A 144179-nucleotide genomic window follows, 5' to 3' on the forward strand; every position below is an offset into this window, starting at 1 on the left:
ATACGCTCCCTAAAGTGCCCGGAGTTGTAAATATTATCAGGTTTCTGGTCATATCACGGCTTTCCACGTGTAATGTCTGCGATTAAAAACGGCAGGAAATGTAGTAAGAATCTATTTACTTTTATTTCAAGTGTATCTTCCAAGCTTTTAATCATTTCTGGAGACACTAATTGCGTATTTTAAGAGTTTTGCCACAAGTAGAGAGTGTTCTTACAAGTATGTACTGGAACCGTAAGTATTTCACCTGAGTTATACCAAAGACGCCCGAATAATTCGGCCTCAATTGTAAACATAAGCAGTATAGTCCTCACTTACAGGCTTTCTACACAAATTTTAAGCTGTATAAACAAGAATTCCTAATATTTGAAAGCAAATTCAACTGAATACGCTCCCTAAAGTGCCCGGAGTTGTAAATATTATCAGTTTTCTGGTCATTCCACGGCTTTCCACGGGTAATGTCTGTGATTAAAAACGGCAGGAAATGTAGTTAGAATCTATTTACTTTTATTTCATGTGTATCTTCCAAGTTTCTAATCGTTTCTGGAAACTCTAATTGCGTATTTTAATAGTTTTACCACAAGTAGAGAGTGTTCTTACAAGTATGTACTGGAACCGTAAGTATTTCACCTGAGTCATACCAAAGACGCCAGAATAATTAGGCCTCAATTGTAAACATAAGCAGTATAGTCCTCACTTACAGGCTTTCTACACAAATTATAAGCTGTATAAACAAGAATTCCTAATATTTGAAAGCAAATTCAACTGAAAACGCTCCCTAAAGTGCCCGGAGTTGTAAATATTATCAGTTTTCTGGTCATTACACGGCTTTCCACGGGTAATGTCTGTCATTAAAAACGGTAGGAAATGTAGTTAGAATCTATTTACTTTTATTTCATGTGTATCTTCCAAGTTTCTAATCGTTTCTGGAAACTCTAATTGCGTATTTTAAGAGTTTTGCCACAAGTAGAGAGTGTTCTTACAAGTATGTACTGGAACCGTAAGTATTTCACCTGAGTTATACCAAAGACGCCAGAATAATTCGGCCTCAATTGTAAACATAAGCAGTATAGTCCTCACTTACAGGCTTTCTACACAAATTTTAAGCTGTATAAACAAGAATTCCTAATATTTGAAAGCAAATTCAACTGAATACGCTCCCTAAAGTGCCCGGAGTTGTAAATATTATCAGGTTTCTGGTCATATCACGGCTTTCCACGGGTAATGTCTGCGATTAAAAACGGCAGGAAATGTAGTAAGAATCTATTTACTTTTATTTCAAGTGTATCTTCCAAGCTTTTAATCATTTCTGGAGACATTAATTGCGTATTATAAGAGTATTACCAAAATTAGAGAGTGTTCTAACAAGTCTGTACTGGAACCGTAAGGATTTCACCTGAGTCATACAATAGACGCCAGAATAATTCGGCCTCAATTGTAAACATAAGCAGTATAGTCCTCACTTACCGGCTTTCTACACAGACTTTAAGCTGTATAAACAAGAATTCCTAATATTTGAAAGCAAATTCAAGTGAAAACGCTCCCTAAAGTGCCCGGAGTTGTAAATATTATCAGTTTTCTGGTCATTTCACGGCTTTCCACGGGTAATGTCTGTGATTAAAAACGGCAGGAAATGTAGTTAGAATCTATTTACTTTTATTTCATGTGTATCTTCCAAGTTTCTAATCGTTTCTGGAAACTCTAATTGTGTATTTTAAGAGTTTTACCACAAGTAGAGAGTGTTCTTACAAGTATGTACTGGAACCGTAAGTATTTCACCTGAGTCATACCAAAGACGCCAGAATAATTAGGCCTCAATTGTAAACATAAGCAGTATAGTCCTCACTTACCGGCTTTCTACACAAATTTTAAGCTGTATAAACAAGAATTCCTAATATTTGAAAGCAAATTCAAGTGAAAACGCTCCCTAAAGTGCCCGGAGTTGTAAATATTATCAGTTTTCTGGTCATTTCACGGCTTTCCACGGGTAATGTCTGTGATTAAAAACGGCAGGAAATGTAGTTAGAATCTATTTACTTTTATTTCAAGTGTATCTTCCAAGCTTTTAATCGTTTCTGGAGACACTAATTGCGTATTATAAGAGTATTACCAAAATTAGAGAGTGTTCTAACAAGTCTGTACTGGAACCGTAAGGATTTCACCTGAGTCATACAATAGACGCCAGAATAATTCGGCCTCAATTGTAAACATAAGCAGTATAGTCCTCACTTACCGGCTTTCTACACAAATTTTAAGCTGTATAAACAAGAATTCCTAATATTTGAAAGCAAATTCAACTGAAAACGCTCCCTAAAGTGCCCGGAGTTGTAAATATTATCAGTTTTCTGGTCATTTCACGGCTTTCCACGGGTAATGTCTGTGATTAAAAACGGCAGGATATGTAGTTAGAATCTATTTACTTTTATTTCAAGTGTATCTTCCAAGTTTCTAATCGTTTCTGGAAACTCTAATTGCGTATTTTAAGAGTTTTACCACAAGTAGAGTGTGTTCTTACAACTATGTACTGGAACCGTAAGGATTTCACCTGAGTCATACCAAAGACTCCAGAATAATTAGGCCTCAATTGTAAACATAAGCAGTATAGTCCTCACTTACCGGCTTTCTACATAAATTTTAAGCTGTATAAACAAGAATTCCTAATATTTGAAAGCAAATTCAACTGAAAACGCTCCCTAAAGTGCCCAGAGTTGTAAATATTATCAGTTTTCCGGTCATTTCACGGCTTTCCACGGGTAATGTCTGTGATTAAAAACGGCAGGAAATGTAGTAAGAATCTATTTACTTTTATTTCAAGTGTATCTTCCAAGATTTTAATCATTTCTGGAGACTCTAATTGCGTATTATAAGAGTATTACCACAATTAGAGAGTGTTCTTACAAGTCTGTACTGGAACCGGAAGGATTTCACCTGAGTCATACAAAAGACGCTAGAATAATTCGGCCTCAATTTTAAACATAAGCAGTATAGTCCTCAATTACAGCCTTTCTACACAAATTTTGAGCTGTATAAACAAGAATTCCTAATATTATAAAGAAAATTCAAGTGAAAACGATCCCTAAAGTGCTCGGAGTTGTAAATATTATCAGTTTTCTGGTCATTCCACGGCTTTCCACTGGTAATGTCTGTGATTAAGAACGGCAGGAAATGTAGTAAGAATCTATTTACTTTTATTTCAAGTGTATCTTCCAAGTTTTTAATCATTTCTGGAAACTCTAATTGCGTATTATAAGAGTATTAATACAATTAGAGAGTGTTCTAACAAGTCTGTACTGGAACCGTAAGGATTTCACCTGAGTCATACAAAAGACGACAGAATAATTCGGCCTCAATTGTAAACATAAGCAGTATAGTCCTCACTTACCGGCTTTCTACACAAATTTTAAGCTGTATAAACAAGAATTCCTAATATTTGAAAGCAAATTCAACTGAAAACGCTCCCTAAAGTGCCCGGAGTTGTAAATATTATCAGTTTTCTGGTCATTCCACGGCTTTCCACGGGTAATGTCTGTGATTAAAAACGGCAGGAAATGTAGTTAGAATCTATTTACTTTTATTTCATGTGTATCTTCCAAGTTTCTAATCGTTTCTGGAAACTCTAATTGCGTATTTTAAGAGTTTTACCACAAGTAGAGTGTGTTCTTACAACTATGTACTGGAACCGTAAGGATTTCACCTGAGTCATACCAAAGACTCCAGAATAATTAGGCCTCAATTGTAAACATAAGCAGTATAGTCCTCACTTACCGGCTTTCTACACAAATTTTAAGCTGTATAAACAAGAATTCCTAATATTTGAAAGCAAATTCAACTGAAAACGCTCCCTAAAGTGCCCGGAGTTGTAAATATTATCAGTTTTCCGGTCATTTCACGGCTTTCCACGGGTAATGTCTGTGATTAAAAACGGCAGGAAATGTAGTAAGAATCTATTTACTTTTATTTCAAGTGTATCTTCCAAGATTTTAATCATTTCTGGAGACTCTAATTGCGTATTATAAGAGTATTACCACAATTAGAGAGTGTTCTTACAAGTCTGTACTGGAACCGGAAGGATTTCACCTGAGTCATACAAAAGACGCTAGAATAATTCGGCCTCAATTTTAAACATAAGCAGTATAGTCCTCAATTACAGCCTTTCTACACAAATTTTGAGCTGTATAAACAAGAATTCCTAATATTATAAAGAAAATTCAAGTGAAAACGATCCCTAAAGTGCTCGGAGTTGTAAATATTATCAGTTTTCTGGTCATTCCACGGCTTTCCACTGGTAATGTCTGTGATTAAGAACGGCAGGAAATGTAGTAAGAATCTATTTACTTTTATTTCAAGTGTATCTTCCAAGTTTTTAATCATTTCTGGAAACTCTAATTGCGTATTATAAGAGTATTAATACAATTAGAGAGTGTTCTAACAAGTCTGTACTGGAACCGTAAGGATTTCACCTGAGTCATACAAAAGACGACAGAATAATTCGGCCTCAATTGTAAACATAAGCAGTATAGTCCTCACTTACCGGCTTTCTACACAAATTTTAAGCTGTATAAACAAGAATTCCTAATATTTGAAAGCAAATTCAACTGAAAACGCTCCCTAAAGTGCCCGGAGTTGTAAATATTATCAGTTTTCTGGTCATTCCACGGCTTTCCACGGGTAATGTCTGTGATTAAAAACGGCAGGAAATGTAGTTAGAATCTATTTACTTTTATTTCATGTGTATCTTCCAAGTTTCTAATCGTTTCTGGAAACTCTAATTGCGTATTTTAAGAGTTTTACCACAAGTAGAGAGTGTTCTTACAAGTATGTACTGGAACCATAAGTATTTCACCTGAGTCATACCAAAGACGCCAGAATAATTAGGCCTCAATTGTAAACATAAGCAGTATAGTCCTCACTTACAGGCTTTCTCCACAAATTATAAGCTGTATAAACAAGAATTCCTAATATTTGAAAGCAAATTCAACTGAAAACGCTCCCTAAAGTGCCCGGAGTTGTAAATATTATCAGTTTTCTGGTCATTACACGGCTTTCCACGGGTAATGTCTGTGATTAAAAACGGCAGGAAATGTAGTTAGAATCTATTTACTTTTATTTCATGTGTATCTTCCAAGTTTCAAATCGTTTCTGGAAACTCTAATTGCGTATTTTAAGAGTTTTGCCACAAGTAGAGAGTGTTCTTACAAGTATGTACTGGAACCGTAAGTATTTCACCTGAGTTATACCAAAGACGCCAGAATAATTCGGCCTCAATTGTAAACATAAGCAGTATAGTCCTCACTTACAGGCTTTCTACACAAATTTTAAGCTGTATAAACAAGAATTCCTAATATTTGAAAGCAAATTCAACTGAATACGCTCCCTAAAGTGCCCGGAGTTGTAAATATTATCAGGTTTCTGGTCATATCACGGCTTTCCACGTGTAATGTCTGCGATTAAAAACGGCAGGAAATGTAGTAAGAATCTATTTACTTTTATTTCAAGTGTATCTTCCAAGCTTTTAATCATTTCTGGAGACACTAATTGCGTATTTTAAGAGTTTTGCCACAAGTAGAGAGTGTTCTTACAAGTATGTACTGGAACCGTAAGTATTTCACCTGAGTTATACCAAAGACGCCCGAATAATTCGGCCTCAATTGTAAACATAAGCAGTATAGTCCTCACTTACAGGCTTTCTACACAAATTATAAGCTGTATAAACAAGAATTCCTAATATTTGAAAGCAAATTCAACTGAAAACGCTCCCTAAAGTGCCCGGAGTTGTAAATATTATCAGTTTTCTGGTCATTCCACGGCTTTCCACGGGTAATGTCTGTGATTAAAAACGGCAGGAAATGTAGTTAGAATCTATTTACTTTTATTTCATGTGTATCTTCCAAGTTTCTAATCGTTTCTGGAAACTCTAATTGCGTATTTTAAGAGTTTTGCCACAAGTAGAGAGTGTTCTTACAAGTATGTACTGGAACCGTAAGTATTTCACCTGAGTTATACCAAAGACGCCAGAATAATTCGGCCTCAATTGTAAACATAAGCAGTATAGTCCTCACTTACCGGCTTTCTACAGAAATTTTAAGCTGTATAAACAAGAATTCCTAATATTTGAAAGCAAATTCAAGTGAAAACGCTCCCTAAAGTGCCCGGAGTTGTAAATATTATCAGTTTTCCGGTCATTTCACGGCTTTCCACGGGTAATGTCTGTGATTAAAAACGGCAGGAAATGTAGTAAGAATCTATTTACTTTTATTTCAAGTGTATCTTCCAAGATTTTAATCATTTCTGGAGACTCTAATTGCGTATTATAAGAGTATTACCACAATTAGAGAGTGTTCTTACAAGTCTGTACTGGAACCGGAAGGATTTCACCTGAGTCATACAAAAGACGCTAGAATAATTCGGCCTCAATTTTAAACATAAGCAGTATAGTCCTCAATTACAGCCTTTCTACACAAATTTTGAGCTGTATAAACAAGAATTCCTAATATTATAAAGAAAATTCAAGTGAAAACGATCCCTAAAGTGCTCGGAGTTGTAAAAATTATCAGTTTTCTGGTCATTCCACGGCTTTCCACTGGTAATGTCTGTGATTAAGAACGGCAGGAAATGTAGTAAGAATCTATTTACTTTTATTTCAAGTGTATCTTCCAAGTTTTTAATCATTTCTGGAAACTCTAATTGCGTATTATAAGAGTATTAATACAATTAGAGAGTGTTCTAACAAGTCTGTACTGGAACCGTAAGGATTTCACCTGAGTCATACAAAAGACGACAGAATAATTCGGCCTCAATTGTAAACATAAGCAGTATAGTCCTCACTTACCGGCTTTCTACACAAATTTTAAGCTGTATAAACAAGAATTCCTAATATTTGAAAGCAAATTCAACTTAAAACGCTCCCTAAAGTGCCCGGAGTTGTAAATATTATCAGTTTTCTGGTCATTACACGGCTTTCCACGGGTAATGTCTGTGATTAAAAAGGGCAGGAAATGTAGTTAGAATCTATTTACTTTTATTTCATGTGTATCTTCCAAGTTTCTAATCGTTTCTGGAAATTCTAATTGCGTATTTTAAGAGTTTTACCACAAGTAGAGAGTGTTCTTACAAGTATATACTGGAACCGTAAGTATTTCACCTGAGTCATACCAAAGACGCCAGAATAATTAGGCCTCAATTGTAAACATAAGCAGTATAGTCCTCACTTACAGGCTTTCTACACAAATTTTGAGCTGTATAAACAAGAATTCCTAATATTATAAAGAAAATTCAAGTGAAAACGCTCCCTAAAGTGCTCGGAGTTGTAAATATTATCAGTTTTCTGGTCATTCCACGGCTTTCCACTGGTAATGTCTGTGATTACGAACGGCAGGAAATGTAATAAGAATCTATTTACTTTTATTTCAAGTGTATCTTCCAAGTTTTTAATCATTTCTGGAAACTCTAATTGCGTATTATAAGAGTATTACCACAATTAGAGAGTGTTCTAACAAGTCTGTACTGTAACCGTAAGGATTTCACCTGAGTCATACAAAAGACGACAGAATAATTCGGCCTCAATTGTAAACATAAGCAGTATAGTCCTCACTTACCGGCTTTCTACACAAATTTTAAGCTGTATAAACAAGAATTCCTAATATTTGAAAGCAAATTCAAGTGAAAACGCTCCTTAAAGTGGAAGGAGTTGTAAATATTATCAGTTTTCTGGTCATTTCACGGCTCTCCACTGGTAATGCCTGTGATTAAAAATGGCAGGAAATGTAGTAAGAATCTATTTCCTTTTACTTCAAGTGTATCTTCCAAGTTTTTAGTCATTTATGGAAACTCTAATTGCGTATTTTAAGAGTTTTACCACAAGTAGAGAGTGTTCTTACAAGTATGTACTGGAACCGTAAGTATTTCACCTGAGTTATACCAAAGACGCCAGAATAATTCGGCCTCAATTTTAAACATAAGCAGTATAGTCCTCACTTACCGGCTTTCTACACAAATTTTAAGCTGTATAAACAAGAATTCCTAATATTTGAAAGCAAATTCAAGTGAAAACGCTCCTTAAAGTGGAAGGATTTGTAAATATTATCAGTTTTCTGGTCATTTCACGACTCTCCACTGGTAATGCCTGTGATTAAAAATGGCAGGAAATGTAGTAAGAATCTATTTCCTTTTACTTCAAGTGTATCTTCCAAGTTTTTAGTCATTTATGGAAACTCTAATTGCGTATTTTAAGAGTTTTACCACAATTAGAGAGTGTTCTTACAAGTATGGACTGCAACCGTAAGGATTTTACCTGAGTCATATCAAAGACGCCAGAATAATTCGGCCTCAATTGTAAACATAAGCAGTATAGTTCTCACTTACAGCCTTTCTACAGAAATTTTAAGCTGTATCAACAAGAATTCCTAATATTAGAAAGCAAATTCAAGTGAAAACGCTCCGTAAAGTGGCCGGAGTTGTAAATATTATCAGTTTTCTGGTCATTTCACGGCTTTCCACTGGTAATGTCTGTGATTAAAAACGGCAGGAAATGTAGTAAGAATCTATTTACTTTTATTTCAAGTGTATATTCCAAGATTTTAATCATTTCTGGAGACTCTAATTGCGTATTATAAGAGTATTACCACAATTAGAGAGTGTTCTTACAAGTCTGTACTGGAACCGGAAGGATTTCACCTGAGTCATACAAAAGACGCTAGAATAATTCGGCCTCAATTTTAAACATAAGCAGTATAGTCCTCAATTATAGCCTTTCTTCACAAATTATAAGCTGTATAAACAAGAATTCCTAATATTTGAAAGCAAATTCAACTGAAAACGCTCCCTAAAGTGCCCGGAGTTGTAAATATTATCAGTTTTCTGGTCATTCCACGGCTTTCCACGGGTAATGTCTGTGATTAAAAACGGCAGAAAATGTAGTTAGAATCTATTGACTTTTATTTCATGTGTATCTTCCAAGTTTCTAATCGTTTCTGGAAACTCTAATTGCGTATTTTAAGAGTTTTACCACAAGTAGAGAGTGTTCTTACAAGTATGTACTGGAACCGTAAGTATTTCACCTGAGTCATACCAAAGACGCCAGAATAATTCGGCCTCAATTGTAAACATAAGCAGTATAGTCCTCACTTACAGGCTTTCTACACAAATTATAAGCTGTATAAACAAGAATTCCTAATATTTGAAAGCAAATTCAACTGAAAACGCTCCCTAAAGTGCCCGGAGTTGTAAATATTATCAGTTTTCTGGTCATTACACGGCTTTCCACGGGTAATGTCTGTGATTAAAAACGGCAGGAAATGTAGTTAGAATCTATTTACTTTTATTTCATGTGTATCTTCCAAGTTTCTAATCGTTTCTGGAAACTCTAATTGCGTATTTTAAGAGTTTTGCCACAAGTAGAGAGTGTTCTTACAAGTATGTACTCGAACCGTAAGTATTTCACCTGAGTTATACCAAAGACGCCAGAATAATTCGGCCTCAATTGTAAACATAAGCAGTATAGTCCTCACTTACAGGCTTTCTACACAAATTTTAAGCTGTATAAACAAGAATTCCTAATATTTGAAAGCAAATTCAACTGAAAACGCTCCCTAAAGTGCCCGGAGTTGTAAATATTATCAGTTTTCTGGTCATTCCACGGCTTTCCACGGGTAATGTCTGCGATTAAAAACGGCAGGAAATGTAGTAAGAATCTATTTACTTTTATTTCAAGTGTATCTTCCAAGCTTTTAATCGTTTCTGGAGACACTAATTGCGTATTATAAGAGTATTACCAAAATTAGAGAGTGTTCTAACAAGTCTGTACTGGAACCGTAAGGATTTCACCTGAGTCATACAATAGACGCCAGAATAATTCGGCCTCAATTGTAAACATAAGCAGTATAGTCCTCACTTACCGGCTTTCTACACAAATTTTAAGCTGTATAAACAAGAATTCCTAATATTTGAAAGCAAATTCAAGTGAAAACGCTCCCTAAAGTGCCCGGAGTTGTAAATATTATCAGTTTTCTGGTCATTTCACGGCTTTCCACGGGTAATGTCTGTGATTAAAAACGGCAGGATATGTAGTTAGAATCTATTTACTTTTATTTCAAGTGTATCTTCCAAGTTTCTAATCGTTTCTGGAAACTCTAATTGCGTATTTTAAGAGTTTTACCACAAGTAGAGTGTGTTCTTACAACTATGTACTGGAACCGTAAGGATTTCACCTGAGTCATACCAAAGACTCCAGAATAATTAGGCCTCAATTGTAAACATAAGCAGTATAGTCCTCACTTACCGGCTTTCTACACAAATTTTAAGCTGTATAAACAAGAATTCCTAATATTTGAAAGCAAATTCAACTGAAAACGCTCCCTAAAGTGCCCGGAGTTGTAAATATTATCAGTTTTCCGGTCATTTCACGGCTTTCCACGGGTAATGTCTGTGATTAAAAACGGCAGGAAATGTAGTAAGAATCTATTTACTTTTATTTCAAGTGTATCTTCCAAGATTTTAATCATTTCTGAAGACTCTAATTGCGTATTATAAGAGTATTACCACAATTAGAGAGTGTTCTTACAAGTCTGTACTGGAACCGGAAGGATTTCACCTGAGTCATACAAAAGACGCTAGAATAATTCGGCCTCAATTTTAAACATAAGCAGTATAGTCCTCAATTACAGCCTTTCTACACAAATTTTGAGCTGTATAAACAAGAATTCCTAATGTTATAAAGAAAATTCAAGTGAAAACGATCCCTAAAGTGCTCGGAGTTGTAAATATTATCAGTTTTCTGGTCATTCCACGGCTTTCCACTGGTAATGTCTGTGATTAAGAACGGCAGGAAATGTAGTAAGAATCTATTTACTTTTATTTCAAGTGTATCTTCCAAGTTTTTAATCATTTCTGGAAACTCTAATTGCGTATTATAAGAGTATTAATACAATTAGAGAGTGTTCTAACAAGTCTGTACTGGAACCGTAAGGATTTCACCTGAGTCATACAAAAGACGACAGAATAATTCGGCCTCAATTGTAAACATAAGCAGTATAGTCCTCACTTACCGGCTTTCTACACAAATTTTAAGCTGTATAAACAAGAATTCCTAATATTTGAAAGCAAATTCAACTGAAAACGCTCCCTAAAGTGCCCGGAGTTGTAAATATTATCAGTTTTCTGGTCATTCCACGGCTTTCCACGGGTAATGTCTGTGATTAAAAACGGCAGGAAATGTAGTTAGAATCTATTTACTTTTATTTCATGTGTATCTTCCAAGTTTCTAATCGTTTCTGGAAACTCTAATTGCGTATTTTAAGAGTTTTACCACAAGTAGAGAGTGTTCTTACAAGTATGTACTGGAACCGTAAGTATTTCACCTGAGTCATACCAAAGACGCCAGAATAATTAGGCCTCAATTGTAAACATAAGCAGTATAGTCCTCACTTACAGGCTTTCTCCACAAATTATAAGCTGTATAAACAAGAATTCCTAATATTTGAAAGCAAATTCAACTGAAAACGCTCCCTAAAGTGCCCGGAGTTGTAAATATTATCAGTTTTCTGGTCATTACACGGCTTTCCACGGGTAATGTCTGTGATTAAAAACGGCAGGAAATGTAGTTAGAATCTATTTACTTTTATTTCATGTGTATCTTCCAAGTTTCTAATCGTTTCTGGAAACTCTAATTGCGTATTTTAAGAGTTTTGCCACAAGTAGAGAGTGTTCTTACAAGTATGTACTGGAACCGTAAGTATTTCACCTGAGTTATACCAAAGACGCCAGAATAATTCGGCCTCAATTGTAAACATAAGCAGTATAGTCCTCACTTACAGGCTTTCTACACAAATTTTAAGCTGTATAAACAAGAATTCCTAATATTTGAAAGCAAATTCAACTGAATACGCTCCCTAAAGTGCCCGGAGTTGTAAATATTATCAGGTTTCTGGTCATATCACGGCTTTCCACGTGTAATGTCTGCGATTAAAAACGGCAGGAAATGTAGTAAGAATCTATTTACTTTTATTTCAAGTGTATCTTCCAAGCTTTTAATCATTTCTGGAGACACTAATTGCGTATTTTAAGAGTTTTGCCACAAGTAGAGAGTGTTCTTACAAGTATGTACTGGAACCGTAAGTATTTCACCTGAGTTATACCAAAGACGCCCGAATAATTCGGCCTCAATTGTAAACATAAGCAGTATAGTCCTCACTTACAGGCTTTCTACACAAATTTTAAGCTGTATAAACAAGAATTCCTAATATTTGAAAGCAAATTCAACTGAATACGCTCCCTAAAGTGCCCGGAGTTGTAAATATTATCAGTTTTCTGGTCATTCCACGGCTTTCCACGGGTAATGTCTGTGATTAAAAACGGCAGGAAATGTAGTTAGAATCTATTTACTTTTATTTCATGTGTATCTTCCAAGTTTCTAATCGTTTCTGGAAACTCTAATTGCGTATTTTAAGAGTTTTACCACAAGTAGAGAGTGTTCTTACAAGTATGTACTGGAACCGTAAGTATTTCACCTGAGTCATACCAAAGACGCCAGAATAATTAGGCCTCAATTGTAAACATAAGCAGTATAGTCCTCACTTACAGGCTTTCTACACAAATTATAAGCTGTATAAACAAGAATTCCTAATATTTGAAAGCAAATTCAACTGAAAACGCTCCCTAAAGTGCCCGGAGTTGTAAATATTATCAGTTTTCTGGTCATTACACCGCTTTCCACGGGTAATGTCTGTCATTAAAAACGGTAGGAAATGTAGTTAGAATCTATTTACTTTTATTTCATGTGTATCTTCCAAGTTTCTAATCGTTTCTGGAAACTCTAATTGCGTATTTTAAGAGTTTTGCCACAAGTAGAGAGTGTTCTTACAAGTATGTACTGGAACCGTAAGTATTTCACCTGAGTTATACCAAAGACGCCAGAATAATTCGGCCTCAATTGTAAACATAAGCAGTATAGTCCTCACTTACAGGCTTTCTACACAAATTTTAAGCTGTATAAACAAGAATTCCTAATATTTGAAAGCAAATTCAACTGAATACGCTCCCTAAAGTGCCCGGAGTTGTAAATATTATCAGTTTTCTGGTCATATCACGGCTTTCCACGGGTAATGTCTGCGATTAAAAACGGCAGGAAATGTAGTAAGAATCTATTTACTTTTATTTCAAGTGTATCTTCCAAGCTTTTAATCATTTCTGGAGACACTAATTGCGTATTATAAGAGTATTACCAAAATTAGAGAGTGTTCTAACAAGTCTGTACTGGAACCGTAAGGATTTCACCTGAGTCATACAATAGACGCCAGAATAATTCGGCCTCAATTGTAAACATAAGCAGTATAGTCCTCACTTACCGGCTTTCTACACAAACTTTAAGCTGTATAAACAGGAATTCCTAATATTTGAAAGCAAATTCAAGTGAAAACGCTCCCTAAAGTGCCCGGAGTTGTAAATATTATCAGTTTTCTGGTCATTTCACGGCTTTCCACGGGTAATGTCTGTGATTAAAAACGGCAGGAAATGTAGTTAGAATCTATTTACTTTTATTTCATGTGTATCTTCCAAGTTTCTAATCGTTTCTGGAAACTCTAATTGCGTATTTTAAGAGTTTTGCCACAAGTAGAGAGTGTTCTTACAAGTATGTACTGGAACCGTAAGTATTTCACCTGAGTTATACCAAAGACGCCAGAATAATTCGGCCTCAATTGTAAACATAAGCAGTATAGTCCTCACTTACAGGCTTTCTACACAAATTTTAAGCTGTATAAACAAGAATTCCTAATATCTGAAAGCAAATTCAACTGAAAACGCTCCCTAAAGTGCCCGGAGTTGTAAATATTATCAGTTTTCTGGTCATTACACGGCTTTCCACGGGTAATGTCTGTGATTAAAAACGGCAGGAAATGTAGTTAGAATCTATTTACTTTTATTTCATGTGTATCTTCCAAGTTTCTAATCGTTTCTGGAAACTCTAATTGCGTATTTTAAGAGTTTTGCCACAAGTAGAGAGTGTTCTTACAAGTATGTACTGGAACCGTAAGTATTTCACCTGAGTTATACCAAAGACGCCAGAATAATTCGGCCTCAATTGTAAACACAAGCAGTATAGTCCTCACTTACAGGCTTTCTACACAAATTTTAAGCTGTATAAACAAGAATTCCTAATATTTGAAAGCAAATTCAACTGAATACGCTCCCTAAAGTGCCCGGAGTTGTAAATATTATCAGGTTTCTGGTCATATCACGGCTTTCCACGTGTAATGTCTGCGATTAAAAACGGCAGGAAATGTAGTAAGAATCTATTTACTTTTATTTCAAGTGTATCTTCCAAGCTTTTAATCATTTCTGGAGACACTAATTGCGTATTTTAAGAGTTTTGCCACAAGTAGAGAGTGTTCTTACAAGTATGTACTGGAACCGTAAGTATTTCACCTGAGTTATACCAAAGACGCCCGAATAATTCGGCCTCAATTGTAAACATAAGCAGTATAGTCCTCACTTACAGGCTTTCTACACAAATTTTAAGCTGTATAAACAAGAATTCCTAATATTTGAAAGCAAATTCAACTGAATACGCTCCCTAAAGTGCCCGGAGTTGTAAATATTATCAGTTTTCTGGTCATTCCACGGCTTTCCACGGGTAATGTCTGTGATTAAAAACGGCAGGAAATGTAGTTAGAATCTATTTACTTTTATTTCATGTGTATCTTCCAAGTTTCTAATCGTTTCTGGAAACTCTAATTGCGTATTTTAATAGTTTTACCACAAGTAGAGAGTGTTCTTACAAGTATGTACTGGAACCGTAAGTATTTCACCTGAGTCATACCAAAGACGCCAGAATAATTAGGCCTCAATTGTAAACATAAGCAGTATAGTCCTCCCTTACAGGCTTTCTACACAAATTATAAGCTGTATAAACAAGAATTCCTAATATTTGAAAGCAAATTCAACTGAAAACGCTCCCTAAAGTGCCCGGAGTTGTAAATATTATCAGTTTTCTGGTCATTACACGGCTTTCCACGGGTAATGTCTGCGATTAAAAACGGCAGGAAATGTAGTAAGAATCTATTTACTTTTATTTCAAGTGTATCTTCCAAGCTTTTAATCATTTCTGGAGACACTAATTGCGTATTATAAGAGTATTACCAAAATTAGAGAGTGTTCTAACAAGTCTGTACTGGAACCGTAAGGATTTCACCTGAGTCATACAATAGACGCCAGAATAATTCGGCCTCAATTGTAAACATAAGCAGTATAGTCCTCACTTACCGGCTTTCTACACAGACTTTAAGCTGTATAAACAAGAATTCCTAATATTTGAAAGCAAATTCAAGTGAAAACGCTCCCTAAAGTGCCCGGAGTTGTAAATATTATCATTTTTCTGGTCATTCCACGGCTTTCCACTGGTAATGTCTGTGATTAAGAACGGCAGGAAATGTAGTAAGAATCTATTTACTTTTATTTCAAGTGTATCTTCCAAGTTTTTAATCATTTCTGGAAACTCTAATTGCGTATTATAAGAGTATTAATACAATTAGAGAGTGTTCTAACAAGTCTGTACTGGAACCGTAAGGATTTCACCTGAGTCATACAAAAGACGACAGAATAATTCGGCCTCAATTGTAAACATAAGCAGTATAGTCCTCACTTACCGGCTTTCTACACAAATTTTAAGCTGTATAAACAAGAATTCCTAATATTTGAAAGCAAATTCAACTGAAAACGCTCCCTAAAGTGCCCGGAGTTGTAAATATTATCAGTTTTCCGGTCATTTCACGGCTTTCCACGGGTAATGTCTGTGATTAAAAACGGCAGGATATGTAGTTAGAATCTATTTACTTTTATTTCAAGTGTATCTTCCAAGTTTCTAATCGTTTCTGGAAACTCTAATTGCGTATTTTAAGAGTTTTACCACAAGTAGAGTGTGTTCTTACAACTATGTACTGGAACCGTAAGGATTTCACCTGAGTCATACCAAAGACTCCAGAATAATTAGGCCTCAATTGTAAACATAAGCAGTATAGTCCTCACTTACCGGCTTTCTACACAAATTTTAAGCTGTATAAACAAGAATTCCTAATATTTGAAAGCAAATTCAACTGAAAACGCTCCCTAAAGTGCCCGGAGTTGTAAATATTATCAGTTTTCCGGTCATTTCACGGCTTTCCACGGGTAATGTCTGTGATTAAAAACGGCAGGAAATGTAGTAAGAATCTATTTACTTTTATTTCAAGTGTATCTTCCAAGATTTTAATCATTTCTGAAGACTCTAATTGCGTATTATAAGAGTATTACCACAATTAGAGAGTGTTCTTACAAGTCTGTACTGGAACCGGAAGGATTTCACCTGAGTCATACAAAAGACGCTAGAATAATTCGGCCTCAATTTTAAACATAAGCAGTATAGTCCTCAATTACAGCCTTTCTACACAAATTTTGAGCTGTATAAACAAGAATTCCTAATGTTATAAAGAAAATTCAAGTGAAAACGATCCCTAAAGTGCTCGGAGTTGTAAATATTATCAGTTTTCTGGTCATTCCACGGCTTTCCACTGGTAATGTCTGTGATTAAGAACGGCAGGAAATGTAGTAAGAATCTATTTACTTTTATTTCAAGTGTATCTTCCAAGTTTTTAATCATTTCTGGAAACTCTAATTGCGTATTATAAGAGTATTAATACAATTAGAGAGTGTTCTAACAAGTCTGTACTGGAACCGTAAGGATTTCACCTGAGTCATACAAAAGACGACAGAATAATTCGGCCTCAATTGTAAACATAAGCAGTATAGTCCTCACTTACCGGCTTTCTACACAAATTTTAAGCTGTATAAACAAGAATTCCTAATATTTGAAAGCAAATTCAACTGAAAACGCTCCCTAAAGTGCCCGGAGTTGTAAATATTATCAGTTTTCTGGTCATTCCACGGCTTTCCACGGGTAATGTCTGTGATTAAAAACGGCAGGAAATGTAGTTAGAATCTATTTACTTTTATTTCATGTGTATCTTCCAAGTTTCTAATCGTTTCTGGAAACTCTAATTGCGTATTTTAAGAGTTTTACCACAAGTAGAGAGTGTTCTTACAAGTATGTACTGGAACCGTAAGTATTTCACCTGAGTCATACCAAAGACGCCAGAATAATTAGGCCTCAATTGTAAACATAAGCAGTATAGTCCTCACTTACAGGCTTTCTCCACAAATTATAAGCTGTATAAACAAGAATTCCTAATATTTGAAAGCAAATTCAACTGAAAACGCTCCCTAAAGTGCCCGGAGTTGTAAATATTATCAGTTTTCTGGTCATTACACGGCTTTCCACGGGTAATGTCTGTGATTAAAAACGGCAGGAAATGTAGTTAGAATCTATTTACTTTTATTTCATGTGTATCTTCCAAGTTTCTAATCGTTTCTGGAAACTCTAATTGCGTATTTTAAGAGTTTTGCCACAAGTAGAGAGTGTTCTTACAAGTATGTACTGGAACCGTAAGTATTTCACCTGAGTTATACCAAAGACGCCAGAATAATTCGGCCTCAATTGTAAACATAAGCAGTATAGTCCTCACTTACAGGCTTTCTACACAAATTTTAAGCTGTATAAACAAGAATTCCTAATATTTGAAAGCAAATTCAACTGAATACGCTCCCTAAAGTGCCCGGAGTTGTAAATATTATCAGGTTTCTGGTCATATCACGGCTTTCCACGTGTAATGTCTGCGATTAAAAACGGCAGGAAATGTAGTAAGAATCTATTTACTTTTATTTCAAGTGTATCTTCCAAGCTTTTAATCATTTCTGGAGACACTAATTGCGTATTTTAAGAGTTTTGCCACAAGTAGAGAGTGTTCTTACAAGTATGTACTGGAACCGTAAGTATTTCACCTGAGTTATACCAAAGACGCCCGAATAATTCGGCCTCAATTGTAAACATAAGCAGTATAGTCCTCACTTACAGGCTTTCTACACAAATTTTAAGCTGTATAAACAAGAATTCCTAATATTTGAAAGCAAATTCAACTGAATACGCTCCCTAAAGTGCCCGGAGTTGTAAATATTATCAGTTTTCTGGTCATTCCACGGCTTTCCACGGGTAATGTCTGTGATTAAAAACGGCAGGAAATGTAGTTAGAATCTATTTACTTTTATTTCATGTGTATCTTCCAAGTTTCTAATCGTTTCTGGAAACTCTAATTGCGTATTTTAAGAGTTTTACCACAAGTAGAGAGTGTTCTTACAAGTATGTACTGGAACCGTAAGTATTTCACCTGAGTCATACCAAAGACGCCAGAATAATTAGGCCTCAATTGTAAACATAAGCAGTATAGTCCTCACTTACAGGCTTTCTACACAAATTATAAGCTGTATAAACAAGAATTCCTAATATTTGAAAGCAAATTCAACTGAAAACGCTCCCTAAAGTGCCCGGAGTTGTAAATATTATCAGTTTTCTGGTCATTACACCGCTTTCCACGGGTAATGTCTGTCATTAAAAACGGTAGGAAATGTAGTTAGAATCTATTTACTTTTATTTCATGTGTATCTTCCAAGTTTCTAATCGTTTCTGGAAACTCTAATTGCGTATTTTAAGAGTTTTGCCACAAGTAGAGAGTGTTCTTACAAGTATGTACTGGAACCGTAAGTATTTCACCTGAGTTATACCAAAGACGCCAGAATAATTCGGCCTCAATTGTAAACATAAGCAGTATAGTCCTCACTTACAGGCTTTCTACACAAATTTTAAGCTGTATAAACAAGAATTCCTAATATTTGAAAGCAAATTCAACTGAATACGCTCCCTAAAGTGCCCGGAGTTGTAAATATTATCAGTTTTCTGGTCATATCACGGCTTTCCACGGGTAATGTCTGCGATTAAAAACGGCAGGAAATGTAGTAAGAATCTATTTACTTTTATTTCAAGTGTATCTTCCAAGCTTTTAATCATTTCTGGAGACACTAATTGCGTATTATAAGAGTATTACCAAAATTAGAGAGTGTTCTAACAAGTCTGTACTGGAACCGTAAGGATTTCACCTGAGTCATACAATAGACGCCAGAATAATTCGGCCTCAATTGTAAACATAAGCAGTATAGTCCTCACTTACCGGCTTTCTACACAAACTTTAAGCTGTATAAACAGGAATTCCTAATATTTGAAAGCAAATTCAAGTGAAAACGCTCCCTAAAGTGCCCGGAGTTGTAAATATTATCAGTTTTCTGGTCATTTCACGGCTTTCCACGGGTAATGTCTGTGATTAAAAACGGCAGGAAATGTAGTTAGAATCTATTTACTTTTATTTCATGTGTATCTTCCAAGTTTCTAATCGTTTCTGGAAACTCTAATTGCGTATTTTAAGAGTTTTGCCACAAGTAGAGAGTGTTCTTACAAGTATGTACTGGAACCGTAAGTATTTCACCTGAGTTATACCAAAGACGCCAGAATAATTCGGCCTCAATTGTAAACATAAGCAGTATAGTCCTCACTTACAGGCTTTCTACACAAATTTTAAGCTGTATAAACAAGAATTCCTAATATCTGAAAGCAAATTCAACTGAAAACGCTCCCTAAAGTGCCCGGAGTTGTAAATATTATCAGTTTTCTGGTCATTACACGGCTTTCCACGGGTAATGTCTGTGATTAAAAACGGCAGGAAATGTAGTTAGAATCTATTTACTTTTATTTCATGTGTATCTTCCAAGTTTCTAATCGTTTCTGGAAACTCTAATTGCGTATTTTAAGAGTTTTGCCACAAGTAGAGAGTGTTCTTACAAGTATGTACTGGAACCGTAAGTATTTCACCTGAGTTATACCAAAGACGCCAGAATAATTCGGCCTCAATTGTAAACACAAGCAGTATAGTCCTCACTTACAGGCTTTCTACACAAATTTTAAGCTGTATAAACAAGAATTCCTAATATTTGAAAGCAAATTCAACTGAATACGCTCCCTAAAGTGCCCGGAGTTGTAAATATTATCAGGTTTCTGGTCATATCACGGCTTTCCACGTGTAATGTCTGCGATTAAAAACGGCAGGAAATGTAGTAAGAATCTATTTACTTTTATTTCAAGTGTATCTTCCAAGCTTTTAATCATTTCTGGAGACACTAATTGCGTATTTTAAGAGTTTTGCCACAAGTAGAGAGTGTTCTTACAAGTATGTACTGGAACCGTAAGTATTTCACCTGAGTTATACCAAAGACGCCCGAATAATTCGGCCTCAATTGTAAACATAAGCAGTATAGTCCTCACTTACAGGCTTTCTACACAAATTTTAAGCTGTATAAACAAGAATTCCTAATATTTGAAAGCAAATTCAACTGAATACGCTCCCTAAAGTGCCCGGAGTTGTAAATATTATCAGTTTTCTGGTCATTCCACGGCTTTCCACGGGTAATGTCTGTGATTAAAAACGGCAGGAAATGTAGTTAGAATCTATTTACTTTTATTTCATGTGTATCTTCCAAGTTTCTAATCGTTTCTGGAAACTCTAATTGCGTATTTTAATAGTTTTACCACAAGTAGAGAGTGTTCTTACAAGTATGTACTGGAACCGTAAGTATTTCACCTGAGTCATACCAAAGACGCCAGAATAATTAGGCCTCAATTGTAAACATAAGCAGTATAGTCCTCCCTTACAGGCTTTCTACACAAATTATAAGCTGTATAAACAAGAATTCCTAATATTTGAAAGCAAATTCAACTGAAAACGCTCCCTAAAGTGCCCGGAGTTGTAAATATTATCAGTTTTCTGGTCATTACACGGCTTTCCACGGGTAATGTCTGCGATTAAAAACGGCAGGAAATGTAGTAAGAATCTATTTACTTTTATTTCAAGTGTATCTTCCAAGCTTTTAATCATTTCTGGAGACACTAATTGCGTATTATAAGAGTATTACCAAAATTAGAGAGTGTTCTAACAAGTCTGTACTGGAACCGTAAGGATTTCACCTGAGTCATACAATAGACGCCAGAATAATTCGGCCTCAATTGTAAACATAAGCAGTATAGTCCTCACTTACCGGCTTTCTACACAGACTTTAAGCTGTATAAACAAGAATTCCTAATATTTGAAAGCAAATTCAAGTGAAAACGCTCCCTAAAGTGCCCGGAGTTGTAAATATTATCATTTTTCTGGTCATTCCACGGCTTTCCACTGGTAATGTCTGTGATTAAGAACGGCAGGAAATGTAGTAAGAATCTATTTACTTTTATTTCAAGTGTATCTTCCAAGTTTTTAATCATTTCTGGAAACTCTAATTGCGTATTATAAGAGTATTAATACAATTAGAGAGTGTTCTAACAAGTCTGTACTGGAACCGTAAGGATTTCACCTGAGTCATACAAAAGACGACAGAATAATTCGGCCTCAATTGTAAACATAAGCAGTATAGTCCTCACTTACCGGCTTTCTACACAAATTTTAAGCTGTATAAACAAGAATTCCTAATATTTGAAAGCAAATTCAACTGAAAACGCTCCCTAAAGTGCCCGGAGTTGTAAATATTATCAGTTTTCTGGTCATTCCACGGCTTTCCACGGGTAATGTCTGTGATTAAAAACGGCAGGAAATGTAGTTAGAATCTATTTACTTTTATTTCATGTGTATCTTCCAAGTTTCTAATCGTTTCTGGAAACTCTAATTGCGTATTTTAAGAGTTTTACCACAAGTAGAGAGTGTTCTTACAAGTATGTACTGGAACCGTAAGTATTTCACCTGAGTCATACCAAAGACGCCAGAATAATTAGGCCTCAATTGTAAACATAAGCAGTATAGTCCTCACTTACAGGCTTTCTACACAAATTATAAGCTGTATAAACAAGAATTCCTAATATTTGAAAGCAAATTCAACTGAAAACGCTCCCTAAAGTGCCCGGAGTTGTAAATATTATCAGTTTTCTGGTCATTACACGGCTTTCCACGGGTAATGTCTGTGATTAAAAACGGCAGGAAATGTAGTTAGAATCTATTTACTTTTATTTCATGTGTATCTTCCAAGTTTCTAATCGTTTCTGGAAACTCTAATTGCGTATTTTAAGAGTTTTGCCACAAGTAGAGAGTGTTCTTACAAGTATGTACTGGAACCGTAAGTATTTCACCTGAGTTATACCAAAGACGCCAGAATAATTCGGCCTCAATTGTAAACATAAGCAGTATAGTCCTCACTTACAGGCTTTCTACACAAATTTTAAGCTGTATAAACAAGAATTCCTAATATTTGAAAGCAAATTCAACTGAATACGCTCCCTAAAGTGCCCGGAGTTGTAAATATTATCAGGTTTCTGGTCATATCACGGCTTTCCACGTGTAATGTCTGCGATTAAAAACGGCAGGAAATGTAGTAAGAATCTATTTACTTTTATTTCAAGTGTATCTTCCAAGCTTTTAATCATTTCTGGAGACACTAATTGCGTATTTTAAGAGTTTTGCCACAAGTAGAGAGTGTTCTTACAAGTATGTACTGGAACCGTAAGTATTTCACCTGAGTTATACCAAAGACGCCCGAATAATTCGGCCTCAATTGTAAACATAAGCAGTATAGTCCTCACTTACAGGCTTTCTACACAAATTTTAAGCTGTATAAACAAGAATTCCTAATATTTGAAAGCAAATTCAACTGAATACGCTCCCTAAAGTGCCCGGAGTTGTAAATATTATCAGTTTTCTGGTCATTCCACGGCTTTCCACGGGTAATGTCTGTGATTAAAAACGGCAGGAAATGTAGTTAGAATCTATTTACTTTTATTTCATGTGTATCTTCCAAGTTTCTAATCGTTTCTGGAAACTCTAATTGCGTATTTTAAGAGTTTTACCACAAGTAGAGAGTGTTCTTACAAGTATGTACTGGAACCGTAAGTATTTCACCTGAGTCATACCAAAGACGCCAGAATAATTCGGCCTCAATTGTAAACATAAGCAGTATAGTCCTCACTTACAGGCTTTCTACACAAATTTTAAGCTGTATAAACAAGAATTCCTAATATTTGAAAGCAAATTCAACTGAATACGCTCCCTAAAGTGCCCGGAGTTGTAAATATTATCAGTTTTCTGGTCATATCACGGCTTTCCACGGGTAATGTCTGCGATTAAAAACGGCAGGAAATGTAGTAAGAATCTATTTACTTTTATTTCAAGTGTATCTTCCAAGCTTTTAATCATTTCTGGAGACACTAATTCCGTATTATAAGAGTATTACCAAAATTAGAGAGTGTTCTAACAAGTCTGTACTGGAACCGTAAGGATTTCACCTGAGTCATACAATAGACGCCAGAATAATTCGGCCTCAATTGTAAACATAAGCAGTATAGTCCTCACTTACCGGCTTTCTACACAAACTTTAAGCTGTATAAACAAGAATTCCTAATATTTGAAAGCAAATTCAAGTGAAAACGCTCCCTAAAGTGCCCGGAGTTGTAAATATTATCAGTTTTCTGGTCATTTCACGGCTTTCCACGGGTAATGTCTGTGATTAAAAACGGCAGGAAATGTAGTTAGAATCTATTTACTTTTATTTCATGTGTATCTTCCAAGTTTCTAATCGTTTCTGGAAACTCTAATTGCGTATTTTAAGAGTTTTGCCACAAGTAGAGAGTGTTCTTACAAGTATGTACTGGAACCGTAAGTATTTCACCTGAGTTATACCAAAGACGCCAGAATAATTCGGCCTCAATTGTAAACATAAGCAGTATAGTCCTCACTTACAGGCTTTCTACACAAATTTTAAGCTGTATAAACAAGAATTCCTAATATTTGAAAGCAAATTCAACTGAAAACGCTCCCTAAAGTGCCCGGAGTTGTAAATATTATCAGTTTTCTGGTCATTACACGGCTTTCCACGGGTAATGTCTGTGATTAAAAACGGCAGGAAATGTAGTTAGAATCTATTTACTTTTATTTCATGTGTATCTTCCAAGTTTCTAATCGTTTCTGGAAACTCTAATTGCGTATTTTAAGAGTTTTGCCACAAGTAGAGAGTGTTCTTACAAGTATGTACTGGAACCGTAAGTATTTCACCTGAGTTATACCAAAGACGCCAGAATAATTCGGCCTCAATTGTAAACATAAGCAGTATAGTCCTCACTTACAGGCTTTCTACACAAATTTTAAGCTGTATAAACAAGAATTCCTAATATTTGAAAGCAAATTCAACTGAAAACGCTCCCTAAAGTGCCCGGAGTTGTAAATATTATCAGTTTTCTGGTCATTACACGGCTTTCCACGGGTAATGTCTGCGATTAAAAACGGCAGGAAATGTAGTAAGAATCTATTTACTTTTATTTCAAGTGTATCTTCCAAGCTTTTAATCATTTCTGGAGACACTAATTGCGTATTATAAGAGTATTACCAAAATTAGAGAGTGTTCTAACAAGTCTGTACTGGAACCGTAAGGATTTCACCTGAGTCATACAATAGACGCCAGAATAATTCGGCCTCAATTGTAAACATAAGCAGTATAGTCCTCACTTACCGGCTTTCTACACAGACTTTAAGCTGTATAAACAAGAATTCCTAATATTTGAAAGCAAATTCAAGTGAAAACGCTCCCTAAAGTGCCCGGAGTTGTAAATATTATCAGTTTTCTGGTCATTCCACGGCTTTCCACTGGTAATGTCTGTGATTAAGAACGGCAGGAAATGTAGTAAGAATCTATTTACTTTTATTTCAAGTGTATCTTCCAAGTTTTTAATCATTTCTGGAAACTCTAATTGCGTATTATAAGAGTATTAATACAATTAGAGAGTGTTCTAACAAGTCTGTACTGGAACCGTAAGGATTTCACCTGAGTCATACAAAAGACGACAGAATAATTCGGCCTCAATTGTAAACATAAGCAGTATAGTCCTCACTTACCGGCTTTCTACACAAATTTTAAGCTGTATAAACAAGAATTCCTAATATTTGAAAGCAAATTCAACTGAAAACGCTCCCTAAAGTGCCCGGAGTTGTAAATATTATCAGTTTTCTGGTCATTCCACGGCTTTCCACGGGTAATGTCTGTGATTAAAAACGGCAGGAAATGTAGTTAGAATCTATTTACTTTTATTTCATGTGTATCTTCCAAGTTTCTAATCGTTTCTGGAAACTCTAATTGCGTATTTTAAGAGTTTTACCACAAGTAGAGAGTGTTCTTACAAGTATGTACTGGAACCGTAAGTATTTCACCTGAGTCATACCAAAGACGCCAGAATAATTAGGCCTCAATTGTAAACATAAGCAGTATAGTCCTCACTTACAGGCTTTCTACACAAATTATAAGCTGTATAAACAAGAATTCCTAATATTTGAAAGCAAATTCAACTGAAAACGCTCCCTAAAGTGCCCGGAGTTGTAAATATTATCAGTTTTCTGGTCATTACACGGCTTTCCACGGGTAATGTCTGTGATTAAAAACGGCAGGAAATGTAGTTAGAATCTATTTACTTTTATTTCATGTGTATCTTCCAAGTTTCTAATCGTTTCTGGAAACTCTAATTGCGTATTTTAAGAGTTTTGCCACAAGTAGAGAGTGTTCTTACAAGTATGTACTGGAACCGTAAGTATTTCACCTGAGTTATACCAAAGACGCCAGAATAATTCGGCCTCAATTGTAAACATAAGCAGTATAGTCCTCACTTACAGGCTTTCTACACAAATTTTAAGCTGTATAAACAAGAATTCCTAATATTTGAAAGCAAATTCAACTGAATACGCTCCCTAAAGTGCCCGGAGTTGTAAATATTATCAGGTTTCTGGTCATATCACGGCTTTCCACGTGTAATGTCTGCGATTAAAAACGGCAGGAAATGTAGTAAGAATCTATTTACTTTTATTTCAAGTGTATCTTCCAAGCTTTTAATCATTTCTGGAGACACTAATTGCGTATTTTAAGAGTTTTGCCACAAGTAGAGAGTGTTCTTACAAGTATGTACTGGAACCGTAAGTATTTCACCTGAGTTATACCAAAGACGCCCGAATAATTCGGCCTCAATTGTAAACATAAGCAGTATAGTCCTCACTTACAGGCTTTCTACACAAATTTTAAGCTGTATAAACAAGAATTCCTAATATTTGAAAGCAAATTCAACTGAATACGCTCCCTAAAGTGCCCGGAGTTGTAAATATTATCAGTTTTCTGGTCATTCCACGGCTTTCCACGGGTAATGTCTGTGATTAAAAACGGCAGGAAATGTAGTTAGAATCTATTTACTTTTATTTCATGTGTATCTTCCAAGTTTCTAATCGTTTCTGGAAACTCTAATTGCGTATTTTAAGAGTTTTACCACAAGTAGAGAGTGTTCTTACAAGTATGTACTGGAACCGTAAGTATTTCACCTGAGTCATACCAAAGACGCCAGAATAATTCGGCCTCAATTGTAAACATAAGCAGTATAGTCCTCACTTACAGGCTTTCTACACAAATTTTAAGCTGTATAAACAAGAATTCCTAATATTTGAAAGCAAATTCAACTGAATACGCTCCCTAAAGTGCCCGGAGTTGTAAATATTATCAGTTTTCTGGTCATATCACGGCTTTCCACGGGTAATGTCTGCGATTAAAAACGGCAGGAAATGTAGTAAGAATCTATTTACTTTTATTTCAAGTGTATCTTCCAAGCTTTTAATCATTTCTGGAGACACTAATTCCGTATTATAAGAGTATTACCAAAATTAGAGAGTGTTCTAACAAGTCTGTACTGGAACCGTAAGGATTTCACCTGAGTCATACAATAGACGCCAGAATAATTCGGCCTCAATTGTAAACATAAGCAGTATAGTCCTCACTTACCGGCTTTCTACACAAACTTTAAGCTGTATAAACAAGAATTCCTAATATTTGAAAGCAAATTCAAGTGAAAACGCTCCCTAAAGTGCCCGGAGTTGTAAATATTATCAGTTTTCTGGTCATTTCACGGCTTTCCACGGGTAATGTCTGTGATTAAAAACGGCAGGAAATGTAGTTAGAATCTATTTACTTTTATTTCATGTGTATCTTCCAAGTTTCTAATCGTTTCTGGAAACTCTAATTGCGTATTTTAAGAGTTTTGCCACAAGTAGAGAGTGTTCTTACAAGTATGTACTGGAACCGTAAGTATTTCACCTGAGTTATACCAAAGACGCCAGAATAATTCGGCCTCAATTGTAAACATAAGCAGTATAGTCCTCACTTACAGGCTTTCTACACAAATTTTAAGCTGTATAAACAAGAATTCCTAATATTTGAAAGCAAATTCAACTGAAAACGCTCCCTAAAGTGCCCGGAGTTGTAAATATTATCAGTTTTCTGGTCATTACACGGCTTTCCACGGGTAATGTCTGTGATTAAAAACGGCAGGAAATGTAGTTAGAATCTATTTACTTTTATTTCATGTGTATCTTCCAAGTTTCTAATCGTTTCTGGAAACTCTAATTGCGTATTTTAAGAGTTTTGCCACAAGTAGAGAGTGTTCTTACAAGTATGTACTGGAACCGTAAGTATTTCACCTGAGTTATACCAAAGACGCCAGAATAATTCGGCCTCAATTGTAAACATAAGCAGTATAGTCCTCACTTACAGGCTTTCTACACAAATTTTAAGCTGTATAAACAAGAATTCCTAATATTTGAAAGCAAATTCAACTGAATACGCTCCCTAAAGTGCCCGGAGTTGTAAATATTATCAGGTTTCTGGTCATATCACGGCTTGCCACGTGTAATGTCTGCGATTAAAAACGGCAGGAAATGTAGTAAGAATCTATTTACTTTTATTTCAAGTGTATCTTCCAAGCTTTTAATCATTTCTGGAGACACTAATTGCGTATTTTAAGAGTTTTGCCACAAGTAGAGAGTGTTCTTACAAGTATGTACTGGAACCGTAAGTATTTCACCTGAGTTATACCAAAGACGCCCGAATAATTCGGCCTCAATTGTAAACATAAGCAGTATAGTCCTCACTTACAGGCTTTCTACACAAATTTTAAGCTGTATAAACAAGAATTCCTAATATTTGAAAGCAAATTCAACTGAATACGCTCCCTAAAGTGCCCGGAGTTGTAAATATTATCAGTTTTCTGGTCATTCCACGGCTTTCCACGGGTAATGTCTGTGATTAAAAACGGCAGGAAATGTAGTTAGAATCTATTTACTTTTATTTCATGTGTATCTTCCAAGTTTCTAATCGTTTCTGGAAACTCTAATTGCGTATTTTAATAGTTTTACCACAAGTAGAGAGTGCTCTTACAAGTATGTACTGGAACCGTAAGTATTTCACCTGAGTCATACCAAAGACGCCAGAATAATTAGGCCTCAATTGTAAACATAAGCAGTATAGTCCTCACTTACAGGCTTTCTACACAAATTATAAGCTGTATAAACAAGAATTCCTAATATTTGAAAGCAAATTCAACTGAAAACGCTCCCTAAAGTGCCCGGAGTTGTAAATATTATCAGTTTTCTGGTCATTACACGGCTTTCCACGGGTAATGTCTGTCATTAAAAACGGTAGGAAATGTAGTTAGAATCTATTTACTTTTATTTCATGTGTATCTTCCAAGTTTCTAATCGTTTCTGGAAACTCTAATTGCGTATTTTAAGAGTTTTGCCACAAGTAGAGAGTGTTCTTAGAAGTATGTACTGGAACCGTAAGTATTTCACCTGAGTTATACCAAAGACGCCAGAATAATTCGGCCTCAATTGTAAACATAAGCAGTATAGTCCTCACTTACAGGCTTTCTACACAAATTTTAAGCTGTATAAACAAGAATTCCTAATATTTGAAAGCAAATTCAACTGAATACGCTCCCTAAAGTGCCCGGAGTTGTAAATATTATCAGTTTTCTGGTCATATCACGGCTTTCCACGGGTAATGTCTGCGATTAAAAACGGCAGGAAATGTAGTAAGAATCTATTTACTTTTATTTCAAGTGTATCTTCCAAGCTTTTAATCATTTCTGGAGACATTAATTGCGTATTATAAGAGTATTACCAAAATTAGAGAGTGTTCTAACAAGTCTGTACTGGAACCGTAAGGATTTCACCTGAGTCATACAATAGACGCCAGAATAATTCGGCCTCAATTGTAAACATAAGCAGTATAGTCCTCACTTACCGGCTTTCTACACAGACTTTAAGCTGTATAAACAAGAATTCCTAATATTTGAAAGCAAATTCAAGTGAAAACGCTCCCTAAAGTGCCCGGAGTTGTAAATATTATCAGTTTTCTGGTCATTTCACGGCTTTCCACGGGTAATGTCTGTGATTAAAAACGGCAGGAAATGTAGTTAGAATCTATTTACTTTTATTTCATGTGTATCTTCCAAGTTTCTAATCGTTTCTGGAAACTCTAATTGTGTATTTTAAGAGTTTTACCACAAGTAGAGAGTGTTCTTACAAGTATGTACTGGAACCGTAAGTATTTCACCTGAGTCATACCAAAGACGCCAGAATAATTAGGCCTCAATTGTAAACATAAGCAGTATAGTCCTCACTTACCGGCTTTCTACACAAATTTTAAGCTGTATAAACAAGAATTCCTAATATTTGAAAGCAAATTCAAGTGAAAACGCTCCCTAAAGTGCCCGGAGTTGTAAATATTATCAGTTTTCTGGTCATTTCACGGCTTTCCACGGGTAATGTCTGTGATTAAAAACGGCAGGAAATGTAGTTAGAATCTATTTACTTTTATTTCAAGTGTATCTTCCAAGCTTTTAATCGTTTCTGGAGACACTAATTGCGTATTATAAGAGTATTACCAAAATTAGAGAGTGTTCTAACAAGTCTGTACTGGAACCGTAAGGATTTCACCTGAGTCATACAATAGACGCCAGAATAATTCGGCCTCAATTGTAAACATAAGCAGTATAGTCCTCACTTACCGGCTTTCTACACAAATTTTAAGCTGTATAAACAAGAATTCCTAATATTTGAAAGCAAATTCAACTGAAAACGCTCCCTAAAGTGCCCGGAGTTGTAAATATTATCAGTTTTCTGGTCATTTCACGGCTTTCCACGGGTAATGTCTGTGATTAAAAACGGCAGGATATGTAGTTAGAATCTATTTACTTTTATTTCAAGTGTATCTTCCAAGTTTCTAATCGTTTCTGGAAACTCTAATTGCGTATTTTAAGAGTTTTACCACAAGTAGAGTGTGTTCTTACAACTATGTACTGGAACCGTAAGGATTTCACCTGAGTCATACCAAAGACTCCAGAATAATTAGGCCTCAATTGTAAACATAAGCAGTATAGTCCTCACTTACCGGCTTTCTACACAAATTTTAAGCTGTATAAACAAGAATTCCTAATATTTGAAAGCAAATTCAACTGAAAACGCTCCCTAAAGTGCCCAGAGTTGTAAATATTATCAGTTTTCCGGTCATTTCACGGCTTTCCACGGGTAATGTCTGTGATTAAAAACGGCAGGAAATGTAGTAAGAATCTATTTACTTTTATTTCAAGTGTATCTTCCAAGATTTTAATCATTTCTGGAGACTCTAATTGCGTATTATAAGAGTATTACCACAATTAGAGAGTGTTCTTACAAGTCTGTACTGGAACCGGAAGGATTTCACCTGAGTCATACAAAAGACGCTAGAATAATTCGGCCTCAATTTTAAACATAAGCAGTATAGTCCTCAATTACAGCCTTTCTACACAAATTTTGAGCTGTATAAACAAGAATTCCTAATATTATAAAGAAAATTCAAGTGAAAACGATCCCTAAAGTGCTCGGAGTTGTAAATATTATCAGTTTTCTGGTCATTCCACGGCTTTCCACTGGTAATGTCTGTGAATAAGAACGGCAGGAAATGTAGTAAGAATCTATTTACTTTTATTTCAAGTGTATCTTCCAAGTTTTTAATCATTTCTGGAAACTCTAATTGCGTATTATAAGAGTATTAATACAATTAGAGAGTGTTCTAACAAGTCTGTACTGGAACCGTAAGGATTTCACCTGAGTCATACAAAAGACGACAGAATAATTCGGCCTCAATTGTAAACATAAGCAGTATAGTCCTCACTTACCGGCTTTCTACACAAATTTTAAGCTGTATAAACAAGAATTCCTAATATTTGAAAGCAAATTCAACTGAAAACGCTCCCTAAAGTGCCCGGAGTTGTAAATATTATCAGTTTTCTGGTCATTCCACGGCTTTCCACGGGTAATGTCTGTGATTAAAAACGGCAGGAAATGTAGTTAGAATCTATTTACTTTTATTTCATGTGTATCTTCCAAGTTTCTAATCGTTTCTGGAAACTCTAATTGCGTATTTTAAGAGTTTTACCACAAGTAGAGTGTGTTCTTACAACTATGTACTGGAACCGTAAGGATTTCACCTGAGTCATACCAAAGACTCCAGAATAATTAGGCCTCAATTGTAAACATAAGCAGTATAGTCCTCACTTACCGGCTTTCTACACAAATTTTAAGCTGTATAAACAAGAATTCCTAATATTTGAAAGCAAATTCAACTGAAAACGCTCCCTAAAGTGCCCGGAGTTGTAAATATTATCAGTTTTCCGGTCATTTCACGGCTTTCCACGGGTAATGTCTGTGATTAAAAACGGCAGGAAATGTAGTAAGAATCTATTTACTTTTATTTCAAGTGTATCTTCCAAGATTTTAATCATTTCTGGAGACTCTAATTGCGTATTATAAGAGTATTACCACAATTAGAGAGTGTTCTTACAAGTCTGTACTGGAACCGGAAGGATTTCACCTGAGTCATACAAAAGACGCTAGAATAATTCGGCCTCAATTTTAAACATAAGCAGTATAGTCCTCAATTACAGCCTTTCTACACAAATTTTGAGCTGTATAAACAAGAATTCCTAATATTATAAAGAAAATTCAAGTGAAAACGATCCCTAAAGTGCTCGGAGTTGTAAATATTATCAGTTTTCTGGTCATTCCACGGCTTTCCACTGGTAATGTCTGTGATTAAGAACGGCAGGAAATGTAGTAAGAATCTATTTACTTTTATTTCAAGTGTATCTTCCAAGCTTTTAATCATTTCTGGAGACACTAATTGCGTATTATAAGAGTATTGCCAAAATTAGAGAGTGTTCTAACAAGTCTGTACTGGAACCGTAAGGATTTCACCTGAGTCATACAATAGACGCCAGAATAATTCGGCCTCAATTGTAAACATAAGCAGTATAGTCCTCACTTACCGGCTTTCTACACAAACTTTAAGCTGTATAAACAAGAATTCCTAATATTTGAAAGCAAATTCAAGTGAAAACGCTCCCTAAAGTGCCCGGAGTTGTAAATATTATCAGTTTTCTGGTCATTTCACGGCTTTCCACGGGTAATGTCTGTGATTAAAAACGGCAGGATATGTAGTTAGAATCTATTTACTTTTATTTCAAGTGTATCTTCCAAGTTTCTAATCGTTTCTGGAAACTCTAATTGCGTATTTTAAGAGTTTTACCACAAGTAGAGTGTGTTCTTACAACTATGTACTGGAACCGTAAGGATTACACCTGAGTCATACCAAAGACTCCAGAATAATTAGGCCTCAATTGTAAACATAAGCAGTATAGTCCTCACTTACCGGCTTTCTACACAAATTTTAAGCTGTATAAACAAGAATTCCTAATATTTGAAAGCAAATTCAACTGAAAACGCTCCCTAAAGTGCCCGGAGTTGTAAATATTATCAGTTTTCCGGTCATTTCACGGCTTTCCACGGGTAATGTCTGTGATTAAAAACGGCAGGAAATGTAGTAAGAATCTATTTACTTTTATTTCAAGTGTATCTTCCAAGATTTTAATCATTTCTGGAGACTCTAATTGCGTATCATAAGAGTATTACCACAATTAGAGAGTGTTCTTACAAGTCTGTACTGGAACCGGAAGGATTTCACCTGAGTGATACAAAAGACGCTAGAATAATTCGGCCTCAATTTTAAACATAAGCAGTATAGTCCTCAATTACAGCCTTTCTACACAAATTTTGAGCTGTATAAACAAGAATTCCTAATATTATAAAGAAAATTCAAGTGAAAACGCTCCCTAAAGTGCTCGGAGTTGTAAATATTATCAGTTTTCTGGTCATTCCACGGCTTTCCACTGGTAATGTCTGTGATTAAGAACGGCAGGAAATTTAGTAAGAATCTATTTACTTTTATTTCAAGTGTATCTTCCAAGTTTTTAATCATTTCTGGAAACTCTAATTGCGTATTAGAAGAGTATTAATACAATTAGAGAGTGTTCTAACAAGTCTGTACTGGAACCGTAAGGATTTCTCCTGAGTCATACCAAAGACGCCAGAATAATTCGGCCTCAATTGTAAACATAAGCAGTATAGTCCTCACTTACCGGCTTTCTACACAAATTTTAAGCTGTATAAACAAGAATTCCTAATATTTGAAAGCAAATTCAACTGAAAACGCTCCCTAAAGTGCCCGGAGTTGTAAATATTATCAGTTTTCTGGTCATTCCACGGCTTTCCACGGGTAATGTCTGTGATTAAAAACGGCAGGAAATGTAGTTAGAATCTATTTACTTTTATTTCATGTGTATCTTCCAAGTTTCTAATCGTTTCTGGAAACTCTAATTGCGTATTTTAAGAGTTTTACCACAAGTAGAGAGTGTTCTTACAAGTATGTACTGGAACCGTAAGTATTTCACCTGAGTCATACCAAAGACGCCAGAATAATTAGGCCTCAATTGTAAACATAAGCAGTATAGTCCTCACTTACAGGCTTTCTACACAAATTATAAGCTGTATAAACAAGAATTCCTAATATTTGAAAGCAAATTCAAATGAAAACGCTCCCTAAAGTGCCCGGAGTTGTAAATATTATCAGTTTTCTGGTCATTACACGGCTTTCCACGGGTAATGTCTGTGATTAAAAACGGCAGGAAATGTAGTAAGAATCTATTTACTTTTATTTCAAGTGTATCTTCCAAGATTTTAATCATTTCTGGAAACTCTAATTGCGTATTATAAGAGTATTAATACAATTAGAGAGTGTTCTAACAAGTCTGTACTGGAACCATAAGGATTTCACCTGAGTCATACCAAAGACGCCAGAATAATTCGGCCTCAATTGTAAACATAAGCAGTATAGTCCTCACTTACCGGCTTTCTACACAAATTTTAAGCTGTATAAACAAGAATTCCTAATATTTGAAAGCAAATTCAAGTGAAAACGCTCCCTAAAGTGCCCGGAGTTGTAAATATTATCAGTTTTCTGGTCATTTCACGGCTTTCCACGGGTAATGTCTGTGATTAAAAACTGCAGGATATGTAGTTAGAATCTATTTACTTTTATTTGAAGTGTATCTTCCAAGTTTCTAATCGTTTCTGGAAACTCTAATTGCGTATTTTAAGAGTTTTACCACAAGTAGAGTGTGTTCTTACAACTATGTACTGGAACCGTAAGGATTACACCTGAGTCATACCAAAGACTCCAGAATAATTAGGCCCCAATTGTAAACATAAGCAGTATAGTCCTCACTTACCGGCTTTCTACACAAATTTTAAGCTGTATAAACAAGAATTCCTAATATTTGAAAGCAAATTCAACTGAAAACGCTCCCTAAAGTGCCCGGAGTTGTAAATATTATCAGTTTTCCGGTCATTTCACGGCTTTCCACGGGTAATGTCTGTGATTAAAAACGGCAGGAAATGTAGTAAGAATCTATTTACTTTTATTTCAAGTGTATCTTCCAAGATTTTAATCATTTCTGGAGACTCTAATTGCGTATTATAAGAGTATTACCACAATTAGAGAGTGTTCTTACAAGTCTGTACTGGAACCGGAAGGATTTCACCTGAGTCATACAAAAGACGCTAGAATAATTCGGCCTCAATTTTAAACATAAGCAGTATAGTCCTCAATTACAGCCTTTCTACACAAATTTTGAGCTGTATAAACAAGAATTCCTAGTATTATAAAGAAAATTCAAGTGAAAACGCACCCTAAAGTGCTCGGAGTTGTAAATATTATCAGTTTTCGGGTCATTCCACGGCTTTCCACTGGTAATGTCTGTGATTAAGAACGGCAGGAAATTTAGTAAGAATCTATTTACTTTTATTTCAAGTGTATCTTCCAAGGTTTTAATCATTTCTGGAAACTCTAATTGCGTATTCGAAGAGTATTAATACAATTAGAGAGTGTTCTAACAAGTCTGTACTGGAACCGTAAGGATTTCTCCTGAGTCATACCAAAGACGCCAGAATAATTCGGCCTCAATTGTAAACATAAGCAGTATAGTCCTCACTTACAGGCTTTCTACACAAATTTTAAGCTGTATAAACAAGAATTCCTAATATTTGAAAGCAAATTCAACTGAAAACGCTCCCTAAAGTGCCCGGAGTTGTAAATATTATCAGTTTTCTGGTCATTCCACGGCTTTCCACGGGTAATGTCTGTGATTAAAAACGGCAGGAAATGTAGTTAGAATCTATTTACTTTTATTTCATGTGTATCTTCCAAGTTTCTAATCGTTTCTGGAAACTCTAATTGCGTATTTTAAGAGTTTTACCACAAGTAGAGAGTGTTCTTACAAGTATGTACTGGAACCGTAAGTATTTCACCTGAGTCATACCAAAGACGCCAGAATAATTAGGCCTCAATTGTAAACATAAGCAGTATAGTCCTCACTTACAGGCTTTCTACACAAATTATAAGCTGTATAAACAAGAATTCCTAATATTTGAAAGCAAATTCAACTGAAAACGCTCCCTAAAGTGCCCGGAGTTGTAAATATTATCAGTTTTCTGGTCATTACACGGCTTTCCACGGGTAATGTCTGTGATTAAAAACGGCAGGAAATGTAGTTAGAATCTATTTACTTTTATTTCAAGTGTATCTTCCAAGTTTCTAATCGTTTCTGGAAACTCTAATTGCGTATTTTAAGAGTTTTGCCACAAGTAGAGAGTGTTCTTACAAGTATGTACTGGAACCGTAAGTATTTCACCTGAGTTATACCAAAGACGCCAGAATAATTCGGCCTCAATTGTAAACATAAGCAGTATAGTCCTCACTTACAGGCTTTCTACACAAATTTTAAGCTGTATAAACAAGAATTCCTAATATTTGAAAGCAAATTCAACTGAAAACGCTCCCTAAAGTGCCCGGAGTTGTAAATATTATCAGTTTTCTGGTCATTACACGGCTTTCCACGGGTAATGTCTGTCATTAAAAACGGCAGGAAATGTAGTTAGAATCTATTTACTTTTATTTCATGTTTATCTTCCAAGTTTATAATCGTTTCTGGAAACTCTAATTGCGTATTTTAAGAGTTTTGCCACAAGTAGAGAGTGTTCTTACAAGTATGTACTGGAACCGTAAGTATTTCACCTGAGTTATACCAAAGACGCCAGAATAATTCGGCCTCAATTGTAAACATAAGCAGTATAGTCCTCACTTACAGGCTTTCTACACAAATTATAAGCTGTATAACCAAGAATTCCTAATATTTGAAAGCAAATTCAAGTGAAAACGCTCCCTAAAGTGCCCGGAGTTGTAAATATTATCAGTTTTCTGGTCATTTCACGGCTTTCCACGGGTAATGTCTGTGATTAAAAACGGCAGGATATGTAGATAGAATCTATTTACTTTTATTTCAAGTGTATCTTCCAAGTTTCTAATCGTTTCTGGAAACTCTAATTGCGTATTTTAAGAGTTTTACCACAAGTAGAGTGTGTTCTTACAACTATGTACTGGAACCGTAAGGATTTCACCTGAGTCATACCAAAGACGCCAGAATAATTAGGCCTCAATTGTAAACATAAGCAGTATAGTCCTCACTTACCGGCTTTCTACACAAATTTTAAGCTGTATAAACAAGAATTCCTAATATTTGAAAGCAAATTCAACTGAAAACGCTCCCTAAAGTGCCCGGAGTTGTAAATATTATCAGTTTTCTGGTCATTACACGGCTTTCCACGGGTAATGTCTGTGATTAAAAACGGCAGGAAATGTAGTAAGAATCTATTTACTTTTATTTCATGTGTATCTTCCAAGTTTCTAATCGTTTCTGGAAACTCTAATTGCGTATTTTAAGAGTTTTACCACAAGTAGAGTGTGTTCTTACAACTATGTACTGGAACCGTAAGGATTACACCTGAGTCATACCAAAGACTCCAGAATAATTAGGCCTCAATTGTAAACATAAGCAGTATAGTCCTCACTTACCGGCTTTCTACACAAATTTTAAGCTGTATAAACAAGAATTCCTAATATTTGAAAGCAAATTCAACTGAAAACGCTCCCTAAAGTGCCCGGAGTTGTAAATATTATCAGTTTTCCGGTCATTTCACGGCTTTCCACGGGTAATGTCTGTGATTAAAAACGGCAGGAAATGTAGTAAGAATCTATTTACTTTTATTTCAAGTGTATCTTCCAAGATTTTAATCATTTCTGGAGACTCTAATTGCGTATCATAAGAGTATTACCACAATTAGAGAGTGTTCTTACAAGTCTGTACTGGAACCGGAAGGATTTCACCTGAGTGATACAAAAGACGCTAGAATAATTCGGCCTCAATTTTAAACATAAGCAGTATAGTCCTCAATTACAGCCTTTCTACACAAATTTTGAGCTGTATAAACAAGAATTCCTAATATTATAAAGAAAATTCAAGTGAAAACGCTCCCTAAAGTGCTCGGAGTTGTAAATATTATCAGTTTTCTGGTCATTCCACGGCTTTCCACTGGTAATGTCTGTGATTAAGAACGGCAGGAAATTTAGTAAGAATCTATTTACTTTTATTTCAAGTGTATCTTCCAAGTTTTTAATCATTTCTGGAAACTCTAATTGCGTATTAGAAGAGTATTAATACAATTAGAGAGTGTTCTAACAAGTCTGTACTGGAACCGTAAGGATTTCTCCTGAGTCATACCAAAGACGCCAGAATAATTCGGCCTCAATTGTAAACATAAGCAGTATAGTCCTCACTTACCGGCTTTCTACACAAATTTTAAGCTGTATAAACAAGAATTCCTAATATTTGAAAGCAAATTCAACTGAAAACGCTCCCTAAAGTGCCCGGAGTTGTAAATATTATCAGTTTTCTGGTCATTCCACAGCTTTCCACGGGTAATATCTGTGATTAAAAACGGCAGGAAATGTAGTTAGAATCTATTTACTTTTATTTCATGTGTATCTTCCAAGTTTCTAATCGTTTCTGGAAACTCTAATTGCGTATTTTAAGAGTTTTACCACAAGTAGAGAGTGTTCTTACAAGTATGTACTGGAACCGTAAGTATTTCACCTGAGTCATACCAAAGACGCCAGAATAATTAGGCCTCAATTGTAAACATAAGCAGTATAGTCCTCACTTACAGGCTTTCTACACAAATTATAAGCTGTATAAACAAGAATTCCTAATATTTGAAAGCAAATTCAACTGAAAACGCTCCCTAAAGTGCCCGGAGTTGTAAATATTATCAGTTTTCTGGTCATTACACGGCTTTCCACGGGTAATGTCTGTCATTAAAAACGGCAGGAAATGTAGTTAGAATCTATTTACTTTTATTTCATGTTTATCTTCCAAGTTTATAATCGTTTCTGGAAACTTTAATTGCGTATTTTAAGAGTTTTGCCACAAGTAGAGAGTGTTCTTACAAGTATGTACTGGAACCGTAAGTATTTCACCTGAGTTATACCAAAGACGCCAGAATAATTCGGCCTCAATTGTAAACATAAGCAGTATAGTCCTCACTTACAGGCTTTCTACACAAATTTTAAGCTGTATAACCAAGAATTCCTAATATTTGAAAGCAAATTCAACTGAATACGCTCCCTAAAGTGCCCGGAGTTGTAAATATTATCAGTTTTCTGGTCATATCACGGCTTTCCACGGGTAATGTCTGCGATTAAAAACGGCAGGAAATGTAGTAAGAATCTATTTACTTTTATTTCAAGTGTATCTTCCAAGATTTTAATCATTTCTGGAAACTCTAATTGCGTATTATAAGAGTATTAATACAATTAGAGAGTGTTCTAACAAGTCTGTACTGGAACCGTAAGGATTTCACCTGAGTCATACCAAAGACGCCAGAATAATTAGGCCTCAATTGTAAACATAAGCAGTATAGTCCTCACTTACCGGCTTTCTACACAAATTTTAAGCTGTATAAACAAGAATTCCTAATATTTGAAAGCAAATTCAACTGAAAACGCTCCCTAAAGTGCCCGGAGTTGTAAATATTATCAGTTTTCTGGTCATTACACGGCTTTCCACGGGTAATGTCTGTGATTAAAAACGGCAGGAAATGTAGTTAGAATCTATTTACTTTTATTTCATGTGTATCTTCCAAGTTTCTAATCGTTTCTGGAAACTCTAATTGCGTATTTTAAGAGTTTTACCACAAGTAGAGAGTGTTCTTACAAGTATGTACTGGAACCGTAAGTATTTCACCTGAGTCATACCAAAGACGCCAGAATAATTAGGCCTCAATTGTAAACATAAGCAGTATAGTCCTCACTTACAGGCTTTCTACACAAATTATAAGCTGTATAAACAAGAATTCCTAATATTTGAAAGCAAATTCAACTGAAAACGCTCCCTAAAGTGCCCGGAGTTGTAAATATTATCAGTTTTCTGGTCATTACACGGCTTTCCACGGGTAATGTCTGTGATTAAAAACGGCAGGAAATGTAGTTAGAATCTATTTACTTTTATTTCAAGTGTATCTTCCAAGTTTCTAATCGTTTCTGGAAACTCTAATTGCGTATTTTAAGAGTTTTGCCACAAGTAGAGAGTGTTCTTACAAGTATGTACTGGAACCGTAAGTATTTCACCTGAGTCATACCAAAGACGCCAGAATAATTAGGCCTCAATTGTAAACATAAGCAGTATAGTCCTCACTTACAGGCTTTCTACACAAATTATAAGCTGTATAAACAAGAATTCCTAATATTTGAAAGCAAATTCAACTGAAAACGCTCCCTAAAGTGCCCGGAGTTGTAAATATTATCAGTTTTCTGGTCATTACACGGCTTTCCACGGGTAATGTCTGTGATTAAAAACGGCAGGAAATGTAGTTAGAATCTATTTACTTTTATTTCAAGTGTATCTTCCAAGTTTCTAATCGTTTCTGGAAACTCTAATTGCGTATTTTAAGAGTTTTGCCACAAGTAGAGAGTGTTCTTACAAGTATGTACTGGAACCGTAAGTATTTCACCTGAGTTATACCAAAGACGCCAGAATAATTCGGCCTCAATTGTAAACATAAGCAGTATAGTCCTCACTTACAGGCTTTCTACACAAATTTTAAGCTGTATAAACAAGAATTCCTAATATTTGAAAGCAAATTCAAGTGAAAACGCTCCCTAAAGTGCCCGGAGTTGTAAATATTATCAGTTTTCTGGTCATTTCACGGCTTTCCACGGGTAATGTCTGTGATTAAAAACGGCAGGATATGTAGATAGAATCTATTTACTTTTATTTCAAGTGTATCTTCCAAGTTTCTAATCGTTTCTGGAAACTCTAATTGCGTATTTTAAGAGTTTTACCACAAGTAGAGTGTGTTCTTACAACTATGTACTGGAACCGTAAGGATTTCACCTGAGTCATACCAAAGACGCCAGAATAATTAGGCCTCAATTGTAAACATAAGCAGTATAGTCCTCACTTACCGGCTTTCTACACAAATTTTAAGCTGTATAACCAAGAATTCCTAATATTTGAAAGCAAATTCAACTGAATACGCTCCCTAAAGTGCCCGGAGTTGTAAATATTATCAGTTTTCTGGTCATATCACGGCTTTCCACGGGTAATGTCTGCGATTAAAAACGGCAGGAAATGTAGTAAGAATCTATTTACTTTTATTTCAAGTGTATCTTCCAAGATTTTAATCATTTCTGGAAACTCTAATTGCGTATTATAAGAGTATTAATACAATTAGAGAGTGTTCTAACAAGTCTGTACTGGAACCATAAGGATTTCACCTGAGTCATACCAAAGACGCCAGAATAATTAGGCCTCAATTGTAAACATAAGCAGTATAGTCCTCACTTACCGGCTTTCTACACAAATTTTAAGCTGTATAAACAAGAATTCCTAATATTTGAAAGCAAATTCAACTGAAAACGCTCCCTAAAGTGCCCGGAGTTGTAAATATTATCAGTTTTCTGGTCATTACACGGCTTTCCACGGGTAATGTCTGTGATTAAAAACGGCAGGAAATGTAGTTAGAATCTATTTACTTTTATTTCATGTGTATCTTCCAAGTTTCTAATCGTTTCTGGAAACTCTAATTGCGTATTTTAAGAGTTTTACCACAAGTAGAGAGTGTTCTTACAAGTATGTACTGGAACCGTAAGTATTTCACCTGAGTCATACCAAAGACGCCAGAATAATTAGGCCTCAATTGTAAACATAAGCAGTATAGTCCTCACTTACAGGCTTTCTACACAAATTATAAGCTGTATAAACAAGAATTCCTAATATTTGAAAGCAAATTCAACTGAAAACGCTCCCTAAAGTGCCCGGAGTTGTAAATATTATCAGTTTTCTGGTCATTACACGGCTTTCCACGGGTAATGTCTGTGATTAAAAACGGCAGGAAATGTAGTTAGAATCTATTTACTTTTATTTCAAGTGTATCTTCCAAGTTTCTAATCGTTTCTGGAAACTCTAATTGCGTATTTTAAGAGTTTTGCCACAAGTAGAGAGTGTTCTTACAAGTATGTACTGGAACCGTAAGTATTTCACCTGAGTCATACCAAAGACGCCAGAATAATTAGGCCTCAATTGTAAACATAAGCAGTATAGTCCTCACTTACAGGCTTTCTACACAAATTATAAGCTGTATAAACAAGAATTCCTAATATTTGAAAGCAAATTCAACTGAAAACGCTCCCTAAAGTGCCCGGAGTTGTAAATATTATCAGTTTTCTGGTCATTACACGGCTTTCCACGGGTAATGTCTGTGATTAAAAACGGCAGGAAATGTAGTTAGAATCTATTTACTTTTATTTCAAGTGTATCTTCCAAGTTTCTAATCGTTTCTGGAAACTCTAATTGCGTATTTTAAGAGTTTTGCCACAAGTAGAGAGTGTTCTTACAAGTATGTACTGGAACCGTAAGTATTTCACCTGAGTTATACCAAAGACGCCAGAATAATTCGGCCTCAATTGTAAACATAAGCAGTATAGTCCTCACTTACAGGCTTTCTACACAAATTTTAAGCTGTATAAACAAGAATTCCTAATATTTGAAAGCAAATTCAAGTGAAAACGCTCCCTAAAGTGCCCGGAGTTGTAAATATTATCAGTTTTCTGGTCATTTCACGGCTTTCCACGGGTAATGTCTGTGATTAAAAACGGCAGGATATGTAGATAGAATCTATTTACTTTTATTTCAAGTGTATCTTCCAAGTTTCTAATCGTTTCTGGAAACTCTAATTGCGTATTTTAAGAGTTTTACCACAAGTAGAGTGTGTTCTTACAACTATGTACTGGAACCGTAAGGATTTCACCTGAGTCATACCAAAGACGCCAGAATAATTAGGCCTCAATTGTAAACATAAGCAGTATAGTCCTCACTTACCGGCTTTCTACACAAATTTTAAGCTGTATAAACAAGAATTCCTAATATTTGAAAGCAAATTCAACTGAAAACGCTCCCTAAAGTGCCCGGAGTTGTAAATATTATCAGTTTTCTGGTCATTACACGGCTTTCCACGGGTAATGTCTGTGATTAAAAACGGCAGGAAATGTAGTAAGAATCTATTTACTTTTATTTCATGTGTATCTTCCAAGTTTCTAATCGTTTCTGGAAACTCTAATTGCGTATTTTAAGAGTTTTACCACAAGTAGAGTGTGTTCTTACAACTATGTACTGGAACCGTAAGGATTACACCTGAGTCATACCAAAGACTCCAGAATAATTAGGCCTCAATTGTAAACATAAGCAGTATAGTCCTCACTTACCGGCTTTCTACACAAATTTTAAGCTGTATAAACAAGAATTCCTAATATTTGAAAGCAAATTCAACTGAAAACGCTCCCTAAAGTGCCCGGAGTTGTAAATATTATCAGTTTTCCGGTCATTTCACGGCTTTCCACGGGTAATGTCTGTGATTAAAAACGGCAGGAAATGTAGTAAGAATCTATTTACTTTTATTTCAAGTGTATCTTCCAAGATTTTAATCATTTCTGGAGACTCTAATTGCGTATCATAAGAGTATTACCACAATTAGAGAGTGTTCTTACAAGTCTGTACTGGAACCGGAAGGATTTCACCTGAGTCATACAAAAGACGCTAGAATAATTCGGCCTCAATTTTAAACATAAGCAGTATAGTCCTCAATTACAGCCTTTCTACACAAATTTTGAGCTGTATAAACAAGAATTCCTAATATTATAAAGAAAATTCAAGTGAAAACGCTCCCTAAAGTGCTCGGAGTTGTAAATATTATCAGTTTTCTGGTCATTCCACGGCTTTCCACTGGTAATGTCTGTGATTAAGAACGGCAGGAAATTTAGTAAGAATCTATTTACTTTTATTTCAAGTGTATCTTCCAAGTTTTTAATCATTTCTGGAAACTCTAATTGCGTATTAGAAGAGTATTAATACAATTAGAGAGTGTTCTAACAAGTCTGTACTGGAACCGTAAGGATTTCTCCTGAGTCATACCAAAGACGCCAGAATAATTCGGCCTCAATTGTAAACATAAGCAGTATAGTCCTCACTTACCGGCTTTCTACACAAATTTTAAGCTGTATAAACAAGAATTCCTAATATTTGAAAGCAAATTCAACTGAAAACGCTCCCTAAAGTGCCCGGAGTTGTAAATATTATCAGTTTTCTGGTCATTCCACGGCTTTCCACGGGTAATGTCTGTGATTAAAAACGGCAGGAAATGTAGTTAGAATCTATTTACTTTTATTTCATGTGTATCTTCCAAGTTTCTAATCGTTTCTGGAAACTCTAATTGCGTATTTTAAGAGTTTTACCACAAGTAGAGAGTGTTCTTACAAGTATGTACTGGAACCGTAAGTATTTCACCTGAGTCATACCAAAGACGCCAGAATAATTCGGCCTCAATTGTAAACATAAGCAGTATAGTCCTCACTTACAGGCTTTCTACACAAATTTTAAGCTGTATAAACAAGAATTCCTAATATTTGAAAGCAAATTCAAGTGAAAACGCTCCCTAAAGTGCCCGGAGTTGTAAATATTATCAGTTTTCTGGTCACTTCACGGCTTTCCACGGGTAATGTCTGTGATTAAAAACGGCAGGATATGTAGTTAGAATCTATTTACTTTTATTTCAAGTGTATCTTCCAAGTTTCTAATCGTTTCTGGAAACTCTAATTGCGTATTTTAAGAGTTTTACCACAAGTAGAGTGTGTTCTTACAACTATGTACTGGAACCGTAAGGATTACACCTGAGTCATACCAAAGACTCCAGAATAATTAGGCCTCAATTGTAAACATAAGCAGTATAGTCCTCACTTACCGGCTTTCTACACAAATTTTAAGCTGTATAAACAAGAATTCCTAATATTTGAAAGCAAATTCAACTGAAAACGCTCCCTAAAGTGCCCGGAGTTGTAAATATTATCAGTTTTCCGGTCATTTCACGGCTTTCCACGGGTAATGTCTGTGATTAAAAACGGCAGGAAATGTAGTAAGAATCTATTTACTTTTATTTCAAGTGTATCTTCCAAGATTTTAATCATTTCTGGAGACTCTAATTGCGTATCATAAGAGTATTACCACAATTAGAGAGTGTTCTTACAAGTCTGTACTGGAACCGGAAGGATTTCACCTGAGTGATACAAAAGACGCTAGAATAATTCGGCCTCAATTTTAAACATAAGCAGTATAGTCCTCAATTACAGCCTTTCTACACAAATTTTGAGCTGTATAAACAAGAATTCCTAATATTATAAAGAAAATTCAAGTGAAAACGCTCCCTAAAGTGCTCAGAGTTGTAAATATTATCAGTTTTCTGGTCATTCCACGGCTTTCCACTGGTAATGTCTGTGATTAAGAACGGCAGGAAATTTAGTAAGAATCTATTTACTTTTATTTCAAGTGTATCTTCCAAGTTTTTAATCATTTCTGGAAACTCTAATTGCGTATTAGAAGAGTATTAATACAATTAGAGAGTGTTCTAACAAGTCTGTACTGGAACCGTAAGGATTTCTCCTGAGTCATACCAAAGACGCCAGAATAATTCGGCCTCAATTGTAAACATAAGCAGTATAGTCCTCACTTACAGGCTTTCTACACAAATTATAAGCTGTATAAACAAGAATTCCTAATATTTGAAAGCAAATTCAACTGAAAACGCTCCCTAAAGTGCCCGGAGTTGTAAATATTATCAGTTTTCTGGTCATTACACGGCTTTCCACGGGTAATGTCTGTGATTAAAAACGGCAGGAAATGTAGTTAGAATCTATTTACTTTTATTTCATGTGTATCTTCCAAGTTTCTAATCGTTTCTGGAAACTCTAATTGCGTATTTTAAGAGTTTTGCCACAAGTAGAGAGTGTTCTTACAAGTATGTACTGGAACCGTAAGTATTTCACCTGAGTCATACCAAAGACGCCAGAATAATTAGGCCTCAATTGTAAACATAAGCAGTATAGTCCTCACTTACAGGCTTTCTACACAAATTATAAGCTGTATAAACAAGAATTCCTAATATTTGAAAGCAAATTCAACTGAAAACGCTCCCTAAAGTGCCCGGAGTTGTAAATATTATCAGTTTTCTGGTCATTACACGGCTTTCCACGGGTAATGTCTGTCATTAAAAACGGCAGGAAATGTAGTTAGAATCTATTTACTTTTATTTCATGTTTATCTTCCAAGTTTATAATCGTTTCTGGAAACTTTAATTGCGTATTTTAAGAGTTTTGCCACAAGTAGAGAGTGTTCTTACAAGTATGTACTGGAACCGTAAGTATTTCACCTGAGTTATACCAAAGACGCCAGAATAATTCGGCCTCAATTGTAAACATAAGCAGTATAGTCCTCACTTACAGGCTTTCTACACAAATTTTAAGCTGTATAACCAAGAATTCCTAATATTTGAAAGCAAATTCAACTGAATACGCTCCCTAAAGTGCCCGGAGTTGTAAATATTATCAGTTTTCTGGTCATATCACGGCTTTCCACGGGTAATGTCTGCGATTAAAAACGGCAGGAAATGTAGTAAGAATCTATTTACTTTTATTTCAAGTGTATCTTCCAAGATTTTAATCATTTCTGGAAACTCTAATTGCGTATTATAAGAGTATTAATACAATTAGAGAGTGTTCTAACAAGTCTGTACTGGAACCGTAAGGATTTCACCTGAGTCATACCAAAGACGCCAGAATAATTAGGCCTCAATTGTAAACATAAGCAGTATAGTCCTCACTTACCGGCTTTCTACACAAATTTTAAGCTGTATAAACAAGAATTCCTAATATTTGAAAGGAAATTCAACTGAAAACGCTCCCTAAAGTGCCCGGAGTTGTAAATATTATCAGTTTTCTGGTCATTACACGGCTTTCCACGGGTAATGTCTGTGATTAAAAACGGCAGGAAATGTAGTAAGAATCTATTTACTTTTATTTCATGTGTATCTTCCAAGTTTCTAATCGTTTCTGGAAACTCTAATTGCGTATTTTAAGAGTTTTCCCACAAGTAGAGTGTGTTCTTACAACTGTGTACTGGAACCGTAAGGATTACACCTGAGTCATACCAAAGACTCCAGAATAATTAGGCCTCAATTGTAAACATAAGCAGTATAGTCCTCACTTACCGGCTTTCTACACAAATTTTAAGCTGTATAAACAAGAATTCCTAATATTTGAAAGCAAATTCAACTGAAAACGCTCCCTAAAGTGCCCGGAGTTGTAAATATTATCAGTTTTCCGGTCATTTCACGGCTTTCCACGGGTAATGTCTGTGATTAAAAACGGCAGGAAATGTAGTAAGAATCTATTTACTTTTATTTCAAGTGTATCTTCCAAGATTTTAATCATTTCTGGAGACTCTAATTGCGTATCATAAGAGTATTACCACAATTAGAGAGTGTTCTTACAAGTCTGTACTGGAACCGGAAGGATTTCACCTGAGTGATACAAAAGACGCTAGAATAATTCGGCCTCAATTTTAAACATAAGCAGTATAGTCCTCAATTATAGCCTTTCTACACAAATTTTGAGCTGTATAAACAAGAATTCCTAATATTATAAAGAAAATTCAAGTGAAAACGCTCCCTAAAGTGCTCGGAGTTGTAAATATTATCAGTTTTCTGGTCATTCCACGGCTTTCCACTGGTAATGTCTGTGATTAAGAACGGCAGGAAATTTAGTAAGAATCTATTTACTTTTATTTCAAGTGTATCTTCCAAGTTTTTAATCATTTCTGGAAACTCTAATTGCGTATTAGAAGAGTATTAATACAATTAGAGAGTGTTCTAACAAGTCTGTACTGGAACCGTAAGGATTTCTCCTGAGTCATACCAAAGACGCCAGAATAATTCGGCCTCAATTGTAAACATAAGCAGTATAGTCCTCACTTACCGGCTTTCTACACAAATTTTAAGCTGTATAAACAAGAATTCCTAATATTTGAAAGCAAATTCAACTGAAAACGCTCCCTAAAGTGCCCGGAGTTGTAAATATTATCAGTTTTCTGGTCATTCCACGGCTTTCCACGGGTAATGTCTGTGATTAAAAACGGCAGGAAATGTAGTTAGAATCTATTTACTTTTATTTCATGTGTATCTTCCAAGTTTCTAATCGTTTCTGGAAACTCTAATTGCGTATTTTAAGAGTTTTACCACAAGTAGAGAGTGTTCTTACAAGTATGTACTGGAACCGTAAGTATTTCACCTGAGTCATACCAAAGACGCCAGAATAATTCGGCCTCAATTGTAAACATAAGCAGTATAGTCCTCACTTACAGGCTTTCTACACAAATTTTAAGCTGTATAAACAAGAATTCCTAATATTTGAAAGCAAATTCAAGTGAAAACGCTCCCTAAAGTGCCCGGAGTTGTAAATATTATCAGTTTTCTGGTCACTTCACGGCTTTCCACGGGTAATGTCTGTGATTAAAAACGGCAGGATATGTAGTTAGAATCTATTTACTTTTATTTCAAGTGTATCTTCCAAGTTTCTAATCGTTTCTGGAAACTCTAATTGCGTATTTTAAGAGTTTTACCACAAGTAGAGTGTGTTCTTACAACTATGTACTGGAACCGTAAGGATTACACCTGAGTCATACCAAAGACTCCAGAATAATTAGGCCTCAATTGTAAACATAAGCAGTATAGTCCTCACTTACCGGCTTTCTACACAAATTTTAAGCTGTATAAACAAGAATTCCTAATATTTGAAAGCAAATTCAACTGAAAACGCTCCCTAAAGTGCCCGGAGTTGTAAATATTATCAGTTTTCCGGTCATTTCACGGCTTTCCACGGGTAATGTCTGTGATTAAAAACGGCAGGAAATGTAGTAAGAATCTATTTACTTTTATTTCAAGTGTATCTTCCAAGATTTTAATCATTTCTGGAGACTCTAATTGCGTATCATAAGAGTATTACCACAATTAGAGAGTGTTCTTACAAGTCTGTACTGGAACCGGAAGGATTTCACCTGAGTGATACAAAAGACGCTAGAATAATTCGGCCTCAATTTTAAACATAAGCAGTATAGTCCTCAATTACAGCCTTTCTACACAAATTTTGAGCTGTATAAACAAGAATTCCTAATATTATAAAGAAAATTCAAGTGAAAACGCTCCCTAAAGTGCTCAGAGTTGTAAATATTATCAGTTTTCTGGTCATTCCACGGCTTTCCACTGGTAATGTCTGTGATTAAGAACGGCAGGAAATTTAGTAAGAATCTATTTACTTTTATTTCAAGTGTATCTTCCAAGTTTTTAATCATTTCTGGAAACTCTAATTGCGTATTAGAAGAGTATTAATACAATTAGAGAGTGTTCTAACAAGTCTGTACTGGAACCGTAAGGATTTCTCCTGAGTCATACCAAAGACGCCAGAATAATTCGGCCTCAATTGTAAACATAAGCAGTATAGTCCTCACTTACAGGCTTTCTACACAAATTATAAGCTGTATAAACAAGAATTCCTAATATTTGAAAGCAAATTCAACTGAAAACGCTCCCTAAAGTGCCCGGAGTTGTAAATATTATCAGTTTTCTGGTCATTACACGGCTTTCCACGGGTAATGTCTGTGATTAAAAACGGCAGGAAATGTAGTTAGAATCTATTTACTTTTATTTCATGTGTATCTTCCAAGTTTCTAATCGTTTCTGGAAACTCTAATTGCGTATTTTAAGAGTTTTGCCACAAGTAGAGAGTGTTCTTACAAGTATGTACTGGAACCGTAAGTATTTCACCTGAGTCATACCAAAGACGCCAGAATAATTAGGCCTCAATTGTAAACATAAGCAGTATAGTCCTCACTTACAGGCTTTCTACACAAATTATAAGCTGTATAAACAAGAATTCCTAATATTTGAAAGCAAATTCAACTGAAAACGCTCCCTAAAGTGCCCGGAGTTGTAAATATTATCAGTTTTCTGGTCATTACACGGCTTTCCACGGGTAATGTCTGTCATTAAAAACGGCAGGAAATGTAGTTAGAATCTATTTACTTTTATTTCATGTTTATCTTCCAAGTTTATAATCGTTTCTGGAAACTTTAATTGCGTATTTTAAGAGTTTTGCCACAAGTAGAGAGTGTTCTTACAAGTATGTACTGGAACCGTAAGTATTTCACCTGAGTTATACCAAAGACGCCAGAATAATTCGGCCTCAATTGTAAACATAAGCAGTATAGTCCTCACTTACAGGCTTTCTACACAAATTTTAAGCTGTATAACCAAGAATTCCTAATATTTGAAAGCAAATTCAACTGAATACGCTCCCTAAAGTGCCCGGAGTTGTAAATATTATCAGTTTTCTGGTCATATCACGGCTTTCCACGGGTAATGTCTGCGATTAAAAACGGCAGGAAATGTAGTAAGAATCTATTTACTTTTATTTCAAGTGTATCTTCCAAGATTTTAATCATTTCTGGAAACTCTAATTGCGTATTATAAGAGTATTAATACAATTAGAGAGTGTTCTAACAAGTCTGTACTGGAACCGTAAGGATTTCACCTGAGTCATACCAAAGACGCCAGAATAATTAGGCCTCAATTGTAAACATAAGCAGTATAGTCCTCACTTACCGGCTTTCTACACAAATTTTAAGCTGTATAAACAAGAATTCCTAATATTTGAAAGCAAATTCAACTGAAAACGCTCCCTAAAGTGCCCGGAGTTGTAAATATTATCAGTTTTCTGGTCATTACACGGCTTTCCACGGGTAATGTCTGTGATTAAAAACGGCAGGAAATGTAGTAAGAATCTATTTACTTTTATTTCATGTGTATCTTCCAAGTTTCTAATCGTTTCTGGAAACTCTAATTGCGTATTTTAAGAGTTTTACCACAAGTAGAGTGTGTTCTTACAACTGTGTACTGGAACCGTAAGGATTACACCTGAGTCATACCAAAGACTCCAGAATAATTAGGCCTCAATTGTAAACATAAGCAGTATAGTCCTCACTTACCGGCTTTCTACACAAATTTTAAGCTGTATAAACAAGAATTCCTAATATTTGAAAGCAAATTCAACTGAAAACGCTCCCTAAAGTGCCCGGAGTTGTAAATATTATCAGTTTTCCGGTCATTTCACGGCTTTCCACGGGTAATGTCTGTGATTAAAAACGGCAGGAAATGTAGTAAGAATCTATTTACTTTTATTTCAAGTGTATCTTCCAAGATTTTAATCATTTCTGGAGACTCTAATTGCGTATCATAAGAGTATTACCACAATTAGAGAGTGTTCTTACAAGTCTGTACTGGAACCGGAAGGATTTCACCTGAGTGATACAAAAGACGCTAGAATAATTCGGCCTCAATTTTAAACATAAGCAGTATAGTCCTCAATTACAGCCTTTCTACACAAATTTTGAGCTGTATAAACAAGAATTCCTAATATTATAAAGAAAATTCAAGTGAAAACGCTCCCTAAAGTGCTCGGAGTTGTAAATATTATCAGTTTTCTGGTCATTCCACGGCTTTCCACTGGTAATGTCTGTGATTAAGAACGGCAGGAAATTTAGTAAGAATCTATTTACTTTTATTTCAAGTGTATCTTCCAAGTTTTTAATCATTTCTGGAAACTCTAATTGCGTATTAGAAGAGTATTAATACAATTAGAGAGTGTTCTAACAAGTCTGTACTGGAACCGTAAGGATTTCTCCTGAGTCATACCAAAGACGCCAGAATAATTCGGCCTCAATTGTAAACATAAGCAGTATAGTCCTCACTTACCGGCTTTCTACACAAATTTTAAGCTGTATAAACAAGAATTCCTAATATTTGAAAGCAAATTCAACTGAAAACGCTCCCTAAAGTGCCCGGAGTTGTAAATATTATCAGTTTTCTGGTCATTCCACGGCTTTCCACGGGTAATGTCTGTGATTAAAAACGGCAGGAAATGTAGTTAGAATCTATTTACTTTTATTTCATGTGTATCTTCCAAGTTTCTAATCGTTTCTGGAAACTCTAATTGCGTATTTTAAGAGTTTTACCACAAGTAGAGAGTGTTCTTACAAGTATGTACTGGAACCGTAAGTATTTCACCTGAGTCATACCAAAGACGCCAGAATAATTCGGCCTCAATTGTAAACATAAGCAGTATAGTCCTCACTTACAGGCTTTCTACACAAATTTTAAGCTGTATAAACAAGAATTCCTAATATTTGAAAGCAAATTCAAGTGAAAACGCTCCCTAAAGTGCCCGGAGTTGTAAATATTATCAGTTTTCTGGTCACTTCACGGCTTTCCACGGGTAATGTCTGTGATTAAAAACGGCAGGATATGTAGTTAGAATCTATTTACTTTTATTTCAAGTGTATCTTCCAAGTTTCTAATCGTTTCTGGAAACTCTAATTGCGTATTTTAAGAGTTTTACCACAAGTAGAGTGTGTTCTTACAACTATGTACTGGAACCGTAAGGATTACACCTGAGTCATACCAAAGACTCCAGAATAATTAGGCCTCAATTGTAAACATAAGCAGTATAGTCCTCACTTACCGGCTTTCTACACAAATTTTAAGCTGTATAAACAAGAATTCCTAATATTTGAAAGCAAATTCAACTGAAAACGCTCCCTAAAGTGCCCGGAGTTGTAAATATTATCAGTTTTCCGGTCATTTCACGGCTTTCCACGGGTAATGTCTGTGATTAAAAACGGCAGGAAATGTAGTAAGAATCTATTTACTTTTATTTCAAGTGTATCTTCCAAGATTTTAATCATTTCTGGAGACTCTAATTGCGTATCATAAGAGTATTACCACAATTAGAGAGTGTTCTTACAAGTCTGTACTGGAACCGGAAGGATTTCACCTGAGTGATACAAAAGACGCTAGAATAATTCGGCCTCAATTTTAAACATAAGCAGTATAGTCCTCAATTACAGCCTTTCTACACAAATTTTGAGCTGTATAAACAAGAATTCCTAATATTATAAAGAAAATTCAAGTGAAAACGCTCCCTAAAGTGCTCGGAGTTGTAAATATTATCAGTTTTCTGGTCATTCCACGGCTTTCCACTGGTAATGTCTGTGATTAAGAACGGCAGGAAATTTAGTAAGAATCTATTTACTTTTATTTCAAGTGTATCTTCCAAGTTTTTAATCATTTCTGGAAACTCTAATTGCGTATTAGAAGAGTATTAATACAATTAGAGAGTGTTCTAACAAGTCTGTACTGGAACCGTAAGGATTTCTCCTGAGTCATACCAAAGACGCCAGAATAATTCGGCCTCAATTGTAAACATAAGCAGTATAGTCCTCACTTACCGGCTTTCTACACAAATTTTAAGCTGTATAAACAAGAATTCCTAATATTTGAAAGCAAATTCAACTGAAAACGCTCCCTAAAGTGCCCGGAGTTGTAAATATTATCAGTTTTCTGGTCATTCCACGGCTTTCCACGGGTAATATCTGTGATTAAAAACGGCAGGAAATGTAGTTAGAATCTATTTACTTTTATTTCATGTGTATCTTCCAAGTTTCTAATCGTTTCTGGAAACTCTAATTGCGTATTTTAAGAGTTTTACCACAAGTAGAGAGTGTTCTTACAAGTATGTACTGGAACCGTAAGTATTTCACCTGAGTCATACCAAAGACGCCAGAATAATTAGGCCTCAATTGTAAACATAAGCAGTATAGTCCTCACTTACAGGCTTTCTACACAAATTATAAGCTGTATAAACAAGAATTCCTAATATTTGAAAGCAAATTCAACTGAAAACGCTCCCTAAAGTGCCCGGAGTTGTAAATATTATCAGTTTTCTGGTCATTACACGGCTTTCCACGGGTAATGTCTGTGATTAAAAACGGCAGGAAATGTAGTTAGAATCTATTTACTTTTATTTCATGTGTATCTTCCAAGTTTCTAATCGTTTCTGGAAACTCTAATTGCGTATTTTAAGAGTTTTGCCACAAGTAGAGAGTGTTCTTACAAGTATGTACTGGAACCGTAAGTATTTCACCTGAGTCATACCAAAGACGCCAGAATAATTCGGCCTCAATTGTAAACATAAGCAGTATAGTCCTCACTTACCGGCTTTCTACACAAATTTTAAGCTGTATAAACAAGAATTCCTAATATTTGAAAGCAAATTCAACTGAAAACGCTCCCTAAAGTGCCCGGAGTTGTAAATATTATCAGTTTTCCGGTCATTTCACGGCTTTCCACGGGTAATGTCTGTGATTAAAAACGGCAGGAAATGTAGTAAGAATCTATTTACTTTTATTTCAAGTGTATCTTCCAAGATTTTAATCATTTCTGGAGACTCTAATTGCGTATTATAAGAGTATTACCACAATTAGAGAGTGTTCTTACAAGTCTGTACTGGAACCGGAAGGATTTCACCTGAGTCATACAAAAGACGCTAGAATAATTCGGCCTCAATTTTAAACATAAGCAGTATAGTCCTCAATTTCAGCCTTTCTACACAAATTTTGAGCTGTATAAACAAGAATTCCTAGTATTATAAAGAAAATTCAAGTGAAAACGCTCCCTAAAGTGCTCGGAGTTGTAAATATTATCAGTTTTCGGGTCATTCCACGGCTTTCCACTGGTAATGTCTGTGATTAAGAACGGCAGGAAATTTAGTAAGAATCTATTTACTTTTATTTCAAGTGTATCTTCCAAGTTTTTAATCATTTCTGGAAACTCTAATTGCGTATTCGAAGAGTATTAATACAATTAGAGAGTGTTCTAACAAGTCTGTACTGGAACCGTAAGGATTTCTCCTGAGTCATACCAAAGACGCCAGAATAATTCGGCCTCAATTGTAAACATAAGCAGTATAGTCCTCACTTACAGGCTTTCTACACAAATTTTAAGCTGTATAAACAAGAATTCCTAATATTTGAAAGCAAATTCAACTGAAAACGCTCCCTAAAGTGCCCGGAGTTGTAAATATTATCAGTTTTCTGGTCATTCCACGGCTTTCCACGGGTAATGTCTGTGATTAAAAACGGCAGGAAATGTAGTTAGAATCTATTTACTTTTATTTCATGTGTATCTTCCAAGTTTCTAATCGTTTCTGGAAACTCTAATTGCGTATTTTAAGAGTTTTACCACAAGTAGAGAGTGTTCTTACAAGTATGTACTGGAACCGTAAGTATTTCACCTGAGTCATACCAAAGACGCCAGAATAATTAGGCCTCAATTGTAAACATAAGCAGTATAGTCCTCACTTACAGGCATTCTACACAAATTATAAGCTGTATAAACAAGAATTCCTAATATTTGAAAGCAAATTCAACTGAAAACGCTCCCTAAAGTGCCCGGAGTTGTAAATATTATCAGTTTTCTGGTCATTACACGGCTATCCACGGGTAATGTCTGTGATTAAAAACGGCAGGAAATGTAGTTAGAATCTATTTACTTTTATTTCATGTGTATCTTCCAAGTTTCTAATCGTTTCTGGAAACTCTAATTGCGTATTTTAAGAGTTTTGCCACAAGTAGAGAGTGTTCTTACAAGTATGTACTGGAACCGTAAGTATTTCACCTGAGTTATACCAAAGACGCCAGAATAATTCGGCCTCAATTGTAAACATAAGCAGTATAGTCCTCACTTACAGGCTTTCTACACAAATTTTAAGCTGTATAAACAAGAATTCCTAATATTTGAAAGCAAATTCAACTGAATACGCTCCCTAAAGTGCCCGGAGTTGTAAATATTATCAGTTTTCCGGTCATTTCACGGCTTTCCACGGGTAATGTCTGTGATTAAAAACGGCAGGAAATGTAGTAAGAATGTATTTACTTTTATTTCAAGTGTATCTTCCAAGATTTTAATCATTTCTGGAGACTCTAATTGCGTATTATAAGAGTATTACCACAATTAGAGAGTGTTCTTACAAGTCTGTACTGGAACCGGAAGGATTTCACCTGAGTCATACAAAAGACGCTAGAATAATTCGGCCTCAATTTTAAACATAAGCAGTATAGTCCTCAATTACAGCCTTTCTACACAAATTTTGAGCTGTATAAACAAGAATTCCTAATATTATAAAGAAAATTCAAGTGAAAACGCTCCCTAAAGTGCTCGGAGTTGTAAATATTATCAGTTTTCTGGTCATTCCACGGCATTCCACTGGTAAAGTCTGTGATTAAGAACGGCAGGAAATTTAGTAAGAATCTATTTACTTTTATTTCAAGTGTATCTTCCAAGTTTTTAATCATTTCTGGAAACTCTAATTGCGTATTAGAAGAGTATTAATACAATTAGAGAGTGTTCTAACAAGTCTGTACTGGAACCGTAAGGATTTCTCCTGAGTCATACCAAAGACGCCAGAATAATTCAGCCTCAATTGTAAACATAAGCAGTATAGTCCTCACTTACCGGCTTTCTACACAAATTTTAAGCTGTATAAACAAGAATTCCTAATATTTGAAAGCAAATTCAACTGAAAACGCTCCCTAAAGTGCCCGGAGTTGTAAATATTATCAGTTTTCTGGTCATTGCACGGCTTTCCACGGGTACTGTATGTGATTAAAAACGGCAGGAAATGTAGTTAGAATCTATTTACTTTTATTTCATGTGTATCTTCCAAGTTTCTAATCGTTTCTGGAAACTCTAATTGCGTATTTTAAGAGTTTTACCACAAGTAGAGAGTGTTCTTACAAGTATGTACTGGAACCGTAAGTATTTCACCTGAGTCATACCAAAGACGCCAGAATAATTAGGCCTCAATTGTAAACATAAGCAGTATAGTCCTCACTTACAGGCTTTCTACACAAATTATAAGCTGTATAAACAAGAATTCCTAATATTTGAAAGCAAATTCAACTGAAAACGCTCCCTAAAGTGCCCGGAGTTGTAAATATTATCAGTTTTCTGGTCATTACACGGCTTTCCACGGGTAATGTCTGTGATTAAAAACGGCAGGAAATGTAGTTAGAATCTATTTACTTTTATTTCAAGTGTATCTTCCAAGTTTCTAATCGTTTCTGGAAACTCTAATTGCGTATTTTAAGAGTTTTGCCACAAGTAGAGAGTGTTCTTACAAGTATGTACTGGAACCGTAAGTATTTCACCTGAGTTATACCAAAGACGCCAGAATAATTCGGCCTCAATTGTAAACATAAGCAGTATAGTCCTCACTTACAGGCTTTCTACACAAATTTTAAGCTGTATAAACAAGAATTCCTAATATTTGAAAGCAAATTCAACTGAAAACGCTCCCTAAAGTGCCCGGAGTTGTAAATATTATCAGTTTTCTGGTCATTACACGGCTTTCCACGGGTAATGTCTGTCATTAAAAACGGCAGGAAATGTAGTTAGAATCTATTTACTTTTATTTCATGTTTATCTTCCAAGTTTATAATCGTTTCTGGAAACTCTAATTGCGTATTTTAAGAGTTTTGCCACAAGTAGAGAGTGTTCTTACAAGTATGTACTGGAACCGTAAGTATTTCACCTGAGTTATACCAAAGACGCCAGAATAATTCGGCCTCAATTGTAAACATAAGCAGTATAGTCCTCACTTACAGGCTTTCTACACAAATTATAAGCTGTATAACCAAGAATTCCTAATATTTGAAAGCAAATTCAAGTGAAAACGCTCCCTAAAGTGCCCGGAGTTGTAAATATTATCAGTTTTCTGGTCATTTCACGGCTTTCCACGGGTAATGTCTGTGATTAAAAACGGCAGGATATGTAGATAGAATCTATTTACTTTTATTTCAAGTGTATCTTCCAAGTTTCTAATCGTTTCTGGAAACTCTAATTGCGTATTTTAAGAGTTTTACCACAAGTAGAGTGTGTTCTTACAACTATGTACTGGAACCGTAAGGATTTCACCTGAGTCATACCAAAGACGCCAGAATAATTAGGCCTCAATTGTAAACATAAGCAGTATAGTCCTCACTTACCGGCTTTCTACACAAATTTTAAGCTGTATAAACAAGAATTCCTAATATTTGAAAGCAAATTCAACTGAAAACGCTCCCTAAAGTGCCCGGAGTTGTAAATATTATCAGTTTTCTGGTCATTACACGGCTTTCCACGGGTAATGTCTGTGATTAAAAACGGCAGGAAATGTAGTAAGAATCTATTTACTTTTATTTCATGTGTATCTTCCAAGTTTCTAATCGTTTCTGGAAACTCTAATTGCGTATTTTAAGAGTTTTGCCACAAGTAGAGAGTGTTCTTACAAGTATGTACTGGAACCGTAAGTATTTCACCTGAGTTATACCAAAGACGCCAGAATAATTCGGCCTCAATTGTAAACATAAGCAGTATAGTCCTCACTTACAGGCTTTCTACACAAATTTTAAGCTGTATAAACAAGAATTCCTAATATTTGAAAGCAAATTCAACTGAATACGCTCCCTAAAGAGCCCGGAGTTTTAAATATTATCAGTTTTCTGGTCATATCACGGCTTTCCACGGGTAATGTCTGCGATTAAAAACGGCAGGAAATGTAGTAAGAATCTATTTACTTTTATTTCAAGTGTTTCTTCCAAGCTTTTAATCATTTCTGGAGACACTAATTGCGTATTATAAGAGTATTACCAAAATTAGAGAGTGTTCTACCAAGTCTGTACTGGAACCGTAAGGATTTCACCTGAGTCATACAATAGACGCCAGAATAATTCGGCCTCAATTGTAAACATAAGCAGTATAGTCCTCACTTACCGGCTTTCTACACAAATTTTAAGCTGTATAAACAAGAATTCCTAATATTTGAAAGCAAATTCAAGTGAAAACGCTCCCTAAAGTGCCCGGAGTTGTAAATATTATCAGTTTTCTGGTCATTCCACGGCTTTCCATGGGTAATGTCTGTGATTAAAAACGGCAGGAAATGTAGTTAGAATCTATTTACTTTTATTTCATGTGTATCTTCCAAGTTTCTAATCGTTTCTGGAAACTCTAATTGCGTATTTTAAGAGTTTTACCACAAGTAGAGAGTGTTCTTACAAGTATGTACTGGAACCGTAAGTATTTCACCTGAGTTATACCAAAGACGCCAGAATAATTCGGCCTCAATTGTAAACATAAGCAGTATAGTCCTCACTTACAGGCTTTCTACACAAATTTTAAGCTGTATAAACAAGAATTCCTAATATTTGAAAGCAAATTCAACTGAATACGCTCCCTAAAGTGCCCGGAGTTGTAAATATTATCAGTTTTCTGGTCATATCACGGCTTTCCACGGGTAATGTCTGCGATTAAAAACGGCAGGAAATGTAGTAAGAATCTATTTACTTTTATTTCAAGTGTATCTTCCAAGCTTTTAATCATTTCTGGAGACACTAATTGCGTATTATAAGAGTATTACCAAAATTAGAGAGTGTTCTAACAAGTCTGTACTGGAAACGTAAGGATATCACCTGAGTCATACAATAGACGCCAGAATAATTCGGCCTCAATTGTAAACATAAGCAGTATAGTCCTCACTTACCGGCTTTCTACACAAATTTTAAGCTGTATAAACAAGAATTCCTAATATTTGAAAGCAAATTCAAGTGAAAACGCTCCCTAAAGTGCCCGGAGTTGTAAATATTATCAGTTTTCTGGTCATTTCACGGCTTTCCACGGGTAATGTCTGTGATTAAAAACGGCAGGATATGTAGTTAGAATCTATTTACTTTTATTTCAAGTGTATCTTCCAAGTTTCTAATCGTTTCTGGAAACTCTAATTGCGTATTTTAAGAGTTTTACCACAAGTAGAGTGTGTTCTTACAACTATGTACTGGAACCGTAAGGATTTCACCTGAGTCATACCAAAGACGCCAGAATAATTAGGCCTCAATTGTAAACATAAGCAGTATAGTCCTCACTTACCGGCTTTCTACACAAATTTTAAGCTGTATAAACAAGAATTCCTAATATTTGAAAGCAAATTCAACTGAAAACGCTCCCTAAAGTGCCCGGAGTTGTAAATATTATCAGTTTTCCGGTCATTTCACGGCTTTCCACGGGTAATGTCTGTGATTAAAAACGGCAGGAAATGTAGTAAGAATCTATTTACTTTTATTTCAAGTGTATCTTCCAAGTTTTTAATCATTTCTGGAAACTCTAATTGCGTATTATAAGAGTATTACCACAATTAGAGAGTGTTCTAACAAGTCTGTACTGGAACCGTAAGGATTTCACCTGAGTCATACAAAAGACGCCAGAATAATTCGGCCTTAATTGTAAACATAAGCAGTATAGTCCTCACTTACCGGCTTTCTACACAAATTTTAAGCTGTATAAACAAGAATTCCTAATATTTGAAAGCAAATTCAAGTGAAAACGCTCATTAAAGTGGAAGGAGTTGTAAATATTATCAGTTTTCTGGTCATTTCACGGCTCTCCACTGGTAATGCCTGTGATTAAAAATGGCAGGAAATGTAGTAAGAATCTATTTACTTTTACTTCAAGTGTATCTTCCAAGTTTTTAGTCATTTATGGAAACTCTAATTGCGTATTTTAAGAGTTTTACCACAATTAGAGAGTGTTCTTACAAGTATGTACTGCAACCGTAAGGATTTTACCTGAGTCATATCAAAGACGCCAGAATAATTCGGCCTCAATTGTAAACATAAGCAGTATAGTCCTCACTTACAGGCTTTCTACACAAATTTTAAGCTGTATAAACAAGAATTCCTAATATTTGAAAGCAAATTCAAGTGAAAACGCTCCTTAAAGTGGCCGGAGTTGTAAATATTATCAGTTTTCTGGTCATTTCATGGTTCTCCACTGGTAATGCCTGTGATTAAAAACGGCAGGAAATGTACTAAGAATCTATTTACTTTTACTTCAAGTGTATCTTCCAAGTTTTTAATCATTTTTGGAAACTCTAATTGCGTATTTTAAGAGTTTTACCACAATTAGAGAGTGTTCTTACAAGTCTGTACTGGAACCGTAAAAATTTGACCTGAGTATACCAAGACGAGATAATAATTCGGCTTCAATTGTAAACATAAGCAGTATAGTCCTCACTTACAGCCTTTCTACACAAATTTTAAGCTGTATAAACAAGAATTCCTAATATTTGAAAGCAAATTCAACTGAAAACGCTCCCTAAAGTGCCCGGAGTTGTAAATATTATCAGTTTTCTGGTCATTCCACGGCTTTCCACGGGTAATGTCTGTGATTAAAAACGGCAGGAAATGTAGTAAGAATCTATTTACTTTTATTTCAAGTGTATCTTCCAAGCTTTTAAACATTTCTGGAGACACTAATTGCGTATTATAAGAGTATTACCAAAATTAGAGAGTGTTCTAACAAGTCTGTACTGGAAACGTAAGGATATCACCTGAGTCATACAATAGACGCCAGAATAATTCGGCCTCAATTGTAAACATAAGCAGTATAGTCCTCACTTACCAGCTTTCTACACAAATTTTAAGCTGTATAAACAAGAATTCCTAATATTTGAAAGCAAATTCAACTGAAAACGCTCCCTAAAATGCCCGGAGTTGTAAATATTATCAGTTTTCTGGTCATTTCACGGCTTTCCACGGGTAATGTCTGTGATTAAAAACGGCAGGATATGTAGTTAGAATCTATTTACTTTTATTTCAAGTGTATCTTCCAAGTTTCTAATCGTTTCTGGAAACTCTAATTGCGTATTTTAAGAGTTTTACCACAAGTAGAGTGTGTTCTTACAACTATGTACTGGAACTGTAAGGATTTCACCTGAGTCATACCAAAGACGCCAGAATAATTAGGCCTCAATTGTAAACATAAGCAGTATAGTCCTCACTTACCGGCTTTCTACACAAATTTTAAGCTGTATAAACAAGAATTCCTAATATTTGAAAGCAAATTCAACTGAAAACGCTCCCTAAAGTGCCCGGAGTTGTAAATATTATCAGTTTTCTGGTCATTACACGGCTTTCCACGGGTAATGTCTGTGATTAAAAACGGCAGGAAATGTAGTAAGAATCTATTTACTTTTATTTCATGTGTATCTTCCAAGTTTCTAATCGTTTCTGGAAACTCTAATTGCGTATTTTAAGAGTTTTGCCACAAGTAGAGAGTGTTCTTACAAGTATGTACTGGAACCGTAAGTATTTCACCTGAGTTATACCAAAGACGCCAGAATAATTCGGCCTCAATTGTAAACATAAGCAGTATAGTCCTCACTTACAGGCTTTCTACACAAATTTTAAGCTGTATAAACAAGAATTCCTAATATTTGAAAGCAAATTCAACTGAATACGCTCCCTAAAGAGCCCGGAGTTGTAAATATTATCAGTTTTCTTGTCATATCACGGCTTTCCACGGGTAATGTCTGCGATTAAAAACGGCAGGAAATGTAGTAAGAATCTATTTACTTTTATTTCAAGTGTATCTTCCAAGCTTTTAATCATTTCTGGAGACACTAATTGCGTATTATAAGAGTATTACCAAAATTAGAGAGTGTTCTACCAAGTCTGTACTGGAACCTTAAGGATTTCACCTGAGTCATACAATAGACGCCAGAATAATTCGGCCTCAATTGTAAACATAAGCAGTATAGTCCTCACTTACCGGCTTTCTACACAAATTTTAAGCTGTATAAACAAGAATTCCTAATATTTGAAAGCAAATTCAAGTGAAAACGCTCCCTAAAGTGCCCGGAGTTGTAAATATTATCAGTTTTCTGGTCATTTCACGGCTTTCCACGGGTAATGTCTGTGATTAAAAACGGCAGGATATGTAGTTAGAATCTATTTACTTTTATTTCAAGTGTATCTTCCAAGTTTCTAATCGTTTCTGGAAACTCTAATTGCGTATTTTAAGAGTTTTACCACAAGTAGAGTGTGTTCTTACAACTATGTACTGGAACCATAAGTATTTCACCTGAGTTATACCAAAGACGCCAGAATAATTAGGCCTCAATTGTAAACATAAGCAGTATAGTCCTCACTTACAGGCTTTCTACACAAATTTTAAGCTGTATCAACAAGAATTCCTAATATTTGAAAGCAAATTCAACTGAAAACGCTCCCTAAAGTGCCCGGAGTTGTAAATATTATCAGTTTTCCGGTCATTTCACGGCTTTCCACGGGTAATGTCTGTGATTAAAAACGGCAGGAAATGTAGTAAGAATCTATTTACTTTTATTTCAAGTGTATCTTCCAAGATTTTAATCATTTCTGGAGACTCTAATTGCGTATTATAAGAGTATTACCACAATTAGAGAGTGTTCTTACAAGTATGTACTGGAACCGTAAGTATTTCACCTGAGTCATACCAAAGACGCCAGAATAATTAGGCCTCAATTGTAAACATAAGCAGTATAGTCCTCACTTACAGGCTTTCTACACAAATTATAAGCTGTATAAACAAGAATTCCTAATATTTGAAAGCAAATTCAACTGAAAACGCTCCCTAAAGTGCCCGGAGTTGTAAATATTATCAGTTTTCTGGTCATTCCACGGCTTTCCACGGGTAATGTCTGTGATTAAAAACGGCAGGAAATGTAGTAAGAATCTATTTACTTTTATTTCATGTGTATCTTCCAAGTTTCTAATCGTTTCTGGAAACTCTAATTGCGTATTTTAAGAGTTTTGCCACAAGTAGAGAGTGTTCTTACAAGTATGTACTGGAACCGTAAGTATTTCACCTGAGTTATACCAAAGACGCCAGAATAATTCGGCCTCAATTGTAAACATAAGCAGTATAGTCCTCACTTACAGGCTTTCTACACAAATTTTAAGCTGTATAAACAAGAATTCCTAATATTTAAAAGCAAATTCAACTGAATACGCTCCCTAAAGTGCCCGGAGTTGTAAATATTATCAGTTTTCTGGTCATATCACGGCTTTCCACGGGTAATGTCTGCGATTAAAAACGGCAGGAAATGTAGTAAGAATCTATTTACTTTTATTTCAAGTGTGTCTTCCAAGCTTTTAATCATTTCTGGAGACACTAATTGCGTATTATAAGAGTATTACCAAAATTAGAGAGTGTTCTAACAAGTCTGTACTGGAACCGTAAGGATTTCACCTGAGTCATACAAAAGACGCCAGAATAATTCGGCCTCAATTGTAAACATAAGCAGTATAGTCCTCACTTACCGGCTTTCTACACAAATTTTAAGCTGTATAAACAAGAATTCCTAATATTTGAAAGCAAATTCAAGTGAAAACGCTCCCTAAAGTGCCCGGAGTTGTAAATATTATCAGTTTTCTGGTCATTTCACGGCTTTCCACGGGTAATGTCTGTGATTAAAAATGGCAGAATATGTAGTTAGAATCTATTTACTTTTATTTCAAGTGTATCTTCCAAGTTTCTAATAGTTTCTGGAAACTCTAATTGCGTATTTTAAGAGTTTTACCACACGTAGAGTGTGTTCTTACAAGTATGTACTGGAACCGTAAGGATTTCACCTGAGTCATACCAAAGACGCCAGAATAATTCGGCCTCAATTGTAAACATAAGCAGTATAGTCCTCACTTACCGGCTTTCTACACAAATTTTAACCTGTATAAACAAGAATTCCTAATATTTGAAAGCAAATTCAACTGAATACGCTCCCTAAAGTGCCCGGAGTTGTAAATATTTTCAGTTTTCCGGTCATTTCACGGCTTTACACGGGTAATGTCTGTGATTAAAAACGGCAGGAAATGTAGTAAGAATCTATTTACTTTTATTTCATGTGTATCTTCCAAGTTTCTAATCGTTTCTGGAAACTCTAATTGCGTATTTTAAGAGTTTTACCACACGTAGAGAGTGTTCTTACAAGTCTGTACTGGAACCGGAAGGATTTCACCTGAGTCATACAAAAGACGTTAGAATAATTCGGCCTCAATTTTAAACATAAGCAGTATAGTCCTCAATTACAGCCTTTCTACACAAATTTTGAGCTGTATAAACAAGAATTCCTAATATTATAAAGAAAATTCAAGTGAAAACGCTCCCTAAAGTGCTCGGAGTTGTAAATATTATCAGTTTTCTGGTCATTCCACGGCTTTCCACTGGTAATGTCTGTGATTAAGAACGGCAGGAAATGTAGTAAGAATCTATTTACTTTTATTTCAAGTGTATCTTCCAAGTTTTTAATCATTTCTGGAAACTCTAATTGCGTATTATAAGAGTATTACCACAATTAGAGAGTGTTCTAACAAGTCTGTACTGGAACCGTAAGGATTTCACCTGAGTCATACAAAAGACGCCAGAATAATTCGGCCTCAATTGTAAACATAAGCAGTATAGTCCTCACTTACCGGCTTTCTACACAAATTTTAAGCTGTATAAACAAGAATTCCTAATATTTGAAAGCAAATTCAAGTGAATACGCTCCTTAAAGTGGAAGGATTTGTAAATATTATCAGTTTTCTGGTCATTTCACGGCTCTCCACTGGTAATGCCTGTGATTAAAAATGGCAGGAAATGTAGTAAGAATCTATTTACTTTTACTTCAAGTGTATCTTCCAAGTTTTTAGTCATTTATGGAAACTCTAATTGCGTATTTTAAGAGTTTTACCACAATTAGAGAGTGTTCTTACAACTATGTACTGGAACCGTAAGGATTTCACCTGAGTCATACCAAAGACGCCAGAATAATTAGGCCTCAATTGTAAACATAAGCAGTATAGTCCTCACTTACCGGCTTTCTACACAAATTTTAAGCTGTATAAACAAGAATTCCTAATATTTGAAAGCAAATTCTACTGAAAACGCTCCCTAAAGTGCCCGGAGTTGTAAATATTATCAGTTTTCTGGTCATTACACGGCTTTCCACGGGTAATGTCTGTGATTAAAAACGGCAGGAAATGTAGTAAGAATCTATTTACTTTTATTTCATGTGTATCTTCCAAGTTTCTAATCGTTTCTGGAAACTCTAATTGCGTATTTTAAGAGTTTTGCCACAAGTAGAGAGTGTTCTTACAAGTATGTACTGGAACCGTAAGTATTTCACCTGAGTTATACCAAAGACGCCAGAATAATTCGGCCTCAATTGTAAACATAAGCAGTATAGTCCTCACTTACAGGCTTTCTACACAAATTTTAAGCTGTATAAACAAGAATTCCTAATATTTGAAAGCAAATTCAACTGAATACGCTCCCTAAAGAGCCCGGAGTTGTAAATATTATCAGTTTTCTTGTCATATCACGGCTTTCCACGGGTAATGTCTGCGATTAAAAACGGCAGGAAATGTAGTAAGAATCTATTTACTTTTATTTCAAGTGTATCTTCCAAGCTTTTAATCATTTCTGGAGACACTAATTGCGTATTATAAGAGTATTACCAAAATTAGAGAGTGTTCTACCAAGTCTGTACTGGAACCTTAAGGATTTCACCTGAGTCATACAATAGACGCCAGAATAATTCGGCCTCAATTGTAAACATAAGCAGTATAGTCCTCACTTACCGGCTTTCTACACAAATTTTAAGCTGTATAAACAAGAATTCCTAATATTTGAAAGCAAATTCAAGTGAAAACGCTCCCTAAAGTGCCCGGAGTTGTAAATATTATCAGTTTTCTGGTCATTTCACGGCTTTCCACGGGTAATGTCTGTGATTAAAAACGGCAGGATATGTAGTTAGAATCTATTTACTTTTATTTCAAGTGTATCTTCCAAGTTTCTAATCGTTTCTGGAAACTCTAATTGCGTATTTTAAGAGTTTTACCACAAGTAGAGTGTGTTCTTACAACTATGTACTGGAACCATAAGTATTTCACCTGAGTTATACCAAAGACGCCAGAATAATTAGGCCTCAATTGTAAACATAAGCAGTATAGTCCTCACTTACAGGCTTTCTACACAAATTTTAAGCTGTATCAACAAGAATTCCTAATATTTGAAAGCAAATTCAACTGAAAACGCTCCCTAAAGTGCCCGGAGTTGTAAATATTATCAGTTTTCCGGTCATTTCACGGCTTTCCACGGGTAATGTCTGTGATTAAAAACGGCAGGAAATGTAGTAAGAATCTATTTACTTTTATTTCAAGTGTATCTTCCAAGATTTTAATCATTTCTGGAGACTCTAATTGCGTATTATAAGAGTATTACCACAATTAGAGAGTGTTCTTACAAGTATGTACTGGAACCGTAAGTATTTCACCTGAGTCATACCAAAGACGCCAGAATAATTAGGCCTCAATTGTAAACATAAGCAGTATAGTCCTCACTTACAGGCTTTCTACACAAATTATAAGCTGTATAAACAAGAATTCCTAATATTTGAAAGCAAATTCAACTGAAAACGCTCCCTAAAGTGCCCGGAGTTGTAAATATTATCAGTTTTCTGGTCATTCCACGGCTTTCCACGGGTAATGTCTGTGATTAAAAACGGCAGGAAATGTAGTAAGAATCTATTTACTTTTATTTCATGTGTATCTTCCAAGTTTCTAATCGTTTCTGGAAACTCTAATTGCGTATTTTAAGAGTTTTGCCACAAGTAGAGAGTGTTCTTACAAGTATGTACTGGAACCGTAAGTATTTCACCTGAGTTATACCAAAGACGCCAGAATAATTCGGCCTCAATTGTAAACATAAGCAGTATAGTCCTCACTTACAGGCTTTCTACACAAATTTTAAGCTGTATAAACAAGAATTCCTAATATTTGAAAGCAAATTCAACTGAAAACGCTCCCTAAAGTGCCCGGAGTTGTAAATATTATCAGTTTTCTGGTCATTACACGGCTTTCCACGGGTAATGTCTGTGATTAAAAACGGCAGGAAATGTAGTAAGAATCTATTTACTTTTATTTCATGTGTATCTTCCAAGTTTCTAATCGTTTCTGGAAACTCTAATTGCGTATTTTAAGAGTTTTGCCACAAGTAGAGAGTGTTCTTACAAGTATGTACTGGAACCGTAAGTATTTCACCTGAGTTATACCAAAGACGCCAGAATAATTCGGCCTCAATTGTAAACATAAGCAGTATAGTCCTCACTTACAGGCTTTCTACACAAATTTTAAGCTGTATAAACAAGAATTCCTAATATTTGAAAGCAAATTCAACTGAATACGCTCCCTAAAGAGCCCGGAGTTGTAAATATTATCAGTTTTCTGGTCATATCACGGCTTTCCACGGGTAATGTCTGCGATTAAAAACGGCAGGAAATGTAGTAAGAATCTATTTACTTTTATTTCAAGTGTATCTTCCAAGCTTTTAATCATTTCTGGAGACACTAATTGCGTATTATAAGAGTATTACCAAAATTAGAGAGTGTTCTACCAAGTCTGTACTGGAACCTTAAGGATTTCACCTGAGTCATACAATAGACGCCAGAATAATTCGGCCTCAATTGTAAACATAAGCAGTATAGTCCTCACTTACCGGCTTTCTACACAAATTTTAAGCTGTATAAACAAGAATTCCTAATATTTGAAAGCAAATTCAAGTGAAAACGCTCCCTAAAGTGCCCGGAGTTGTAAATATTATCAGTTTTCTGGTCATTTCACGGCTTTCCACGGGTAATGTCTGTGATTAAAAACGGCAGGATATGTAGTTAGAATCTATTTACTTTTATTTCAAGTGTATCTTCCAAGTTTCTAATCGTTTCTGGAAACTCTAATTGCGTATTTTAAGAGTTTTACCACAAGTAGAGTGTGTTCTTACAACTATGTACTGGAACCATAAGTATTTCACCTGAGTTATACCAAAGACGCCAGAATAATTAGGCCTCAATTGTAAACATAAGCAGTATAGTCCTCACTTACAGGCTTTCTACACAAATTTTAAGCTGTATCAACAAGAATTCCTAATATTTGAAAGCAAATTCAACTGAAAACGCTCCCTAAAGTGCCCGGAGTTGTAAATATTATCAGTTTTCCGGTCATTTCACGGCTTTCCACGGGTAATGTCTGTGATTAAAAACGGCCGGAAATGTAGTAAGAATCTATTTACTTTTATTTCAAGTGTATCTTCCAAGATTTTAATCATTTCTGGAGACTCTAATTGCGTATTATAAGAGTATTACCACAATTAGAGAGTGTTCTTACAAGTATGTACTGGAACCGTAAGTATTTCACCTGAGTCATACCAAAGACGCCAGAATAATTAGGCCTCAATTGTAAACATAAGCAGTATAGTCCTCACTTACAGGCTTTCTACACAAATTATAAGCTGTATAAACAAGAATTCCTAATATTTGAAAGCAAATTCAACTGAAAACGCTCCCTAAAGTGCCCGGAGTTGTAAATATTATCAGTTTTCTGGTCATTCCACGGCTTTCCACGGGTAATGTCTGTGATTAAAAACGGCAGGAAATGTAGTAAGAATCTATTTACTTTTATTTCATGTGTATCTTCCAAGTTTCTAATCGTTTCTGGAAACTCTAATTGCGTATTTTAAGAGTTTTGCCACAAGTAGAGAGTGTTCTTACAAGTATGTACTGGAACCGTAAGTATTTCACCTGAGTTATACCAAAGACGCCAGAATAATTCGGCCTCAATTGTAAACATAAGCAGTATAGTCCTCACTTACAGGCTTTCTACACAAATTTTAAGCTGTATAAACAAGAATTCCTAATATTTAAAAGCAAATTCAACTGAATACGCTCCCTAAAGTGCCCGGAGTTGTAAATATTATCAGTTTTCTGGTCATATCACGGCTTTCCACGGGTAATGTCTGCGATTAAAAACGGCAGGAAATGTAGTAAGAATCTATTTACTTTTATTTCAAGTGTGTCTTCCAAGCTTTTAATCATTTCTGGAGACACTAATTGCGTATTATAAGAGTATTACCAAAATTAGAGAGTGTTCTAACAAGTCTGTACTGGAACCGTAAGGATTTCACCTGAGTCATACAAAAGACGCCAGAATAATTCGGCCTCAATTGTAAACATAAGCAGTATAGTCCTCACTTACCGGCTTTCTACACAAATTTTAAGCTGTATAAACAAGAATTCCTAATATTTGAAAGCAAATTCAAGTGAAAACGCTCCCTAAAGTGCCCGGAGTTGTAAATATTATCAGTTTTCTGGTCATTTCACGGCTTTCCACGGGTAATGTCTGTGATTAAAAATGGCAGGATATGTAGTTAGAATCTATTTACTTTTATTTCAAGTGTATCTTCCAAGTTTCTAATAGTTTCTGGAAACTCTAATTGCGTATTTTAAGAGTTTTACCACACGTAGAGTGTGTTCTTACAAGTATGTACTGGAACCGTAAGGATTTCACCTGAGTCATACCAAAGACGCCAGAATAATTCGGCCTCAATTGTAAACATAAGCAGTATAGTCCTCACTTACCGGCTTTCTACACAAATTTTAAGCTGTATAAACAAGAATTCCTAATATTTGAAAGCAAATTCAACTGAAAACGCTCCCTAAAGTGCCCGGAGTTGTAAATATTTTCAGTTTTCCGGTCATTTCACGGCTTTACACGGGTAATGTCTGTGATTAAAAACGGCAGGAAATGTAGTAAGAATCTATTTACTTTTATTTCAAGTGTATCTTCCAAGATTTTAATCATTTCTGGAGACTCTAATTGCGTATTATAAGAGTATTACCACAATTAGAGAGTGTTCTTACAAGTCTGTACTGGAACCGGAAGGATTTCACCTGAGTCATACAAAAGACGTTAGAATAATTCGGCCTCAATTTTAAACATAAGCAGTATAGTCCTCAATTACAGCCTTTCTACACAAATTTTGAGCTGTATAAACAAGAATTCCTAATATTATAAAGAAAATTCAAGTGAAAACGCTCCCTAAAGTGCTCGGAGTTGTAAATATTATCAGTTTTCTGGTCATTCCACGGCTTTCCACTGGTAATGTCTGTGATTAAGAACGGCAGGAAATGTAGTAAGAATCTATTTACTTTTATTTCAAGTGTATCTTCCAAGTTTTTAATCATTTCTGGAAACTCTAATTGCGTATTATAAGAGTATTACCACAATTAGAGAGTGTTCTAACAAGTCTGTACTGGAACCGTAAGGATTTCACCTGAGTCATACAAAAGACGCCAGAATAATTCGGCCTCAATTGTAAACATAAGCAGTATAGTCCTCACTTACCGGCTTTCTACACAAATTTTAAGCTGTATAAACAAGAATTCCTAATATTTGAAAGCAAATTCAAGTGAATACGCTCCTTAAAGTGGAAGGATTTGTAAATATTATCAGTTTTCTGGTCATTTCACGGCTCTCCACTGGTAATGCCTGTGATTAAAAATGGCAGGAAATGTAGTAAGAATCTATTTACATTTACTTCAAGTGTATCTTCCAAGTTTTTAGTCATTTATGGAAACTCTAATTGCGTATTTTAAGAGTTTTACCACAATTAGAGAGTGTTCTTACAAGTATGTACTGCAACCATAAGGATTTTACCTGAGTCATATCAAAGACGCCAGAATAATTCGGCCTCAATTGTAAACATAAGCAGTATAGTTCTCACTTACAGCCTTTCTACAGAAATTTTAAGCTGTATCAACAAGAATTCCTAATATTAGAAAGCAAATTCAAGTGAAAACGCTCATTAAAGTGGAAGGATTTGTAAATATTATCAGTTTTCTGGTCATTTCACGGCTCTCCACTGGTAATGCCTGTGATTAAAAATGGCAGGAAATGTAGTAAGAATCTATTTACTTTTACTTCAAGTGTATCTTCCAAGTTTTTAGTCATTTATGGAAACTCTAATTGCGTATTTTAAGAGTTTTACCACAATTAGAGAGTGTTCTTACAAGTATGTACTGCAACCGTAAGGATTTTACCTGAGTCATATCAAAGACGCCAGAATAATTCGGCCTCAATTGTAAACATAAGCAGTATAGTCCTCACTTACAGCCTTTCTACACAAAGTTTAAGCTGTATAAACAAGAATTCTTAATATTAGAAAGCAAATTCAAGTGAAAACGCTCCCTAAAGTGCCCGGAGTTGTAAATATTATCAGTTTTCTGGACATTTCACGGCTTTCCACTGGTAATGCCTGTGATTAAAAACGGCAGGAAATGTAGTAAGAATCTATTTACTTTTACTTCAAGTGTATCTTCCAAGTTTTTAATCATTTATGGAAACTCTAATTGCGTATTTTAAGAGTTTTACCACAATTAGAGAGTGTTCTTACAAGTCTGTACTAGAACCATAAGGATTTTACCTGAGTATACCAAGACGCCAGAATAATTAGGCCTCAATTGTAAACATAAGCAGTATAGTCCTCACTTACAGGCTTTCTACACAAATTTTAAGCTGTATAAACAAGAATTCCTAATATTTGAAAGCAAATTCAAGTGAAAACGCTCCTTAAAGTGGCCGGAGTTGTAAATATTATCAGTTTTCTGGTCATTTCATGGTTCTCCACTGGTAATGCCTGTGATTAAAAACGGCAGGAAATGTACTAAGAATCTATTTACTTTTACTTCAAGTGTATCTTCCAAGTTTTTAATCATTTTTGGAAACTCTAATTGCGTATTTTAAGAGTTTTACCACAATTAGAGAGTGTTCTTACAAGTCTGTACTAGAACCGTAAAAATTTGACCTGAGTATACCAAGACGACAGAATAATTCGGCCTCAATTGTAAACATAAGCAGTATAGTCCTCACTTACCGGCTTTCTACACAAATTTTAAGCTGTATAAACAAGAATTCCTAATATTTGAAAGCAAATTCAACTGAAAACGCTCCCTAAAGTGCCCGGAGTTGTAAATATTATCAGTTTTCTGGTCATTCCACGGCTTTCCACGGGTAATGTCTGTGATTAAAAACGGCAGGAAATGTAGTTAGAATCTATTTACTTTTATTTCATGTGTATCTTTCAAGTTTCTAATCGTTTCTGGAAACTCTAATTGCGTATTTTAAGAGTTTTACCACAAGTAGAGAGTGTTCTTACAAGTATGTACTGGAACCGTAAGTATTTCACCTGAGTCATACCAAAGACGCCAGAATAATTAGGCCTCAATTGTAAACATAAGCAGTATAGTCCTCACTTACAGGCTTTCTACACAAATTATAAGCTGTATAAACAAGAATTCCTAATATTTGAAAGCAAATTCAACTGAAAACGCTCCCTAAAGTGCCCGGAGTTGTAAATATTATCATTTATCTGGTCATTACACGGCTTTCCACGGGTAATGTCTGTGATTAAAAACGGCAGGAAATGTAGTAAGAATCTATTTACTTTTATTTCAAGTGTATCTTCCAAGCTTTTAATCATTTCTGGAGACACTAATGGCGTATTATAAGAGTATTACCAAAATTAGAGAGTGTTCTAATAAGTCTGTACTGGAAACGTAAGGATATCACCTGAGTCATACAATAGACGCCAGAATAATTCGGCCTCAATTGTAAACATAAGCAGTATAGTCCTCACTTACCGGCTTTCTACACAAATTTTAAGCTGTATAAACAAGAATTCCTAATATTTGAAAGCAAATTCAAGTGAAAACGCTCCCTAAAGTGCCCGGAGTTGTAAATATTATCAGTTTTCTGGTCATTCCACGGCTTTCCACGGGTAATGTCTGTGATTAAAAACGGCAGGATATGTAGTTAGAATCTATTTACTTTTATTTCAAGTGTATCTTCCAAGTTTCTAATCGTTTCTGGAAACTCTAATTGCGTATTTTAAGAGTTTTGCCACAAGTAGAGTGTGTTCTTACAAGTATGTACTGGAACCGTAAGTATTTCACCTGAGTTATACCAAAGACGCCAGAATAATTCGGCCTCAATTGTAAACATAAGCAGTATAGTCCTCACTTACAGGCTTTCTATACAAATTTTAAGCTGTATAAACAAGAATTCCTAATATTTGAAAGCAAATTCAACTGAATACGCTCCCTAAAGTGCCCGGAGTTGTAAATATTATCAGTTTTCTGGTCATATCACGGCTTTCCACGGGTAATGTGTGTGATTAAAAACGGCAGGAAATGTAGTAAGAATCTATTTACTTTTATTTCAAGTGTATCTTCCAAGCTTTTAATCATTTCTGGAAACACTAATTGCGTATTATAAGAGTATTACCAAAATTAGAGAGTGTTCAAACAAGTCTGTACTGGAACCGTAAGGATTTCACCTGAGTTATACCAAAGACGCCAGAATAATTCGGCCTCAATTGTAAACATAAGCAGTGTAGTCCTCACTTACCGGCTTTCTACACAAATTTTAAGCTGTATAAACAAGAATTCCTAATATTTGAAAGCAAATTCAACTGAAAACGCTCCCTAAAGTGCCCGGAGTTGTAAATATTATCAGTTTTCTGGTCATTTCACGCCTTTCCACGGGTAATGTCTGTGATTAAAAACGGCAGGATATGTAGTTAGAATCTATTTACTTTTATTTCAAGTGTATCTTCCAAGTTTCTAATCGTTTCTGGAAACTCGAATTGCGTATTTTAAGAGTTTTACCACAAGTAGAGTGTGTTCTTACAAGTATGTACTGGAACCATAAGGATTTCACCTGAGTCATCCAAAAGACGCTAGAATAATTCGGCCTCAATTTTAAACATAAGCAGTATAGTCCTCAATTACAGCCTTTCTACACAAATTTTGAGCTGTATAAACAAGAATTCCTAATATTATAAAGAAAATTCAAGTGAAAACGCTCCCTAAAGTGCTGGGAGTTGTAAATATTATCAGTTTTCTGGTCATTCCACGGCTTTCCACTGGTAATGTCTGTGATTAAGAACGGCAGGAAATGTAGTTAGAATCTATTTACTTTAATTTCAAGTGTATCTTCCAAGTTTTTAATCATTTCTGGAAACTCTAATTGCGTATTATAAGAGTATTACCACAATTAGAGAGTGTTCTAACAAGTCTGTACTGGAACCATAAGGATTTCACCTGAGTCATACAAAAGACGCCAGAATAATTCGGCCTTAATTGTAAACATAAGCAGTATAGTCCTCACTTACCGGCTTTCTACACAAATTTTAAGCTGTATAAACAAGAATTCCTAATATTTGAAAGCAAATTCAAGTGAAAACGCTCATTAAAGTGGAAGGAGTTGTAAATATTATCAGTTTTCTGGTCATTTCACGGCTCTCCACTGGTAATGCCTGTTATTAAAAATGGCAGGAAATGTAGTAAGAATCTATTTACTTTTACTTCAAGTGTATCTTCCAAGTTTTTAGTCATTTATGGAAACTCTAATTGCGTATTTTAAGAGTTTTACCACAATTAGAGAGTTTTCTTACAAGTATGTACTGCAACCGTAAGGATTTTACCTGAGTCATATCAAAGACGCCAGAATAATTCGGCCTCAATTGTAAACATAAGCAGTATAGTCCTCACTTACAGCCTTTCTACACAAAGTTTAAGCTGTATAAACAAGAATTCTTAATATTAGAAAGCAAATTCAAGTGAAAACGCTCCCTAAAGTGCCCGGAGTTGTAAATATTATCAGTTTTCTGGACATTTCACGGCTTTCCACTGGTAATGCCTGTGATTAAAAACGGCAGGAAATGTAGTAAGAATCTATTTACTTTTACTTCAAGTGTATCTTCCAAGTTTTTAATCATTTATGGAAACTCTAATTGCGTATTTTAAGAGTTTTACCACAATTAGAGAGTGTTCTTACAAGTCTGTACTAGAACCATAAGGATTTTACCTGAGTATACCAAGACGCCAGAATAATTAGGCCTCAATTGTAAACATAAGCAGTATAGTCCTCACTTACAGGCTTTCTACACAAATTTTAAGCTGTATAAACAAGAATTCCTAATATTTGAAAGCAAATTCAAGTGAAAACGCTCCTTAAAGTGGCTGGAGTTGTAAATATTATCAGTTTTCTGGTCATTTCATGGTTCTCCACTGGTAATGCCTGTGATTAAAAACGGCAGGAAATGTACTAAGAATCTATTTACTTTTACTTCAAGTGTATCTTCCAAGTTTTTAATCATTTTTGGAAACTCTAATTGCGTATTTTAAGAGTTTTACCACAATTAGAGAGTGTTCTTACAAGTCTGTACTAGAACCGTAAAAATTTGACCTGAGTATACCAAGACGACAGAATAATTCGGCCTCAATTGTAAACATAAGCAGTATAGTCCTCACTTACCGGCTTTCTACACAAATTTTAAGCTGTATAAACAAGAATTCCTAATATTTGAAAGCAAATTCAACTGAAAATGCTCCCTAAAGTGCCCGGAGTTGAAAATATTATCAGTTTTCTGGTCATTACACGGCTTTCCACGGGTAATGTCTGTGATTAAAAACGGCAGGAAATGTAGATAGAATCTATTTACTTTTATTTCATGTGTATCTTCCAAGTTTCTAATCGTTTCTGGAAACTCTAATTGCGTATTTTAAGAGTTTTGCCACAAGTAGATAGTGTTCTTACAAGTATGTACTGGAACCGTAAGTATTTCACCTGAGTTATACCAAAGACGCCAGAATAATTCGGCCTCAATTGTAAACATAAGCAGTATAGTCCTCACTTACAGGCTTTCTACACAAATTTTAAGCTGTATAAACAAGAATTCCTAATATTTGAAAGCAAATTCAACTGAAAACGCTCCCTAAAGTGCCCGGAGTTGTAAATATTATCAGTTTTCCGGTCATTTCACGGCTTTCCACGGGTAATGTCTGTGATTAAAAACGGCAGGAAATGTAGTAAGAATCTATTTACTTTTATTTCAAGTGTATCTTCCAAGATTTTAATCATTTCTGGAGACTCTAATTGCGTATTATAAGAGTATTACCACAATTAGAGAGTGTTCTTACAAGTCTGTACTGGAACCGGAAGGATTTCACCTGAGTCATACAAAAGACGCTAGAATAATTCGGCCTCAATTTTAAACATAAGCAGTATAGTCCTCAATTACAGCCTTTCTACACAAATTTTGAGCTGTATAAACAAGAATTCCTAATATTATAAAGAAAATTCAAGTGAAAACGCTCCCTAAAGTGCTCGGAGTTGTAAATATTATCAGTTTTCTGGTCATTCCACGGCTTTCCACTGGTAATGTCTCTGATTAAGAACGGCAGGAAATGTAGTAGGAATCTATTTACTTTTATTTCAAGTGTATCTTCCAAGTTTTTAATCATTTCTGGAAACTCTAATTGCGTATTATAAGAGTATTACCACAATTAGAGAGTGTTCTAACAAGTCTGTACTGGAACCGTAAGGATTTCACCTGAGTCATACAAAAGACGACAGAATAATTCGGCCTCAATTGTAAACATAAGCAGTATAGTCCTCACTTACCGGCTTTCTACACAAATTATAAGCTGTATAAACAAGAATTCCTAATATTTGAAAGCAAATTCAACTGAAAACGCTTCCTAAAGTGCCCGGAGTTGTAAATATTATCAGTTTTCTGGTCATTCCACGGCTTTCCACGGGTAATGTCTGTGATTAAAAACGGCAGGAAATGTAGTTAGAATCTATTTACTTTTATTTCATGTGTATCTTCCAAGTTTCTAATCGTTTCTGGAAACTCTAATTGCGTATTTTAAGAGTTTTACCACAAGTAGAGAGTGTTCTTACAAGTATGTACTGGAACCGTAAGTATTTCACCTGAGTCATACCAAAGACGCCAGAATAATTAGGCCTCAATTGTAAACATAAGCAGTATAGTCCTCACTTACAGGCTTTCTACACAAATTATAAGCTGTATAAACAAGAATTCCTAATATTTGAAAGCAAATTCAACTGAAAACGCTCCCTAAAGTGCCCGGAGTTGTAAATATTATCAGTTTTCTGGTCATTCCACGGCTTTCCACGGGTAATGTCTGTGATTAAAAACGGCAGGAAATGTAGTTAGAATCTATTTACTTTTATTTCATGTGTATCTTCCAAGTTTCTAATCGTTTCTGGAAACTCTAATTGCGTATTTTAAGAGTTTTACCACAAGTAGAGTGTGTTCTTAGAACTATGTACTGGAACCGTAAGGATTTCACCTGAGTCATACTAAAGACGCCAGAATAATTCGGCCTCAATTGCAAACATAAGCAGTATAGTCCTCACTTACCGGCTTTCTACACAAATTTTAAGCTGTATAAACAAGAATTCCTAATATTTGAAAGCAAATGCAACTGAAAACGCTCCCTAAAGTGCCCGGAGTTGTAAATATTATCAGTTTTCCGGTCATTTCACGGCTTTCCACGGGTAATGTCTGTGATTAAAAACGGCAGGAAATGTAGTAAGAATCTATTTACTTTTATTTCAAGTGTATCTTCCAAGATTTTAATCATTTCTGGAGACTCTAATTGCGTATTATAAGAGTATTACCACAATTAGAGAGTGTTCTTACAAGTCTGTACTGGAACCGGAAGGATTTCACCTGAGTCATACAAAAGACTCTAGAATAATTCGGCCTCAATTTTAAACATAAGCAGTATAGTCCTCAATTACAGCCTTTCTACACAAATTTTGAGCTGTATAAACAAGAATTCCTAATATTATAAAGAAAATTCAAGTGAAAACGCTCCCTAAAGTGCTCGGAGTTGTAAATATTATCAGTTTTCTGGTCATTCCACGGCTTTCCACTGGTAATGTCTGTGATTAAGAACGGCAGGAAATGTAGTAAGAATCTATTTCCTTTTATTTCAAGTGTATCTTCCAAGTTTTTAATCATTTCTGGAAACTCTAAGTGCGTATTATAAGAGTATTACCACAATTAGAGAGTGTTCTAACAAGTCTGTACTAGAACCGTAAGGATTTCACCTGAGTCATACAAAAGACGACAGAATAATTCGGCCTCAATTGTAAACATAAGCAGTATAGTCCTCACTTACCGGCTTTCTACACAAATTTTAAGCTGTATAAACAAGAATTCCTAATATTTGAAAGCAAATTCAACTGAAAACGCTCCCTAAAGTGCCTGGAGTTGTAAATATTATCAGTTTTCTGGTCATTCCACGGCTTTCCATGGGTAATGTCTGTGATTAAAAACGGCAGGAAATGTAGTTAGAATCTATTTACTTTTATTTCATGTGTATCTTCCAAGTTTCTAATCGTTTCTGGAAACTCTAATTGCGTATTTTAAGAGTTTTACCACAAGTAGAGAGTGTTCTTACAAGTATGTACTGGAACCGTAAGTATTTCACCTGAGTCATACCAAAGACGCCAGAATAATTCGGCCTCAATTGTAAACATAAGCAGTATAGTCCTCACTTACAGGCTTTCTACACAAATTATAAGCTGTATAAACAAGAATTCCTAATATTTGAAAGCAAATTCAACTGAAAACGCTCCCTAAAGTGCCCGGAGTTGTAAATATTATCAGTTTTCTGGTCATTACACGGCTTTCCACGGGTAATGTCTGTGATTAAAAACGGCAGGAAATGTAGATAGAATCTATTTACTTTTATTTCATGTGTATCTTCCAAGTTTCTAATCGTTTCTGGAAACTCTAATTGCGTATTTTAAGAGTTTTGCCACAAGTAGAGAGTGTTCTTACAAGTATGTACTGGAACCGTAAGTATTTCACCTGAGTTATACCAAAGACGCCAGAATAATTCGGCCTCAATTGTAAACATAAGCAGTATAGTCCTCACTTACAGGCTTTCTACACAAATTTTAAGCTGTATAAACAAGAATTCCTAATATTTGAAAGCAAATTCAAGTGAAAACGCTCCCTAAAGTGCCCGGAGTTGTAAATATTATCAGTTTTCTGGTCATTTCACGGCTTTCCACGGGTAATGTCTGTGATTAAAAACGGCAGGATACGTAGTTAGAATCTATTTACTTTTATTTCAAGTGTATCTTCCAAGTTTCTAATCGTTTCTGGAAACTCTAATTGCGTATTTTAAGAGTTTTACCACAAGTAGAGTGTGTTCTTACAACTATGTACTGGAACCGTAAGGATTTCACCTGAGTCATACCAAAGACGCCAGAATAATTAGGCCTCAATTGTAAACATAAGCAGTATAGTCCTCACTTACCGGCTTTCTACACAAATTTTAAGCTGTATAAACAAGAATTCCTAATATTTGAAAGCAAATTCAACTGAAAACGCTCCCTAAAGTGCGCGGAGTTGTAAATATTATCAGTTTTCCGGTCATTTCACGGCTTTCCACGGGTAATGTCTGTGATTAAAAACGGCAGGAAATGTAGTAAGAATCTATTTACTTTTATTTCAAGTGTATCTTCCAAGATTTTAATCATTTCTGGAGACTCTAATTGCGTATTATAAGAGTATTACCACAATTAGAGAGTGTTCTTACAAGTCTGTACTGGAACCGGAAGGATTTCACCTGAGTCATACAAAAGACGCTAGAATAATTCGGCCTCAATTTTAAACATAAGCAGTATAGTCCTCAATTACAGCCTTTCTACACAAATTTTGAGCTGTATAAACAAGAATTCCTAATATTATAAAGAAAATTCAAGTGAAAACGCTCCCTAAAGTGCTCGGAGTTGTAAATATTATCAGTTTTCTGGTCATTCCACGGCTTTCCACTGGTAATGTCTGTGATTAAGAACGGCAGGAAATGTAGTAAGAATCTATTTCCTTTTATTTCAAGTGTATCTTCCAAGTGTTTAATCATTTCTGGAAACTCTAATTGCGTATTATAAGAGTATTACCACAATTAGAGAGTGTTCTAACAAGTCTGTACTAGAACCGTAAGGATTTCACCTGAGTCATACAAAAGACGACAGAATAATTCGGCCTCAATTGTAAACATAAGCAGTATAGTCCTCACTTACCGGCTTTCTACACAAATTTTAAGCTGTATAAACAAGAATTCCTAATATTTGAAAGCAAATTCAACTGAAAACGCTCCCTAAAGTGCCCGGAGTTGTAAATATTATCAGTTTTCTGGTCATTCCACGGCTTTCCATGGGTAATGTCTGTGATTAAAAACGGCAGGAAATGTAGTTAGAATCTATTTACTTTTATTTCATGTGTATCTTCCAAGTTTCTAATCGTTTCTGGAAACTCTAATTGCGTATTTTAAGAGTTTTACCACAATTAGAGAGTGTTCTTACAAGTATGTACTGGAACCGTAAGTATTTCACCTGAGTCATACCAAAGACGCCAGAATAATTCGGCCTCAATTGTAAACATAAGCAGTATAGTCCTCACTTTCAGGCTTTCTACACAAATTATAAGCTGTATAAACAAGAATTCCTAATATTTGAAAGCAAATTCAACTGAAAACGCTCCCTAAAGTGCCCGGAGTTGTAAATATTATCAGTTTTCTGGTCATTACACGGCTTTCCACGGGTAATGTCTGTGATTAAAAACGGCAGGAAATGTAGATAGAATCTATTTACTTTTATTTCATGTGTATCTTCCAAGTTTCTAATCGTTTCTGGAAACTCTAATTGCGTATTTTAAGAGTTTTGCCACAAGTAGAGAGTGTTCTTACAAGTATGTACTGGAACCGTAAGTATTTCACCTGAGTTATACCAAAGACGCCAGAATAATTCGGCCTCAATTGTAAACATAAGCAGTATAGTCCTCACTTACAGGCTTTCTACACAAATTTTAAGCTGTATAAACAAGAATTCCTAATATTTGAAAGCAAATTCAACTGAAAACGCTCCCTAAAGTGCCCGGAGTTGTAAATATTATCAGTTTTCTGGTCATTTCACGGCTTTCCACGGGTAATGTCTGTGATTAAAAACGGCAGGATATGTAGTTAGAATCTATTTACTTTTATTTCAAGAGTATCTTCCAAGTTTCTAATCGTTTCTGGAAACTCTAATTGCGTATTTTAAGAGTTTTACCACAAGTAGAGTGTGTTCTTAGAACTATGTACTGGAACCGTAAGGATTTCACCTGAGTCATACTAAAGACGCCAGAATAATTCGGCCTCAATTGCAAACATAAGCAGTATAGTCCTCACTTACCGGCTTTCTACACAAATTATAAGATGTATAAACAAGAATTCCTAATATTTGAAAGCAAATTCAACTGAAAACGCTCCCTAAAGTGCCCGGAGTTGTAAATATTATCAGTTTTCCGGTCATTTCACGGCTTTCCACGGGTAATGTCTGTGATTAAAAACGGCAGGAAATGTAGTAAGAATCTATTTACTTTTATTTCAAGTGTATCTTCCAAGATTTTAATCATTTCTGGAGACTCTAATTGCGTATTATAAGAGTATTACCACAATTAGAGAGTGTTCTTACAAGTCTGTACTGGAACCGGAAGGATTTCACCTGAGTCATACAAAAGACGCTAGAATAATTCGGCCTCAATTTTAAACATAAGCAGTATAGTCCTCAATTACAGCCTTTCTACACAAATTTTGAGCTGTATAAACAAGAATTCCTAATATTATAAAGAAAATTCAAGTGAAAACGCTCCCTAAAGTGCTCGGAGTTGTAAATATTATCAGTTTTCTGGTCATACCACGGCTTTCCACTGGTAATGTCTGTGATTAAGAACGGCAGGAAATGTAGTAGGAATCTATTTACTTTTATTTCAAGTGTATCTTCCAAGTTTTTAATCATTTCTGGAAACTCTAATTGCGTATTATAAGAGTATTACCACAATTAGAGAGTGTTCTAACAAGTCTGTACTGGAACCGTAAGGATTTCACCTGAGTCATACAAAAGACGACAGAATAATTCGGCCTCAATTGTAAACATAAGCAGTATAGTCCTCACTTACCGGCTTTCTACACAAATTATAAGCTGTATAAACAAGAATTCCTAATATTTGAAAGCAAATTCAACTGAAAACGCTCCCTAAAGTGCCCGGAGTTGTAAATATTATCAGTTTTCTGGTCATTCCACGGCTTTCCACGGGTAATGTCTGTGATTAAAAACGGCAGGAAATGTAGTTAGAATCTATTTACTTTTATTTCATGTGTATCTTCCAAGTTTCTAATCGTTTCTGGAAACTCTAATTGCGTATTTTAAGAGTTTTACCACAAGTAGAGAGTGTTCTTACAAGTATGTACTGGAACCGTAAGTATTTCACCTGAGTCATACCAAAGACGCCAGAATAATTAGGCCTCAATTGTAAACATAAGCAGTATAGTCCTCACTTACAGGCTTTCTACACAAATTATAAGCTGTATAAACAAGAATTCCTAATATTTGAAAGCAAATTCAACTGAAAACGCTCCCTAAAGTGCCCGGAGTTGTAAATATTATCAGTTTTCTGGTCATTCCACGGCTTTCCACGGGTAATGTCTGTGATTAAAAACGGCAGGAAATGTAGTTAGAATCTATTTACTTTTATTTCATGTGTATCTTCCAAGTTTCTAATCGTTTCTGGAAACTCTAATTGAGTATTTTAAGAGTTTTACCACAAGTAGAGAGTGTTCTTACAAGTATGTACTGGAACCGTAAGTATTTCACCTGAGTCATACCAAAGACGCCAGAATAATTAGGCCTCAATTGTAAACATAAGCAGTATAGTCCTCACTTTCAGGCTTTCTACACAAATTATAAGCTGTATAAACAAGAATTCCTAATATTTGAAAGCAAATTCAACTGAAAACGCTCCCTAAAGTGCCCGGAGTTGTAAATATTATCAGTTTTCTGGTCATTACAAGGCTTTCCACGGGTAATGTCTGTGATTAAAAACGGCAGGAAATGTAGATAGAATCTATTTACTTTTATTTCATGTGTATCTTCCAAGTTTCTAATCGTTTCTGGAAACTCTAATTGCGTATTTTAAGAGTTTTGCCACAAGTAGAGAGTGTTCTTACAAGTATGTACTGGAACCGTAAGGATTTCACCTGAGTTATACCAAAGACGCCAGAATAATTCGGCCTCAATTGTAAACATAAGCAGTATAGTCCTCACTTACAGGCTTTCTACACAAATTTTAAGCTGTATAAACAAGAATTCCTAATATTTGAAAGCAAATTCAAGTGAAAACGCTCCCTAAAGTGCCCGGAGTTGTAAATATTATCAGTTTTCTGGTCATTTCACGGCTTTCCACGGGTAATGTCTGTGATTAAAAACGGCAGGATATGTAGTTAGAATCTATTTACTTTTATTTCAAGTGTATCTTCCAAATTTCTAATCGTTTCTGGAAACTCTAATTGCGTATTTTAAGAGTTTTACCACAAGTAGAGTGTGTTCTTACAAGTATGTACTGGAACCGTAAGGATTTCACCTGAGTCATACCAAAGACGCCAGAATAATTAGGCCTCAATTGTAAACATAAGCAGTATAGTCCTCACTTACCGGCTTTCTACACAAATTTTAAGCTGTATAAACAAGAATTCCTAATATTTGAAAGCAAATTCAACTGAAAACGCTCCCTAAAGTGCGCGGAGTTGTAAATATTATCAGTTTTCCGGTCATTTCACGGCTTTCCACGGGTAATGTCTGTGATTAAAAACGGCAGGAAATGTAGTAAGAATCTATTTACTTTTATTTCAAGTGTATCTTCCAAGATTTTAATCATTTCTGGAGACTCTAATTGCGTATTATAAGAGTATTACCACAATTAGAGAGTGTTCTTACAAGTCTGTACTGGAACCGGAAGGATTTCACCTGAGTCATACAAAAGACGCTAGAATAATTCGGCCTCAATTTTAAACATAAGCAGTATAGTCCTCAATTACAGCCTTTCTACACAAATTTTGAGCTGTATAAACAAGAATTCCTAATATTATAAAGAAAATTCAAGTGAAAACGCTCCCTAAAGTGCTCGGACTTGTAAATATTATCAGTTTTCTGGTCATTCCACGGCTTTCCACTGGTAATGTCTGTGATTAAGAACGGCAGGAAATGTAGTAAGAATCTATTTCCTTTTATTTCAAGTGTATCTTCCAAGTGTTTAATCATTTCTGGAAACTCTAATTGCGTATTATAAGAGTATTACCACAATTAGAGAGTGTTCTAACAAGTCTGTACTAGAACCGTAAGGATTTCACCTGAGTCATACAAAAGACGACAGAATAATTCGGCCTCAATTGTAAACATAAGCAGTATAGTCCTCACTTACCGGCTTTCTACACAAATTTTAAGCTGTATAAACAAGAATTCCTAATATTTGAAAGCAAATTCAACTGAAAACGCTCCCTAAAGTGCCCGGAGTTGTAAATATTATCAGTTTTCTGGTCATTCCACGGCTTTCCATGGGTAATGTCTGTGATTAAAAACGGCAGGAAATGTAGATAGAATCTATTTACTTTTATTTCATGTGTATCTTCCAAGTTTCTAATCGTTTCTGGAAACTCTAATTGCGTATTTTAAGAGTTTTGCCACAAGTAGAGAGTGTTCTTACAAGTATGTACTGGAACCGTAAGTATTTCACCTGAGTTATACCAAAGACGCCAGAATAATTAGGCCTCAATTGTAAACATAAGCAGTATAGTCCTCACTTACAGGCTTTCTACACAAATTTTAAGCTGTATAAACAAGAATTCCTAATATTTGAAAGCAAATTCAAGTGAAAACGCTCCCTAAAGTGCCCGGAGTTGTAAATATTATCAGTTTTCTGGTCATTTCACGGCTTTCCACGGGTAATGTCTGTGATTAAAAACGGCAGGATATGTAGTTAGAATCTATTTACTTTTATTTCAAGAGTATCTTCCAAGTTTCTAATCGTTTCTGGAAACTCTAATTGCGTATTTTAAGAGTTTTACCACAAGTAGAGTGTGTTCTTAGAACTATGTACTGGAACCGTAAGGATTTCACCTGAGTCATACTAAAGACGCCAGAATAATTCGGCCTCAATTGCAAACATAAGCAGTATAGTCCTCACTTACCGGCTTTCTACACAAATTTTAAGCTGTATAAACAAGAATTCCTAATATTTGAAAGCAAATGCAACTGAAAACGCTCCCTAAAGTGCCCGGAGTTGTAAATATTATCAGTTTTCCGGTCATTTCACAGCTTTCCACGGGTAATGTCTGTGATTAAAAACGGCAGGAAATGTAGTAAGAATCTATTTACTTTTATTTCAAGTGTATCTTCCAAGATTTTAATCATTTCTGGAGACTCTAATTGCGTATTATAAGAGTATTACCACAATTAGAGAGTGTTCTTACAAGTCTGTACTGGAACCGGAAGGATTTCACCTGAGTCATACAAAAGACGCTAGAATAATTCGGCCTCAATTTTAAACATAAGCAGTATAGTCCTCAATTACAGCCTTTCTACACAAATTTTGAGCTGTATAAACAAGAATTCCTAATATTTGAAAGCAAATTCAACTGAATACGCTCCCTAAAGTGCCCGGAGTTGTAAATATTATCAGTTTTCTGGTCATTCCACGGCTTTCCACTGGTAATGTCTGTGATTAAGAACGGCAGGAAATGTAGTAGGAATCTATTTACTTTTATTTCAAGTGTATCTTCCAAGTTTTTAATCATTTCTGGAAACTCTAATTGCGTATTATAAGAGTATTACCACAATTAGAGAGTGTTCTAACAAGTCTGTACTGGAACCGTAAGGATTTCACCTGAGTCATACAAAAGACGACAGAATAATTCGGACTCAATTGTAAACATAAGCAGTATAGTCCTCACTTACCGGCTTTCTACACAAATTATAAGCTGTATAAACAAGAATTCCTAATATTTGAAAGCAAATTCAACTGAAAACGCTCCCTAAAGTGCCCGGAGTTGTAAATATTATCAGTTTTCTGGTCATTCCACGGCTTTCCACGGGTAATGTCTGTGATTAAAAACGGCAGGAAATGTAGTTAGAATCTATTTACTTTTATTTCAAGTGTATCTTCCAAGTTTCTAATAGTTTCTGGAAACTCTAATTGCGTATTTTAAGATTTTTACCACAAGTAGAGTGTGTTCTTACAAGTATGTACTGGAACCGTAAGGATTTCACCTGTGTCATACCAAAGACGCCAGATTAATTCGGCCTCAATTGCAAACATAAGCAGTATAGTCCTCACTTACCGGCTTTCTACACAAATTATAAGCTGTATAAACAAGAATTCCTAATATTTGAAAGCAAATTCAACTGAAAACGCTCCCTAAAGTGCCCGGAGTTGTAAATATTATCAGTTTTCCGGTCATTTCACGGCTTTCCACGGGTAATGTCTGTGATGAAAAAAGGCAGGAAATGTAGTAAGAATCTACTTACTTTTATTTCAAGTGTATCTTCCAAGATTTTAATCATTTCTGGAGACTCTAATTGCGTATTATAAGAGTATTACCACAATTAGAGAGTGTTCTTACAAGTCTGTACTGGAACCGGAAGGATTTCACCTGAGTCATACAAAAGACGCTAGAATAATTCGGCCTCAATTTTAAACATAAGCAGTATAGTCCTCAATTACAGCCTTTCTACACAAATTTTGAGCTGTATAAACAAGAATTCCTAATATTATAAAGAAAATTCAAGTGAAAACGCTCCCTAAAGTGCTCGGACTTGTAAATATTATCAGTTTTCTGGTCATTCCACGGCTTTCCACTGGTAATGTCTGTGATTAAGAACGGCAGGAAATGTAGTAAGAATCTATTTCCTTTTATTTCAAGTGTATCTTCCAAGTGTTTAATCATTTCTGGAAACTCTAAATGCGTATTATAAGAGTATTACCACAATTAGAGAGTGTTCTAACAAGTCTGTACTAGAACCGTAAGGATTTCACCTGAGTCATACAAAAGACGACAGAATAATTCGGCCTCAATTGTAAACATAAGCAGTATAGTCCTCACTTACCGGCTTTCTACACAAATTTTAAGCTGTATAAACAAGAATTCCTAATATTTGAAAGCAAATTCAACTGAAAACGCTCCCTAAAGTGCCCGGAGTTGTAAATATTATCAGTTTTCTGGTCATTACACGGCTTTCCACGGGTAATGTCTGTGATTAAAAACGGCAGGAAATGTAGATAGAATCTATTTACTTTTATTTCATGTGTATCTTCCAAGTTTCTAATCGTTTCTGGAAACTCTAATTGCGTATTTTAAGAGTTTTGCCACAAGTAGAGAGTGTTCTTACAAGTATGTACTGGAACCGTAAGTACTTCACCTGAGTTATACCAAAGACGCCAGAATAATTAGGCCTCAATTGTAAACATAAGCAGTATAGTCCTCACTTACAGGCTTTCTACACAAATTTTAAGCTGTATAAACAAGAATTCCTAATATTTGAAAGCAAATTCAAGTGAAAACGCTCCCTAAAGTGCCCGGAGTTGTAAATATTATCAGTTTTCTGGTCATTTCACGGCTTTCCACGGGTAATGTCTGTGATTAAAAACGGCAGGATATGTAGTTAGAATCTATTTACTTTTATTTCAAGAGTATCTTCCAAGTTTCTAATCGTTTCTGGAAACTCTAATTGCGTATTTTAAGAGTTTTACCACAAGTAGAGTGTGTTCTTAGAACTATGTACTGGAACCGTAAGGATTTCACCTGAGTCATACTAAAGACGCCAGAATAATTCGGCCTCAATTGCAAACATAAGCAGTATAGTCCTCACTTACCGGCTTTCTACACAAATTTTAAGCTGTATAAACAAGAATTCCTAATATTTGAAAGCAAATGCAACTGAAAACGCTCCCTAAAGTGCCCGGAGTTGTAAATATTATCAGTTTTCCGGTCATTTCACAGCTTTCCACGGGTAATGTCTGTGATTAAAAACGGCAGGAAATGTAGTAAGAATCTATTTACTTTTATTTCAAGTGTATCTTCCAAGATTTTAATCATTTCTGGAGACTCTAATTGCGTATTATAAGAGTATTACCACAATTAGAGAGTGTTCTTACAAGTCTGTACTGGAACCGGAAGGATTTCACCTGAGTCATACAAAAGACGCTAGAATAATTCGGCCTCAATTTTAAACATAAGCAGTATAGTCCTCAATTACAGCCTTTCTACACAAATTTTGAGCTGTATAAACAAGAATTCCTAATATTTGAAAGCAAATTCAACTGAATACGCTCCCTAAAGTGCCCGGAGTTGTAAATATTATCAGTTTTCTGGTCATTCCACGGCTTTCCACTGGTAATGTCTGTGATTAAGAACGGCAGGAAATGTAGTAGGAATCTATTTACTTTTATTTCAAGTGTATCTTCCAAGTTTTTAATCATTTCTGGAAACTCTAATTGCGTATTATAAGAGTATTACCACAATTAGAGAGTGTTCTAACAAGTCTGTACTGGAACCGTAAGGATTTCACCTGAGTCATACAAAAGACGACAGAATAATTCGGACTCAATTGTAAACATAAGCAGTATAGTCCTCACTTACCGGCTTTCTACACAAATTATAAGCTGTATAAACAAGAATTCCTAATATTTGAAAGCAAATTCAACTGAAAACGCTCCCTAAAGTGCCCGGAGTTGTAAATATTATCAGTTTTCTGGTCATTCCACGGCTTTCCACGGGTAATGTCTGTGATTAAAAACGGCAGGAAATGTAGTTAGAATCTATTTACTTTTATTTCAAGTGTATCTTCCAAGTTTCTAATAGTTTCTGGAAACTCTAATTGCGTATTTTAAGATTTTTACCACAAGTAGAGTGTGTTCTTACAAGTATGTACTGGAACCGTAAGGATTTCACCTGTGTCATACCAAAGACGCCAGATTAATTCGGCCTCAATTGCAAACATAAGCAGTATAGTCCTCACTTACCGGCTTTCTACACAAATTATAAGCTGTATAAACAAGAATTCCTAATATTTGAAAGCAAATTCAACTGAAAACGCTCCCTAAAGTGCCCGGAGTTGTAAATATTATCAGTTTTCCGGTCATTTCACGGCTTTCCACGGGTAATGTCTGTGATGAAAAAAGGCAGGAAATGTAGTAAGAATCTACTTACTTTTATTTCAAGTGTATCTTCCAAGATTTTAATCATTTCTGGAGACTCTAATTGCGTATTATAAGAGTATTACCACAATTAGAGAGTGTTCTTACAAGTCTGTACTGGAACCGGAAGGATTTCACCTGAGTCATACAAAAGACGCTAGAATAATTCGGCCTCAATTTTAAACATAAGCAGTATAGTCCTCAATTACAGCCTTTCTACACAAATTTTGAGCTGTATAAACAAGAATTCCTAATATTATAAAGAAAATTCAAGTGAAAACGCTCCCTAAAGTGCTCGGACTTGTAAATATTATCAGTTTTCTGGTCATTCCACGGCTTTCCACTGGTAATGTCTGTGATTAAGAACGGCAGGAAATGTAGTAAGAATCTATTTCCTTTTATTTCAAGTGTATCTTCCAAGTGTTTAATCATTTCTGGAAACTCTAATTGCGTATTATAAGAGTATTACCACAATTAGAGAGTGTTCTAACAAGTCTGTACTAGAACCGTAAGGATTTCACCTGAGTCATACAAAAGACGACAGAATAATTCGGCCTCAATTGTAAACATAAGCAGTATAGTCCTCACTTACCGGCTTTCTACACAAATTTTAAGCTGTATAAACAAGAATTCCTAATATTTGAAAGCAAATTCAACTGAAAACGCTCCCTAAAGTGCCCGGAGTTGTAAATATTATCAGTTTTCTGGTCATTACACGGCTTTCCACGGGTAATGTCTGTGATTAAAAACGGCAGGAAATGTAGATAGAATCTATTTACTTTTATTTCATGTGTATCTTCCAAGTTTCTAATCGTTTCTGGAAACTCTAATTGCGTATTTTAAGAGTTTTGCCACAAGTAGAGAGTGTTCTTACAAGTATGTACTGGAACCGTAAGTACTTCACCTGAGTTATACCAAAGACGCCAGAATAATTAGGCCTCAATTGTAAACATAAGCAGTATAGTCCTCACTTACAGGCTTTCTACACAAATTTTAAGCTGTATAAACAAGAATTCCTAATATTTGAAAGCAAATTCAAGTGAAAACGCTCCCTAAAGTGCCCGGAGTTGTAAATATTATCAGTTTTCTGGTCATTTCACGGCTTTCCACGGGTAATGTCTGTGATTAAAAACGGCAGGATATGTAGTTAGAATCTATTTACTTTTATTTCAAGAGTATCTTCCAAGTTTCTAATCGTTTCTGGAAACTCTAATTGCGTATTTTAAGAGTTTTACCACAAGTAGAGTGTGTTCTTAGAACTATGTACTGGAACCGTAAGGATTTCACCTGAGTCATACTAAAGACGCCAGAATAATTCGGCCTCAATTGCAAACATAAGCAGTATAGTCCTCACTTACCGGCTTTCTACACAAATTTTAAGCTGTATAAACAAGAATTCCTAATATTTGAAAGCAAATGCAACTGAAAACGCTCCCTAAAGTGCCCGGAGTTGTAAATATTATCAGTTTTCCGGTCATTTCACAGCTTTCCACGGGTAATGTCTGTGATTAAAAACGGCAGGAAATGTAGTAAGAATCTATTTACTTTTATTTCAAGTGTATCTTCCAAGATTTTAATCATTTCTGGAGACTCTAATTGCGTATTATAAGAGTATTACCACAATTAGAGAGTGTTCTTACAAGTCTGTACTGGAACCGGAAGGATTTCACCTGAGTCATACAAAAGACGCTAGAATAATTCGGCCTCAATTTTAAACATAAGCAGTATAGTCCTCAATTACAGCCTTTCTACACAAATTTTGAGCTGTATAAACAAGAATTCCTAATATTTGAAAGCAAATTCAACTGAATACGCTCCCTAAAGTGCCCGGAGTTGTAAATATTATCAGTTTTCTGGTCATTCCACGGCTTTCCACTGGTAATGTCTGTGATTAAGAACGGCAGGAAATGTAGTAGGAATCTATTTACTTTTATTTCAAGTGTATCTTCCAAGTTTTTAATCATTTCTGGAAACTCTAATTGCGTATTATAAGAGTATTACCACAATTAGAGAGTGTTCTAACAAGTCTGTACTGGAACCGTAAGGATTTCACCTGAGTCATACAAAAGACGACAGAATAATTCGGACTCAATTGTAAACATAAGCAGTATAGTCCTCACTTACCGGCTTTCTACACAAATTATAAGCTGTATAAACAAGAATTCCTAATATTTGAAAGCAAATTCAACTGAAAACGCTCCCTAAAGTGCCCGGAGTTGTAAATATTATCAGTTTTCTGGTCATTCCACGGCTTTCCACGGGTAATGTCTGTGATTAAAAACGGCAGGAAATGTAGTTAGAATCTATTTACTTTTATTTCAAGTGTATCTTCCAAGTTTCTAATAGTTTCTGGAAACTCTAATTGCGTATTTTAAGATTTTTACCACAAGTAGAGTGTGTTCTTACAAGTATGTACTGGAACCGTAAGGATTTCACCTGTGTCATACCAAAGACGCCAGATTAATTCGGCCTCAATTGCAAACATAAGCAGTATAGTCCTCACTTACCGGCTTTCTACACAAATTATAAGCTGTATAAACAAGAATTCCTAATATTTGAAAGCAAATTCAACTGAAAACGCTCCCTAAAGTGCCCGGAGTTGTAAATATTATCAGTTTTCCGGTCATTTCACGGCTTTCCACGGGTAATGTCTGTGATGAAAAAAGGCAGGAAATGTAGTAAGAATCTACTTACTTTTATTTCAAGTGTATCTTCCAAGATTTTAATCATTTCTGGAGACTCTAATTGCGTATTATAAGAGTATTACCACAATTAGAGAGTGTTCTTACAAGTCTGTACTGGAACCGGAAGGATTTCACCTGAGTCATACAAAAGACGCTAGAATAATTCGGCCTCAATTTTAAACATAAGCAGTATAGTCCTCAATTACAGCCTTTCTACACAAATTTTGAGCTGTATAAACAAGAATTCCTAATATTATAAAGAAAATTCAAGTGAAAACGCTCCCTAAAGTGCTCGGACTTGTAAATATTATCAGTTTTCTGGTCATTCCACGGCTTTCCACTGGTAATGTCTGTGATTAAGAACGGCAGGAAATGTAGTAAGAATCTATTTCCTTTTATTTCAAGTGTATCTTCCAAGTGTTTAATCATTTCTGGAAACTCTAATTGCGTATTATAAGAGTATTACCACAATTAGAGAGTGTTCTAACAAGTCTGTACTAGAACCGTAAGGATTTCACCTGAGTCATACAAAAGACGACAGAATAATTCGGCCTCAATTGTAAACATAAGCAGTATAGTCCTCACTTACCGGCTTTCTACACAAATTTTAAGCTGTATAAACAAGAATTCCTAATATTTGAAAGCAAATTCAACTGAAAACGCTCCCTAAAGTGCCCGGAGTTGTAAATATTATCAGTTTTCTGGTCATTACACGGCTTTCCACGGGTAATGTCTGTGATTAAAAACGGCAGGAAATGTAGATAGAATCTATTTACTTTTATTTCATGTGTATCTTCCAAGTTTCTAATCGTTTCTGGAAACTCTAATTGCGTATTTTAAGAGTTTTGCCACAAGTAGAGAGTGTTCTTACAAGTATGTACTGGAACCGTAAGTACTTCACCTGAGTTATACCAAAGACGCCAGAATAATTAGGCCTCAATTGTAAACATAAGCAGTATAGTCCTCACTTACAGGCTTTCTACACAAATTTTAAGCTGTATAAACAAGAATTCCTAATATTTGAAAGCAAATTCAAGTGAAAACGCTCCCTAAAGTGCCCGGAGTTGTAAATATTATCAGTTTTCTGGTCATTTCACGGCTTTCCACGGGTAATGTCTGTGATTAAAAACGGCAGGATATGTAGTTAGAATCTATTTACTTTTATTTCAAGAGTATCTTCCAAGTTTCTAATCGTTTCTGGAAACTCTAATTGCGTATTTTAAGAGTTTTACCACAAGTAGAGTGTGTTCTTAGAACTATGTACTGGAACCGTAAGGATTTCACCTGAGTCATACTAAAGACGCCAGAATAATTCGGCCTCAATTGCAAACATAAGCAGTATAGTCCTCACTTACCGGCTTTCTACACAAATTTTAAGCTGTATAAACAAGAATTCCTAATATTTGAAAGCAAATGCAACTGAAAACGCTCCCTAAAGTGCCCGGAGTTGTAAATATTATCAGTTTTCCGGTCATTTCACAGCTTTCCACGGGTAATGTCTGTGATTAAAAACGGCAGGAAATGTAGTAAGAATCTATTTACTTTTATTTCAAGTGTATCTTCCAAGATTTTAATCATTTCTGGAGACTCTAATTGCGTATTATAAGAGTATTACCACAATTAGAGAGTGTTCTTACAAGTCTGTACTGGAACCGGAAGGATTTCACCTGAGTCATACAAAAGACGCTAGAATAATTCGGCCTCAATTTTAAACATAAGCAGTATAGTCCTCAATTACAGCCTTTCTACACAAATTTTGAGCTGTATAAACAAGAATTCCTAATATTTGAAAGCAAATTCAACTGAATACGCTCCCTAAAGTGCCCGGAGTTGTAAATATTATCAGTTTTCTGGTCATTCCACGGCTTTCCACTGGTAATGTCTGTGATTAAGAACGGCAGGAAATGTAGTAGGAATCTATTTACTTTTATTTCAAGTGTATCTTCCAAGTTTTTAATCATTTCTGGAAACTCTAATTGCGTATTATAAGAGTATTACCACAATTAGAGAGTGTTCTAACAAGTCTGTACTGGAACCGTAAGGATTTCACCTGAGTCATACAAAAGACGACAGAATAATTCGGACTCAATTGTAAACATAAGCAGTATAGTCCTCACTTACCGGCTTTCTACACAAATTATAAGCTGTATAAACAAGAATTCCTAATATTTGAAAGCAAATTCAACTGAAAACGCTCCCTAAAGTGCCCGGAGTTGTAAATATTATCAGTTTTCTGGTCATTCCACGGCTTTCCACGGGTAATGTCTGTGATTAAAAACGGCAGGAAATGTAGTTAGAATCTATTTACTTTTATTTCAAGTGTATCTTCCAAGTTTCTAATAGTTTCTGGAAACTCTAATTGCGTATTTTAAGATTTTTACCACAAGTAGAGTGTGTTCTTACAAGTATGTACTGGAACCGTAAGGATTTCACCTGTGTCATACCAAAGACGCCAGATTAATTCGGCCTCAATTGCAAACATAAGCAGTATAGTCCTCACTTACCGGCTTTCTACACAAATTATAAGCTGTATAAACAAGAATTCCTAATATTTGAAAGCAAATTCAACTGAAAACGCTCCCTAAAGTGCCCGGAGTTGTAAATATTATCAGTTTTCCGGTCATTTCACGGCTTTCCACGGGTAATGTCTGTGATGAAAAAAGGCAGGAAATGTAGTAAGAATCTACTTACTTTTATTTCAAGTGTATCTTCCAAGATTTTAATCATTTCTGGAGACTCTAATTGCGTATTATAAGAGTATTACCACAATTAGAGAGTGTTCTTACAAGTCTGTACTGGAACCGGAAGGATTTCACCTGAGTCATACAAAAGACGCTAGAATAATTCGGCCTCAATTTTAAACATAAGCAGTATAGTCCTCAATTACAGCCTTTCTACACAAATTTTGAGCTGTATAAACAAGAATTCCTAATATTATAAAGAAAATTCAAGTGAAAACGCTCCCTAAAGTGCTCGGACTTGTAAATATTATCAGTTTTCTGGTCATTCCACGGCTTTCCACTGGTAATGTCTGTGATTAAGAACGGCAGGAAATGTAGTAAGAATCTATTTCCTTTTATTTCAAGTGTATCTTCCAAGTGTTTAATCATTTCTGGAAACTCTAATTGCGTATTATAAGAGTATTACCACAATTAGAGAGTGTTCTAACAAGTCTGTACTAGAACCATAAGGATTTCACCTGAGTCATACAAAAGACGACAGAATAATTCGGCCTCAATTGTAAACATAAGCAGTATAGTCCTCACTTACCGGCTTTCTACACAAATTTTAAGCTGTATAAACAAGAATTCCTAATATTTGAAAGCAAATTCAACTGAAAACGCTCCCTAAAGTGCCCGGAGTTGTAAATATTATCAGTTTTCTGGTCATTACACGGCTTTCCACGGGTAATGTCTGTGATTAAAAACGGCAGGAAATGTAGATAGAATCTATTTACTTTTATTTCATGTGTATCTTCCAAGTTTCTAATCGTTTCTGGAAACTCTAATTGCGTATTTTAAGAGTTTTGCCACAAGTAGAGAGTGTTCTTACAAGTATGTACTGGAACCGTAAGTACTTCACCTGAGTTATACCAAAGACGCCAGAATAATTAGGCCTCAATTGTAAACATAAGCAGTATAGTCCTCACTTACAGGCTTTCTACACAAATTTTAAGCTGTATAAACAAGAATTCCTAATATTTGAAAGCAAATTCAAGTGAAAACGCTCCCTAAAGTGCCCGGAGTTGTAAATATTATCAGTTTTCTGGTCATTTCACGGCTTTCCACGGGTAATGTCTGTGATTAAAAACGGCAGGATATGTAGTTAGAATCTATTTACTTTTATTTCAAGAGTATCTTCCAAGTTTCTAATCGTTTCTGGAAACTCTAATTGCGTATTTTAAGAGTTTTACCACAAGTAGAGTGTGTTCTTAGAACTATGTACTGGAACCGTAAGGATTTCACCTGAGTCATACTAAAGACGCCAGAATAATTCGGCCTCAATTGCAAACATAAGCAGTATAGTCCTCACTTACCGGCTTTCTACACAAATTTTAAGCTGTATAAACAAGAATTCCTAATATTTGAAAGCAAATGCAACTGAAAACGCTCCCTAAAGTGCCCGGAGTTGTAAATATTATCAGTTTTCCGGTCATTTCACAGCTTTCCACGGGTAATGTCTGTGATTAAAAACGGCAGGAAATGTAGTAAGAATCTATTTACTTTTATTTCAAGTGTATCTTCCAAGATTTTAATCATTTCTGGAGACTCTAATTGCGTATTATAAGAGTATTACCACAATTAGAGAGTGTTCTTACAAGTCTGTACTGGAACCGGAAGGATTTCACCTGAGTCATACAAAAGACGCTAGAATAATTCGGCCTCAATTTTAAACATAAGCAGTATAGTCCTCAATTACAGCCTTTCTACACAAATTTTGAGCTGTATAAACAAGAATTCCTAATATTTGAAAGCAAATTCAACTGAATACGCTCCCTAAAGTGCCCGGAGTTGTAAATATTATCAGTTTTCTGGTCATTCCACGGCTTTCCACTGGTAATGTCTGTGATTAAGAACGGCAGGAAATGTAGTAGGAATCTATTTACTTTTATTTCAAGTGTATCTTCCAAGTTTTTAATCATTTCTGGAAACTCTAATTGCGTATTATAAGAGTATTACCACAATTAGAGAGTGTTCTAACAAGTCTGTACTGGAACCGTAAGGATTTCACCTGAGTCATACAAAAGACGACAGAATAATTCGGACTCAATTGTAAACATAAGCAGTATAGTCCTCACTTACCGGCTTTCTACACAAATTATAAGCTGTATAAACAAGAATTCCTAATATTTGAAAGCAAATTCAACTGAAAACGCTCCCTAAAGTGCCCGGAGTTGTAAATATTATCAGTTTTCTGGTCATTCCACGGCTTTCCACGGGTAATGTCTGTGATTAAAAACGGCAGGAAATGTAGTTAGAATCTATTTACTTTTATTTCAAATGTATCTTCCAAGTTTCTAATAGTTTCTGGAAACTCTAATTGCGTATTTTAAGATTTTTACCACAAGTAGAGTGTGTTCTTACAAGTATGTACTGGAACCGTAAGGATTTCACCTGTGTCATACCAAAGACGCCAGATTAATTCGGCCTCAATTGCAAACATAAGCAGTATAGTCCTCACTTACCGGCTTTCTACACAAATTATAAGCTGTATAAACAAGAATTCCTAATATTTGAAAGCAAATTCAACTGAAAACGCTCCCTAAAGTGCCCGGAGTTGTAAATATTATCAGTTTTCCGGTCATTTCACGGCTTTCCACGGGTAATGTCTGTGATGAAAAAAGGCAGGAAATGTAGTAAGAATCTACTTACTTTTATTTCAAGTGTATCTTCCAAGATTTTAATCATTTCTGGAGACTCTAATTGCGTATTATAAGAGTATTACCACAATTAGAGAGTGTTCTTACAAGTCTGTACTGGAACCGGAAGGATTTCACCTGAGTCATACAAAAGACGCTAGAATAATTCGGCCTCAATTTTAAACATAAGCAGTATAGTCCTCAATTACAGCCTTTCTACACAAATTTTGAGCTGTATAAACAAGAATTCCTAATATTATAAAGAAAATTCAAGTGAAAACGCTCCCTAAAGTGCTCGGACTTGTAAATATTATCAGTTTTCTGGTCATTCCACGGCTTTCCACTGGTAATGTCTGTGATTAAGAACGGCAGGAAATGTAGTAAGAATCTATTTCCTTTTATTTCAAGTGTATCTTCCAAGTGTTTAATCATTTCTGGAAACTCTAATTGCGTATTATAAGAGTATTACCACAATTAGAGAGTGTTCTAACAAGTCTGTACTAGAACCGTAAGGATTTCACCTGAGTCATACAAAAGACGACAGAATAATTCGGCCTCAATTGTAAACATAAGCAGTATAGTCCTCACTTACCGGCTTTCTACACAAATTTTAAGCTGTATAAACAAGAATTCCTAATATTTGAAAGCAAATTCAACTGAAAACGCTCCCTAAAGTGCCCGGAGTTGTAAATATTATCAGTTTTCTGGTCATTACACGGCTTTCCACGGGTAATGTCTGTGATTAAAAACGGCAGGAAATGTAGATAGAATCTATTTACTTTTATTTCATGTGTATCTTCCAAGTTTCTAATCGTTTCTGGAAACTCTAATTGCGTATTTTAAGAGTTTTGCCACAAGTAGAGAGTGTTCTTACAAGTATGTACTGGAACCGTAAGTACTTCACCTGAGTTATACCAAAGACGCCAGAATAATTAGGCCTCAATTGTAAACATAAGCAGTATAGTCCTCACTTACAGGCTTTCTACACAAATTTTAAGCTGTATAAACAAGAATTCCTAATATTTGAAAGCAAATTCAAGTGAAAACGCTCCCTAAAGTGCCCGGAGTTGTAAATATTATCAGTTTTCTGGTCATTTCACGGCTTTCCACGGGTAATGTCTGTGATTAAAAACGGCAGGATATGTAGTTAGAATCTATTTACTTTTATTTCAAGAGTATCTTCCAAGTTTCTAATCGTTTCTGGAAACTCTAATTGCGTATTTTAAGAGTTTTACCACAAGTAGAGTGTGTTCTTAGAACTATGTACTGGAACCGTAAGGATTTCACCTGAGTCATACTAAAGACGCCAGAATAATTCGGCCTCAATTGCAAACATAAGCAGTATAGTCCTCACTTACCGGCTTTCTACACAAATTTTAAGCTGTATAAAGAAGAATTCCTAATATTTGAAAGCAAATGCAACTGAAAACGCTCCCTAAAGTGCCCGGAGTTGTAAATATTATCAGTTTTCCGGTCATTTCACAGCTTTCCACGGGTAATGTCTGTGATTAAAAACGGCAGGAAATGTAGTAAGAATCTATTTACTTTTATTTCAAGTGTATCTTCCAAGATTTTAATCATTTCTGGAGACTCTAATTGCGTATTATAAGAGTATTACCACAATTAGAGAGTGTTCTTACAAGTCTGTACTGGAACCGGAAGGATTTCACCTGAGTCATACAAAAGACGCTAGAATAATTCGGCCTCAATTTTAAACATAAGCAGTATAGTCCTCAATTACAGCCTTTCTACACAAATTTTGAGCTGTATAAACAAGAATTCCTAATATTTGAAAGCAAATTCAACTGAATACGCTCCCTAAAGTGCCCGGAGTTGTAAATATTATCAGTTTTCTGGTCATTCCACGGCTTTCCACTGGTAATGTCTGTGATTAAGAACGGCAGGAAATGTAGTAGGAATCTATTTACTTTTATTTCAAGTGTATCTTCCAAGTTTTTAATCATTTCTGGAAACTCTAATTGCGTATTATAAGAGTATTACCACAATTAGAGAGTGTTCTAACAAGTCTGTACTGGAACCGTAAGGATTTCACCTGAGTCATACAAAAGACGACAGAATAATTCGGACTCAATTGTAAACATAAGCAGTATAGTCCTCACTTACCGGCTTTCTACACAAATTATAAGCTGTATAAACAAGAATTCCTAATATTTGAAAGCAAATTCAACTGAAAACGCTCCCTAAAGTGCCCGGAGTTGTAAATATTATCAGTTTTCTGGTCATTCCACGGCTTTCCACGGGTAATGTCTGTGATTAAAAACGGCAGGAAATGTAGTTAGAATCTATTTACTTTTATTTCAAGTGTATCTTCCAAGTTTCTAATAGTTTCTGGAAACTCTAATTGCGTATTTTAAGATTTTTACCACAAGTAGAGTGTGTTCTTACAAGTATGTACTGGAACCGTAAGGATTTCACCTGTGTCATACCAAAGACGCCAGATTAATTCGGCCTCAATTGCAAACATAAGCAGTATAGTCCTCACTTACCGGCTTTCTACACAAATTATAAGCTGTATAAACAAGAATTCCTAATATTTGAAAGCAAATTCAACTGAAAACGCTCCCTAAAGTGCCCGGAGTTGTAAATATTATCAGTTTTCCGGTCATTTCACGGCTTTCCACGGGTAATGTCTGTGATGAAAAAAGGCAGGAAATGTAGTAAGAATCTACTTACTTTTATTTCAAGTGTATCTTCCAAGATTTTAATCATTTCTGGAGACTCTAATTGCGTATTATAAGAGTATTACCACAATTAGAGAGTGTTCTTACAAGTCTGTACTGGAACCGGAAGGATTTCACCTGAGTCATACAAAAGACGCTAGAATAATTCGGCCTCAATTTTAAACATAAGCAGTATAGTCCTCAATTACAGCCTTTCTACACAAATTTTGAGCTGTATAAACAAGAATTCCTAATATTATAAAGAAAATTCAAGTGAAAACGCTCCCTAAAGTGCTCGGACTTGTAAATATTATCAGTTTTCTGGTCATTCCACGGCTTTCCACTGGTAATGTCTGTGATTAAGAACGGCAGGAAATGTAGTAAGAATCTATTTCCTTTTATTTCAAGTGTATCTTCCAAGTGTTTAATCATTTCTGGAAACTCTAATTGCGTATTATAAGAGTATTACCACAATTAGAGAGTGTTCTAACAAGTCTGTACTAGAACCGTAAGGATTTCACCTGAGTCATACAAAAGACGACAGAATAATTCGGCCTCAATTGTAAACATAAGCAGTATAGTCCTCACTTACCGGCTTTCTACACAAATTTTAAGCTGTATAAACAAGAATTCCTAATATTTGAAAGCAAATTCAACTGAAAACGCTCCCTAAAGTGCCCGGAGTTGTAAATATTATCAGTTTTCTGGTCATTACACGGCTTTCCACGGGTAATGTCTGTGATTAAAAACGGCAGGAAATGTAGATAGAATCTATTTACTTTTATTTCATGTGTATCTTCCAAGTTTCTAATCGTTTCTGGAAACTCTAATTGCGTATTTTAAGAGTTTTGCCACAAGTAGAGAGTGTTCTTACAAGTATGTACTGGAACCGTAAGTACTTCACCTGATTTATACCAAAGACGCCAGAATAATTAGGCCTCAATTGTAAACATAAGCAGTATAGTCCTCACTTACAGGCTTTCTACACAAATTTTAAGCTGTATAAACAAGAATTCCTAATATTTGAAAGCAAATTCAAGTGAAAACGCTCCCTAAAGTGCCCGGAGTTGTAAATATTATCAGTTTTCTGGTCATTTCACGGCTTTCCACGGGTAATGTCTGTGATTAAAAACGGCAGGATATGTAGTTAGAATCTATTTACTTTTATTTCAAGAGTATCTTCCAAGTTTCTAATCGTTTCTGGAAACTCTAATTGCGTATTTTAAGAGTTTTACCACAAGTAGAGTGTGTTCTTAGAACTATGTACTGGAACCGTAAGGATTTCACCTGAGTCATACTAAAGACGCCAGAATAATTCGGCCTCAATTGCAAACATAAGCAGTATAGTCCTCACTTACCGGCTTTCTACACAAATTTTAAGCTGTATAAACAAGAATTCCTAATATTTGAAAGCAAATGCAACTGAAAACGCTCCCTAAAGTGCCCGGAGTTGTAAATATTATCAGTTTTCCGGTCATTTCACAGCTTTCCACGGGTAATGTCTGTGATTAAAAACGGCAGGAAATGTAGTAAGAATCTATTTACTTTTATTTCAAGTGTATCTTCCAAGATTTTAATCATTTCTGGAGACTCTAATTGCGTATTATAAGAGTATTACCACAATTAGAGAGTGTTCTTACAAGTCTGTACTGGAACCGGAAGGATTTCACCTGAGTCATACAAAAGACGCTAGAATAATTCGGCCTCAATTTTAAACATAAGCAGTATAGTCCTCAATTACAGCCTTTCTACACAAATTTTGAGCTGTATAAACAAGAATTCCTAATATTTGAAAGCAAATTCAACTGAATACGCTCCCTAAAGTGCCCGGAGTTGTAAATATTATCAGTTTTCTGGTCATTCCACGGCTTTCCACTGGTAATGTCTGTGATTAAGAACGGCAGGAAATGTAGTAGGAATCTATTTACTTTTATTTCAAGTGTATCTTCCAAGTTTTTAATCATTTCTGGAAACTCTAATTGCGTATTATAAGAGTATTACCACAATTAGAGAGTGTTCTAACAAGTCTGTACTGGAACCGTAAGGATTTCACCTGAGTCATACAAAAGACGACAGAATAATTCGGACTCAATTGTAAACATAAGCAGTATAGTCCTCACTTACCGGCTTTCTACACAAATTATAAGCTGTATAAACAAGAATTCCTAATATTTGAAAGCAAATTCAACTGAAAACGCTCCCTAAAGTGCCCGGAGTTGTAAATATTATCAGTTTTCTGGTCATTCCACGGCTTTCCACGGGTAATGTCTGTGATTAAAAACGGCAGGAAATGTAGTTAGAATCTATTTACTTTTATTTCAAGTGTATCTTCCAAGTTTCTAATAGTTTCTGGAAACTCTAATTGCGTATTTTAAGATTTTTACCACAAGTAGAGTGTGTTCTTACAAGTCTGTACTGGAACCGTAAGGATTTCACCTGTGTCATACCAAAGACGCCAGATTAATTCGGCCTCAATTGCAAACATAAGCAGTATAGTCCTCACTTACCGGCTTTCTACACAAATTATAAGCTGTATAAACAAGAATTCCTAATATTTGAAAGCAAATTCAACTGAAAACGCTCCCTAAAGTGCCCGGAGTTGTAAATATTATCAGTTTTCCGGTCATTTCACGGCTTTCCACGGGTAATGTCTGTGATGAAAAAAGGCAGGAAATGTAGTAAGAATCTACTTACTTTTATTTCAAGTGTATCTTCCAAGATTTTAATCATTTCTGGAGACTCTAATTGCGTATTATAAGAGTATTACCACAATTAGAGAGTGTTCTTACAAGTCTGTACTGGAACCGGAAGGATTTCACCTGAGTCATACAAAAGACGCTAGAATAATTCGGCCTCAATTTTAAACATAAGCAGTATAGTCCTCAATTACAGCCTTTCTACACAAATTTTGAGCTGTATAAACAAGAATTCCTAATATTATAAAGAAAATTCAAGTGAAAACGCTCCCTAAAGTGCTCGGACTTGTAAATATTATCAGTTTTCTGGTCATTCCACGGCTTTCCACTGGTAATGTCTGTGATTAAGAACGGCAGGAAATGTAGTAAGAATCTATTTCCTTTTATTTCAAGTGTATCTTCCAAGTGTTTAATCATTTCTGGAAACTCTAATTGCGTATTATAAGAGTATTACCACAATTAGAGAGTGTTCTAACAAGTCTGTACTAGAACCGTAAGGATTTCACCTGAGTCATACAAAAGACGACAGAATAATTCGGCCTCAATTGTAAACATAAGCAGTATAGTCCTCACTTACCGGCTTTCTACACAAATTTTAAGCTGTATAAACAAGAATTCCTAATATTTGAAAGCAAATTCAACTGAAAACGCTCCCTAAAGTGCCCGGAGTTGTAAATATTATCAGTTTTCTGGTCATTACACGGCTTTCCACGGGTAATGTCTGTGATTAAAAACGGCAGGAAATGTAGATAGAATCTATTTACTTTTATTTCATGTGTATCTTCCAAGTTTCTAATCGTTTCTGGAAACTCTAATTGCGTATTTTAAGAGTTTTGCCACAAGTAGAGAGTGTTCTTACAAGTATGTACTGGAACCGTAAGTACTTCACCTGAGTTATACCAAAGACGCCAGAATAATTAGGCCTCAATTTTAAACATAAGCAGTATAGTCCTCAATTACAGCCTTTCTACACAAATTTTGAGCTGTATAAACAAGAATTCCTAATATTTGAAAGCAAATTCAACTGAATACGCTCCCTAAAGTGCCCGGAGTTGTAAATATTATCAGTTTTCTGGTCATTCCACGGCTTTCCACTGGTAATGTCTGTGATTAAGAACGGCAGGAAATGTAGTAGGAATCTATTTACTTTTATTTCAAGTGTATCTTCCAAGTTTTTAATCATTTCTGGAAACTCTAATTGCGTATTATAAGAGTATTACCACAATTAGAGAGTGTTCTAACAAGTCTGTACTGGAACCGTAAGGATTTCACCTGAGTCATACAAAAGACGACAGAATAATTCGGACTCAATTGTAAACATAAGCAGTATAGTCCTCACTTACCGGCTTTCTACACAAATTATAAGCTGTATAAACAAGAATTCCTAATATTTGAAAGCAAATTCAACTGAAAACGCTCCCTAAAGTGCCCGGAGTTGTAAATATTATCAGTTTTCTGGTCATTCCACGGCTTTCCACGGGTAATGTCTGTGATTAAAAACGGCAGGAAATGTAGTTAGAATCTATTTACTTTTATTTCAAGTGTATCTTCCAAGTTTCTAATAGTTTCTGGAAACTCTAATTGCGTATTTTAAGATTTTTACCACAAGTAGAGTGTGTTCTTACAAGTATGTACTGGAACCGTAAGGATTTCACCTGTGTCATACCAAAGACGCCAGATTAATTCGGCCTCAATTGCAAACATAAGCAGTATAGTCCTCACTTACCGGCTTTCTACACAAATTATAAGCTGTATAAACAAGAATTCCTAATATTTGAAAGCAAATTCAACTGAAAACGCTCCCTAAAGTGCCCGGAGTTGTAAATATTATCAGTTTTCCGGTCATTTCACGGCTTTCCACGGGTAATGTCTGTGATGAAAAAAGGCAGGAAATGTAGTAAGAATCTACTTACTTTTATTTCAAGTGTATCTTCCAAGATTTTAATCATTTCTGGAGACTCTAATTGCGTATTATAAGAGTATTACCACAATTAGAGAGTGTTCTTACAAGTCTGTACTGGAACCGGAAGGATTTCACCTGAGTCATACAAAAGACGCTAGAATAATTCGGCCTCAATTTTAAACATAAGCAGTATAGTCCTCAATTACAGCCTTTCTACACAAATTTTGAGCTGTATAAACAAGAATTCCTAATATTATAAAGAAAATTCAAGTGAAAACGCTCCCTAAAGTGCTCGGAGTTGTAAATATTATCAGTTTTCTGGTCATTCCACGGCTTTCCACTGGTAATGTCTGTGATTAAGAACGGCAGGAAATGTAGTAAGAATCTATTTCCTTTTATTTCAAGTGTATCTTCCAAGTGTTTAATCATTTCTGGAAACTCTAATTGCGTATTATAAGAGTATTACCACAATTAGAGAGTGTTCTAACAAGTCTGTACTAGAACCGTAAGGATTTCACCTGAGTCATACAAAAGACGACAGAATAATTCGGCCTCAATTGTAAACATAAGCAGTATAGTCCTCACTTACCGGCTTTCTACACAAATTTTAAGCTGTATAAACAAGAATTCCTAATATTTGAAAGCAAATTCAACTGAAAACGCTCCCTAAAGTGCCCGGAGTTGTAAATATTATCAGTTTTCTGGTCATTACACGGCTTTCCACGGGTAATGTCTGTGATTAAAAACGGCAGGAAATGTAGATAGAATCTATTTACTTTTATTTCATGTGTATCTTCCAAGTTTCTAATCGTTTCTGGAAACTCTAATTGCGTATTTTAAGAGTTTTGCCACAAGTAGAGAGTGTTCTTACAAGTATGTACTGGAACCGTAAGTACTTCACCTGAGTTATACCAAAGACGCCAGAATAATTAGGCCTCAATTGTAAACATAAGCAGTATAGTCCTCACTTACAGGCTTTCTACACAAATTTTAAGCTGTATAAACAAGAATTCCTAATATTTGAAAGCAAATTCAAGTGAAAACGCTCCCTAAAGTGCCCGGAGTTGTAAATATTATCAGTTTTCTGGTCATTTCACGGCTTTCCACGGGTAATGTCTGTGATTAAAAACGGCAGGATATGTAGTTAGAATCTATTTACTTTTATTTCAAGAGTATCTTCCAAGTTTCTAATCGTTTCTGGAAACTCTAATTGCGTATTTTAAGAGTTTTACCACAAGTAGAGTGTGTTCTTAGAACTATGTACTGGAACCGTAAGGATTTCACCTGAGTCATACTAAAGACGCCAGAATAATTCGGCCTCAATTGCAAACATAAGCAGTATAGTCCTCACTTACCGGCTTTCTACACAAATTTTAAGCTGTATAAACAAGAATTCCTAATATTTGAAAGCAAATGCAACTGAAAACGCTCCCTAAAGTGCCCGGAGTTGTAAATATTATCAGTTTTCCGGTCATTTCACAGCTTTCCACGGGTAATGTCTGTGATTAAAAACGGCAGGAAATGTAGTAAGAATCTATTTACTTTTATTTCAAGTGTATCTTCCAAGATTTTAATCATTTCTGGAGACTCTAATTGCGTATTATAAGAGTATTACCACAATTAGAGAGTGTTCTTACAAGTCTGTACTGGAACCGGAAGGATTTCACCTGAGTCATACAAAAGACGCTAGAATAATTCGGCCTCAATTTTAAACATAAGCAGTATAGTCCTCAATTACAGCCTTTCTACACAAATTTTGAGCTGTATAAACAAGAATTCCTAATATTTGAAAGCAAATTCAACTGAATACGCTCCCTAAAGTGCCCGGAGTTGTAAATATTATCAGTTTTCTGGTCATTCCACGGCTTTCCACTGGTAATGTCTGTGATTAAGAACGGCAGGAAATGTAGTAGGAATCTATTTACTTTTATTTCAAGTGTATCTTCCAAGTTTTTAATCATTTCTGGAAACTCTAATTGCGTATTATAAGAGTATTACCACAATTAGAGAGTGTTCTAACAAGTCTGTACTGGAACCGTAAGGATTTCACCTGAGTCATACAAAAGACGACAGAATAATTCGGACTCAATTGTAAACATAAGCAGTATAGTCCTCACTTACCGGCTTTCTACACAAATTATAAGCTGTATAAACAAGAATTCCTAATATTTGAAAGCAAATTCAACTGAAAACGCTCCCTAAAGTGCCCGGAGTTGTAAATATTATCAGTTTTCTGGTCATTCCACGGCTTTCCACTGGTAATGTCTGTGATTAAGAACGGCAGGAAATGTAGTAGGAATCTATTTACTTTTATTTCAAGTGTATCTTCCAAGTTTTTAATCATTTCTGGAAACTCTAATTGCGTATTATAAGAGTATTACCACAATTAGAGAGTGTTCTAACAAGTCTGTACTGGAACCGTAAGGATTTCACCTGAGTCATACAAAAGACGACAGAATAATTCGGACTCAATTGTAAACATAAGCAGTATAGTCCTCACTTACCGGCTTTCTACACAAATTATAAGCTGTATAAACAAGAATTCCTAATATTTGAAAGCAAATTCAACTGAAAACGCTCCCTAAAGTGCCCGGAGTTGTAAATATTATCAGTTTTCTGGTCATTCCACGGCTTTCCACGGGTAATGTCTGTGATTAAAAACGGCAGGAAATGTAGTTAGAATCTATTTACTTTTATTTCAAGTGTATCTTCCAAGTTTCTAATAGTTTCTGGAAACTCTAATTGCGTATTTTAAGATTTTTACCACAAGTAGAGTGTGTTCTTACAAGTATGTACTGGAACCGTAAGGATTTCACCTGTGTCATACCAAAGACGCCAGATTAATTCGGCCTCAATTGCAAACATAAGCAGTATAGTCCTCACTTACCGGCTTTCTACACAAATTATAAGCTGTATAAACAAGAATTCCTAATATTTGAAAGCAAATTCAACTGAAAACGCTCCCTAAAGTGCCCGGAGTTGTAAATATTATCAGTTTTCCGGTCATTTCACGGCTTTCCACGGGTAATGTCTGTGATGAAAAAAGGCAGGAAATGTAGTAAGAATCTACTTACTTTTATTTCAAGTGTATCTTCCAAGATTTTAATCATTTCTGGAGACTCTAATTGCGTATTATAAGAGTATTACCACAATTAGAGAGTGTTCTTACAAGTCTGTACTGGAACCGGAAGGATTTCACCTGAGTCATACAAAAGACGCTAGAATAATTCGGCCTCAATTTTAAACATAAGCAGTATAGTCCTCAATTACAGCCTTTCTACACAAATTTTGAGCTGTATAAACAAGAATTCCTAATATTATAAAGAAAATTCAAGTGAAAACGCTCCCTAAAGTGCTCGGACTTGTAAATATTATCAGTTTTCTGGTCATTCCACGGCTTTCCACTGGTAATGTCTGTGATTAAGAACGGCAGGAAATGTAGTAAGAATCTATTTCCTTTTATTTCAAGTGTATCTTCCAAGTGTTTAATCATTTCTGGAAACTCTAATTGCGTATTATAAGAGTATTACCACAATTAGAGAGTGTTCTAACAAGTCTGTACTAGAACCGTAAGGATTTCACCTGAGTCATACAAAAGACGACAGAATAATTCGGCCTCAATTGTAAACATAAGCAGTATAGTCCTCACTTACCGGCTTTCTACACAAATTTTAAGCTGTATAAACAAGAATTCCTAATATTTGAAAGCAAATTCAACTGAAAACGCTCCCTAAAGTGCCCGGAGTTGTAAATATTATCAGTTTTCTGGTCATTACACGGCTTTCCACGGGTAATGTCTGTGATTAAAAACGGCAGGAAATGTAGATAGAATCTATTTACTTTTATTTCATGTGTATCTTCCAAGTTTCTAATCGTTTCTGGAAACTCTAATTGCGTATTTTAAGAGTTTTGCCACAAGTAGAGAGTGTTCTTACAAGTATGTACTGGAACCGTAAGTACTTCACCTGAGTTATACCAAAGACGCCAGAATAATTAGGCCTCAATTTTAAACATAAGCAGTATAGTCCTCAATTACAGCCTTTCTACACAAATTTTGAGCTGTATAAACAAGAATTCCTAATATTTGAAAGCAAATTCAACTGAATACGCTCCCTAAAGTGCCCGGAGTTGTAAATATTATCAGTTTTCTGGTCATTCCACGGCTTTCCACTGGTAATGTCTGTGATTAAGAACGGCAGGAAATGTAGTAGGAATCTATTTTCCTTTATTTCAAGTGTATCTTCCAAGTTTTTAATCATTTCTGGAAACTCTAATTGCGTATTATAAGAGTATTACCACAATTAGAGAGTGTTCTAACAAGTCTGTACTGGAACCGTAAGGATTTCACCTGAGTCATACAAAAGACGACAGAATAATTCGGACTCAATTGTAAACATAAGCAGTATAGTCCTCACTTACCGGCTTTCTACACAAATTATAAGCTGTATAAACAAGAATTCCTAATATTTGAAAGCAAATTCAACTGAAAACGCTCCCTAAAGTGCCCGGAGTTGTAAATATTATCAGTTTTCTGGTCATTCCACGGCTTTCCACGGGTAATGTCTGTGATTAAAAACGGCAGGAAATGTAGTTAGAATCTATTTACTTTTATTTCAAGTGTATCTTCCAAGTTTCTAATAGTTTCTGGAAACTCTAATTGCGTATTTTAAGATTTTTACCACAAGTAGAGTGTGTTCTTACAAGTATGTACTGGAACCGTAAGGATTTCACCTGTGTCATACCAAAGACGCCAGATTAATTCGGCCTCAATTGCAAACATAAGCAGTATAGTCCTCACTTACCGGCTTTCTACACAAATTATAAGCTGTATAAACAAGAATTCCTAATATTTGAAAGCAAATTCAAGTGAAAACGCTCCCTAAAGTGCCCGGAGTTGTAATTATTATCAGTTTTCTGGTCATTTCACGGCTTTCCACGGGTAATGTCTGTGATTAAAAACGGCAGGAAATGTAGTAAGAATCTATTTACTTTTATTTCAAGTGTATCTTCCAAGATTTTAATCATTTCTGGAGACTCTAATTGCGTATTATAAGAGTATTACCACAATTAGAGAGTGTTCTTACAAGTCTGTACTGGAACCGGAAGGATTTCACCTGAGTCATACAAAAGACGCTAGAATAATTCGGCCTCAATTTTAAACATAAGCAGTATAGTCCTCAATTACAGCCTTTCTACACAAATTTTGAGCTGTATAAACAAGAATTCCTAATATTATAAAGAAAATTCAAGTGAAAACGCTCCCTAAAGTGCTCGGAGTTGTAAATATTATCAGTTTTCTGGTCATTCCACGGCTTTCCACTGGTAATGTCTGTGATTAAGAACGGCAGGAAATGTAGTAGGAATCTATTTACTTTTATTTCAAGTGTATCTTCCAAGTTTTTAATCATTTCTGGAAACTCTAATTGCGTATTATAAGAGTATTACCACAATTAGAGAGTGTTCTAACAAGTCTGTACTGGAACCGTAAGGATTTCACCTGAGTCATACAAAAGACGCCAGAATAATTCGGCCTCAATTGTAAACATAAGCAGTATAGTCCTCACTTACAGGCTTTCTACACAAATTTTAAGCTGTATAAACAAGAATTCCTAATATTTGAAAGCAAATTCAACTGAAAACGCTCCCTAAATTGCCCGGAGTTGTAAATATTATCAGTTTTCTGGTCATTACACGGCTTTCCACGGGTAATGTCTGTGATTAAAAACGGCAGGAAATGTAGATAGAATCTATTTACTTTTATTTCATGTGTATCTTCCAAGTTTCTAATCGTTTCTGGAAACTCTAATTGCGTATTTTAAGAGTTTTGCCACAAGTAGAGAGTGTTCTTTCAAGTATGTACTGGAACCGTAAGTATTTCACCTGAGTTATACCAAAGACGCCAGAATAATTCGGCCTCAATTGTAAACATAAGCAGTATAGTCCTCACTTACAGGCTTTCTACACAAATTTTAAGCTGTATAAACAAGAATTCCTAATATTTGAAAGCAAATTCAACTGAATACGCTCCCTAAAGTGCCCGGAGTTGTAAATATTATCAGTTTTCTGGTCATTCCACGGCTTTCCATTGGTAATGTCTGTGATTAAGAACGGCAGGAAATGTAGTAGGAATCTATTTACTTTTATTTCAAGTGTATCTTCCAAGTTTTTAATCATTTCTGGAAACTCTAATTGCGTATTATAAGAGTATTACCACAATTAGAGAGTGTTCTAACAAGTCTGTACTGGAACCGTAAGGATTTCACCTGAGTCATACAAAAGACGACAGAATAATTCGGCCTCAATTGTAAACATAAGCAGTATAGTCCTCACTTACCGGCTTTCTACACAAATTTTAATTGTATAAACAAGAATTCCTAATATTTGAAAGCAAATTCAACTGAAAACGCTCCCTAAAGTGCCCGGAGTTGTAAATATTATCAGTTTTCTGGTCATTTCACGGCTTTCCACGGGTAATGTCTGTGATTAAAAACGGCAGGATATGTAGTTAGAATCTATTTACTTTTATTTCAAGAGTATCTTCCAAGTTTCTAATCGTTTCTGGAAACTCTAATTGCGTATTTTAAGAGTTTTACCACAAGTAGAGTGTGTTCTTAGAACTATGTACTGGAACCGTAAGGATTTCACCTGAGTCATACTAAAGACGCCAGAATAATTCGGCCTCAATTGCAAACATAAGCAGTATAGTCCTCACTTACCGGCTTTCTACACAAATTATAAGCTGTATAAACAAGAATTCCTAATATTTGAAAGCAAATTCAACTGAAAACGCTCCCTAAAGTGCCCGGAGTTGTAAATATTATCAGTTTTCCGGTCATTTCACGGCTTTCCACGGGTAATGTCTGTGATTAAAAACGGCAGGAAATGTAGTAAGAATCTACTTACTTTTATTTCAAGTGTATCTTCCAAGATTTTAATCATTTCTGGAGACTCTAATTGCGTATTATAAGAGTATTACCACAATTAGAGAGTGTTCTTACAAGTCTGTACTGGAACCGGAAGGATTTCACCTGAGTCATACAAAAGACGCTAGAATAATTCGGCCTCAATTTTAAACATAAGCAGTATAGTCCTCAATTACAGCCATTCTACACAAATTTTGAGCTGTATAAACAAGAATTCCTAATATTATAAAGAAAATTCAAGTGAAAACGCTCCCTAAAGTGCTCGGAGTTGTAAATATTATCAGTTTTCTGGTCATTCCACGGCTTTCCACTGGTAATGTCTGTGATTAAGAACGGCAGGAAATGTAGTAGGAATCTATTTACTTTTATTTCAAGTGTATCTTCCAAGTTTTTAATCATTTCTGGAAACTCTAATTGCGTATTATAAGAGTATTACCACAATTAGAGAGTGTTCTAACAAGTCTGTACTGGAACCGTAAGGATTTCACCTGAGTCATACAAAAGACGACAGAATAATTCGGCCTCAATTGTAAACATAAGCAGTATAGTCCTCACTTACCGGCTTTCTACACAAATTATAAGCTGTATAAACAAGAATTCCTAATATTTGAAAGCAAATTCAACTGAAAACGCTCCCTAAAGTGCCCGGAGTTGTAAATATTATCAGTTTTCTGGTCATTCCACGGCTTTCCACGGGTAATGTCTGTGATTAAAAACGGCAGGAAATGTAGTTAGAATCTACTTACTTTTATTTCATGTGTATCTTCCAAGTTTCTAATCGTTTCTGGAAACTCTAATTGAGTATTTTAAGAGTTTTACCACAAGTAGAGAGTGTTCTTACAAGTATGTACTGGAACCGTAAGTATTTCACCTGAGTCATACCAAAGACACCAGAATAATTAGGCCTCAATTGTAAACATAAGCAGTATAGTCCTCACTTTCAGGCTTTCTACACAAATTATAAGCTGTATAAACAAGAATTCCTAATATTTGAAAGCAAATTCAACTGAAAACGCTCCCTAAAGTGCCCGGAGTTGTAAATATTATCAGTTTTCCGGTCATTTCACGGCTTTCCACGGGTAATGTCTGTGATTAAAAACGGCAGGAAATGTAGTAAGAATCTACTTACTTTTATTTCAAGTGTATCTTCCAAGATTTTAATCATTTCTGGAGACTCTAATTGCGTATTATAAGAGTATTACCACAATTAGAGAGTGTTCTTACAAGTCTGTACTGGAACCGGAAGGATTTCACCTGAGTCATACAAAAGACGCTAGAATAATTCGGCCTCAATTTTAAACATAAGCAGTATAGTCCTCAATTACAGCCTTTCTACACAAATTTTGAGCTGTATAAACAAGAATTCCTAATATTATAAAGAAAATTCAAGTGAAAACGCTCCCTAAAGTGCTCGGAGTTGTAAATATTATCAGTTTTCTGGTCATTCCACGGCTTTCCACTGGTAATGTCTGTGATTAAGAACGGCAGGAAATGTAGTAGGAATCTATTTACTTTTATTTCAAGTGTATCTTCCAAGTTTTTAATCATTTCTGGAAACTCTAATTGCGTATTATAAGAGTATTACCACAATTAGAGAGTGTTCTAACAAGTCTGTACTGGAACCGTAAGGATTTCACCTGAGTCATACAAAAGACGACAGAATAATTCGGCCTCAATTGTAAACATAAGCAGTATAGTCCTCACTTACCGGCTTTCTACACAAATTATAAGCTGTATAAACAAGAATTCCTAATATTTGAAAGCAAATTCAACTGAAAACGCTCCCTAAAGTGCCCGGAGTTGTAAATATTATCAGTTTTCTGGTCATTACACGGCTTTCCACGGGTAATGTCTGTGATTAAAAACGGCAGGAAATGTAGATAGAATCTATTTACTTTTATTTCATGTGTATCTTCCAAGTTTCTAATCGTTTCTGGAAACTCGAATTGCGTATTTTAAGAGTTTTGCCACAAGTAGAGAGTGTTCTTACAAGTATGTACTGGAACCGTAAGGATTTCACCTGAGTTATACCAAAGACGCCAGAATAATTCGGCCTCAATTGTAAACATAAGCAGTATAGTCCTCACTTACAGGCTTTCTACACAAATTTTAAGCTGTATAAACAAGAATTCCTAATATTTGAAAGCAAATTCAAGTGAAAACGCTCCCTAAAGTGCCCGGAGTTGTAAATATTATCAGTTTTCTGGTCATTACACGGCTTTCCACGGGTAATGTCTGTGATTAAAAACGGCAGGATATGTAGTTAGAATCTATTTACTTTTATTTCAAGTGTATCTTCCAAGTTTCTAATCGTTTCTGGAAACTCTAATTGCGTATTTTAAGAGTTTTACCACAAGTAGAGTGTGTTCTTACAACTATGTACTGGAACCGTAAGGATTTCACCTGAGTCATACCAAAGACGCCAGAATAATTAGGCCTCAATTGTAAACATAAGCAGTATAGTCCTCACTTACCGGCTTTCTACACAAATTTTAAGCTGTATAAACAAGAATTCTTAATATTTGAAAGCAAATTCAACTGAAAACGCTCCCTAAAATGCGCGGAGTTGTAAATATTATCAGTTTTCCGGTCATTTCACGGCTTTCCACGGGTAATGTCTGTGATTAAAAACGGCAGGAAATGTAGTAAGAATCTATTTACTTTTATTTCAAGTGTATCTTCCAAGATTTTAATCATTTCTGGAGACTCTAATTGCGTATTATAAGAGTATTACCACAATTAGAGAGTGTTCTTACAAGTCTGTACTGGAACCGGAAGGATTTCACCTGAGTCATACAAAAGACGCTAGAATAATTCGGCCTCAATTTTAAACATAAGCAGTATAGTCCTCAATTACAGCCTTTCTACACAAATTTTGAGCTGTATAAACAAGAATTCCTAATATTATAAAGAAAATTCAAGTGAAAACGCTCCCTAAAGTGCTCGGAGTTGTAAATATTATCAGTTTTCTGGTCATTCCACGGCTTTCCACTGGTAATGTCTGTGATTAAGAACGGCAGGAAATGTAGTAAGAATCTATTTCCTTTTATTTCAAGTGTATCTTCCAAGTTTCTAATCGTTTCTGGAAACTCTAATTGCGTATTTTAAGAGTTTTACCACAATTAGTGAGTGTTCTTTCAAGTCTGTTCTAGAACCATAAGGATTTCACTTGAGTCATACCAAAGACGCCAGAATAATTCGGCCTCAATTGTAAACATAAGCAGTATAGTCCTCACTTACAGCCTTTCTACACAAATTTTGAGCTGTATAAACAAGAATTCCTAATATTAGAAAGCAAATTCAACTGAAAACGCTCCCTAAAGTGCCCGGAGTTGTAAATATTATCAGTTTTCTGGTCATTTCACTGCTTTCCACTGGTAATGTCTGTGATTAAAAACGGCAGGAAATGTAGTAAGAATCTATTTACTTTTATTTCAAGTGTATCTTCCAAGTTTCTAATCGTTTGTGGAAACTCTAATTGCGTATTTTAAGAGTTTTACCACAAATAGAGAGTGTTCTTACAAGTATGTACTGGAACCGTAAGTATTTCAGCTGCGTCATACCAAAGACGCCAAAAGAATTCGGCCTCAATTGTAAACATAAGCAGTATAGTCCTCACTTACAGGCTTTCTACACAAATTTTAAGACGAATAAACAAGAATTCCTAATATTTGAAAGAAAATTCAAGTGAAAACGCTCCCTAAAGTGCCCGGAGTTGTAAATATTATCAGTTTTCTGGTCATATCACGGCTTTCCACTGGTTATGTCTGCGATTAAAAACGGCAGGAAATGTAGTAAGAATCTATTTACTTTTATTTCAAGTGTATCTTCCAAGTTTCTAATCGTTTCTGGAAACTCTAATTGCGTATTTTAAGAGTTTTACCACAATTAGTGAGTGTTCTTTCAAGTCTGTTCTAGAACCGTAAGGATTTCACCTGAGTCATACCAAAGACGCCAGAATAATTCGGCCTCAATTGTAAACATAAGCAGTATAGTCCTCACTTACCGGCTTTCTACACAAATTTTAAGCTGTATAAACAAGAATTCCTAATATTTGAAAGCAAAATCAAGTGAAAACGCTCCTTAAAGTGGAAGGAGTTGTAAATATTATCAGTTTTCTGGTCATTTCACGGCTCTCCCCTGGTAATGCCTGTGATTAAAAATGGCAGGAAATGTAGTCAGAATCTATTTCCTTTTACTTCAAGTGTATCTTCCAAGTTTTTAGTCATTTATGGAAACTCTAATTGCGTATTTTAAGAGTTTTACCACAATTAGAGAGTGTTCTTACAAGTATGTACTGCAACCGTAAGGATTTTACCTGAGTCATATCAAAGACGCCAGAATAATTCGGCCTCAATTGTAAACATAAGCAGTATAGTCCTCACTTACAGGCTTTCTACACAAATTTTAAGCTGTATAAACAAGAATTCCTAATATTTGAAAGCAAATTCAAGTGAAAACGCTCCATAAAGTGGCCGGAGTTGTAAATATTTTCAGTTTTCTGGTCATTTCACGGCTTTCCACTGGTAATGTCTGTGATTAAAAACGGCAGGAAATGTAGTAAGAATCTATTTAATTTTATTTCAAGTGTATATTCCAAGATTTTAATCATTTCTGGAAACTGTAATTGCGTATTTTAAGAGTTTTGCCACAATTAGAGAGTGTTCTTACAAGTCTGTACTAGAACCGTAAGGATTTTACCTGAGTATACCAAGATGACAGAATAATTAGGCCTCAATTGTAAACATTAGCAGTATAGTCCTCACTTACAGGCTTTCTACACAAATTATTAGCTGTATAAACAAGAATTCCTAATATTTGAAAGCAAATTCAACTGAAAACGCTCCCTAAAGTGCCCGGAGTTGTAAATATTATCAGTTTTCTGGTCATTCCACGGCTTTGCACGGGTAATATCTGTGATTAAAAACGGCAGGAAATGTAGTTAGAATCTATTTACTTTTATTTCATGTGTATCTTCCAAGTTTCTAATCGTTTCTGGAAACTCTAATTGCGTATTTTAAGAGTTTTGCCACAAGTAGAGAGTGTTCTTACAAGTATGTACTGGAACCGTAAGTATTTCACCTGAGTTATACCAAAGACGCCAGAATAATTCGGCCTCAATTGTAAACATAAGCAGTATAGTCCTCACTTACAGGCTTTCTACACAAATTTTAAGCTGTATAAACAAGAATTCCTAATATTTGAAAGCAAATTCAACTGAATACGCTCCCTAAAGTGCCCGGAGTTGTAAATATTATCAGTTTTCTGGTCATATCACGGCTTTCCACGGGTAATGTCTGCGATTAAAAACGGCAGGAAATGTAGTAAGAATCTATTTACTTTTATTTAAAGTGTATCTTCCAAGCTTTTAATCATTTCTGGAGACACTAATTGCGTATTATAAGAGTATTACCAAAATTAGAGAGTGTTCTAACAAGTCTGTACTGGAACCGTAAGGATTTCACCTGAGTCATACAAAAGACGCCAGAATATTTCGCCCTCAATTGTAAACATAAGCAGTATAGTCCTCACTTACCGGCTTTCTACACAAATTTTAAGCTGTATAAACAAGAATTCCTAATATTTGAAAGCAAATTCAAGTGAAAACGCTCCCTAAAGTGCCCGGAGTTGTAAATATTATCAGTTTTCTGGTCATTTCACGGCTTTCCACGGGTAATGTCTGTGATTAAAAACGGCAGTATATGTACTTAGAATCTATTTACTTTTATTTCAAGTGTATCTTCCAAGTTTCTAATAGTTTCTGGAAACTCTAATTGCGTATTTTAAGAGTTTTACCACAGGTAGAGTGTGTTCTTACAAGTATGTACTGGAACCGTAAGGATTTCACCTGAGTCATACCAAAGACGCCAGAATAATTCGGCCTCAATTGTAAACATAAGCAGTATAGTCCTCACTTACCGGCTTTCTACACAAATTTTAAGCTGTATAAACAAGAATTCCTAATATTATAAAAAAAATTCAAGTGAAAACGCTCCCTAAAGTGCTCGGAGATGTAAATATTATCAGTTTTCTGGTCATTCCACGGCTTTCCACTGGTAATGTCTGTGATTAAGAACGGCAGGAAATGTAGTAAGAATCTATTTACTTTTATTTCAAGTGTATCTTCCAAGTTTTTAATCATTTCTGGAAACTCTAATTGCGTATTATAAGAGTATTACCACAATTAGAGAGTGTTCTAACAAGTCTGTACTGGAACCGTAAGGATTTCACCTGAGTCATAAAAAAGACGCCAGAATAATTCGGCCTCAATTGTAAACATAAGCAGTATAGTCCTCACTTACCGGCTTTCTACACAAATTTTAAGCTGTATAAACAAGAATTCCTAATATTTGAAAGCAAATTCAAGTGAAAACGCTCCTTAAAGTGGAAGGAGTTGTAAATATTATCAGTTTTCTGGTCATTTCACGGCTCTCCACTGGTAATGCCTGTGATTAAAAATGGCAGGAAATGTAGTAAGAATCTATTTACTTTTACTTCAAGTGTATCTTCCAAGTTTTTAGTCATTTATGGAAACTCTAATTGCGTATTTTAAGAGTTTTACCACAATTAGAGAGTGTTCTTACAAGTATGTACTGCAACCGTAAGGATTTTACCTGAGTCATATCAAAGACGCCAGAATAATTCGGCCTCAATTGTAAACATAAGCAGTATAGTTCTCACTTACAGCCTTTCTACAGAAATTTTAAGCTGTATCAACAAGAATTCCTAATATTAGAAAGCAAATTCAAGTGAAAACGCTCCGTAAAGTGGCCGGAGTTGTAAATATTATCAGTTTTCTGGTCATTTCACGGCTTTCCACTGGTAATGTCTGTGATTAAAAACGGCAGGAAATGTAGTAAGAATCTATTACTTTTATTTCAAGTGTATATTCCAAGATTTTAATCATTTCTGGAAACTGTAATTGCGTATTTTAAGAGTTTTGCCACAATTAGAGAGTGTTCTTACAAGTCTGTACTAGAACCATAAGGATTTTACCTGAGTATACCAAGATGACAGAATAATTAGGCCTCAATTGTAAACATAAGCAATATAGTCCTCACTTACAGGCTTCCTACACAACTTTTAATCTGTATAAACAAGAATTCCTAATATTTGAAAGCAAATTCAGGTGAAAACGCTCCTTAAAGTGGAAGGAGTTGTAAATATTATCAGTTTTCTGGTCATTACACGGCTCTCCTCTGGTAATGCCTGTGATTAAAAACTTCAGGAAATGTAGAAAGAATCTATTTACTCTTATTTCAAGTGTATCTTCCAAGTTTCTAATAGTTTCTTGAAACTCTAATTGCGTATTTTAAGAGTTTTACCACAATTAGAGAGTGTTCTTACAAGTATGTACTGCAACCGTAAGGATTTTACCTGAGTCATATCAAAGACGCCAGAATAATTCGGCCTCAATTGTAAACATAAGCAGTATAGTCCTCACTTACAGCCTTTCTACACAAAGTTTAAGCTGTATAAACAAGAATTCTTAATATTAGAAAGCAAATTCAAGTGAAAACGCTCCCTAAAGTGCCCGGAGTTGTAAATATTATCAGTTTTCTGGACATTTCACGGCTTTCCACTGGTAATGCCTGTGATTAAAAACGGCAGGAAATGTAGTAAGAATCTATTTACTTTTACTTCAAGTGTATCTTCCAAGTTTTTAATCATTTATGGAAACTCTAATTGCGTATTTTAAGAGTTTTACCACAATTAGAGAGTGTTCTTACAAGTCTGTACTAGAACCATAAGGATTTTACCTGAGTATACCAAGACGCCAGAATAATTAGGCCTCAATTGTAAACATAAGCAGTATAGTCCTCACTTACAGGCTTTCTACACAAATTTTAAGCTGTATAAACAAGAATTCCTAATATTTGAAAGCAAATTCAAGTGAAAACGCTCCCTAAAGTGCCCGGAGTTGTAAATATTATCAGTTTTCTGGTCATTTCACGTTTCTCCACTGGTAATGCCTGTGATTAAAAACGGCAGGAAATGTAGTAAGAATCTATTTACTTTTACTTCAAGTGTATCTTCCAAGTTTTTAATCATTTTTGGAAACTCTAATTGCGTATTTTAAGAGTTTTACCACAATTAGAGAGTGTTCTTACAAGTCTGTACTAGAACCATAAAAATTTGACCTTAGTATACCAAGACGACAGAATAATTCGGCCTCAATTGTAAACATAAGCAGTATAGTCCTCACTTACCGGCTTTCTACACAAATTTTAAGCTGTATAAACAAGAATTCCTAATATTTGAAAGCAAATTCAAGTGAAAACGCTCCCTAAAGTGCCCGGAGTTGTAAATATTATCAGTTTTCTGGTCATTTCACGGCTTTCCACGGGTAATGTCTGTGATTAAAAACGGCAGGATATGTAGTTAGAATCTATTTACTTTTATTTCAAGTGTATCTTCCAAGTTTCTAATAGTTTCTGGAAACTCTAATTGCGTATTTTAAGAGTTTTACCACAAGTAGAGTGTGTTCTTACAAGTATATACTGGAACCGTAAGGATTTCACCTGAGTCATACCAAAGACGCCAAAATAATTCGGCCTCAATTGTAAACATAAGCAGTATAGTCCTCACTTACCGGCTTTCTACACAAATTTTAAGCTGTATAAACAAGAATTCCTAATATTTGAAAGCAAATTCAACTGAAAACGCTCCCTAAAGTGCCCGGAGTTGTAAATATTATCAGTTTTCCGGTCATTTCACGGCTTTACACGGGTAATGTTTGTGATTAAAAACGGCAGGAAATGTAGTAAGAATCTATTTACTTTTATTTCAAGTGTATCTTCCAAGATTTTAATCATTTCTGGAGACTCTAATTGCGTATTATAAGAGTATTACCACAATTAGAGAGTGTTCTTACAAGTCTGTACTGGAACCGGAAGGATTTCACCTGAGACATACAAAAGACGCTAGAATAATTCGGCCTCCATTTTAAACATAATCAGTATAGTCCTCAATTACAGCCTTTCTACACAAATTATAAGCTGTATAAACAAGAATTCCTAATATTTGAAAGCAAATTCAACTGAAAACGCTCCCTAAAGTGCCCGGAGTTGTATATATTATCAGTTTTCCGGTCATTCCACGGCTTTCCACGGGTAATGTCTGTGATTAAAAACGGCAGGAAATATAGTTAGAATCTATTTACTTTTATTTCATGTGTATCTTCCAAGTTTCTAATGGTTTCTGGAAACTCTAATTGCGTATTTTAAGAGTTTTACCACAAGTAGAGAGTGTTCTTACAAGTATGTACTGGAACCGTAAGTATTTCACCTGAGTCATAACAAAGACGCCAGAATAATTAGGCCTCAATTGTAAACATAAGCAGTATAGTCCTCACTTACTGGCTTTCTACACAAATTATAAGCTGTATAAACAAGAATTCCTAATATTTGAAAGCAAATTCAACTGAAAACGCTCCCTAAAGTGCCCGGAGTTGTAAATATTATCAGTTTTCTGGTCATTTCACGGCTTTCCACGGGTAATGTCTGTGATTAAAAACGGCAGTATATGTACTTAGAATCTATTTACTTTTATTTCAAGTGTATCTTCCAAGTTTCTAATAGTTTCTGGAAACTCTAATTGCGTATTTTAAGAGTTTTACCACAGGTAGAGTGTGTTCTTACAAGTATGTACTGGAACCGTAAGGATTTCACCTGAGTCATACCAAAGACGCCAGAATAATTCGGCCTCAATTGTAAACATAAGCAGTATAGTCCTCACTTACCGGCTTTCTACACAAATTTTAAGCTGTATAAACAAGAATTCCTAATATTTGAAAGCAAAATCAAGTGAAAACGCTCCTTAAAGTGGAAGGAGTTGTAAATATTATCAGTTTTCTGGTCATTTCACGGCTCTCCCCTGGTAATGCCTGTGATTAAAAATGGCAGGAAATGTAGTAAGAATCTATTTCCTTTTACTTCAAGTGTATCTTCCAAGTTTTTAGTCATTTATGGAAACTCTAATTGCGTATTTTAAGAGTTTTACCACAATTAGAGAGTGTTCTTACAAGTATGTACTGCAACCGTAAGGATTTTACCTGAGTCATATCAAAGACGCCAGAATAATTCGGCCTCAATTGTAAACATAAGCAGTATAGTCCTCACTTACAGGCTTTCTACACAAATTTTAAGCTGTATAAACAAGAATTCCTAATATTTGAAAGCAAATTCAAGTGAAAACGCTCCATAAAGTGGCCGGAGTTGTAAATATTATCAGTTTTCTGGTCATTTCACGGCTTTCCACTGGTAATGTCTGTGATTAAAAACGGCAGGAAATGTAGTAAGAATCTATTTAATTTTATTTCAAGTGTATATTCCAAGATTTTAATCATTTCTGGAAACTGTAATTGCGTATTTTAAGAGTTTTGCCACAATTAGAGAGTGTTCTTACAAGTCTGTACTAGAACCGTAAGGATTTTACCTGAGTATACCAAGATGACAGAATAATTAGGCCTCAATTGTAAACATTAGCAGTATAGTCCTCACTTACAGGCTTTCTACACAAATTATTAGCTGTATAAACAAGAATTCCTAATATTTGAAAGCAAATTCAACTGAAAACGCTCCCTAAAGTGCCCGGAGTTGTAAATATTATCAGTTTTCTGGTCATTCCACGGCTTTGCACGGGTAATATCTGTGATTAAAAACGGCAGGAAATGTAGTTAGAATCTATTTACTTTTATTTCATGTGTATCTTCCAAGTTTCTAATCGTTTCTGGAAACTCTAATTGCGTATTTTAAGAGTTTTGCCACAAGTAGAGAGTGTTCTTACAAGTATGTACTGGAACCGTAAGTATTTCACCTGAGTTATACCAAAGACGCCAGAATAATTCGGCCTCAATTGTAAACATAAGCAGTATAGTCCTCACTTACAGGCTTTCTACACAAATTTTAAGCTGTATAAACAAGAATTCCTAATATTTGAAAGCAAATTCAACTGAATACGCTCCCTAAAGTGCCCGGAGTTGTAAATATTATCAGTTTTCTGGTCATATCACGGCTTTCCACGGGTAATGTCTGCGATTAAAAACGGCAGGAAATGTAGTAAGAATCTATTTACTTTTATTTAAAGTGTATCTTCCAAGCTTTTAATCATTTCTGGAGACACTAATTGCGTATTATAAGAGTATTACCAAAATTAGAGAGTGTTCTAACAAGTCTGTACTGGAACCATAAGGATTTCACCTGAGTCATACAAAAGACGCCAGAATATTTCGCCCTCAATTGTAAACATAAGCTGTATAGTCCTCACTTACCGGCTTTCTACACAAATTTTAAGCTGTATAAACAAGAATTCCTAATATTTGAAAGCAAATTCAAGTGAAAACGCTCCCTAAAGTGCCCGGAGTTGTAAATATTATCAGTTTTCTGGTCATTTCACGGCTTTCCACGGGTAATGTCTGTGATTAAAAACGGCAGTATATGTACTTAGAATCTATTTACTTTTATTTCAAGTGTATCTTCCAAGTTTCTAATAGTTTCTGGAAACTCTAATTGCGTATTTTAAGAGTTTTACCACAGGTAGAGTGTGTTCTTACAAGTATGTACTGGAACCGTAAGGATTTCACCTGAGTCATACCAAAGACGCCAGAATAATTCGGCCTCAATTGTAAACATAAGCAGTATAGTCCTCACTTACCGGCTTTCTACACAAATTTTAAGCTGTATAAACAAGAATTCCTAATATTATAAAAAAAATTCAAGTGAAAACGCTCCCTAAAGTGCTCGGAGATGTAAATATTATCAGTTTTCTGGTCATTCCACGGCTTTCCACTGGTAATGTCTGTGATTAAGAACGGCAGGAAATGTAGTAAGAATCTATTTACTTTTATTTCAAGTGTATCTTCCAAGTTTTAAATCATTTCTGGAAACTCTAATTGCGTATTATAAGAGTATTACCACAATTAGAGAGTGTTCTAACAAGTCTGTACTGGAACCGTAAGGATTTCACCTGAGTCATAAAAAAGACGCCAGAATAATTCGGCCTCAATTGTAAACATAAGCAGTATAGTCCTCACTTACCGGCTTTCTACACAAATTTTAAGCTGTATAAACAAGAATTCCTAATATTTGAAAGCAAATTCAAGTGAAAACGCTCCTTAAAGTGGAAGGAGTTGTAAATATTATCAGTTTTCTGGTCATTTCACGGCTCTCCACTGGTAATGCCTGTGATTAAAAATGGCAGGAAATGTAGTAAGAATCTATTTCCTTTTACTTCAAGTGTATCTTCCAAGTTTTTAGTCATTTATGGAAACTCTAATTGCGTATTTTAAGAGTTTTACCACAATTAGAGAGTGTTCTTACAAGTATGTACTGCAACCGTAAGGATTTTACCTGAGTCATATCAAAGACGCCAGAATAATTCGGCCTCAATTGTAAACATAAGCAGTATAGTTCTCACTTACAGCCTTTCTACAGAAATTTTAAGCTGTATCAACAAGAATTCCTAATATTAGAAAGCAAATTCAAGTGAAAACGCTCCGTAAAGTGGCCGGAGTTGTAAATATTATCAGTTTTCTGGTCATTTCACGGCTTTCCACTGGTAATGTCTGTGATTAAAAACGGCAGGAAATGTAGTAAGAATCTATTACTTTTATTTCAAGTGTATATTCCAAGATTTTAATCATTTCTGGAAACTGTAATTGCGTATTTTAAGAGTTTTGCCACAATTAGAGAGTGTTCTTACAAGTCTGTACTAGAACCGTAAGGATTTTACCTGAGTATACCAAGATGACAGAATAATTAGGCCTCAATTGTAAACATAAGCAATATAGTCCTCACTTACAGGCTTCCTACACAACTTTTAATCTGTATAAACAAGAATTCCTAATATTTGAAAGCAAATTCAAGTGAAAACGCTCCTTAAAGTGGAAGGAGTTGTAAATATTATCAGTTTTCTGGTCATTACACGGCTCTCCTCTGGTAATGCCTGTGATTAAAAACTTCAGGAAATGTAGTAAGAATCTATTTACTCTTATTTCAAGTGTATCTTCCAAGTTTCTAATAGTTTCTTGAAACTCTAATTGCGTATTTTAAGAGTTTTACCACAATTAGAGAGTGTTCTTACAAGTATGTACTGCAACCTTAAGGATTTTACCTGAGTCATATCAAAGACGCCAGAATAATTCGGCCTCAATTGTAAACATAAGCAGTATAGTCCTCACTTACAGCCTTTCTACACAAAGTTTAAGCTGTATAAACAAGAATTCTTAATATTAGAAAGCAAATTCAAGTGAAAACGCTCCCTAAAGTGCCCGGAGTTGTAAATATTATCAGTTTTCTGGACATTTCACGGCTTTCCACTGGTAATGCCTGTGATTAAAAACGGCAGGAAATGTAGTAAGAATCTATTTACTTTTACTTCAAGTGTATCTTCCAAGTTTTTAATCATTTATGGAAACTCTAATTGCGTATTTTAAGAGTTTTACCACAATTAGAGAGTGTTCTTACAAGTCTGTACTAGAACCATAAGGATTTTACCTGAGTATACCAAGACGCCAGAATAATTAGGCCTCAATTGTAAACATAAGCAGTATAGTCCTCACTTACAGGCTTTCTACACAAATTTTAAGCTGTATAAACAAGAATTCCTAATATTTGAAAGCAAATTCAAGTGAAAACGCTCCCTAAAGTGCCCGGAGTTGTAAATATTATCAGTTTTCTGGTCATTTCACGTTTCTCCACTGGTAATGCCTGTGATTAAAAACGGCAGGAAATGTAGTAAGAATCTATTTACTTTTACTTCAAGTGTATCTTCCAAGTTTTTAATCATTTTTGGAAACTCTAATTGCGTATTTTAAGAGTTTTACCACAATTAGAGAGTGTTCTTACAAGTCTGTACTAGAACCATAAAAATTTGACCTTAGTATACCAAGACGACAGAATAATTCGGCCTCAATTGTAAACATAAGCAGTATAGTCCTCACTTACCGGCTTTCTACACAAATTTTAAGCTGTATAAACAAGAATTCCTAATATTTGAAAGCAAATTCAAGTGAAAACGCTCCCTAAAGTGCCCGGAGTTGTAAATATTATCAGTTTTCTGGTCATTTCACGGCTTTCCACGGGTAATGTCTGTGATTAAAAACGGCAGGATATGTAGTTAGAATCTATTTACTTTTATTTCAAGTGTATCTTCCAAGTTTCTAATAGTTTCTGGAAACTCTAATTGCGTATTTTAAGAGTTTTACCACAAGTAGAGTGTGTTCTTACAAGTATATACTGGAACCGTAAGGATTTCACCTGAGTCATACCAAAGACGCCAAAATAATTCGGCCTCAATTGTAAACATAAGCACTATAGTCCTCACTTACCGGCTTTCTACACAAATTTTAAGCTGTATAAACAAGAATTCCTAATATTTGAAAGCAAATTCAACTGAAAACGCTCCCTAAAGTGCCCGGAGTTGTAAATATTATCAGTTTTCCGGTCATTTCACGGCTTTACACGGGTAATGTTTGTGATTAAAAACGGCAGGAAATGTAGTAAGAATCTATTTACTTTTATTTCAAGTGTATCTTCCAAGATTTTAATCATTTCTGGAGACTCTAATTGCGTATTATAAGAGTATTACCACAATTAGAGAGTGTTCTTACAAGTCTGTACTGGAACCGGAAGGATTTCACCTGAGACATACAAAAGACGCTAGAATAATTCGGCCTCAATTTTAAACATAATCAGTATAGTCCTCAATTACAGCCTTTCTACACAAACTATAAGCTGTATAAACAAGAATTCCTAATATTTGAAAGCAAATTCAACTGAAAACGCTCCCTAAAGTGCCCGGAGTTATATATATTATCAGTTTTCCGGTCATTCCACGGCTTTCCACGGGTAATGTCTGTGATTAAAAACGGCAGGAAATATAGTTAGAATCTATTTACTTTTATTTCATGTGTATCTTCCAAGTTTCTAATGGTTTCTGGAAACTCTAATTGCGTATTTTAAGAGTTTTACCACAAGTAGAGAGTGTTCTTACAAGTATGTACTGGAACCGTAAGTATTTCACCTGAGTCATAACAAAGACGCCAGAATAATTAGGCCTCAATTGTAAACATAAGCAGTATAGTCCTCACTTACTGGCTTTCTACACAAATTATAAGCTGTATAAACAAGAATTCCTAATATTTGAAAGCAAATTCAACTGAAAACGCTCCCTAAAGTGCCCGGAGTTGTAAATATTATCAGTTTTCTGGTCATTACACGGCTTTCCACGGGTAATGTCTGTGATTAAAAACGGCAGGAAATGTAGTTAGAATCTATTTACTTTTATTTCATGTGTATCTTCCAAGTTTCTAATCGTTTCTGGAAACTCTAATTGCGTATTTTAAGAGTTTTCTCACAAGTAGAGAGTGTTCTTACAAGTATGTACTGCAACCGTAAGGATTTTACCTGAGTCATATCAAAGACGCCAGAATAATTCGGCCTCTATTGTAAACATAAGCAGTATAGTCCTCACTTACAGCCTTTCTACACAAAGTTTAAGCTGTATAAACAAGAATTCTTAATATTAGAAAGCAAATTCAAGTGAAAACGCTCCCTAAAGTGCCCGGAGTTGTAAATATTATCAGTTTTCTGGACATTTCACTGCTTTCCACTGGTAATGCCTGTGATTAAAAACGGCAGGAAATGTAGTAAGAATCTATTTACTTTTACTTCAAGTGTATCTTCCAAGTTTTTAATCATTTATGGAAACTCTAATTGCGTATTTTAAGAGTTTTACCACAATTAGAGAGTGTTCTTACAAGTCTGTACTAGAACCATAAGGATTTTACCTGAGTATACCAAGACGCCAGAATAATTAGGCCTCAATTGAAAACATAAGCAGTATAGTCCTCACTTACAGGCTTTCTACACAAATTTTAAGCTGTATAAACAAGAATTCCTAATATTTGAAAGCAAATTCAACTGAATACGCTCCCTAAAGTGCCCGGAGTTGTAAATATTATCAGTTTTCTGGTCATATCACCGCTTTCCACGGGTAATGTCTGCGATTAAAAACGGCAGGAAATGTAGTAAGAATCTATTTACTTTTATTTCAAGTGTATCTTCCAAGCTTTTAATCATTTCTGGAGACACTAATTGCGTATTATAATAGTATTACCAAAATTAGAGAGTGTTCTAACAAGTCTGTACTGGAAAAGTAAGGATATCACGTGAGTCATACAATAGACGCCAGAATAATTCGGCCTCAATTGTAAACATAAGCAGTATAGTCCTCACTTACCGGCTTTCTACACAAATTTTAAGCTGTATAAACAAGAATTCCTAATATTTGAAAGCAAATTCAAGTGAAAACGCTCCCTAAAGTGCCCGGAGTTGTAAATATTATCAGTTTTCTGGTCATTTCACGGCTCTCCCCTGGTAATGCCTGTGATTAAAAATGGCAGGAAATGTAGTAAGAATCTATTTACTTTTACTTCAAGTGTATCTTCCAAGTTTTTAGTCATTTATGGAAACTCTAATTGCGTATTTTAAGAGTTTTACCACAATTAGAGAGTGTTCTAACAAGTCTGTACTGGAACCGTAAGGATTTCACCTGAGTCATACCAAAGACGCCAGAATAATTAGGCCTCAATTGTAAACATAAGCAGTATATTCCTCACTTACAGGCTTTCTACACAAATTATAAGCTGTATAAACAAGAATTCCTAATATTTGAAAGCAAATTCAACTGAAAACGCTCCCTAAAGTGCCCGGAGTTGTAAATATTATCAGTTTTCGGGTCATTCCACGGCTTTCCACGGGTAATGTCTGTGATTAAAAACGGCAGGAAATGTAGTTAGAATCTGTTTACTTTTATTTCAAGTGTATCTTCCAAGTTTCTAATCGTTTCTGGAAACTCTAATTGCGTATTTTAAGAGTTTTACCACAAGTAGAGAGTGTTCTTACAAGTATGTACTGGAACCGTAAGTATTTCACCTGAGTTTTACCAAAGACGCCAGAATAATTCGGCCTCAATTGTAAACATAAGCAGTATAGTCCTCACTTACAGGCTTTCTACACAAATTTTAAGCTGTATAAACAAGAATTCCTAATATTTGAAAGCAAATTCAACTGAAAACGCTCCCTAAAGTGCCCGGAGTTGTAAATATTATCAGTTTTCTGGTCATATCACGGCTTTCCACGGGTAATGTCTGTGATTAAAAACGGCAGGAAATGTAGTAAGAATCTATTTACTTTTATTTCAAGTGTATCTTCCAAGCTTTTAATCATTTCTGGAGACACTAATTGCGTATTATAAGAGTATTACCAAAATAAGAGAGTGTTCTAACAAGTCTGTACTGGAACCGTAATGATTTCACCTGAGTCATACCAAAGACGCCAGAATAATTAGGCCTCAATTGTAAACATAAGCAGTATAGTCCTCACTTACAGGCTTTCTACACAAATTATAAACTGCATAAACAAGAATTCCTAATATTTGAAAGCAAATTCAACTGAAAACGCTCCCTAAAGTGCCCGGAGTTGTAAATATTATCAGTTTTCTGGTCATTTCATGGCTTTCCACTGGTAATGTCTGCGATTAAAAACGGCAGGAAATGTAGTAACAATCTATTTACTTTTATTTCAAGTGTATCTTCCAAGTTTCTAATCGTTTCTGGAAACTCTAATTGCGTATTTTAAGAGTTTTACCACAAGTAGAGAGTGTTCTTACAAGTATGTACTGGAACCGTAAGTATTTCAGCTGCGTCATACCAAAGACGCCAAAAGAATTCTGCCTCAATTGTAAACATAAGCAGTATAGTCCTCACTTACAGGCTTTCTAGACAAATTTTAAGCCGAATAAACAAGAATTCCTAATATTTGAAAGAAAATTCAAGTGAAAACGCTCCCTAAAGTGGAAGGAGTTGTAAATATTATCAGTTTTCTGGTCATTTCACGGCTTTCCACTGGTAATGTCTGCGATTAAAAACGGCAGGAAATGTAGTAAGAATCTATTTACTTTTATTTCAAGTGTATCTTCCAAGTTTCTAATCGTTTCTGGAAACTCTAATTGCGTATTTTAAGAGTTTTACCACAATTAGTGAGTGTTCTTTCAAGTCTGTTCTAGAACCATAAGGATTTCACTTGAGTCATACCAAAGACGCCAGAATAATTCGGCCTCAATTGTAAACATAAGCAGTATAGTCCTCACTTACAGCCTTTCTATACAAATTTTGAGCGGTATAAACAAGAATTCCTAATATTAGAAAGCAAATTCAACTGAAAACGCTCCCTAAAGTGCCCGGAGTTGTAAATATTATCAGTTTTCTGGTCATTTCACTGCTTTCCACTGGTAATGTCTGTGATTAAAAACGGCAGGAAATGTAGTAAGAATCTATTTACTTTTATTTCAAGTGTATCTTCCAAGTTTCTAATCGTTTGTGGAAACTCTAATTGCGTATTTTAAGAGTTTTACCACAATTAGTGAGTGTTCTTTCAAGTCTGTTCTAGAACCGTAAGGATTTCACCTGAGTCATACCAAAGACGCCAGAATAATTCGGCCTCAATTGTAAACATAAGCAGTATAGTCCTCACTTACCGGCTTTCTACACAAATTTTAAGCTGTATAAACAAGAATTCCTAATATTTGAAAGCAAAATCAAGTGAAAACGCTCCTTAAAGTGGAAGGAGTTGTAAATATTATCAGTTTTCTGGTCATTTCACGGCTCTCCCCTGGTAATGCCTGTGATTAAAAATGGCAGGAAATGTAGTAAGAATCTATTTCCTTTTACTTCAAGTGTATCTTCCAAGTTTTTAGTCATTTATGGAAACTCTAATTGCGTATTTTAAGAGTTTTACCACAATTAGAGAGTGTTCTTACAAGTATGTACTGCAACCGTAAGGATTTTACCTGAGTCATATCAAAGACGCCAGAATAATTCGGCCTCAATTGTAAACATAAGCAGTATAGTCCTCACTTACAGGCTTTCTACACAAATTTTAAGCTGTATAAACAAGAATTCCTAATATTTGAAAGCAAATTCAAGTGAAAACGCTCCATAAAGTGGCCGGAGTTGTAAATATTATCAGTTTTCTGGTCATTTCACGGCTTTCCACTGGTAATGTCTGTGATTAAAAACGGCAGGAAATGTAGTAAGAATCTATTTAATTTTATTTCAAGTGTATATTCCAAGATTTTAATCATTTCTGGAAACTGTAATTGCGTATTTTAAGAGTTTTGCCACAATTAGAGAGTGTTCTTACAAGTCTGTACTAGAACCGTAAGGATTTTACCTGAGTATACCAAGATGACAGAATAATTAGGCCTCAATTGTAAACATTAGCAGTATAGTCCTCACTTACAGGCTTTCTACACAAATTATTAGCTGTATAAACAAGAATTCCTAATATTTGAAAGCAAATTCAACTGAAAACGCTCCCTAAAGTGCCCGGAGTTGTAAATATTATCAGTTTTCTGGTCATTCCACGGCTTTGCACGGGTAATATCTGTGATTAAAAACGCAGGAAATGTAGTTAGAATCTATTTACTTTTATTTCATGTGTATCTTCCAAGTTTCTAATCGTTTCTGGAAACTCTAATTGCGTATTTTAAGAGTTTTGCCACAAGTAGAGAGTGTTCTTACAAGTATGTACTGGAACCGTAAGTATTTCACCTGAGTTATACCAAAGACGCCAGAATAATTCGGCCTCAATTGTAAACATAAGCAGTATAGTCCTCACTTACAGGCTTTCTACACAAATTTTAAGCTGTATAAACAAGAATTCCTAATATTTGAAAGCAAATTCAACTGAATACGCTCCCTAAAGTGCCCGGAGTTGTAAATATTATCAGTTTTCTGGTCATATCACGGCTTTCCACGGGTAATGTCTGCGATTAAAAACGGCAGGAAATGTAGTAAGAATCTATTTACTTTTATTTAAAGTGTATCTTCCAAGCTTTTAATCATTTCTGGAGACACTAATTGCGTATTATAAGAGTATTACCAAAATTAGAGAGTGTTCTAACAAGTCTGTACTGGAACCGTAAGGATTTCACCTGAGTCATACAAAAGACGCCAGAATATTTCGCCCTCAATTGTAAACATAAGCAGTATAGTCCTCACTTACCGGCTTTCTACACAAATTTTAAGCTGTATAAACAAGAATTCCTAATATTTGAAAGCAAATTCAAGTGAAAACGCTCCCTAAAGTGCCCGGAGTTGTAAATATTATCAGTTTTCTGGTCATTTCACGGCTTTCCACGGGTAATGTCTGTGATTAAAAACGGCAGGATATGTACTTAGAATCTATTTACTTTTATTTCAAGTGTATCTTCCAAGTTTCTAATAGTTTCTGGAAACTCTAATTGCGTATTTTAAGAGTTTTACCACAGGTAGAGTGTGTTCTTACAAGTATGTACTGGAACCGTAAGGATTTCACCTGAGTCATACCAAAGACGCCAGAATAATTCGGCCTCAATTGTAAACATAAGCATTATAGTCCTCACTTACCGGCTTTCTACACAAATTTTAAGCTGTATAAACAAGAATTCCTAATATTATAAAAAAAATTCAAGTGCAAACGCTCCCTAAAGTGCTCGGAGTTGTAAATATTATCAGTTTTCTGGTCATTCCACGGCTTTCCACTGGTAATGTCTGTGATTAAGAACGGCAGGAAATGTAGTAAGAATCTATTTACTTTTATTTCAAGTGTATCTTCCAAGTTTTTAATCATTTCTGGAAACTCTAATTGCGTATTATAAGAGTATTACCACAATTAGAGAGTGTTCTAACAAGTCTGTACTGGAACCGTAAGGATTTCACCTGAGTCATAAAAAAGACGCCAGAATAATTCGGCCTCAATTGTAAACATAAGCAGTATAGTTCTCACTTACAGCCTTTCTACAGAAATTTTAAGCTGTATCAACAAGAATTCCTAATATTAGAAAGCAAATTCAAGTGAAAACGCTCCGTAAAGTGGCCGGAGTTGTAAATATTATCAGTTTTCTGGTCATTTCACGGCTTTCCACTGGTAATGTCTGTGATTAAAAACGGCAGGAAATGTAGTAAGAATCTATTACTTTTATTTCAAGTGTATATTCCAAGATTTTAATCATTTCTGGAAACTGTAATTGCGTATTTTAAGAGTTTTGCCACAATTAGAGAGTGTTCTTACAAGTCTGTACTAGAACCGTAAGGATTTTACGTGAGTATACCAAGATGACAGAATAATTAGGCCTCAATTGTAAACATAAGCAGTATAGTCCTCACTTACAGGCTTTCTACACAACTTTTAATCTGTATAAACAAGAATTCCTAATATTTGAAAGCAAATTCAAGTGAAAACGCTCCTTAAAGTGGAAGGAGTTGTAAATATTATCAGTTTTCTGGACATTTCACGGCTCTCCTCTTGTAATGCCTGTGATTAAAAACTTCAGGAAATGTAGTAAGAATCTATTTACTCTTATTTCAAGTGTATCTTCCAAGTTTCTAATAGTTTCTTGAAACTCTAATTGCGTATTTTAAGAGTTTTACCACAATTAGAGAGTGTTCTTACAAGTATGTACTGCAACCGTAAGGATTTTACCTGAGTCATATCAAAGACGCCAGAATAATTCGGCCTCAATTGTAAACATAAGCAGTATAGTCCTCACTTACAGCCTTTCTACACAAAGGTTAAGCTGTATAAACAAGAATTCTTAATATTAGAAAGCAAATTCAAGTGAAAACGCTCCCTAAAGTGCCCGGAGTTGTAAATATTATCAGTTTTCTGGACATTTCACGGCTTTCCACTGGTAATGCCTGTGATTAAAAACGGCAGGAAATGTAGTAAGAATCTATTTACTTTTACTTCAAGTGTATCTTCCAAGTTTTTAATCATTTATGGAAACTCTAATTGCGTATTTTAAGAGTTTTACCACAATTAGAGAGTGTTCTTACAAGTCTGTACTAGAACCATAAGGATTTTACCTGAGTATACCAAGACGCCAGAATAATTAGGCCTCAATTGTAAACATAAGCAGTATAGTCCTCACTTACAGGCTTTCTACACAAATTTTAAGCTGTATAAACAAGAATTCCTAATATTTGAAAGCAAATTCAAGTGAAAACGCTCCCTAAAGTGCCCGGAGTTGTAAATATTATCAGTTTTCTGGTCATTTCACGTTTCTCCACTGGTAATGCCTGTGATTAAAAACGGCAGGAAATGTAGTAAGAATCTATTTACTTTTACTTCAAGTGTATCTTCCAAGTTTTTAATCATTTTTGGAAACTCTAATTGCGTATTTTAAGAGTTTTACCACAATTAGAGAGTGTTCTTACAAGTCTGTACTAGAACCATAAAAATTTGACCTGAGTATACCAAGACAACAGAATAATTCGGCCTCAATTGTAAACATAAGCAGTATAGTCCTCACTTACCGGCTTTCTACACAAATTTTAAGCTGTATAAACAAGAATTCCTAATATTTGAAAGCAAATTCAAGTGAAAACGCTCCCTAAAGTGCCCGGAGTTGTAAATATTATCAGTTTTCTGGTCATTTCACGGCTTTCCACGGGTAATGTCTGTGATTAAAAACGGCAGGATATGTAGTTAGAATCTATTTACTTTTATTTCAAGTGTATCTTCCAAGTTTCTAATAGTTTCTGGAAACTCTAATTGCGTATTTTAAGAGTTTTACCACAAGTAGAGTGTGTTCTTACAAGTATATACTGGAACCGTAAGGATTTCACCTGAGTCATACCAAAGACGCCAAAATAATTCGGCCTCAATTGTAAACATAAGCAGTATAGTCCTCACTTACCGGCTTTCTACACAAATTTTAAGCTGTATAAACAAGAATTCCTAATATTTGAAAGCAAATTCAACTGAAAACGCTCCCTAAAGTGCCCGGAGTTGTAAATATTATCAGTTTTCCGGTCATTTCACGGCTTTACACGGGTAATGTTTGTGATTAAAAACGGCAGGAAATGTAGTAAGAATCTATTTACTTTTATTTCAAGTGTATCTTCCAAGATTTTAATCATTTCTGGAGACTCTAATTGCGTATTATAAGAGTATTACCACAATTAGAGAGTGTTCTTACAAGTCTGTACTGGAACCGGAAGGATTTCACCTGAGACATACAAAAGACGCTAGAATAATTCGGCCTCAATTTTAAACATAATCAGTATAGTCCTCAATTACAGCCTTTCTACACAAATTATAAGCTGTATAAACAAGAATTCCTAATATTTGAAAGCAAATTCAACTGAAAACGCTCCCTAAAGTGCCCGGAGTTGTATATATTATCAGTTTTCCGGTCATTCCACGGCTTTCCACGGGTAATGTCTGTGATTAAAAACGGCAGGAAATATAGTTAGAATCTATTTACTTTTATTTCATGTGTATCTTCCAAGTTTCTAATGGTTTCTGGAAACTCTAATTGCGTATTTTAAGAGTTTTACCACAAGTAGAGAGTGTTCTTACAAGTATGTACTGGAACCATAAGTATTTCACCTGAGTCATAACAAAGACGCCAGAATAATTAGGCCTCAATTGTAAACATAAGCAGTATAGTCCTCACTTACAGGCTTTCTACACAAATTTTAAGCTGTATAAACAAGAATTCCTAATATTTGAAAGCAAATTCAACTGAAAACGCTCCCTAAAGTGCCCGGAGTTGTAAATATTATCAGTTTTCTGGTCATTACACGGCTTTCCACGGGTAATGTCTGTGATTAAAAACGGCAGGAAATGTAGTTAGAATCTATTTACTTTTATTTCATGTGTATCTTCCAAGTTTCTAATCGTTTCTGGAAACTCTAATTGCGTATTTTAAGAGTTTTCTCACAAGTAGAGAGTGTTCTTACAAGTATGTACTGCAACCGTAAGGATTTTACCTGAGTCATATCAAAGACGCCAGAATAATTCGGCCTCTATTGTAAACATAAGCAGTATAGTCCTCACTTACAGCCTTTCTACACAAATTTTAAGCTGTATAAACAAGAATTCCTAATATTTGAAAGCAAATTCAACTGAAAACGCTCCCTAAAGTGCCCGGAGTTGTAAATATTATCAGTTTTCCGGTCATTTCACGGCTTTCCACGGGTAATGTCTGTGATTAAAAACGGTAGGAAATGTAGTAAGAATCTATTTACTTTTATTTCAAGTGTATCTTCCAAGATTTTAATCATTTCTGGAGACTCTAATTGCGTATTATAAGAGTATTACCACAATTAGAGAGTGTTCTTACAAGTCTGTACTGGAACCGGAAGGATTTCACCTGAGACATACAAAAGACGCTAGAATAATTCGGCCTCAATTTTAAACATAATCAGTATAGTCCTCAATTACAGCCTTTCTACACAAATTATAAGCTGTATAAACAAGAATTCCTAATATTTGAAAGCAAATTCAAGTGAAAACGCTCCTTAAAGTGGAAGGAGTTGTAAATATTATCAGTTTTCTGGACATTTCACGGCTCTCCTCTGGTAATGCCTGTGATTAAAAACTTCAGGAAATGTAGTAAGAATCTATTTACTCTTATTTCAAGTGTATCTTCCAAGTTTCTAATAGTTTCTTGAAACTCTAATTGCGTATTTTAAGAGTTTTACCACAATTAGAGAGTGTTCTTACAAGTATGTACTGCAACCGTAAGGATTTTACCTGAGTCATATCAAAGACGCCAGAATAATTCGGCCTCAATTGTAAACATAAGCAGTATAGTCCTCACTTACAGCCTTTCTACACAAAGTTTAAGCTATATAAACAAGAATTCTTAATATTAGAAAGCAAATTCAAGTGAAAACGCTCCCTAAAGTGCCCGGAGTTGTAAATATTATCAGTTTTCTGGACATTTCACGGCTTTCCACTGGTAATGCCTGTGATTAAAAACGGCAGGAAATGTAGTAAGAATCTATTTACTTTTATTTCAAGTGTATCTTCCAAGTTTCTAATAGTTTCTGGAAACTCTAATTGCGTATTTTAAGAGTTTTACCACAGGTAGAGTGTGTTCTTACAAGTATGTACTGGAACCGTAAGGATTTCACCTGAGTCATACCAAAGACGCCAGAATAATTCGGCCTCAATTGTAAACATAAGCATTATAGTCCTCACTTACCGGCTTTCTACACAAATTTTAAGCTGTATAAACAAGAATTCCTAATATTATAAAAAAAATTCAAGTGAAAACGCTCCCTAAAGTGCTCGGAGTTGTAAATATTATCAGTTTTCTGGTCATTCCACGGCTTTCCACTGGTAATGTCTGTGATTAAGAACGGCAGGAAATGTAGTAAGAATCTATTTACTTTTATTTCAAGTGTATCTTCCAAGTTTTTAATCATTTCTGGAAACTCTAATTGCGTATTATAAGAGTATTACCACAATTAGAGAGTGTTCTAACAAGTCTGTACTGGAACCGTAAGGATTTCACCTGAGTCATAAAAAAGACGCCAGAATAATTCGGCCTCAATTGTAAACATAAGCAGTATAGTTCTCACTTACAGCCTTTCTACAGAAATTTTAAGCTGTATCAACAAGAATTCCTAATATTAGAAAGCAAATTCAAGTGAAAACGCTCCGTAAAGTGGCCGGAGTTGTAAATATTATCAGTTTTCTGGTCATTTCACGGCTTTCCACTGGTAATGTCTGTGATTAAAAACGGCAGGAAATGTAGTAAGAATCTATTACTTTTATTTCAAGTGTATATTCCAAGATTTTAATCATTTCTGGAAACTGTAATTGCGTATTTTAAGAGTTTTGCCACAATTAGAGAGTGTTCTTACAAGTCTGTACTAGAACCGTAAGGATTTTACGTGAGTATACCAAGATGACAGAATAATTAGGCCTCAATTGTAAACATAAGCAGTATAGTCCTCACTTACAGGCTTTCTACACAACTTTTAATCTGTATAAACAAGAATTCCTAATATTTGAAAGCAAATTCAAGTGAAAACGCTCCTTAAAGTGGAAGGAGTTGTAAATATTATCAGTTTTCTGGACATTTCACGGCTCTCCTCTTGTAATGCCTGTGATTAAAAACTTCAGGAAATGTAGTAAGAATCTATTTACTCTTATTTCAAGTGTATCTTCCAAGTTTCTAATAGTTTCTTGAAACTCTAATTGCGTATTTTAAGAGTTTTACCACAATTAGAGAGTGTTCTTACAAGTATGTACTGCAACCGTAAGGATTTTACCTGAGTCATATCAAAGACGCCAGAATAATTCGGCCTCAATTGTAAACATAAGCAGTATAGTCCTCACTTACAGCCTTTCTACACAAAGGTTAAGCTGTATAAACAAGAATTCTTAATATTAGAAAGCAAATTCAAGTGAAAACGCTCCCTAAAGTGCCCGGAGTTGTAAATATTATCAGTTTTCTGGACATTTCACGGCTTTCCACTGGTAATGCCTGTGATTAAAAACGGCAGGAAATGTAGTAAGAATCTATTTACTTTTACTTCAAGTGTATCTTCCAAGTTTTTAATCATTTATGGAAACTCTAATTGCGTATTTTAAGAGTTTTACCACAATTAGAGAGTGTTCTTACAAGTCTGTACTAGAACCATAAGGATTTTACCTGAGTATACCAAGACGCCAGAATAATTAGGCCTCAATTGTAAACATAAGCAGTATAGTCCTCACTTACAGGCTTTCTACACAAATTTTAAGCTGTATAAACAAGAATTCCTAATATTTGAAAGCAAATTCAAGTGAAAACGCTCCCTAAAGTGCCCGGAGTTGTAAATATTATCAGTTTTCTGGTCATTTCACGTTTCTCCACTGGTAATGCCTGTGATTAAAAACGGCAGGAAATGTAGTAAGAATCTATTTACTTTTACTTCAAGTGTATCTTCCAAGTTTTTAATCATTTTTGGAAACTCTAATTGCGTATTTTAAGAGTTTTACCACAATTAGAGAGTGTTCTTACAAGTCTGTACTAGAACCATAAAAATTTGACCTGAGTATACCAAGACAACAGAATAATTCGGCCTCAATTGTAAACATAAGCAGTATAGTCCTCACTTACCGGCTTTCTACACAAATTTTAAGCTGTATAAACAAGAATTCCTAATATTTGAAAGCAAATTCAAGTGAAAACGCTCCCTAAAGTGCCCGGAGTTGTAAATATTATCAGTTTTCTGGTCATTTCACGGCTTTCCACGGGTAATGTCTGTGATTAAAAACGGCAGGATATGTAGTTAGAATCTATTTACTTTTATTTCAAGTGTATCTTCCAAGTTTCTAATAGTTTCTGGAAACTCTAATTGCGTATTTTAAGAGTTTTACCACAAGTAGAGTGTGTTCTTACAAGTATATACTGGAACCGTAAGGATTTCACCTGAGTCATACCAAAGACGCCAAAATAATTCGGCCTCAATTGTAAACATAAGCAGTATAGTCCTCACTTACCGGCTTTCTACACAAATTTTAAGCTGTATAAACAAGAATTCCTAATATTTGAAAGCAAATTCAACTGAAAATGCTCCCTATAGTGCCCGGAGTTGTAAATATTATCAGTTTTCCGGTCATTTCACGGCTTTACACGGGTAATGTTTGTGATTAAAAACGGCAGGAAATGTAGTAAGAATCTATTTACTTTTATTTCAAGTGTATCTTCCAAGATTTTAATCATTTCTGGAGACTCTAATTGCGTATTATAAGAGTATTACCACAATTAGAGAGTGTTCTTACAAGTCTGTACTGGAACCGGAAGGATTTCACCTGAGACATACAAAAGACGCTAGAATAATTCGGCCTCAATTTTAAACATAATCAGTATAGTCCTCAATTACAGCCTTTCTACACAAATTATAAGCTGTATAAACAAGAATTCCTAATATTTGAAAGCAAATTCAACTGAAAACGCTCCCTAAAGTGCCCGGAGTTGTATATATTATCAGTTTTCCGGTCATTCCACGGCTTTCCACGGGTAATGTCTGTGATTAAAAACGGCAGGAAATATAGTTAGAATCTATTTACTTTTATTTCATGTGTATCTTCCAAGTTTCTAATGGTTTCTGGAAACTCTAATTGCGTATTTTAAGAGTTTTACCACAAGTAGAGAGTGTTCTTACAAGTATGTACTGGAACCATAAGTATTTCACCTGAGTCATAACAAAGACGCCAGAATAATTAGGCCTCAATTGTAAACATAAGCAGTATAGTCCTCACTTACAGGCTTTCTACACAAATTTTAAGCTGTATAAACAAGAATTCCTAATATTTGAAAGCAAATTCAACTGAAAACGCTCCCTAAAGTGCCCGGAGTTGTAAATATTATCAGTTTTCTGGTCATTACACGGCTTTCCACGGGTAATGTCTGTGATTAAAAACGGCAGGAAATGTAGTTAGAATCTATTTACTTTTATTTCATGTGTATCTTCCAAGTTTCTAATCGTTTCTGGAAACTCTAATTGCGTATTTTAAGAGTTTTCTCACAAGTAGAGAGTGTTCTTACAAGTATGTACTGCAACCGTAAGGATTTTACCTGAGTCATATCAAAGACGCCAGAATAATTCGGCCTCTATTGTAAACATAAGCAGTATAGTCCTCACTTACAGCCTTTCTACACAAATTTTAAGCTGTATAAACAAGAATTCCTAATATTTGAAAGCAAATTCAACTGAAAACGCTCCCTAAAGTGCCCGGAGTTGTAAATATTATCAGTTTTCCGGTCATTTCACGGCTTTCCACGGGTAATGTCTGTGATTAAAAACGGTAGGAAATGTAGTAAGAATCTATTTACTTTTATTTCAAGTGTATCTTCCAAGATTTTAATCATTTCTGGAGACTCTAATTGCGTATTATAAGAGTATTACCACAATTAGAGAGTGTTCTTACAAGTCTGTACTGGAACCGGAAGGATTTCACCTGAGTCATACAAAAGACGCTAGAATAATTCGGCCTCAATTTTAAACATAAGCAGTATAGTCCTCAATTACAGCCTTTCTACACAAATTTTGAGCTGTATAAACAAGAATTCCTAATATTATAAAGAAAATTCAAGTGAAAACGCTCCCTAAAGTACTCGGAGTTGTAAATATTATCAGTTTTCTGGTCATTCCACGGCTTTCCACTAGTAATGTCTGTGATTAAGAACGGCAGGAAATGTAGTAAGAATCTATTTACTTTTATTTCAAGTGTATCTTCCAAGTTTTTAATCATTTCTGGAAACTCTAATTGCGTATTATAAGAGTATTACCACAATTCGAGAGTGTTCTAACAAGTCTGTACTGGAACCGTAAGGATTTCACCTGAGTCATACAAAAGACGCCAGAATAATTCGTCCTCAATTGTAAACATAAGCAGTATAGTCCTCACTTACCGGCTTTCTACACAAATTTTAAGCTGTATAAACAAGAATTCCTAATATTTGAAAGCAAATTCAAGTGAAAACGCTCCCTAAAGTGCCCGGAGTTGTAAATATTATCAGTTTTCTGGTCATTCCACGGCTTTCCACGGGTAATGTCTGTGATTAAAAACAGCAGGAAATGTAGTTAGAATCTATTTACTTTTATTTCATGTGTATCTTCCAAGTTTCTAATCGTTTCTGGAAACTCTAATTGCGTATTTTAATAGTTTTGCCACAAGTAGAGAGTGTTCTTACAAGTATGTACTGCAACCGTAAGGATTTTACCTGAGTCATATCAAAGACGCCAGAATAATTCGGCCTCAATTGTAAACATAAGCAGTATAGTCCTCACTTACAGCCTTTCTACACAAAGTTTAAGCTGTATAAACAAGAATTCTTAATATTAGAAAGCAAATTCAAGTGAAAACGCTCCCTAAAGTGCCCGGAGTTGTAAATATTATCAGTTTTCTGGACATTTCACGGCTTTCCACTGGTAATGCCTGTGATTAAAAACGGCAGGAAATGTAGTAAGAATCTATTTACTTTTACTTCAAGTGTATCTTCCAAGTTTTTAATCATTTATGGAAACTCTAATTGCGTATTTTAAGAGTTTTACCACAATTAGAGACTGTTCTTACAAGTCTGTACTAGAACCATAAGGATTTTACCTGAGTATACCAAGACGCCAGAATAATTCGGCCTCAATTGTAAACATAAGCAGTATAGTCCTCACTTACCGGCTTTCTACACAAATTTTAAGCTGTATAAACAAGAATTCCTAATATGTGAAAGCAAATTCAACTGAATACGCTCCCTAAAGTGCCCGGAGTTGTAAATATTATCAGTTTTCTGGTCATATCACCGCTTTCCACGGGTAATGTCTGCGATTAAAAACGGCAGGAAATGTAGTAAGAATCTATTTACTTTTATTTCAAGTGTATCTTCCAAGCTTTTAATCATTTCTGGAGACACTAATTGCGTATTATAAGAGTATTACCAAAATTAGAGAGTGTTCTAACAAGTCTGTACTGTAAACATAAGGATATCACCTGAGTCAGACAATAGACGCCAGAATAATTCGGCCTCAATTGTAAACATAAGCAGTATAGTCCTCACTTACCGGCTTTCTACACAAATTTTAAGCTGTATAAACAAGAATTCCTAATATTTGAAAGCAAATTCAAGTGAAAACGCTCCCTAACGTGCCCGGAGTTGTAAATATTATCAGTTTTCTGGTCATTTCACGGCTTTCCACGGGTAATGTCTGTGATTAAAAACGGCAGGATATGTAGTTAGAATCTATTTACTTTTATTTCAAGTGTATCTTCCAAGTTTCTAATCGTTTCTGGAAACTCTAATTGCGTATTTTAAGAGTTTTACCACAAGTAGAGTGTGTTCTTACAACTATGTACTGGAACCGTAAGGATTTCACCTGAGTCATACCAAAGACGCCAGAATAATTAGGCCTCAATTGTAAACATAAGCAGTATAGTCCTCACTTACCGGCTTTCTACACAAATTTTAAGCTGTATAAACAAGAATTCCTAATATTTGAAAGCAAATTCAAGTGAAAACGCTCCCTAAAGTGCCCGGAGTTGTAAATATTATCAGTTTTCCGGTCATTTCACGGCTTTCCACGGGTAATGTCTGTGATTAAAAACGGCAGGAAATGTAGTAAGAATCTATTTACTTTTATTTCAAGTGTATCTTCCAAGATTTTAATCATTTCTGGAGACTCTAATTGCGTATTATAAGAGTATTACCACAATTAGAGAGTGTTCTTACAAGTCTGTACTGGAACCGGAAGGATTTCACCTGAGTCATACAAAAGACGCTAGAATAATTCGGCCTCAATTTTAAACATAAGCAGTATAGTCCTCAATTACAGCCTTTCTACACAAATTTTGAGCTGTATAAACAAGAATTCCTAATATTATAAAGAAAATTCAAGTGAAAACGCTCCCTAAAGTGCTCGGAGTTGTAAATATTATCAGTTTTCTGGTCATTCCACGGCTTTCCACTGGTAATGTCTGTGATTAAGAACGGCAGGAAATGTAGTAAGAATCTATTTACTTTTATTTCAAGTGTATCTTCCAAGTTTTTAATCATTTCTGGATACTCTAATTGCGTATTATAAGAGTATTACCACAATTCGAGAGTGTTCTAACAAGTCTGTACTGGAACCGTAAGGATTTCACCTGAGTCATACAAAAGACGCCAGAATAATTCGTCCTCAATTGTAAACATAAGCAGTATAGTCCTCACTTACCGGCTTTCTACACAAATTTTTAGCTGTGTAAACAAGAATTCCTAATATTTGAAAGCAAATTCAACTGAAAACGCTCCCTGAAGTGCCCGGAGTTGTAAATATTATCAGTTTTCTGGTCATTCCACGGCTTTCCACGGGTAATGTCTGTGATTAAAAACAGCAGGAAATGTAGTTAGAATCTATTTACTTTTATTTCATGTGTATCTTCCAAGTTTCTAATCGTTTCTGGAAACTCTAATTGCGTATTTTAAGAGTTTTACCACAAGTAGAGAGTGTTCTTACAAGTATGTACTGGAACCGTAAGTATTTCACCTGAGTCATACCAAAGACGCCAGAATAATTAGGCCTCAATTGTAAACATAAGCATTATAGTACTCACTTACAGGCTTTCTACACAAATTATAAGCTGTATAAACAAGAATTCCTAATATTTGAAAGCAAATTCAACTGAAAACGCTCCCTAAAGTGCCCGGAGTTGTAAATATTATCAGTTTTCTGGTCATTACACGGCTTTCCACGGGTAATGTCTGTGATTAAAAACGGCAGGAAATGTAGTTAGAATCTATTTACTTTTATTTCATGTGTATCTTCCAAGTTTCTAATCGTTTCTGGAAACTCTAATTGCGTATTTTAAGAGTTTTGCCACAAGTAGAGAGTGTTCTTACAAGTATGTACTGGAACCATAAGTATTTCACCTGAGTCATACCAAAGGCGCCAGAATAATTCGGCCTCAATTGTAAACATAAGCAGTATAGTCCTCACTTACAGGCTTTCTACACAAATTTTAAGCTGTATAAACAAGAATTCCTAATATTTGAAAGCAAATTCAACTGAATACGCTCCCTAAAGTGCCCGGAGTTGTAAATATTATCAGTTTTCTGGTCATATCACGGCTTTCCACGGGTAATGTCTGCGATTAAAAACGGCAGGAAATGTAGTAAGAATCTATTTACTTTTATTTAAAGTGTATCTTCCAAGCTTTTAATCATTTCTGGAGACACTAATTGCGTATTATAAGAGTATTACCAAAATTAGAGAGTGTTCTAACAAGTCTGTACTGGAACCGTAAGGATTTCACCTGAGTCATACAAAAGACGCCAGAATATTTCGCCCTCAATTGTAAACATAAGCAGTATAGTCCTCACTTACCGGCTTTCTACACAAATTTTAAGCTGTATAAACAAGAATTCCTAATATTTGAAAGCAAATTCAAGTGAAAACGCTCCCTAAAGTGCCCGGAGTTGTAAATATTATCAGTTTTCTGGTCATTTCACGGCTTTCCACGGGTAATGTCTGTGATTAAAAACGGCAGGATATGTACTTAGAATCTATTTACTTTTATTTCAAGTGTATCTTCCAAGTTTCTAATAGTTTCTGGAAACTCTAATTGCGTATTTTAAGAGTTTTACCACAGGTAGAGTGTGTTCTTACAAGTATG

The sequence above is a fragment of the Myotis nattereri genome (genome assembly GCF_964212035.1).
Source record: "Myotis nattereri genome assembly, chromosome: X".
NCBI classification, from domain to species: Eukaryota; Metazoa; Chordata; class Mammalia; order Chiroptera; family Vespertilionidae; genus Myotis; species Myotis nattereri.